At 46.1% G+C, this 119,955-nt stretch overlaps 5 protein-coding genes and 1 pseudogene across 10 annotated transcripts in view; 4 read left to right on the forward strand and 2 right to left on the reverse strand.

The window, feature by feature from the left end:
• PSMF1 (proteasome inhibitor subunit 1) overlaps positions 1-1,896 on the forward strand; it is a 12,847-nt gene extending 10,951 nt beyond the window's left edge. Inside the window, exon 8 of the mRNA XM_033153821.1 lies at positions 1,699-1,896. Coding sequence (XP_033009712.1) covers positions 1,699-1,750 — 52 coding nt within the window. The 3' untranslated portion in view covers positions 1,751-1,896. The remainder of the gene's footprint in view (positions 1-1,698) is intronic.
• Positions 1,897-16,998: 15,102 nt separating this feature from the next.
• On the reverse strand, positions 16,999-17,604 carry LOC117049259 (annotated as a pseudogene).
• A 573-nt stretch (positions 17,605-18,177) lies between these two features.
• On the reverse strand, positions 18,178-23,509 carry TMEM74B (transmembrane protein 74B). 4 transcript variants are annotated; one of them, XM_033151045.1, is made up of 2 exons: positions 23,407-23,509; positions 18,178-18,952 (listed from the first exon to the last, which is right to left on the reverse strand). In XM_033151045.1, the coding sequence occupies exon 2, from the start codon at positions 18,907-18,909 to the stop codon at positions 18,208-18,210; it is 702 nt and encodes a 233-aa protein (XP_033006936.1). In that variant the 5' UTR covers positions 18,910-18,952; positions 23,407-23,509; the 3' UTR covers positions 18,178-18,207. The 4 variants fall into 4 exon arrangements, with proteins under 4 accessions (XP_033006936.1, XP_033006938.1, XP_033006939.1 ...); XM_033151047.1 differs by having other exon boundaries at positions 18,178-18,949; positions 23,407-23,464; XM_033151048.1 differs by lacking the exon at positions 23,407-23,509 and adding an exon at positions 22,487-22,690 and having other exon boundaries at positions 18,178-18,949.
• Positions 23,510-29,226: 5,717 nt separating this feature from the next.
• C6H20orf202 (chromosome 6 C20orf202 homolog) lies at positions 29,227-35,295 on the forward strand. Its single transcript, XM_033151049.1, has 2 exons — positions 29,227-29,411; positions 34,468-35,295. Exons 1-2 carry the CDS (start codon positions 29,346-29,348, stop codon positions 34,687-34,689), a joined length of 288 nt encoding a protein of 95 aa, XP_033006940.1. The 5' UTR covers positions 29,227-29,345; the 3' UTR covers positions 34,690-35,295.
• A 6,387-nt stretch (positions 35,296-41,682) lies between these two features.
• On the forward strand, positions 41,683-59,302 carry RAD21L1 (RAD21 cohesin complex component like 1). Of its 2 annotated transcripts, none has more exons than XM_033153823.1 (14): positions 41,683-41,749; positions 42,909-43,084; positions 44,959-45,088; positions 46,213-46,312; positions 46,932-47,041; positions 48,139-48,324; positions 49,405-49,506; positions 51,557-51,661; positions 53,092-53,321; positions 54,683-54,764; positions 55,038-55,144; positions 56,336-56,431; positions 57,567-57,638; positions 58,909-59,302. In XM_033153823.1, the coding sequence occupies exons 2-14, from the start codon at positions 42,941-42,943 to the stop codon at positions 59,095-59,097; spliced, it is 1,653 nt and encodes a 550-aa protein (XP_033009714.1). In that variant the 5' UTR covers positions 41,683-41,749; positions 42,909-42,940; the 3' UTR covers positions 59,098-59,302. The 2 variants fall into 2 exon arrangements, with proteins under 2 accessions (XP_033009714.1, XP_033009713.1); XM_033153822.1 differs by having other exon boundaries at positions 41,734-41,780.
• A 12,354-nt stretch (positions 59,303-71,656) lies between these two features.
• Positions 71,657-112,583, forward strand: SNPH (syntaphilin). Of its 2 annotated transcripts, XM_033153824.1 has the most exons (6): positions 71,657-71,749; positions 71,975-72,131; positions 100,443-100,533; positions 104,009-104,116; positions 109,536-109,685; positions 111,331-112,583. In XM_033153824.1, exons 3-6 carry the CDS (start codon positions 100,484-100,486, stop codon positions 112,580-112,582), a joined length of 1,560 nt encoding a protein of 519 aa, XP_033009715.1. In that variant the 5' UTR covers positions 71,657-71,749; positions 71,975-72,131; positions 100,443-100,483; the 3' UTR covers position 112,583. The 2 variants fall into 2 exon arrangements, with proteins under 2 accessions (XP_033009715.1, XP_033009716.1); XM_033153825.1 differs by lacking the exon at positions 104,009-104,116.
• The last annotated feature ends 7,372 nt before the right edge of the window (positions 112,584-119,955 follow it).

Consider the following 119,955-nt stretch of genomic DNA (forward strand, 5'->3'; position numbering starts at 1 on the left):
TTTTCAAGTTTCACCTGTAATGCTTTTCCTCTGCATCTCCTCAATAACACCTATTGTTATAAATCCTTCACTAAATCTATCGTTCAAATTTTTGCTACAAGTTTTCCGTCAAACCTACTGATGAATGCCATTGTTTGCAATAATTTTTCAAATACATTATAAACCTGGGCTGGAAAGGAATCTTGTTTGAAACCTAGCCAGGGTAGAGATCGCTGCTAAAGCTGACCTGATGGTCTGGAATCGTAGAGTTGGGAGTGACTGTACGGGTAATCCAATCTAATCCCCTGCAATGCAAGAATCGCTTGCCTAACATGGGACTCGAACCCATGACCGTGAGATTAAGGAGTCTCGTAGCTCTCCTGACGGATGCGTCTCCAAGTCTGACTGTGTATAACGTAGCTTCCTTTGCATAACCCCCAGAATTGCACAATAAGACAAATGCAGACAAACAAGCTAAGATTGCCCCCACCCCTGTTTTCTAGCAACTGAGACTGTAGACCAGTGGTCAGCAAACATTTTCAGCAGGGGGCCGGTCCACTGTCCCTCAGACCCTGTGGGGGGCCGGACTATATTTTGAAAAAAAAATATGAATGAGTTCCTATGCCCCACAAATAACTCAGAGATGCATTTTAAATAAAAGGACACATTCTACTCATGTAAAAACACGCTGATTCCTGAACCATCCGTGGGCCGGATTTAGAAGGCAGTTGGGATGGATCCAGCCCCCGAGCCTTAGTTTGCCTACCCATGCCGTAGACCAGGGGTGGCCAACTCCCAAGAGACTGTGATCTACTCAGAGTTAAAAACTGGCAGTGATCTACCCCATTTTGGGGGGTCCAGGTCAAAGCTGTTGAGCTTTTTTAAGGGAGAGGGAAGGCCCGTTTTTTAGGGGTTCAGGTCAAAGTTGTTGGGAGCCAAAGTTGTTTGGCTTCTTTGGGGGGAGCCAGTGATCTACCACAGAGGTCCAGTGATTTACCAGTAGACCACGATCTACCATATTTTTCGCTCCATAAGGGGGAATATCTGTGCGTCTTATGGAGCGAATGGTGGTCCCTGGAGCTGAATTGCCCAGGGGCCAAAAGCAGTTTGTGCTTTTTATTTTACAAAGAGAAAAGGGGGTGTTGAAAGGACCCTGCTCAGCAGCTGAGCAGCAAGAGATCGGGAGAGAGATAAGAGTCCCGGCTCCCTTTCAGCCCCGCCCTCTTGCCCAGGCCTCCATTGCTGAATGTGCTGCAGAAGGAGGTTGTTTGTTTCCCCAGCGACATGTGACTGGCTGATTAGATTATCTGTCGGGAAACAGTAGAAACTGCTCCCTTTCCTTAAGATTTTTCAGAAATGTGAGTTGAACCCCATAAAAGTGGGGCTTTTCGTCTTTGCTTTTCCCCCTTTGCAAAAAAGCTGCAAAACTTTTAGCTGATCCTCAAAAAACCAGGGCTTTTCCCTTTGCAAAAAAGCTGCAAAACTTTTAGCTGATCCTCAAAAAAACAGGGCTTTTAGAGGAGGAAAACCAGAAAAAATGTTTTTTCCCTTGTTTCCTCCTCTAAAAATGAGGTGCACCCTATGGTCCAGTGCATCCTATGGAGCGAAAAATACGGTACCTGTTGGACGTGCCTGCCGTAGACGGAATGGGTAGCAGTTTATTCTTGCTCACCCTAGAATATGGGGAGTGACGGTTGATGATCTTTGTTCACCTTCCAGGCCAGACCCCGACCACCTGCCACCGCCCAACTACGACGACATGTTCATGTGAGGACTGCCGAGGCCTTGCTCCCCTCGGGTTGATCGGCGCTCGTCTCCGACCCCCAAGCGTTTGGGGCACGGGCTTCCGTCTGCAAGGAGGCCGCCATCCTGTCTCCTGCTTTGATTTCCCACCACATAAACCGGAAGAGGAAGGCGTGTGCATAGAAATGTGTATATATATATATTCAACCCCCCCCCATCTTCCCCTGCTGCCCCAAACTCTTTAGGTTGACTTCCCCCGTCACCCTGAAACGGCGAGCGCCCGTGAAAAAGGACGGCCGTGCTCTTAACATCTGCTGGGGGGTTGGTTTTCGAAGGATGCGATGGGGTCAGGGAGGAATTGTCCCGTTCCAAAACATCGGTGTGCCCAGCAACCCAGTCGGCCACTGATGTTTTCTGACGCAGGGGAGGGGAGGGAAGAATTGGACCAATCCAAAGCCCGGCCTCCAAAATGCCTCCGCCCTCCCCAGCTTGTCACTCAAAACAGTTTCCAACTTAAAACCCCGTTTTTCCTTGAAAGGCCATTCCCACCCCCCCACCCACACTATTTTCCTAGCTTCTGATGAAACCAACTGGCTACCTGGCAAGTCAACACCCCCTCCCCTCCAACAAAAGCTTCTCTTCCCAGGTGGCACACACGAGTTGGCACAGAGCAGGCTGGGAGGAAGCTGAAATGGCAGCAGGGTGTTAGTGTTAGAGATTTCAAAGTTATTTCCTGACACTAAATCTTAAGAGTTAGTGGCAGGCAGATTGACTTGGCTCCTTGGTCTGGGCAGAGCCGTTTATAGGCAGTGTTTTGCCCCAGGGCTGCTGCTTGTACCCTTGCCTTGTGATGGTGTGTTTTGCTTTAGAGGGTATCTCCTGCATGCTGGCTCTATTAACAGGCTTCCCAAAGTGGAATTCCCTCCAGAAGTCTAGGACCACGATCCCCATGAGCCTCAGCTTAGGGAGGGGGGGCAGACAGCTGGGTCCCCAGAGCTGCCTCTGAAAGCACAGTAACTGGTTCCCCTTCTCCAGCTGCCACACACACACACACACAAACATACAGCCGTCCCCAGCCAAGTCGGCCCAGATCGACCTATTTGTGTTGCATGCAAGGACGTGGACTTCCCTTGCAGGCTCTGTGCCTTCTGAACTGCAGGCCGGCAGCAGAAATTCAACAGGTGAGGTTTTCTCCTTTTACGCTAAGGAACAGCATCCCTCTCCTCGCTCGGCTGCTGTTAAGGGAACAGACCCATTAAAACACACACACAACAATAATATTGGATAGCATACATGCAAAACAAAGGGGGTTGATTGTTTCTATCTGTGTCTCTTCCTCTTGTGGACTTGGGTTCTTGTTCCCCTTAAGTACAAATGGGTTTTTTATTTCCGCTGCCTGGAAGCTGTTTTGGCTTCTCTGGGGACTAGAGCTTGAAGTGGAGGCCATCATCTTCTACCCTCTCACTTCAGGGTAGGGAGCTGGCCGGCCTACACTGCAGGGCTGTGTGGAAAAGACTTGGCCCACTCTCCCTCTAGGTTCTCTGCATTATCTTCCAGGCGCTGCCAAACAGCGTTTCTCGCCGGGAGGGGAACCTGTGGCCCTCCGGTCATCAGGCTCCCAACCCCCATCAGGCCCCGCGCATCGGCCATGCTACCTGCAAGGGCTGATGGGAGTTGGGAATCCGGCAGCAACCGAAGGGCACCAGCTTCTCTGTCTCTGATGCGACTGAAAGACTTGCCAGGATACTCTGCCTGAGAGAAAGTTCCCGCAATCGTTTTCCAGCACGGTGGTCACAGTGGCCTTCCAGTTAGCTTTGTGTGTGTGAGAGAGAAACAGAGAGGACAGTTTTCTTCCTCTAGTTGGTGAGTTTCCATTATTCTGCCCCATCCATCCCTGCAAAGAGGAGGCATTGCTGTGATTTTTCAGGTGGGGGGGTGGGTCAGCTGATATTATGGGATTGTTTTTTTCCTGCAAGGCTTGCAGCCGCCACAAGATGGCTTTGGGGAAAAAATATGAAATGGCGTGATTCTCTCTTAAGTGGTGCAGTTGCTTTGCTTGCGGTTCACCACGTCGCCGGGAGGTCTTGGGAACTGCCTGCCACCAGAGATGGCAGAATTTCTGCTTGGAGCAGTTGCCGTACCAGCCAGGGGGGCTGTTTGGGTGAACTGTCAGCACATGACTTCTGAAAGCCATCTAAGCTCTTAATAAGCACAGGGAGTAAACCTGGAGCGTTCATTTCCACTTTCAGTGGCTTTGAGATTTCCAAGCTGCTGCGTTTTCTACTTGCTTGAGAATGAAAGGCAAACGATCCCTGCTCCACAGGGACATTGTCTCTACAGGCGGGCTGTGATTTTGATTATAATAAGGGCTGTGTGTGTTGTCATAGGGGTGACCTGAGTAGGTGTGTTGCAGGTAAACCCCTTTAAAGTAATAATAAACGTTCATGTTCTTTCATGCGGTGATGGTTGATTCTTTGGGCGACGACACTTGGGGGGCTACCATAGAACTGTAGTGTTCGGAAGGGACCCCCCAGGGTCATCTAGTCCAACCCCCTGCAGTGCAGGAATCACAGCTGGGTTGCGTGGAGGTGCGCTCTCTGTTTCACCAGGACTTAAATGTTGGCGAGAAGCAAAATGTCAAAAGTATAATGCATGTCCTTGTTTGAGAGAATGGGCTTCTAAACCCTAGTCTGTGCTTCCCCCCCCCAAAAAAAGCCCCATGACGAAGGTATTGGGTTAAAGCATATATTGGGTTAAAGCTGAATCAAGAACTAAGGCAATGGATAATAAACCATTAGGCCAGCTTTCACCATACGGGACTACAACTCCCAGGCAGCATGACCAGTACCCAAGGATGATGGGATATGGAGTCAGCCTTTGTCGGGGGCACACATTCCCCGTTCCTAGTGTAAAAGCAGACTCGCAAAGTAAACTCCAGAACTGTAGCTGCCTGCCTGCGGTCCATTTTGCCAGCTGATGTGCGCAGTGTGTGAATTGAATCAATTCCACCCCATTTGAGAAATTATCCCAGCGGACGGTTATTTGATTAAAAGAATTGCCACTCGCTTAATTGTTTGCCTTTAGATAGGATTGACTGGCTAATCAATTGAAATAAATGAGCCTGTTGCCGAAATCTCGGTAGATGTGCCTTTTGAGATACGAAATGAACGGGGAGACAATTTTGTAAAGGAAAGCAAGTGTCAACCATGGAAGGGAGGGTCATCTCAACGCCAGTACTCATTCAACTCTCCCTGTGATCATGTAGCTAGAACTAGCCCACTAGCATGTAAGAGAAAAGTGCAGTTGACAAGACTAGTTACCAGTAACTCCCAAGATGTGAGCAACTGCAAAAAAGGGAGAAAAACCTGAAGCAGGGAGTCCCCCAAGTAGTCTCAAAGTAACTCAATGGGATGTTGAGAGGTGCAAGCTGGAACAGGAACAAGATCTGTGTATAAAGGGTAGGGGGGGAAACCATCTTTCTGTCTGGATGGGTCACTTTTGTCCCAGGAAAATGCAGAGAAATAGCTTGTTGGCGTGAATCAGGAAGAGAGTTTCTGGTAGGGGTGAGTGGGGGAACGAAAGAATTAAATGCAACTGGGATTAAGCACACAGGATTTCACTCACGGACCATGGAATACTGTACAAGTGAGAGGAATGAAGTGGCTGATGCTCCGGACAGAAGCGCACTGCAACACTTAGTTGCAGGGTCAAGTTGGTCATTGCTGATTTCTTCTGTAGCAGCAACACACAGGAAACAAAGTAGGTGCAAAGAACGGCCAAATGTCCCTTTAAATATAAGCCCCTCTTATTAAATGACCGTGAAGTTAATCCTTTACCAGGATTAATTTACCAAAGTGCTACTATGAGCGCTTGTGGCAGCAAGCTTTGTAGGGATATTTTGACCAAAGAACTGGGAATGGGTGGCCCAGAGAACATCGGTTTTGGTTTAGCTACCTGGCTCACTTCAGGCAGGTATGTCTCCACCCCCCCCCCAAAAAAACCTCCACCTTTGGGTACTTTCCATTTTCCGTTCACCAGTTCCAAAAACACTGACCAGCGTGTGACCCAAAGAGCCCCATGAAAGAACCGCAGAGATTTGTTAAGTATTACAGAATCAACTTTTAATTGGATGGAGGAACACGGTGGGGGACGGGGGAAGAAATATTGACAAATACATCATTGGGGGATGACATTTCTTAAAACACCCTCCATCACCTATTGGGTGTCGCTGTGACTACGAACGATGGAAACAGAGAACTGCTGCAGTTTTGTTCCCTGGAGTTGGCAAGAAAGACCCTCTGTCCCTTGAAATCTCTAGAGCAGCCTCCGCCAATCTGGTTTCCTCCCCCCCCCACCAGGTTTTGGGCTACAACTTCCATCGGACCCATCCAGCATTGCCACGCTACTGTTAGCCCCATCATTGTACAGCTGTGTTCCCTAGGGATGGTGGGAATTGAAGCCCGAAACCTCTGGAAGGCTGACCCTAGAGCCACAGAAGCTTTTTTCAGCCTCCCTCATTGGGGAGGTAAGTGTTTGGGGTCTGTAAGGCAGGAGGGGCTGGTGGCCCTTTGGCTAATGCCCCACAGCTGCCCTACCACAGCTACCTGGCTAGTAAGGGAGAGTCCCTATATCTCAGTGGCAGAACATCTTTGAGATCCAAGACTCGGTCTCTGGTTTCTCCACTTTCAAGGATCTTGGGGAAGAAGCCTAGGAGAGGTTGTCCTCAAAGACCCAAAGGAGATGTTAAATTTGGCGATAGACGATGCTTGGCTAGGTGGACCAATGGTCTGGTCGAAAATAAGGCCACTTTGTGGATGTCCCTACTAGAGAGGGCCTCTTCTGCTCTTGAAGAACGACTGCTGGTCCTATTAGTACTGTCCCTTTTTGCAACAGTTCTGCCCATGTGTCAGGCGTGGTAGGGAAAGTGGAAGCGGTTTGGTCACTACCCAAGAGCTTACCTGGGGTGGCTCTTCAAATGTTCTTGGGCTTCAGCTCCCGTCATCCAGCACGGACGATGCTCAGGGATGATGGGAGCTTGAGCACAGAAAGATCCAGAGAGCCACAGGATCCCTAAGCCCTCTCTTGGGGCTTTCACTTGACCCATATTTCAGTCATATTGTGTACCGATCAGTTCCCCGGGGTCCAAGAGCTTCTCTCGTCATTCCACCACTGTGGAAAATCCAATCTTGCCCACTGAATGGAAGCCCGGCTAAGCATAATCCGATGGGGGGAGGAGTACAAAATGATTTGGGGAAGGATGGCTGAGTGGTATAGCCAAGGCGCCGTTTTCACTGATGAAGTCCAGTAGTTGCATTTTATGAGTGATGAGCCTTAATTTTACAAAAAGAAGACAGTCCCATTACAGAGACCTGCTTGGTCATCTCCCCAGCTCAGCCCTCTCCTTCCTTTTGAGTGTTAGCTGAAGGTGCAAGGCACAGCTCGTAATTTTAGGCTAGGTTAGGTTAGGTTAAAGGCTTGTGGTCAGTGCTACTCAGATGGCAACTGCACTCCGAGCAGGGACCAGAGGAAGCTGCGGGGATGGGTCTAAAAAGATTGGACTGCTGGTGTAGGCGATACTGAGCTGGGCAGGCCAAGGGTCCGAATCAGGAGATGGCAGCTTCATAAGCGTCACAGCCTCCCTGCTCCCTATACACAGACTGGCCTTATCAGTAAGAAGCAGCTCAACGTCAGGGTCTCCTCTTCACACGAAGGCCTTGACCGTGGTGGCCCCCAGGAAACCCTGCATCCTTCCTTTGGATCCCTTTGTGTGCAAGAACCAAGGGCTGGCCCAATACATTTTGCTGCCCAAGGCAAACCGGAAAATGGTGTGTGTGTGTGTGTGTGTCCCACGGGAAGTGTAGAGTAGGGATAGGGATGCTACCCTCTATGCCTCTCTGTCAGAGCTAAAGGCACCTCCTGCTTTGCAGCAGACTTGAGTCTTTCTGATGGACTGAAATATGCCTTTGGGTGGAGAGAAGGTACTGCGGTGGTTGGAGAGGGCCAGGCCAATTCTGCGCCAAAAAGAATCCCTTGCAGATGACCGCAGTGCCTGGAGACAGACAGTCCTGCCATGCATCCACAGCAGTGAAAGCCCTGGTGCAACTGCAGCAACGCAACCGGATGCCTTCCCTTGCCCAGGCTGCAACAAAACATGTTTCTCCCTCATCAGTCTCTGCAGACACAGCGGGCACTGCAACCGCCCAATGGTTTGATTTCATTCTTCCAATGTCTCCCAAGACAAGACAGGTGCCAACCACCCAACCAGTGGCTGAAGGGTGCTCATCTCACGACCACCACCACACCTCTTACCTGAATGGAGGATAAAAAGGGATGTGCACGTGTGAATAGACTACCCCAGGGAGGAGGGGGAGGAGGCGCCATGAGGATGCAGGGAAGCAGGTGCAGCACTTGGATCCAAATCTGCCATCCCTCCCAGAGTGTCGTTTGAGGCAGCTGGCTCAGGAAGCCTCATGGTAGTGTTGGCCCTGCTCCAACCACAACGCACAGGATCCAGCTTCCAGCTCGGGTTAGCTGAACGATTCGCCAGGGTTGCATCCTGCAAAGAGTCATCGGACCGGCTGACCAAGCTCATGCCAAGGCCAGAGGCATTTTTAGGTCAACGCTGGCGAGGGGCTGCTGCCAGCCGTGGAGGCAGCGAGGCCACCACGGAGGAGAAAGAGGAGGCGAGGGAGGGGAGTCTGCTATCCAGTAGAGAACAGCTCTTTGTCATCTCCGACCGTCTCCTGGTGGGTGGTCCTCTTAGCATCTTTTCCACTTGTCCCCAGAGGTGAACTTGTCTTGGAGTGAAGACTCTCTTCTGTGCAGGTAGAGCTGGTTGGCGGGTCTCGGGTTCTGGCCTGAAGTTTTAGGGGCTCAGCTTCCTTTTCAAGTCTTCAGATGGAAGGAGCAAGATTCAGAATTGTTGGAAGGTTCGGGGCAGATTTTAAAAAGCCCATGCAGCACTTAGTTAAACTGTAAAACTCACTCCCATGGGAGGCAGTGATAGCCACCAAAACCTAGATGGCTTTCAAAGAGAAATTCAGGGATGAGAGGGCTATCAATGGCTACTAGCCAGGACAACTCTGTTCTGCTTTTGCATATATCAGTTGCTGAAACCACAGGAGGGGAGAATGCTCTTGTTCTCAGGTCCTGCTTGTTGTTATCCCATAGGCACCTGGTTGGCCGTTGTGAGAAAAGGATGCTGGACTAGATAGGTTATTGGCCTGATCCAGCAGGCTTTCTTTACGTTCTTAAGTTCCTAAAATCTCAGGGCAAGGAGCCAGAGTCAAGGGGGAAGGCTACTTTCTGTTTGACTAACAAACTTTGCCTATTAAGGTAAAAGGTAAAGGACCCCTGGGCAGTTAAGTCCAGTCAAAGGTGACTGGGGTTGTGGAGTTCATCTCGCTTTCAGGCTGAGGGAGCCGGCATTTGTCCACAGATAGCTTTCCGGGTCATGTGGCCAGCAGGACTAAACCGCTTCTGGCGCACCGGAACACCATGATGGAAGCCAAAGCGCACGGAAACGCTGTTTACCTTTCCGCCACAGTGGTACCTATTTATCTACTTGCACTGGTGTGCTTAAAAACTGCTAGGTTGGCAGGAGCTGAAGAATCCCTGGCAGGTGGACACCCAACCTCTCCTTTAAAATGTCCAACAAAAGAGGGTCCACCACCTTCCCTGGTGGTCTTGACTCTCACAGTATGAATTCTTGTCATGTCCCCATATATGCTGCTTTATACAGTCACATTCCTGTGCTGTCTGGTGCTCGATATCCTCCCCACTGTACCCCAGATTCTCTCATGTGCTGCTTATCTATCTATCTATCATCTATCTATCTATCTATCTATCTATCTATCTATCTATCTATCGTCTACAGGTGAAACTCAAAAAATTAGAATATCGTGGAAAAGTCCATTTATGTAAGCAATTGTTTTCATTAGCTACTGGAGTTTAATATATGAGATAGACTCATGACATGCAAAGCGAGATATGCCAAGCCTTTGTTTGTTATAATTGTGACGATTATGGTGCACAGCTGATGAGAACCCCCAAGTTGAAATTGTTAATTTGGGGTTCTCATCAGCTGTACGCCATAATCACCACAATTATAACCAATAAAGGCTTGACATATCTCGCTTTGCGTGTCATGAGTCTATCTCAGATATTGGTTTCACCTTTTAAGTTGAATTACTGAAAGAAATGAACATTTCCATGATATTCTAATTTTTTGAGCTTCACCTGTATCTATCTCTAACTCTACAGTCATTTAAGCTTGCTGTCTCTAGCACTAAGCCCACTTTATTTCCAGTGGCACAGCACAATCACCACCCCCGCCTCTGTCCCCTTTGGGAAATCAGCATGGCTTCGCCAACCTCACAATCATCTGGGTTAGCCCCTGCAGCAACCCTACACCCGAGTGCAATATTTTGCAGGGAGGCGAAACCATTCCTAGGGACCCATGTCTTAGTGTGGCAAAACCTGCCCTGTCTCTTCCGCTACACACATTTTTAACAAGCAATTTCTCCTCTCTCTCTCTCTCTCTCTTTGCAAACCTGATTGCCCCTAATAAAGGTAGGTAGCCGTGTTGGTCTGCCATAGTCGAAACAAAATAAAATAAAAAATCCTTCCAGTAGCACCTTAGAGACCAACTAAGTTTGTTATTGGTATGAGCTTCAGTGTATCTGAGGAAGTGTGCGTGCACACGAAAGCTCATACCAAGAACAAACTTAGTTGGTCTCTAAGGTGGCGCTGTGGGTTAAACCACAGAGCCCAGGGCTTGCTGATCAGAAGGTTGGCGGTTCGAATCCCCGCAACGGGGTGAGCTCCCGTTGCTCGGTCCCAGCTCCTGCCCACCTAGCAGTTCGAAAGCATGTCAAAGTGCAAGTAGATAAATAGGTACCGCTCCAGCGGGAAGGTAAACTGCGTTTACGTGTGCTGTTCTGGTTCGCCAGAAGCGGCTTTGTCATGCTGGCCAGATGACCTGGAAGCTGTACGCCGGCTCCCTCAGCCAGTAACGCAAGATGAGCGCCGCAACCCCAGAGTCGGACACGACTGGGCCTAATGGTCAGGGGTCCTTTTACCTTTACCTTTAAGGTGCTACTGGAAGGAATTTTTAAATTTTGTTTTGCCCCTAATACATGCATTTTTCTACAAACTGGAGAAGTGCAAAGTTTGGAGAAGTGCGAGTTTCATGGGATGTCTGAGTTTGGGTTCGCATCTTGCTTTGGAAAGGGAGATTTGGGGAAGTCCCCCTTTCAACATGTAGTGCACCCAGTTTTTCGCCCCTTCCTAACTTGCCACTCTCTCCTGCGGTCTGCTCTCTTGACGCAAGGGAACTCCCATCAGCATCAGTCAGCTTGGCCAGGAGTCTCGGATTGGGGTGTTACATAGCCTGGCTGCATCTACATGGCAGTACATTGACTACCCTAGGTGCAGCCAATCGAGGGCAATCCAGTGATGGACATGCTTGTGTGATGAACAGACTTTAAAACCCCTGCCATGCATGCAGCCATGTGCACAGAGACCCTCTGGGAAGCTCTCCAGTGCAGGCTGCCTTGAGATCAATGCCGCTTGCAGATTGCCCGTTTTGCATTGAAGCAGAATCTGTCCGCTTTGGTTACAGATAGGAGGATCCCCCCCCCCACTTTCCTACCCTGGGGGAGGGCTGTAGATCAGTGGAAGAGCACCTGCCTTCATGAGGAAGGTCCCAAATTCATTCCCCAGCATCTCCAGGTAGAATTAGGAGAGACTCCCTGCCGGAAATGTTTGAGAGCTGCTGACCAGTGGGGGTCAATGGGATTGCCACAGGGAGGGCGCTAAGAGGGATGGGGGGGCAGCAGGCTGGGGTGCTGGAGGTACAAATGACCGCCAGGCTCTGAAAAGTTGCATCGGTTTTGTTGAATCAATTAAACCAGGGGTGGCCAACTTCCAAGAGACTGCGATCTACTCACAGAGTTAAAAGCTGGCAGTGATCTACCCCCTTTTGGGGGGTTCAGCTCAAGGTTGTTGAGCTTTTTTTTTAGGAAGGAAAGCCATCCATGTTTTGGGGGGTTCGGGTCAAAGTTGAGCTTTTTTTTAGGAAGGAAAGCCCTGTTTTGGGGGCTTCAGGGCAAAGATGTAGAGCTTTTTTTTAGGGGAGCCAAAGTTGCTGAGTTTCTTTGGGGGGAGCCAGTGATCTACCAGTGATCTACCACAGACGTCTAGTGATCTACCAGTAGATCACGATCTACCTGTTGGACATGCCTGAATTAAACCAAACAGCTTTAGTTGGATTTTGAATAAATATGCAATGAATCGTCACTGCTTGAATTTTCTTGTGTTGATGTCGGGGACTGGCTTGGGGACAAGGAGTGGTGGGAGGCGCCTCGCCAGGGAACCCTCGCCCCTCCAAGGGAAACCCCAGAGGAGGAAGGCTCAGAGCCCAGGGATTGTTGGTGGGACACTGAGGAGAGGCCAGAGGGGGAAGATTGGAGTGATGTGTGGATACTGAAAGAGCAACAGGTGAGCAGAATGCAGCTGTGACAGGGAGCAATTCATACTCTGAGACTGAAGCAGGGTGGGGCGGGGGGGTCAAGAGGCTGCTGAAGAACCCAGGGAGTCCCCCTCACCTGCTGCAACTAACTCCCCTCCGCTCTGGCCTCCAAGAACGTGCAGAGTATTGCAGAGAGCAGAACAGAGGTGGGCAGACACAGTTTGAGACTGCTGGGGAAACATCTGGAAGAGGAGGAACCTTGGAAGGGCTGGAAGGCAGCTTCAATCCTGACCACTGCTCCATAGGGGAAAGACCTGCTGTGAAAAGTTACTGAGTTGCCTGCCATTTCCTTGAATGAAGAGTTAACATGACAGACACCTGACTGTTCCTTTGTGCTGACCTGGTATCTGACGCCAGCCTTGACAGGTTTTTTTTAAAATCATTTTTAGTGGGCCGTGAAAACTGCCATTCTGAATAATTGCCTTTTATAGGGTAGGAGGCAGTGAGAGATTTCACTTTCTTGGGCTCCATGATCACTGCAGATGGTGACAGCAGTCACGAAATTAGAAGACGCCCGCTTCTTGGGAGGAAAGCAATGACAAACCTAGACAGCATCTTAAAAAGCAGAGACATCACCTTGCCGACAAAGGTCCGTATAGTTAAAGCTATGGTTTTCCCAGTAGTGATGTACGGAAGTGAGAGCTGGACCATAAAGAAGACTGCTCGCCGAAGAATTGATGCTTTTGAATTATGGTGCTGGAGGAGACTCTTGAGAGTCCCATGGACTGCAAGATCAAACCTATCCACTCTGAAGGAAATTAGCCCTGAGTGCTCACTGGAAGGGCAGATCCTGAAGTTGAGGCTCCAGTACTTTGGCCACCTCATGAGAAGAGAAGACTCCCTGGAAAAGACCCTGATGTTGGGAAAGATGGAGGGCACAAGGAGAAGGGGACGACAGAGGATGAGATGGTGGGACAGTGTTCTCGAAGCGACTGGCATGAGTTTGGCCAAACTGCGAGAGGCAGTGAAGGATAGATGTGCCTGGCGTGCTCTGGTCCATGGGGTCATGAAGAGTCGGACACGACTGAATGACTGAACAACAACAAGAGGGTAGGAGGCACTGGAGATGAGTTTATGGAGCCAAGGAGCAGTGATTGCCCCCCCTTCCCCAGTTGAGGAACCACTGGTGTTTCCGGATCAGTGGTCTGATTCAGCATAAAGCAGCTTCCTTAGGACAATTTTTTCAGGGTCTCCTTAAAGAACAACGCAGCAGCAAGACAGCGGCCACGTAATTCCATTAAAGTCTCATGAGAAACAGCCTTTACTTTATAATGCAAATCCGAGCCTGTCTCCCTCGCCAATAAACCGGGGCCTTCTGCAGATTTAATCTCTTTAACGGGGTTGATCGCTCTTAAAGGGCATTTAATCTTATTGAGAGCGAAAGCAATTGATGTTCGCTCAGCGAGTTTGATCTCCGGCAGTGACCTGATGGATGGCGGCCTGGCAGGCATGCCAGGGACATAGCAGGGGGAGGGGTGTCTTTTAATCCAACTTGGATTATTATTCCAAAAGGAACAAGACAGGAGCTGTGATTTCTATCAAGAGCGGCTCATATGACTCTGCTGGCAGTATCAGTACATGTAAATAAGGCCCCTTACTTAGTTCGATCCCCTTTTGGGACAGCTGCATATTCCTGCATTGCAGGGGGTTGGGCTAGATGACCCTCAGGGTCCCTTCCAACTCAACAATTCTATGATTCAGTGTTGTTCTCCAAGATTAGTTTAAAGACATAGGAAACTGCACTATACTGAATCAGAGCACTGGTCTATCTAGCCCAGTATTGTCTACCCTGACTGGCAGCGACTCTCCAGGGTGTCAGTCAGGTTGTCTCTCCCAGCCCTACCTGCAGATGTCGGAGACTGAACCCTTCCTTTTGCATGCCAAGCAGCTGCTGTACCTCTGAGCTGCAGCCCTTCCATGTTCCCTCCCTGCATCTCCCGGCTCGTCTACCAAACACACAGGCAGATATCCACCAGGTCAGTGTGCAAGAGCAAACCTTTTTTGGTGAACACTGTAGGATACGGGTGATATTGGAGGCAAAATATCCAAATGGCAGCCGGCTGGAGAAGGCAGGTTTAGCTGGTTTAGTGCCCAGCTATCAAAACTGGCTGATGGCATGAAACAGTGTTGAATCAATTACCCATTAAGCATGATCCCTACAGCTCTTAGTGTGCAATGCTAGGCATGTGCCGACTCCGAAGTACAGCAGCCCTCCCCAACAATGTCCCTTCCATACAGTTTAGACTACAATTGCCATCAGCCCTGGCTATTATTAGAGCAGGCATAGGCAAACTCCGGCCCTCCAGATGTTTGGGACTACAATTCCCATCATCCCTAGCTAACAGGACCAGTGGTCAGGGATGATGGGAATTGTAGTCCCAAGCGTCTGGAGGGCCAGAGTTTGCCTATGCCTGTATTAGAGCCTTAGCCTTCATTGGGGATGGGCCCATGCTCTATTCAGAAGGTCTTGGGTTCAATTCCCGGCATCTCTTTGGCCAGTGACTGTTTCTCAGCCTAGCCTACCTCACAGGTGTGGGATGTAAACACAGAGCAGTCAAAACACAACATTGCTAGAGTGGACATGAAGGTAACTCAGTCCTCCAGGCATAACTTCCTGTTACCTGGACTAAGTTAACTTCCTGACCAGAAGTAGGTGTGGGACAAGATCCCAAGACCAGTCACCATTTTGCCTCATCTCTTGAAGAAGCAGGATGCTCTCTTGGCTTGCAGCTGAGAGGAGCACAGGTGAAGCCTGTTCCCCTATGGAATCAGCTTCACTACATGTAAATACATTTATCTAAGCCTGTCTGCCTCTTTGAGCCTGTACTGTCAGGAAGTAATGTAAGTAAACTCTTTTATATCTTATAAACAGTACTGTGTTGTGTCTTTACTTTTAAGAGGGAATATACCAGGAATATATATTTCTTATAGAGGCTTTAGCAAGCCTGTGCAAGCGAATCTGCTGTGTGTGTGTTTTAAAAGGGAATGAAACTCTGCTAAGTTTGGAGCTTGCTAACACAAGCTGGGATAGGATATATCTGACAATATATCCTCATCCACATTCCTAATCATTCCCACAACAGGGTTGTTGTGAGGATTTAAAAAAAAAAACTAAAAAAAACACCAATGCAGGAGGAGAAGCATGTACGCCACCTTGGGCTACTCTTTGAGGAAAGGTGCAATATAAATGTGATACTAAATAGATATTATTTCTGAAGGGAAGTGGGTGACCACCCCTGACATAAAGCAATCCACATACTGGTGTAATTTCATGGTGCCATTAGTTTCCAATCCATTAGTGCCACTGCTGGAGGGAATCGTCTTAAGTCATGCAGCCCAAAGAGCAGGAGTCAGACACTAAGTGAGAAAGACCACAGCCTCCTTCTTCTCTGGTCTTTACTTTGATCTGCATCCTGGAATTCTGAATGGAGAGGGCAGGAAAATTAATGCCTTGTGAACAGCACGCAAGCAACCTCCTCAAAGCATCCAGACTCTGCCTGTGCTGGATCTAGAAATACCATTCTGTACTAGTTTTAAATTCTCACTTTTGAAAAAAAATAAAATGAAAAGGTTCAATTAAAAAAAAAATCAAATTTTGAATATTAAAATTCAATTGAGCCAGACACTTTTAAGACCCTAGATAGAGGCGTTGTGAAGAAATTCAGATTAGGAAACCATCAGGAGAAGAAATAACAGTTTCAGCGCTTGGACAAGGAGAATCAAACTAGACTGGTGCAAATTTTTGCAAGCACGCACAAGAGGGAAGAATTTTCCTGAGATTTCTTGTTGTCAATTAAAAAAATAAAATAAAAATCATTTGCATCTCTAGGGCTGGATGTAAGAATGCAGTAGGGAGAGGTGGTATGGTCCTGAGAAGGCAAAACAGACTGTACCACTTGATGCAGCTGGAGAACCACATTCTTGAGTGTGTGTGTAAGAGTTGTGTAGGATTTTTTTTTTTAGACAAGCACAAAACGGAGTTGGCTGGGCTGCAGCCTATCTCCCAGATGTGCTTATTTTCTGTCTGCAATGACTCTTTTTAAAACGAGTGACTATTCCAAAAATGTGAACAACTCCCAGCATGTGTGGTACAGTCCACCCTCCCATCTTTTGCTGCTGTGCTTGTAGGTTCAACCTCTTGCTTAGTGGCCTTTTATTATATTCCCAGTTTTAAAACAAATACCTGCTTCCAGTTATAAGAAATTATAGGAATTTCTGGGGGGCAACGAATGGACCAGATTTGAAGGGCAAGTAATGGCACATCATTCAAAGCAATGCTTTCCCTTAGTTTCTCATGATCTCAGTACTGAGTGATACGAATTTCCTGGGATGTGGCTGCACATTTTATATTTAGCTGAGAGTGGCACTTAAAAAAAAAAAAATATTTGGGGGGGGGCGTTTACCGGCAGCTGTACCTTTTAGAGGTCACCTTTCGTTCGGCCGCATCTGAGCGATATCCATTTTTAAACTTCCTGCTGACACATTTTCATTTGCGTTGCCCACAGGCCGGCCTTCATTAATGTTTCATGCTTTGCATTCGAGACGTAATTGTATCTCCTGACTGCAGCGAGCACCTTCCGCATCCGAGGCAGGCGGCTTGGTGGGCGAACCCATCGACGAGGAAGCAGAATCGCGGAAGGTTTTTTCAAAGTGATGCTCCCTTGCCGCTTTCTTTTTTTCCCCTTCTTTTTTGCAGCCCTTAAAAAGGACCTTTGGCTTGTAAGATGCAACCTTGATGTCCAGAATTAGCCACCAAAGCCGTACAGAGTACGACCCTGGCGCTTCAAAGCGTACACGACATCCATAGCAGTCACGGTCTTCCTCTTGGCATGCTCATTCTCCAGAAAGACCTTCAGCACGCCGCGGGGTCTCCTCGTAGATCTAGCCCGAGATGCGCTTGACTCCGCCACGGCGAGCAACACGGCGGATTGCAGGCTTCGTGATGCCCTGGATGTTGTCACGAAGCACTTTGCAATGCCTCTTGGCACCTCCCTTGCCCAAACCTTTCCCACCTTCCCACGACCAGACATGCAGACCAAGCAACCTTCGTAAAACGACACAAGAAACAAAAAGCCCCCCCCCCTTCCCGCTTTCCACGAACAACTCAGAAACAGTTTGGACACGGTGTTCTTTCCCCAGCGAGGCCGGGGAAATGGGTTTGCTGGTGTGGCAAGGTGGTGTGTTTGTGAGTCAGGCTGTGTGGCTGAGCGTGAAGGTGTTGCTTCGACAGACCGAGCATGTTACAAGTGCGAAGGTTGCAGCAAGGTCTTGGAGCTCCAGAAAACTCATACAAACCATGGAGCAGTTGGGCACGTTCTGAACTTTTGCTGGGAGTGGTGACGTTTGCACATGTCTTCCAGATGGAACTATTGCTAAGATTGTTTGCTGCAGGGAGCGATGGAATGAAGTAACCCAGCTCAAAAGTAAAGGCCTTAAACTGTGCTTGGTAGTATACAAATAATTCCAAAGAGGGCCTCTGAAATGTGGCTTTGGCTCTGTGTCTTCAGCATAGGCGATTCGGTTGTGCAACAGTTTTTTAAAAACAAAAACAAAAACAGACCAGTTGGTGTTTTTTTTTAACCACAGCAGCAGTGCAATACATAGCACACAACAACGTTCAGAGGGGGGTCGCGAGTTTTCTTGGAAATCTTTTCTTGGAAAGAAGTTTCCAAAATATAAAGCAACATTTGGCTTCCCAAAGTCCGTCCTCATCCTTTCGTGTGTAAGTGAAGGTGGCATTTAAACAAGAGGTGACATTTCCTCTACTGTTCCCCATTGAGGTGCAAAGCTATACTTGAATATGAACGTCGAACCTTTCCCCTCCCCCCCAACCCCCAAAGAAATCCTCCTCTGACCTCGGTGCTTTTAACTTGTAGAATAGAATCACAGAGTTGTAGCATTGGAACAGACCCAAAGGGTCATCTAATTCAACTTACATCACCTACGAAGAAACATCAGCAGCTCTGGCTGGTGTTTGTGACTTCAGTCATCTGAATGACCTCGTTCTCGACCAATGTCTGCCCCCCTTCTCCATTCAGCTGCCTCATCCTCAGGTTTATAGACCCGTAAGTCTTCCGGGGAGCCCTGGAAGCCGGGAACGACCTCCTCCGGTAGAGCTCCCCTTTGTAGATGGAGACCATCAGGAGAATGGAGAGAAGCATCCCCCCCAAAGTCAAGAGCCCCAACCCTGCGATGATGCACTTGTCCAGGTGGGAGCCTAGGTGGGCGTAATACATCTCAAGCCTCTCCATCTCCCGGGCGGACACAGAATCCGGGTTGACTCGCGCCTCCCGCGGGATGCTGTAGGCGACGATCACAAGCAAAATCCCGCTGACCAAGAAGACTAAAGCCAAAATGAAGCCGTAGTCCACCGAGTTGCCTGCTGCGTCCGGCAAAGGGCCATCCTCGGACCGTGGGGAGAGGTCTGCCCTAGGGGGCGCTGTGTGCTCCCTGGGGCTGCTTCCTGTGCCTTGACGGCTCCGGAAGGAAGTTTCTGCCTCCTTTTCTTCCTCTTCCTCCTCCCCCTGGTAAGAAGCGTTCTCAATGCCCAAGCCAGTAGCTGTCCGTGGTGCTGAAGGTCCCCCTTCTGGGACTCCACGGCTGGGTCCAGGTACATTCCCCAAGACTGTCAGTTCCAGGGGCTGTGAGGACGCCATTGGGATGCAGTCGCCTTGGTCATCCCTCTCAGCACTTCAGCTGCTGGGGCGGAAGAACAGAGAGGAGGAATCAATGAGAACCATTTGCACCCTTGCATTCATTCACTCAAATCATCCTGACCCACCACACCTCTCAGGGACCTCAGGGGAACTTCCTGACATGAAGCTAATTCCTCCAGGGTTCACTTCCAGCCCTCTACCAATGAATGGGGAGGAGCTTTCCCAGGTTCAGTCTCTGAAGGCAACTCCAGGTAGGACTTGGTGGGAAGGTCTCCTGCCTGAAACCCTGGACAGCCTCTGCAGGTCAGTGTAGACCATACTGAGCTAGATGCATCAATGGTCTAACCTTGTGTAAGGCATCTTCTACATCAGGTGTCAGCAAACTTTTTCAGCAGGGGGCCAGTCCACTGTCCCTCAGACTGGGGGGGGGCAGACTATATTTTTTGGGGGGGAATGAATTCCTATGCCCCACAAATAACCCAGAGATGCATTTTAAATAAAAGCACACACACTATTCATGTAAAAAACACGCTGATTCCCAGACCATCTGTGGGCTGGATTTAGAAGGCCTTAGTTTGCCTACCCATGTTCTATGTTTTCATGCCCTCTTCTTAGGTCCTGACTGAACGCATGGAAGGCAGCATGAGAGGTGCTGGAAGGGACTTTGCACCAAAATTGGTGGGGGGGGGGAGGAGCATAAAAATCCCCCAGGGTTCCTATGCAGCTTTCTATGTTCCTATGCAAAACCAAAAAGGGCCGGTGCATTTTTTCTCGGAGGATGCAGGGGTACACATACTCCTAAACATTTTGTGAATCTTGGTACTTTTGTCCATTTACTGTATTTTTTTTCCAATTTGAACTATAAAATGGTGATTTCATAGAATCCTAGAGTTGGAAGAGACCACAAGGGCCATCCAGTCCAACCCCCTGCCAAGCAGGAAACACCATCAAAGCATTCCTGACAGATGGCTGTCAAGCCTCCGCTTAAAGACCTCCAAAGAAGGAGACTCCACCACACTCCTTGGTAGCAAATTCCACGGCCGAACAGCTCTCACTGTCAGGAAGTTCTTCCTAATGTTTAGGTGGAATCTTCACATTCACCACCTTTCACCTTCAGTGCAGCATGCATATTCTGTGCTTTCTATTCTTAGTTAGCAGAGGGGCAGTAGAGAGCAACTGAGCAAGGTGACCCACCAAGCCCCATTGACCAGGCAGGGGTTGGGAACATGGATCTCCTTGGTCAAAGTCCAACGTTCTATGCACTACATAAAGAAGACAAGAAGAGCTGGCTGCTGGATCCGGCCAATGGCCCATCTAGTCCAGCATCCTGTTCTCACAGTGGCCAAGCAGATGCCCCAAAGGGAAACCGACAAACAGGATTCGTGCACAGCAGTACTCATGCAGTTTCCAGCAACTGGGATTCAGAAGCATTGCGGCCTCCAGCTGTGGAGGTACACCACAGCCATGATGGCTACATCCTTATCCTCTTTCAAAACCATCCAAGTCAGTGGCCATCACTGCTTCCTGTGAGAGGAAGTTCCATAGTTTAGCTGTGCCCTGCTATCTTAAGAAGAAGAAGTGTGCATGCACACGAAAGCTCATACCAAGAACAAACTCAGTTGGTCTCTAAGGTGCTACTGGAAAGAATTTTCTATTTTGTTTCTGCTATCTTAAGTTATCCCCAGGAATATGGGATCATTCCTGGAATTTCTTGCAGAGGAGGTTATTGCAATCGAGTGGTATGCAATTTTTGTTAATTAAATGTGTCTCTTGAGCCTGGTGAGGCAGGTCTTGATCTTGCCCCCACCCTGTGTGACCAAGTTGCTGTTTTCTGACTTTGCTGAAGCCTGCTGGCAGGGCAGAATATCTGCCTGAGGCACCTCCTTGCAGGGAAAGTGCAGCTGAGTAAACACCTCTTGCAAGAGGCAATGTAAAGATCAGCAGAAAAGGAGGTGTGCAGTGCAGCAGTCCATCAATCTTACACACACACTTGGGATTTTTTAAAATTTCTTTTAATCCACACAAGTTCTACACAAAGCACCTTCGTGGTAAGAGTGCCGGACTAGGATCTGGGAGACCAGGGTTCAAATCCTTACTCAGCCAGGAAGCACTCTAGGTGACTTTAGGCCAGTCCCAGTTTCTCAGCCTAACCTACCTCACAGGGTTGTTGTGAGGGTAAAATCGAGGTGAGAAAGAACCGGGCATGCCACCTTGAGCTCCCTGGATATGAATGTAATAAACAGCAGCAGCAACAACAACAAGCAAACCAATCGCCATTGGCAGGGGTTGCCAACTTTGGACACATTTGCAAATTGGGGGTATTGTTGTGGTCACCACACACACACACACCATGGCCAAACACACACCACAACCTGTTTTGTCGGCTATAGCAGAATGCTTTTTTTCTGCTGGCAGGGGGGCACTCTTGGGGTGTCAGACCTAAACCCAGTGGGACTTCTGAATAAGCATGCATAGGACTGGACTGTCAGACCCGTTGACCATCAATGAAGGAGACAAAGCCACAACTTCATTTTGCTGCATCATGTGCATCCTCGGACACTTTGCCCACCTTTGTGGGTTGCCGTGGCTGCTACCCACCATGACCCCCCCCCTATGCACCATGCCATCTATTTCCCTACTATTTCCCTCTCACACGTGCACATTTTCTGTGTCTTTTTAACCCTGCAGGGAATAGTTTGGGATTCCCCTGGTGAGGTTGCAGCAGCAGCAGCAGGTGTGATCCTGATCCGCACCAGGATGTGGGCTGGGCCCCACATTGGAACACTCCGAAAAGGAGAAGCAAGAGAGGAGTTGTAAAATAACAATCAGCGCCGGGCTGCCGGCGCAACTTCCTTCTCACACCCACCCAAGCCTCTCGTAGGATTGATCCATGGCTGCTCAGAACACACCCTTCACTCGGGCACTGAATGAATCACTCTAGGGCAGCCTTCTTCAATCGGGAGCTCTCCAAATGTTGGGGGGAAGACTGCTCTAGGACAACCTGCCTTCCCCTTCCCCACCCTGCACAGTTACCGCAGGGAATAACATCAGAGTGGCCCATCTAGTCCAGCATCCCTTTCCCACGGTGGCCAACCAAGGCGCCTGTGGGAAACCCGCAAGCGGGATTCGAGCACAAGAGCAACTCTCCGACATTCAGAAGCAATTCTGCCTCCAGCCGCGGAGGCAGAGCGCAGCCACCGTGGCTAGTAGTAGATGTTGTCCTTCGTGAATTTGCCTAATATTTGGGCTCACGCATCCCGGTCCCTGGTGCCAGCATTGACGGATGACTTCATAGCTGCTGCTGCTGCTGCTGCTGCTGCCTCCTCCTCCTCCTCCTCCTCCTCCTCCTCCTCCTCTCCTGCACGTCCCCAATCCCTTCCACCCAGATTACAACCTCTTATCATTTAGGAATAATCTTTCCCCACACCCTGCCGCCTTCTCCGACACGCATGCAGCAATCCTCTCCGCCTCCCCACCCCCAGCAATGGAAGCCCCAAGGAATAAGCGGGTGGGCGCGCACTGCTGCCTACCTACCTACCTACCTCCCCCCACCCCACTTCCCGCTGCTCTGTCCTACCTGTCCTTTCCCGGCCCGCCTGCCTGGCTGCCTCGGGGCGCATGCTGCCTCTCTGGGGGCATCCAGCAGGTCCTCCTAGCTCGGGGTCAACGCCGCAAGCGACCATGGATGCTGCCGCTGTCTGCCGTGGGCTCCTCCTCCTGCGATGGTCGTTGCCTCGGCCAGCCTGGAGCGAGGGAGTGGAGTGGAGGCTGGGCGTAGGGGGCGGGGAAGAGAGATGGGCTGCTGGCTCGGTTTAGCAAGGTTTAAACCGGGGTGGAGGTGGGGGGGGGAGAGAGAGAGTGAAAGAGACAATGCAAAAATCCTCCAGCGGCGCACCCTGGCGACGGCTTCGGGCACTGCAACTCGGCTCGCGCAAGGCGTGGCTGGCCGGCGGTCGCTGTCCGTTCAGCACCACGGCGCCGCAGTCGGCACGCCGGTCGCGCTCCTTGCGGGGGGGGGGGCGTGCAGGAAAGGGAACCGACGGTGCGCTTTCTCGCTCTCCGTTTTACCGTCCCCCCCCCTTTCCTCCCCACAAACTGATCTTTCCAGCCCTCTTTCTCTCTGTGCAATGCAACCCTCATCTGTCTCTTTCTCTCTAACCGGAAAATGGAGCCTGCAGCCTGATCCTTCCCTTCCCCCCCCCCCCACCCCGGGATCTGGCTGGCTAGGATCCCTCTACAAATCGCGCACCACCACCACCCGGCACCAGAGCAAGGAAGAAGGGAAACGGGGCCAACCCATGGCCCAAGGCTGCGACGCAATCGCCCGATGGCACCTCCAGATCAGCAATAAGCTGCCGCTCCCCCCCCCCCTTCATCCTGCCCTAGAGGCCTCTGGGGGTGGGGGAGAGCCGGAGGGAGGAGCTGCCTGTTGCGGAGTCTCCAGCCTGTAGCCTCCTGGGAGCCAGAGGGAGGGGCAGGGGGAGAGTCACTTCTTACCTCTCCCACGGCGGCGGTTGCTGCAGGCAAAGGTGGGGTCCTCTCCGCCGCCAGGGACCCTCCCCCACTCATCCCCCCCCCCCAGCCAGCAAAGGAAAGGGTGGGAAGGGCACTCCCCTCCCCGCCGCCGCAGCTTCGTGCCAGCTGGCTCCAGGAAGGCCAGAGGATGGGTAGAGCCCGGCAAGGTGATTGGGAGCAGCCCAGTGAGGGCCCCTCGATGCAGTCCCGGGCTTGCGAGAGAGGAGCCGCGGGGGGAGCGAGGCATGCAAGCAAAAGGCGAGCGAGGGAACGGAACGGGCAGAATTGGGCATCCCGGACTGGGGAGGGGATGCAATGGCTGCTGCCAGGAGGTATATGCAAACTCCCACCTTGATCTCCAGGAGGTTGGAGGGACCCCTGCGTAACCGCCGGCTGGCTGCTGGCTTGTGCGTGTATGCCTGCATTTGTTTATTTGTGGGTTTATATGAGGCACCCTCCAAAATAAGCTTTAACGGTGGTGTGCTTCGATCTGCAGTGCTAGCAGCACTGTTACAAGATGCCACACAATGCTCCTTTTGCATTTGTAAGAGCAGGATCTTTTAGTGTAGCAGCACTTACCCTCTGGAACTCCCTGCCTATTGACCTCAGGCAGGCGCATTCTTTTCGGCACTTGCTAAAAACGGTTTGGTTCAGGCAAGCCTACCCAGGCACGCTCATGGATCTGTTTTTAGTTTATTCTGATTTTGTATGGTTTAAAAGAGTTGGGTTTTGTTTTCGTTTGCTTATAATTGCACTGTGTTGTTCTCTTTGTAAACCGCTTTGAGGGTGTGGGTGGGTGTTTTAAAACGATCAAGTGGTGTATAAATGTTATGAAATAAATAACAATATGAACAAATCATAGGAAAAATACTGTGGCATGTTCTTTCTTTAAGAGAAATGTAGGTGAAGGTATTGTTATCAGTTTGGTGGGTTCAGTTTGGATGGCCATCTGTCACAGATGCTTTAAGCTGAGATTCCTGCATTGCAGCGGGTTGGACTAGAGGACCCTTGGGGGTCTCTCCCAACTCTACCATTCTATGATGCCCTGTGTACTTTCAAAACCTGTGCTCCTCAGATGATGATTGCAGGGTCTGGGTCAGTTCATATGGAGAGAGGCGGCCCATGAGGTACTGTGGTTCTAAGGCATTCATTCACATTATTATTATTATTATTATTATTATTATTATTATTATTATTATTATATTTGTAGACCACAGCAACTCCCCCCTCCCTGACCCTCAACTCTGCCCTGTTGCTGCGCTGAGTACCCAGGTGGGCACAGCTGGGTGAGACCAACTCTGCCATGCTCACTGACCCAGGCCCCAGTGATCCAGACAAGAGCAGTCTCCTCATCCACAAACAGATCTTGGATGGCAGAGGTCTTACTCTGAGCTGACCTGACATTCAGCAACTGCAGCCATAGACCCAAGGGCTGCCTGATAGGACAACCACAGTTCCCCAGGTTGGAGGAAGGGCTGTGCTATGGCACAGTCGCCAACTGCCTGTGCCTGTGCCCCTTACCTGGCCTGCCCCACCTCCCAAAACATAACTCCCCTTACCCAGAACCACTGTGATTGGTGGAGGGGGGGGGAGCTTGCTTTTCCTCCAGCTCCTCTCTTCCCAGGCACATCTCCCCTCCAACAACAACAAAACCCACACAAATTAAAACAAAAACAGTTAAAGCAATTGTAGCAGCAGCCCTGTCTCTGCCTTGCAACTGGCGTTGAACTAGGAGATGCAGGCTGGCTGCAGGTGCAGAGGTCATGAGAGCCCTGCCGCTCTCAGCTGCTGGGGCAGGCATGCCTGATGGCGAGAGGGGTTAGAGCAGGCTTCCTCAACCTCGGCCCTCCAGATGTTTTTGGCCTACAACTCCCACGATCCCTAGCTAGCAGGACCAGTGGTCAGGGATGATGGGAATTGTAGTCTCAAAACATCTGGAGGGCCGAGGTTGAGGAAGCTTGGGTTAGGGGATCAAAGTCTCTCTCTTACCCCCTCTCGCTCCTGTCCGCTGCCTTGCTGCAAACAGCAGTCCCTTGTGCCAGGTATGCCCCCTGTGCTGCTTGGCACTCTCATTCAATTCCATGGGGCTTGTGTGAGAGAAGCTCCTATTATTGTGCCCCACGCATTGGGCATTTTACCCCACATGGAAGTGGGGCAGGATGCAGCTTTGTGGAACAGCTTCTGCCGCATTGAAAGACTCAAACCTCATGGGCTCCCTCCTGTAATTGTTGGTGCAATTAACAAACGCCAGCTCGGCTATCCCCAGATAGCTTTTTGCCTGTTTCATTACAACTTGTTCACATTGTTAACTATTTCACCCCCAGTCCAAACTTAGGAAGCTGTGTAATGCAGAGCCACACCCTTGGTTCATGTGTTCAGCCTGAGCAAGGACTCTGAGCCAATCTAGGGAACAGGCAAATATGTATTGAACAAACAAAGAATACACGGTCAGTAACTGCTGATCGTGTGAATACAAGGAGGGACCTGTTGGATCAGAACATGAGCCCAAGAAACACACCATCCTGTTTCTCACAGCGGCCAGACAGATGACCCCAAGCAGGGTTGGGTTGTCTTCCATAAACACAGTTTTAACAGTGAGTCTGTAAGTGACGGTGGAGGCCAATTCTGGATCCACATGTCCTTCCACAGTGGGGACATAGGTTTCCGGACAGGAGGTGATCATAGTGTGGATTTGCCAAGCGTGTCTTCTTCTTAGCACATTCCTCCCTTTCATCCTTAGTTCAAGCGTCTTCAAAGCCCATGACACCTTTGGTAGAGGCTGTTCTCCAATTGGAGCACTCGCAGGCAAGTGTTTCCCAATTGTTGGTGTTTACTCTACACTTTTTTTTAGATTTGCCTTGAGAGTGTCTTTAAACCTCTTTTGTTGACCACCAGCATTATGCTTTCCATTTTTAAGTTCAGAATAGAGTAGTTGCTTTGGAAGACGATCATCAGGCATCCGCACAACATGACCAGTCCAACAAAGTTGACGTTGAAGAATCGTTGCTTCAACACTGGTGATCTTTGCTTCTTCCAGTACACTGGCATTAGAGAAGAGAGATTATAGTTTAGTGATTCTTTATTGTAATTGATTAGTGTAAACTGTTTAATTATTATTTGCTGATGTTTAATTTTACTGTTTACTATTATACTCTAATGGATTGTTGACAATTGCTTTGTTTATTTGATGTTAGTTGTTTATTTTAAAGTTATTGTGACTTTTGTATTGGATCAGATTGTTATTACGTGGTTTCTTCATCTTGAGAGCCAGTGTGGTGTAGTGGTTAAGAGCAGCAGACTTGTAATCTGGGGAACCGGGTTCGCATCTCCCCTCCTCCACATGCAGCTGCTGGGTGACCTTGGGCTAGTCACACTTCTCTGAAGTCTCTCAGTCCCACTCACCTCACAGAGTGTTTGTTGTGGGGGAACAAAATAAAAGAAAAAAAATTCCTTCCAGTAGCACCTTAGAGACCAACTAAGTTTTTTCTTGGTATGAGCTTTCGTAGGGAAAGGAGAACGTTAGCTGCTTTGAGACTCCTTCGGGTAGTGATAAAGCGGGATATCAAATCCAAACTCTTCTTCTTCTTCTTCTTGTAAGCCTCCTTGTGTGTAGCAATATAGAAAGGTGGTATACAAATTAAAAGTGAAATGGTGAAAACAATGTTGCCCAAACACCCCAAAATAAAGTGAAAATATAGGATTTGGTGTCTCAAAAGATTTTGAAGTTTTGCATCCTGGGAAAGCCTCAGAGAAATTTGTCCCATTGCTCCCCACCCCTAGAAGAGAGCGATTCCCCTCCCAGCCCAAGATGTGCTGTGCCAAGGAAGAAGGGGATTCCTTGCCACTGCTAGTTCCTCCTTTTCCCAGATTCACTCATTCAGAAACATTCTGTCCTTGCTGTTCCTCGTGACAAAGCCAGAGCAGGAGCCTGAAAAAGCTGGAACTGTGTCACATACAAACAAATGAAAAGGCGTCGCATCGTGACTGAGGTTTCCTTGGAAACGCATCTCCAAGGCTGGCGACAGGTCACCGGAGCCTGCAGAGATGTGCATGGCCATTTTCTCCTCAGTGCTGCGAAAATAGAGTTGCAGCAGCTGCCTTGGGAAAGGACAGGCTTAATTCTCCATCTTGCCCCATGTTGGGGAAGGGCACTGGCTCAGTGGAGAGCATCTGAAAGTCCCATGTTGGCAGGCAGAATGTTCCAAGTTCAATCCGCAATGGCATCTCCAGATAGCACTGGGAATGTCCAGGATCTGAAACCCTGAAGAGCAGCTGCCAGTCAGTGTAGACATTACTGAGCTAGATAGACCGGTGGTTTGATTTAGTATAATCAATCAATAGCAGATTCCTATGTCCCCGCTGATTAGCAGAGCCTCTTTAGCACACCCTTTCTGCCCATCACCCGCTATTTAACTGGAGACTCTAGTGGTTATACCATGGGGACTGTATGCTGTCTTTCCAGGGGGCAGCCACACTTTGATCAGTTCCTACAAGGTCTATTACCTACGTTCTTCTGGCTCTGAGCCCAAACCTCTATACAGTCAGTGGATGCCAAAGCGCTCCAGTTAAAGTGTGGAATTCGTTACCACAAAATTTAGCAAAAGCTGCCAACCTGGATAGCATTAAAAGGGGGTTACACAAATTCACAGAGAATAAGGCTATCAAAGGCCACTAGCCACGAGACCTATGTCCCACCTGGAATCCCTAGTGAAAAGGTTGCGGCTCCACTCTGGTCCTGCTTTCAGGTTCCCCACAGGCATCTGTTTGGCGGCCTCTGGGAGAACAGAGTGCTGGCCTAGAATCATAGTTGGAAGGGACCCCCCAAGGTCATCTAGTCCAACCCCCTGCAATGCAGGAAACTCAGTTAAAGCATCCCTGGCAGATGGCCACCCAACCTCTGCTTTAAAACTTCCAGGGAAGGAGAGCCCAACAACCTCCCAAGGAAGACTATTCCACTGTCAAAAAAAGTTATTCCTAATGATTAGTCGGAATCTCCTTTCTTGTTACTTGAAGCCATTGGTTCGATTCCTACCCCCCAGAGCAAGCAAAAAACAGCTTGCTCCATGTGACAGCCCTTAAGATATTGGAAGATGGCTCTCCTATCTCCTCTCAGTCTCCTCTTTTGATGCCTGAAGATACTCAGCTCCTTCAACCGTTCCTCATAAGGCTTGGTTTCCAGACCCTTGAGACCAAGATAGGTACCAAGATGGTCAGATGCGCCATTGGCCTGATCAACAGACAAGCCATTCTCGGCTAACGCTCTCTTGGGACTCATGTGGTTTACAGGCTGCCACTGAATTGGGCATGAAAAGTTTGCTACCGCCACCATGCAAGATCCGTTTGCCCCTGCCAGCCGCCAGAGCCTCGGGTTACCCTGGCAGAGCAGACAAAAATGCCAGTCTCTGGCTTCCACCTCCTCTGATCCAAGAAAGGAACCTTTTTTAAAAATTTGATGACTCCCCCTCCTCTCTGCCTGACTGCCTGCCTAACACACACAGAGACACACATCAGGTGGTGCTTGGCATGGCAGAGAGGAGCTCCCGATGATCAGCCCTGCTCAGTGTGCTGCAGAAAGATGGAAGCGGGGGGGGGGGGCAGAGAGACAGAGAGAGAGAGAGAGAGAGAGAGAGAGAGAGAGAGAGAGAGAGAGAGAGAAACACCCACATTCCCACCCAGGCACACATGTTCCAAGCCCAGTCACCAGTTGCTTCTGTTCTGCTGGCTGCACGGTGCCACTGCAACTGCGTAGAGGCTTACAAAAAAAACACCAAAAAAAGCCTTCAGTTCAGCTGGAAGAGGAGGAGGCAAGCAGAGGGAGAGAGGGAGAGAGACTGGAGTTCCTGGCCTGTGCATTCAGAAGCCCCATGCTGCCCTCTCAGCAGGCAGGGCCTGGCACTGCCTGAAAGCTCCGCGTTTCCAGCATGCAGCTGGAGGAAGAGAGGAAGCTGCGTATCGAGCAGGCGCTGGCGTGGCTGAGGAGAGAACTGGTAAGGCAAAGCCCACCTCCCTTTGCGCAGGTCCTCCCCAGGCAGAGAGGGGTAAGGCTCCTTGGGTGCTCGCAAGAGCAGCCCAGCAGGCAGGAGTTCAGCGGGTGAAGCTTTTCAAAGCTACTGGGACGCAAAAGGCTTCACCCGCAGGATTTGTGCCAGTCACCAAATGTTGAAAAGTGCAGGGGTGGGGTGAGGGAGCTGCCGGGTATCCACATAGCAAAACTTCTATTTCAGCTCTTGAGCTTCTCCAGCTGGCACAGAAGCTTGGAACCCCCCCCCCCTTTTCTACGCTGTTTGCGGAGCCACAGGTACCCTCCTAAGTGATTTATTGCATTTGCATTCCAACCTTTTCGGCGAGATGCTTTGTGCAACGTAAAGATCTCATTTGATCCACACGACAACCCTGCGAGGCAGGTTCGCCCTTGAGATGGCAATGGACCCAAGGCCTCTCAGTAATCTGATTGGGGACTGCAGGCAAGAGAGAGAAAGAGAGACTCCGACTGCTTTGGCACGGAATTTATTTTGGGGCGAAACCTTCTTGTGAAAGGAAGACATGCCAGCCACAATGGCTATGTTCTAACTCTGCTGGGAATCACAGAGTGCTTTTGCTCCAGCTTCTCTAGGAAGGGAGTTCCCAATCCTGGGAGCAGCCACGAAGAAGGCCCTGTCCTCTAGGTCTAGGGCAGTTGGATGAAGGCCAGCTGGCTAATCCTGAATTTTAACTGAGCAGTGACAGTGTTCTTCACACGCCAGCTTATTCATCCCAGGGAGATGTGTTAGAACTTGTTCTTGGCAACACAGGTCCTTTCTTCCATTTTCCAAGATGAGCAGTTGGAGCTCCCCGCCCCCACCCCGAAAGCCTGGCAATCTTCAAAGGGTGGGCACTGCGCTTGTCACTGCTGCAACCAGCTTTCCTGCTTCCTAAAAGTGCCACACTGTCAAATGCTGCCGCCGCCACAAATAGTAGGCAAACAGCACCCAGTTCCCTTGATTTTTAAACAAAATACCATAGTGTGCCACCAACTTGGGTGGCTTTTAAAAGAGCCTTTGAAAACCCATTGAGGATCAAGCTGTGAATGCCTACTGGCCATGATGGCTAGTACCTACCTCTGCTGCCACAAGATGCCTGCCTCTAAATGCCATTTTCTGGAAGCCGCAGGAGGGGAGAGTGACCTTATTTCTGTAGCCCCTTAAAGGTAAAGGGACCCCTGACCATTAGGTCCAGTCATGTCTGACTCTGGGGTTGTGGCGCTCATCTCGGCCGAGGGAGCTGGTGTACAGCTTCCGCATCATGTGGCCAGCATGACTAAGCCGCTTCTGGCAAACCAGAACAGCGCACGGAAACGTCGTTTACCTTCCCGCCGGAGCGGTACCTAATTATCTACTTGCACTGGTGTGCTTTTGAACTGCTAGGTTGGCAGGAGCTGAGACCGAGCAACGGGAGCTGACCCCGTCGCGGGGATTCGAACCGCCAACCTTCTGATCAGCAAGCCCTAGGCTCTGTGGTTTAACCCACAGCGCCACCCACGTAGCCCCTTAGAGGGGTGCAATAGAATGATGGATCTTTTCAGTGGTGGCTCCCTCTCCCCAGAGAGGCATGCCTGGAGCCACCATTATTTTTAGGCAACGGGTGAAGACTTTCTCTTCGCCAGGGGTTTTGGCACTTAATTTGGAAGAAAGAGGTGTGAACCAAAAATGCATGTCTTACAAATGGAAGGAGAAAGAGAGGAGAAATTGGGAAGGGGGAAGAAGAAATAGCCAGGAAAATCACAAATTCTGGAAGCTGGCAATAATAATAATAATGTGATTTACACCATGAGGGCAAATGGACCCAGAGTGCTTGTTTCCCAGGCAGCAGACAGACTGGGTGTCTCTCTCTTGCTCAGCCGAGATGGAGAGGGTAAAGTTTCACTCCTTCCTCCTTAGTATTCATAGCTTTGCACAGCAGACCGAACACCCAGAGACTAACGCTGATCAAGGTGACTCAAAGGTCGAGACGGGATGATGAGCCGGATAGTGGGAGCTGGAGGAGGTGGATATCAGAGCGTTTCTGCTGTAAGCTCATTGGCACAGGGCTGATTTGTTTCTGGAACGGGAAGTGTCAGGGCTTGGGCATGCATCTCAGCAGGGAGGGAAAGTCACTTTGCGCATGCTCAATGACACCCTGCTTTAAGGTTACGTCACATTTCCAGGGCCTTGAAAGTACATTATCAATCTTAACACAGCCCTCAAATTATATTCAGTGTGTGCCCCTTTAGAGACAGCAATATTGTCCACACTTTCTTTGAATAAGGGAGACATTTGTCATTTCAGCTGCTGCCAAAATTGTCATGGGATTTGGGGGGAGGCAATGTTGCAACAAAATATGCCATTCGGGATGGAACCTTTTCTGATTTTCTCTGAAATCTTGTTCGTTTCAACCTATCTTCGCCTTGCTGTTCTGCTCACAATGAGCATCCAAAGTTGCTTACAACAATATCACAATTCGCAAATAATACCCAGGCAGTAGCAAACTAATCTCCCAAGAACCTCCAAAACAAAACAAAAATACTCACTGAGTAACTAGGAAGGAGGGATGAAGCTGGCCTCCCATGGGAGGGAGAGACTCCCAGAGCCCAGACACAATGGCAGACCCTCCAAGTGTCCCTATTTTCAAGGGACGTCCCTGATATAGAGAAGCCATCCCTGTTTCAGATTTGATCCCAGAATGTCATGCTTTTTCCTTAGGACATCCCTATTTTCATTGGAGGAATGTTGGATGGTATGGAGTTATCTGAACCCCAGGCCATCTGAAGGCAACCCTGCATATAGGGAAGTTTTTTTTTTTTAATGTTTTAGGTTTTGTTATGTTTTTCCATATGTTGGAAGCTACCCAGAGTGGCTGGGGCAATGCAGTAAGATGTGTGGGGTATAAATAGTAAAAGTATCATTATGGAACGGGACGTCCCTATTTTCATCAGAGAAACGTTGGAGGGTTTGCAATGGCGAAGAATGTCTGGCAAACGTTCGAACCTTCCTAATCTCCAAAGATGCAGAGTGCAGGCAGGATAATAAGGTACTGGAAAAGATACTTAGCCCTCAAGCTCTTTCCTAACTCCAGTTTATTAGTGATTTAATTTAATTTATATCCCACCTTTCCTCTAAGGAGTTCAGGCAGCATGCAAACATGGTTCACCTCTCCATTTTTATCCATACAACCACGCTTTGAGGAAGGTTAGGCTGAGAGGCAATGGCTCGTCCAAGCTCACCCAGAGAAATTCCTGGCTGGGTGGGGATTTGAACCCTGGTCTTCCAGGTCCTCGTCTGGGACTCTACTACACCACACTGTGAAATACACTCGTGTCAAGTGTGGTTTTCATGCTCTTTATTCAGCTCATAGTTGCAAGGGATGAAAGTTCCTCCAAAAACGTCTGCTTTATATACACTATTTACACAATGGACCCCACGTGATTGGCTAATTCCGGAATACTCCTGTGGGCCAATCAGGTTGCGGGTTCACTTCCACCTGGAGCTGGATTGGGGCAGACTGCTGCATTCTGAATCCTATTGTTCTAGGACCAACCAGACTGCTGCCTTTTGGATCCTATTCAACTCAGTACATAACACACTGCCTCTCCACTTTACCTTAGCACACCCCAGCAGTACTGTTCTAAGGTATATCAGAAAGGAAGTCACCTGTTCTACTGTAAATATGGCCATCAATCCCACGCCTAAATCCTCCAGTGTCATCAGTTACGATGCTTTTAACACTGGCAGGTCAAGAAACTCATTAACCAGAGAGTCAAACTCGTTCCAGTGTGCCATGACAGGTATATACAATCATCTTTGCATGCCTTAGCTCTGGGATGGGGAGCAATGATCACAGGGAATTTCCCCCCAATGCAAAATGGCCACCACAGGGAAAGGTTTCCTCAGAGCTGCAGCACACAAGGAAAGGGTTGAACCCTCCCTTCCACGCCTGCTGTGATGCTGATAAAAACTTACTTCACCCTCTGGTGCTATTTGCATTTTTGAAACCCAGGGCTGTCTTTACCCAGGGATGCAAGGATGCAGGGGGTGTGGAGCACCTGGGCACCGAATTCGGGGGAGGGGGGTGCCAGGCGCCCGCTGCTGAAGCCGCCTAAGCTCTTAACTATCAACCTGTTGTGAAATAATAAATAATTTTGATCAAGCTAGAAAAACAAAATACATTTATACCTAGGTATTACCAAAATGCATACCTACTGTTTCACTAAAGGACTTTCGACTTTGTGCGCTCATTTAGCAAAGACGTGCCGCATCAGCGGCAGCGCTTGTCATTCACAACGGCGCTGGGGCTAAACTAAATCTGGGGGCACTGGGCAGATCCTTGCACCCCAGTGGTGCATATGCTAAAGACTTGCCTGTTAAATGCAAAGATCTTTGCACCCCGGTGGCGCATATGCTAAAGACTCACCTGTTAAATGCAAAGATGCATTTAACACTGCACCAAGTTTGTTCCTGAGACCCAAGAGAACATTAAGCATTCCCACATAAGGCTTCCCAGTAACTCTGTAGTGTGGACCACTGTTACGATCTTCACATTTTAGGTGGGGGACTGAGAATGTAGTTTCGCTTTGACCATGTGTGGCCCAATCCTTTGCCTGTTTACTCAGAAGGAAATCCTGCAATGTTCCACAGGGCTTCCTCCCAAGTACACATGCAAAGAACTGCAGTTACAGGTAGGTAGCCGTGCTGCCATAGTCAAAACAAAATAAAATAAAAAATTCCTTCCAGTAGCACCTTAGAGACCAACTAAGTTTGTTCTTGGTATGAGCTTTCGTGTGCATGCACACTTCTTTAGATGTGTATCTGAAGAAGTGTGCATGCATCTGAAGAAGTGTGCATGCACACGAAAGCTCATACCAAGAACAAACTTAGTTGGTCTCTAAGGTGCTACTGGAAGGAATTTTTTTATTTTATTTTGAAAGAACTGCAGGTTAGATGTGACCGGGATGCCTCCCGCCAAACACTTGTCGAAGCTACCATGCTACAGAGTCACTCAAATAGTTCTCCCTTTCTCGCTTGTTTCTAGTTAGAAATGCAACTCCAGGACCAAGAGCTGCTGGACAAGTTGTTGCAGCTCCACACCACCTTACGGGAGCTGAAAGCAGAGTGTGCAGACTGGGAGAGCTCCGATCCAAACAGGGATGTGTTTGGGGCCAGAGCCCGCTCGAGTTCGGAGGACATGGGAGCCCCAGTCCTGTCAAGAAGGTCCCTCAAACTCGGAGCAAACAGGAGAAACTCCCTGCCATAACAAATCCAGGGTGGATGCAATGGCAGGGGTTCATCGGTCAGTGCAAACAGCTTCTTTGTCAAAAGTTTCCGGACTGTGTTGGTGCATTCAGAGGTGGAGAATATTGTGTTAGTTTTCCTGATCATAATGGTAGAGCTTATGTCCTGTTTTCTGATGTTGCTGCAACACCTGGTGGCATTGTGAAACGGTGGCTTCTTGACCGATATAGTACCAGCATCTCGCGCTAAATTTCATTCACATCAGTGGAATAACAAGGAACTTTGCTACCCTCTCACTCTTTCTGCACTTGCATTCTTCTGTTCCTCTATGAAAACAGCAGGGGGAAACTATGTGCTGGAATACTGCCCTGAATTTCATCACTTTACTCCTGAAATTTACTGGGCTAAGGATGCTGCAAATGGACTCCTTTTCTGGAATGAAATAACATGGAAATGAACACTAAACATGCACACAACATGCTGTTCGTTTTACCAGATGTGGCTTCAGTGTTGTGTGAAAGCTCAAATATAATGCAGAAATTAACTGCAGTTAAGGAAACATCGGGGAAACAGAATAAACTGCAGCTTGTGTGTGTGTGCCAGCTCAACCCTCAAATATGAAAGAGGGTAGAAATCAAAATCTAATTCTGTGACCAGGAACAGGAATATATTATTATTCAAATCAAGTGTTTGCATAATTAAGATATGTGTGCTTGCATTGTGTCATGATTCTGCAGTCATGACTTGGCTTTTCAAATGATTATCTTTGCATTTTTTAGCAGGAGGGTAGGAGGTGGGAGATGATGCCTTTGCAGGCAGATGGAGGAAATCCTTAACTGTTTCATCATCATCCCCACCAGCAATGGCATCAACATTGATAGTTACATAGTGCCAAAAATTACTGGGTCCATACAGTTACATTTAAAATATATATATATAATTCATTGCCTCTGTAAACCAGTATTTTTTTCAATCTTCAAATCCAGACATTACAAGTTCATTAATAAATTACAAGTTCATTAATAAATTAATAATAAATTGCAAGTTCATTAATAAATTAATAATAAATTACAAGTTCATTAATAAATTAATAATAAATTGCAAGTTCATTAATAAATTAATAAATGTCAGTAATGATTTTTCTCTAATTAAACACGTTAACTTTGCCACCTCAGCCAAGTCCAATAGTTTTATCAGCCATCCCTCTAGGCTGTATTTTTGTGCATATAGCAATCTCACCACTGCCATCATAAATTGGATTAATCTCCCATCATCCCTTTCCAGTTCTGCATCCATTAACCCTGAAAGAGTTCTGGCTTCAATTGAATATTAACTTTTAAAATGTGCTGTATCAATGTATTTACGTGTATCCAATATTTTTTAGCCTTTTCACATGTCCGCCAAGCATTATAAAATATGCCTTCGTGTTCTTGGCATTTCCAGCAAACAAAAGGGCTGATTTCTTTGAGAATGGATAGGTTGGATCTTTTTGCAGTCCATGGGACTCTCAAGAGTCTCCTCCAGCACCAGAATTCAAAAGCATCAATTCTTCGGCGATCAGCCTTCTTTATGGTCCAGCGCTCACTTCCGTACATTACTACTGGCAAAACCATAGCTTTAACTATATGGACATTTGTCGGCAGGGTGATGTCTTTGCTTTTTAAGATGCTGTCTAGGTTTGTCATTGCTTTTCTCCCAAGAAGCAGGCGTCTTCTAATTTCATGACTGCTGTCACCATCTGCAGTGATCATGGAACCCAAGAAAGTAAAATCTCTCACTGCCTCCATTTCTTCCCCTTCAATTTGCCAGGAGGTGATGGGACCAGTGGCCATGATCTTAGTTTTTTTTTATGTTGAGCTTCAGACCATATATTACTATTATTACTATTGTTATTATTTTACTATTACTACATTATCAACATCATCATCATTATCTCCAGTACTCTGTTTGAACAGCAATTTTGGATCACAACTAGAATGGTCTTCACTATCATTTGATACTCTTGCTCTCATTTTGCAAAGATTTTTTTTTATTTGCATAATATGGATAGAAATTTTGATACTATGCTATACTACACTGAAATGTTTAGATGATTCTTTGATGGACCTTGAATCTTCCTGCCATACTTGCCATCCTCTCTTGCCACACCAGAGTGGCGCATCACACCCTTTGAGAACCACTCCTCTAGCCACAGCACTACACTACACTGCGCACTCTCTCTCTCTCTCTCCTCTTTGATTCTAATTTTCTGGAGAGCAGCCCAGGCAGAGGCCTGTTTTATAAAACCCTCGACAATAGTTTTATTGCTTGCTGACCGCCCTCTCTTCACAAACAGGCAGCCGCCTCTAGAAGCTTTCCAACCCCTCCTCTGGGAATCTGCTCATGCTGCAGGCTCTGGGAGTAAATAAACAGGCTGGTGTTATTTGGGAAGCTTTCCAAGATGGGGGGGGGGAGGGAGGGAGGAGAGAGAGAGAGGGAACACAAACTGTCCTCAGCAAAGCACATAAAGCACATGCTTCTGAGGGGTTTTACAGGCAACCAGGGTGCTGTTTTCAGCCCTCCTGAGCACACCAGGAATAGCATCTCCCTTGGTGCCAGGCAGCGGTGTCTTCCAGCTGCTCTAAAACCTGAAATTACAGAGGGAGTGGCAAGTCATCATTTAGTTGGGGACTTTAAGATGCCACATACGGTCCCTGAAGACAAGTGGCGCTTTCTGCAGTTATATTTTGCTATATGCCATCGACACAATAATAAGCACATTAGTGATGGATTTCTGTTGATCTGTCCGCACATTATTCTGCTCTGTTGCTTGTTCTATGAGGCTCCCCCCAATGTTACCACATTATTGCCATCTGGAACAGAAACACAGAACTGTAGAGCTGCGAGGGATCCTAAGGCTAATCTAGTCCAACCCCCTGCAATGCACTCTCTCAACACTGCAGCGCAACAAAAGCAAGCCAACAAACTCTGGGTTGTATTTAAAATAGTGCTTTGGGAAAGCAGAACAACTTCGCCTTGCACAGCATGAGTTTCCTCCCATCTCCACATGACCTTTGAATCTGTTTGGGAGCCACTTCTTAACTTCTTTGCTGTAACCAATTCAGAGATACAGCAGAATTACCAGTAACTTCCTCCAGTGGAGACTGATTAGGACAGGCTTCCTCAACTTCGGCCCTCCAGGTGTTTTGAGACTACAATTCCCATCATCCCTGTCCAGTGGTCCTGCTAGCTAGGGATCATGGGAGCTGTAAACCAAAAACAGCTGGAGGGCCGAGGTTAAGCCTGGATTAGGAGAGGCAATACCTGGGTGGTGAATCGTGCATCTCGTGCAGAGATGAAATGAGCACATTAGGCTCATAGGACTTTTTTTTTTTAAGTTATCCCTCGTGGCACATTAGAATTATACTAGTGTATCTAGACGCACAGTGTGGAAATTACTGAGATAATCTTCTGTTCAAGTCCTGGTAATATGGTATAGCTCTTCTATGCTACAACTTTGCTTTCCCCTGAAAATACAGCACCACCTGCTGTCCAGATATGATTAGTTCACGTTTGCAGTGTCCTGGGTAGGGACTGATGATCAAATTTATAGAGTACAGTTCTATAAAGACCATATGGGTGTCACAGTTGAGCCCTGTCTGGAGTGCCAAGTCTAATTAGACCAACCTGCAGCTAACTCATCAGACAATGAAGAGTTAGGAAAATTGCTTAACAGTTAAATACACATGTCACATCCTGAACAAGGTAATTCATTTAGTGTGGCAAAAATAATAATAAACTTTACAAAAATAATACTGTAAAATATTAACGCCCACCTTAAAGTGTCCAAATAAAACAATGCAGTAATGAAATAGGAGATTTCAGTGTAACAACTAATTGCTCTAACAATTCATTGTTATAACGGCAAGAGGTCCGAAAGGTGGCAACATGAGAATGGGCCTTTTCTGTGGTGACCCCCCGTTTGTGGAATGCTCTCCCCAGGCAAGCTTGCCGGGTGCCTGTGTTACTTATCTTTAGGCACCAGGTAAAAACCATTCCTCTTCTCTCAGACCTTTGGTGAATTATTGGGAAATTTTTAATGTCTAATGTTTTGCTGTTTTATGTGCTGTAAGCCGCCCAGAGTGGCTAGGGAAACCCAGCCAGATGGGTGGGGTATAAATAATAAAATTATTATTATCATTATCAATCATTTAAACTTTGTGGGGGGTACCATGGGTGTAGCCAAGAGGGGGGCGGCTGCCCCCCAAATCCTCAATAGGTATTGAAAGACGTAAAAAATACTCAATTAACTCAGGTTCTGCCCATTCCCCAACAAAGGCCTGCCCCCCCGTATAATGTCCTCTTTTGGGGGGGGGGATTTTTACCTGTGATCTCCCCCCAAAAAGTGAAACAACTTTTTGAGTGATCTATGGTGGGGTACAGCTTCTGTCATTACTATGTTATGTATTTTTGTGTTTTTATATTGTAAACCACCCTGTGATCTTCGGATGAAGGGCAGTATAGAAATTTTTAATAGTAATAATAATAATAATAAACTATTCCAAGATCCAGCCATCTTAGGCCACGCCCACATGTGCTTATACCAATGATAATTTGGTTATTTGGTAAGTGCTGATGCAATTCCTCTCCAGGGACCCAGGGCTAAACTCTCCTCCTCCTCCTCTCCTTGAAACACCCCCCAAGGTCTCTCCATCTCTCTTGCACGACCTACCAAGATCCAGCGCACCTTATACGAGCTGCGCGTGCGCAGCTGGGCAAGGGAGGCGATAATAAGAGACGAGCCTATCATGACACGCATGCGCAGCCCTCGGAAGTTCCTTTTTCCCTCGGCCGGGGAAAGACCTTGAGGGGGGCGGGGCCCGCAAGCGGAGAGAGCGCATGCGTGGTGGGCTCCTCAAGATACCCGCGAAGCTCCTCCCCTTTTCACACAAACGCCTCAGAGAAAAGGCGCCGAAATCTCTTATTTTAAAAAAAAATTCTGACCGGTTTCCTGAACAGTTTGACTTTGTTAGCACACTCCCTCATACCTCTTTTACATTCTTTTCCCGACTCCTCATATTCGCCTCACTTAATACCCGCCTTTAAAAAAAAAACCCACCTCAGGTCTGCTTCGACTCGCGGAATCGGCATTCCACCCTCAGCGCCGACACGTGTAGGGAAAAGAAACGCGCGACGGGAGACTCACACGAGACCCACTCTCCCTCGAGGGGAGGAGGGTGTTTCCATTCCGGACTCAACCATGATAGGAATCTAGGACTTGGGGGGAAGTGGCGGGCTTTTTTCCTTCACGAGTTAAGGAAAGGTTGGATGACCTTTAGGGGTCCCTTCCAAATCAGCGACTCAATAATAATGAGGAGAAATAAATGCTAACATTAACCTGCAACATGGGGTCCACGTTTAATCACGACTATTATCATGAGCTCCACAAACCCTCCTCCTTCCACTCCTTTCTACTGAACCCATAATAATAATAATAATAATAATAATAATAATAATAATAATAATTTCCTTCTCCTCAGGGGCCTTAATAAGCAGCTCCTCCTCCTCACCGCCACTCCTGTGGTAATTTAACGCAGCCGTCTTCATTTCCTCTCTTAAGCAGCCTGACTCCGAATCAAGGCTGCCCCCTCCGTGTGCACGCGCGTTGCTGCCCTTTGCTTCCGACCCGGGTCTCTCTCTCTCAGTTCGTGTTTGAATTCACTGGGAAGGTTGATTGGACCCGACCCCCCGCCCCGCCCCGCCCCACGGCTTGGAGGTTTTTAAGCAGAAGTTGGATGGCCAGCTGTCGGGGATTCTTCCTCTGTGATTCCCGCATCGCAACGGAGGGTTGGTCTGGATGACCCTCGGGGGTCCCTCGCCGCTTCTGCGATTTCTGGGGGACGATCATACAGCCGGGGGGAGGTCCTCTGGCGCGTGGTGTCCATTCATGGGAAAGGAGGTCTCTCTGGAAGCATTAGAACCAGTGCTTTTATTCTAAAAATAAATTTTAAAAAATTAGGGGAACTCTCATTTTGACTCAAGAAAATCCCCATTTTATAGTTCGAATCGGGACAAATAAATACAGTAAATGGACAAAAGTACAAAGATTCACAAAATGTTTAGGGGTATGCGCAGGGCCGGATTTAGGTTTGATGAAGCCCTAAGCTACTGAAGGCAATGGGGCCCTTTATATGTCCAGCTGACTCCTTGGTCAACAACAAATTGTCGCAGCCTTTTGTGTTGAATATATGCTACATGGTAATTTATGGACGTAATAGGTATCTAAAGCCATTTGCACATAACTTACTGTTTTGTATCTTATATTTTGGAAATGGACATCCAGGTTTTTTCCCCTTTAATTTTTTTTTGGGGGGGGGGCCCAATAGAGTGGGTGGGCCCTAAGCTATAGCTTGTTTAGTTTATAATAAATCTGGCCCTGGTTGCGTGCCCCCTGCGTATCCCCCATAAAAAAAGCACCGAACTGTTGGCTTCTAACCTAATATTGCCATTTCTATGCAGGCACACAATTGCCGCCTTTGCAGTTCTTCACTTAGTGCTGATTTGTGGTGGCCAGTATGAATTGCGCACTGTAACTTTAAAACACATGGCTTCCCCCACATTGAACGCGGGGGATCTGTAGAAGCAGGACGCTGACCTAAACTTTCGGTCTCATCTTACGATTTACCCTTTCTCCCCCTACGTCTCCCAAATTGTTCTTTTTTATTATTGTTTTCCGTGTTTTGCCCTAATCTTTTTTGTTCTGCTATAGCACAAGAACTTCTGGTGCTCTAGCACTTCTCAAAAATGCATATGGTGTTTTTGTTTTCTGTTTCCTTTCTTCTGCTGTTCTGGGTTTTTAGTTTGTGATTCCTAAAAACAAAACACTGAGCCCAAAACTACATCTACTCTCTCTCTCTCTCTCTCTCTCTCTGTCTGTGTGTGTGTGTGTGCAAGGAAGCCAGGCAGAGTGGCTGGAGCAACCCAGCCAGATGGGTGGGGTATAAATAATAAAATTGTTACTTTATTTTGCAGGAATGTCCCAAGCTTTGGCCACGATTTTAGAGACTTCTCCTGCAAGTTAATCTCTTCGGACTTACTTTTGAGTAGGTGCATATAGGCTTGTTCAACTTCCAGGTGAAAATGCTTAGAAATATTGTGGCCTTGGCAAATGGCACATAGTTTTATTGATTTACATTCTATAAACCTCATGTTATATTGTCTTCGGATAAGCATAAAAATGGTTTACCGTCATACTCTTAAGTAGACCCACTGAATTTAATGAACTTGAGTAACTTTTCTGTTGATTTAAATGGGTCTATTCTGAGTATGCCTTTGTTGGATACCAACCTTGGTGTTTCAGAAAATTCACTTAATGAATTTTGGTTTTTTCTGATGTAGTCATTGGGGGGGGGGGTGTTATTAGTTGTAATTGTCATGAGTTTGAGGCTGCCAGACTCCTCTAACTTCTTGGCTCCAGTATTAGCATATAATCAAGACTTGGGGGGTGTTAAACTGGGTGCCTGGCCCATTCTAAGCCCTGGACCCAACAAGTGTTAAAATAAAAGTCCTGTGTTCAGGTGATGAGCCATTAAGTGAACAAAGGAGAGGGAGCTCTGTGCCAGATGCCAAATGGGTGGGGCCCCTTATCCAGCTTTTAGTTAGGACAAAGCTGGAGTTTGATGTGGCCCAGAAGTCCAGCTGCAGGCTGGAAAGCCAGAGATGCAGAGCACAATGTGCTGAATCCAAGGCTGTGGCTATGAGATTTTTTAAAAAGACCCTTTTGTAATGTTGATGCTCTGAAGCCCTCTATCATAGACTCAGGTGGTAAATATGTGTAAAGGAGTCATATATCATAGCGACACCATAGTCTCTGCTGTGCCTCATTCCCAAAAGGAAGCATAAACCCTGGTTTTAAGTGCCTGGAACCCCTGGAATCTCTCATCGCTCTGAGATTGTGGTGGCGTGCATTCATGGAGATGAATACAAAATATGTACAAATGATATTATGTACAGAAGTAGCTAATCAACCTTATTTGTTTTTTGTTGTAAAGCTACCTAGCTTTTGTACACAGCCATTTGTTCAAAACAATTTGCAAGCCAGCAGAGCTAGGAAATCTTAAGCAAAAACAGCACCCCTCCCTTCCAAATCATTTACTGCAAATCAAGGTTGTTGGGGTTTTTTGTTTTTGTTTAATAGCTTTGAAAATGATACAAAAATGACACATTCAGCATTTAATATATGTTGTTCTGTTTTCCCTTCAGCTCATCAAGTTAAAGAACAGAGTCTTTGCAAAATGTTCTACACGCAGCTGCTTATGAATAAGCGTGGGCCTTTGGCCAAGATATGGTTGGCTGCTCACTGGGATAAGAAACTCAAAAAATCTCATATATTTGAATGCAATTTAGAGAAGACTATTGAAAATATGCTCTGCCCAAAGGTTTGATCCTTATTGAGATGTCTCATAAAAAATCTGCTGTGGAAATGTCCCTAAGGTTTTACCCATCATTATGGGGTATATATCACTGCATCCTTTGTTGATTTGAACCAGGGTTAGCCATGGGATGCTAAAAAAAAAACTGCTATCCACTCCAAATTCAGTATTTTTTTCCTCCCTGCAGTGATGCTGACTAGAATTGTTATTATTATAATGCCGCCTCACATTTCCTCAAATATATGAAAGGAGTTGTGGGAGAAGGTCGGCTGTTTGAATGCCCATGACGGGGTGAGCTCCCGTTGCTCTGTCCCTGCTCCTGCCAACCTAGCAGTTTGAAAGCACTCCAAAAAAGTTTCAAGTAGATAAATAGGTATCGCTCCGGTGGGAAGGTAAACAGCGTTTCCATGCACTGTTCTGGTTTCCAGAAGCGGCTTAGTCATGCTGGCCACATGACCCGGAAAAACTGTCTGCGGACAAACACCGGATCCCTCGGCCAGTAAAATGAGATGAGCACCACAACCCCAGAGTCATCGGCAACTGGACTTAATTGTCAGGGGTCCTTTACCTTTTTTAAAAACCTCACTCTGCCATGTGAAAGCCCATAGGGTAGCTTATTAAAATATAAAAAGAACAATAAAAAGGGTAGGAAGACAGTTACTTCTTGGGACACCTCAGAAGGTGAAATTTTCTCGTTACCTGGGAGTTACCTGGTTTGCAGCATTCTAAAGGAGTACCATCAGCTGGATGCACATTTATTATATTAAGATTTCTGCTCCTCTTTGTAGCAGTCCAAATAGAAGCTATTGCCTTTAACCTGTGGTGAGATGTGCAAATATTCTTGAACCACATCTTCCTTCATCCCTGAACATTGGCAGTACTTCTAGGAGTTGTAGTTCAAAACAACTAGAGGGCACAATGTTGGCATCCAATTGGCTGCCTCTATCATTCCCGTCAACTTGTTACATGTGTTTACTTGTTACATCTGTTTACTGTTTTACTGTTGTTGTTTTTAAAATAGCTACAAGACTTATCTAACTAGTGTAGTTAGTTATTAAGATGCAACAGAAGCTTAAAGTCTTTAGGGCTTTTTGAGAAAATGGACAACAAAGGGGAGACATAATAGCAGTTCATAAAATTAAGCATGGTGAGGGGAAAATGAAGATAATTTCCCCTTCAGTGTGGTGTAGTGGTTAAGAGCGGTAGACTCGTAATCTGGTGAACCGGGTTCGCATCTCCCCTCCTCCACATGCAGCTGCTGGGTGACCTTGGGCTAGTCACACTTCTCTGAAGTCTCTCAGCCCCACTCACCTCAGAGTGTTTGTTGTAGGGGAGGAAGGGAAAGGAGAATGTGAGCCGCTTTGAGACTTCTTCGGGTAGTGATAAAGCGGGATATCAAATCCAAACTCTTCTTCTTCTTCTTCTTCTCCTCCTCCTCCTCCTCCTCTCCCATGATTCTTGAACTCGGGGGAATCCAATGCTACTGATTGGCAGTGGATTCAGGATAGACAAAAGAAGAGGGTAATCCATATTGCAAAGCATAATTCATATATGGAAATCACAGCTGCAAAATGTAATCATAGCCACTGTTGGAGGGGGGGGGTAGTGAAATTCATGGTGGATAGGTCTGTCAATGACTGCACCGAGATGGTTCAGAAGCAATACATTATTGAATACCAGTTTCTGGGGGTCAAGGGTGGGAGAACTATTCCTCTTGTCCTGTTTTATGGGCTTTCCAGAAGCATCTGGGGGACCCCTGTAAGAAGCAAGATGCTGAACTAGATGATCTTTGGGCAGATTCAGCAGGTCTCTTAAGTTCTTATTTATCGTGTTCTTTCCCACAAACATCAATATTAAATAATGTAAACATTTCTTCCAAGTTTAAACTTGCCCTGCGAACCTCAGGACACCTCTTGTTAGGAGTGGTGCGGATCTACCACAGAAAAACCAAGTACCTCTTGTCCGACTGCAATGAAGCTCTACTTAAAATGCAGTCAGCCTTTCGTCCAGGTATGCTTGCATCCACTGTTTGCCTAGCGTTTCTTATGTATTACTGTACTACATACCAGGGGAGCAGTTACCAGTACAGTGGTACCCCGCTAGACGAATGCCTCGCAAGACGAAAAACTCGCTAGACGAAGGCATTCGTCTAGCGGAAGGCTGCCCCGCAAGACGAAAAAGTCTATGGGGCTGCCTCGCAAGACGAAAAATTTTCGTCTTTTTTTTTTTTCCGTTTTGCGGAGCGCGGCTGTCATTGCCGCTCCGCAAGACGAAAAACCCGCTAGACGAAAATTTTCGCAGAACGAATTATTTTCGTCTAGCGGGGCACCACTGTAGATTTCTTTGGGTCCCCTAGCAAATTATATCATTTTGTGGACTCCAAAAGGTGGTATTAACATGGCTATTCATAGCTTTTCTCTTTCAGAACAAGGAATGGTCTGCAACACCCATTATCCGTGGGTGCAGTTCAAGTAAGGCTAGAGGATTAGAAAGAATTTTTACATTGATGATGTAGGTTATAGTCCCGTACTCAGTTACTTGACAGTAAGTCCCAATGAACTGAAAGGGACTTAACTCTGAGTGGACAGGTATAAGATTGTTCTCTAAGTGGCCACTTATCCACTAAAAACCACTGGAGAGCCTGCTGAAGATTATTGACATGAATGACGGTTAAGTTTCATCCCAATCCGGTGATTCCTTGTACGATTGGGGCTTTCAGTGTTCACCTGCCTTTTCATATTCAATAGAATGGATTGTTCCTCTTGTGCTTTTGCTTAATTAGTGCTTATCAGTCCTTTGTAATCTTGAATAGGAAATGACACACAAATGTGAATGACACTGCCCCAGCTTTGTTTTTAGCATATTTTATGCCCTTGGACAATTACTTGTACCTTTATCAAAACAAAATTTAAAAAATCCTTCCAGTAGCACCTTAGAGACCAACTACCGTAAGTTTGTTTTTGGTATGAGCTTTCGTGTGCATGCACACTTCTTCAGATACACATTTTGTTTTGACTATGGCAAACCAACATGGCTACCTACCTGAAACTGTACCTTTATATCCTGCAGGATACATATATAACAAATACAATTGCAGCATACCACAATTAATCCTGTGCTATATTTCCCTTTAGGACTTGTTGATCTCCCAGAAGGGAACTTAGAGTTGAATTATGATGCCATCACATTGCCTGAAGTATTTCATGATTTTGACACACAACTCCCTGAGGTGAAGTACGTGTTTTTCAGTGTGTTTACTTTTTGAAGCTTCCTTGGGATGCATCTATGGTTGGCAGTCTTTCACATGGATGACTCATCCTCATGTGAGAAAGATGTGGGTCCATGATTGTTTCCAAATATCTGTCACTTTGTGCATTTTGCATGATTTATCTGGACAGAAAAATTAAAAAAAATTAAGTAAGCATGATTATTACTGCCAGAGCAATACACTGGAGCAGTCCAATATCACTATGCTCATAATATGTGTATTATAGAAACCCCAAATGAATGAAAATTGTAATAGAAGCAGTGCTGCATTTACTGAGTGTTTTTCTCCTGGTGTGCTTTGACAAAAAGTCAGTGTTATGTTTAGTTAGGTAGTCATTGTCAATCAGGCACCTTCCAATTGTTTTAGATTGCAAATTGTAGTTCATAACAGCTGGAAGGGGCACTAGGTTGGCAAAGTCTGTTGTAAGGATATGAATAATATAATATATAAAATCTTCGTTCATTGCGGGTATTTTCTGGATATTAGGAGTTGTAAGCAAAATATGCCCCTGTTATATAACACATACAAGCATACTTTTTCAGTTGAATCACTTCTTTCCAGATAAAGTCACATTTTTCTCCTTAGTGCCATTGATGTTGCTGAGCATTTTACACTGAACCAGAGCAGAGCTGAGGACATCACTTTGCTGGAAGAGGATTATAGACAGGATCTACTTCTCCATGGTGATAGTTTTGGTGAGGTGGCTGTTCTTTCCTCAAAAGTCAGAATATGAATGCTCACTTGGTTAGAGCGTAGTGCTGATAAGGTTGCAGGTTCGATCCCCGTTTGGGACAGCTGCATATCCCTGCATTGCAGGGTGTTGGACCACTAGATGATCCTCAGGGTCCCTTCTAACTATACAATTCTATGATTCTGTGTTAGGTTCTAACTTGCCCATTTGCAATATAAAGGCCTCATCTAGAATCACCTTTGCTGATGACTGAAAATTATGAAACTGAGTACCACACCAAAGAATGGATCTGTTTTTTAATCAGGCAGCCTGCATGCCTTTTGCACTAAAGAATTATATCAGCTTGGGCAGGAGGCAAACTTCTGCTTAGCTGATTTTAATCTTTGATATTGATGAAAATCCCACTCAGATTTTGTACACCTTTAGAGAGAAGATGCTGCTGTCACTAATGGCATCATCTCATCCAGAGCAAATAGTGATTTTCATTGGAACCGCAGTGCAGGGGAGAATCTTCCTCTGCCTTTACCGTAGTCCTGATTTCCCCCAGACCCATGCCTTGTACACGGGCATAGCCAGGATTTTTGTTAGCAGGGGCAGGACTTGGTTAAGGGGGGCAGAACCAACATGATTGGTCAGTTAGTTAAGTATTTCTATTGTTTTATTTAATTGGGGGCAACTGTCCCCCAGCCTCCCCCTTGGCTATGCCCATGGCTTGGTATTTTTAAAATGAAAATAAAAAGCTAGATATGTGATTGTGCATTTCACATCTTCTTAGGCCCTCAATGTGTTTAATATACTATATGGTGATGATTCAGTCTTAACTTTCAGAGGTTACATGTAGGTTTAATTCTTTTTCTTTTTTGCATTGGTTGATTTCTTTTCAAAACTGTTTTTTTAAAGACATTTTAAAGAAAATTATAGTTAAATTAAAGGTCAATATTAAACTTGAAATGTTGATTTTTATCCATCCTGCTATATGCCATGTGTCTTGTGTGTACTGTATCTGTATCCATATCTATATACACTTGAAACCACACACTCACTTGCAGGGTAGAGGGAGAGAGAGAAGTTACCACTAGCCCTTCGTATGTACTTTTTCAGGTGAAGAAATTGAAATGCCGAGGCAGCATGGCTTTCTCAATGACAGCACATTGGCTAGTTCTGGTGGCCTCTTGACTGATTACAGTTTTTTGAGCTTCACTGAAGACAAAACTGCATTTGCTGAAGATGCCCATTCATTCAAGTATGATGGGTTTGGAGATGAAGGATCTGCAGGCGATATGATTGGTACGTTTGAACAAAATCCTATAGGCACAAGTGACTGGGAGCTTTTCCTGAATGTCCCACCCTGAAAGGAAATTAACGTGACTTAAGCATGAGCCGCTGTCCAGTCCTGCACTTCAGAAATTATGATCTGACATTTCTACACTACCTCCTAAATATTATGGGGCAGTTAACAATATAAAGGCAACCCGCCCCACCCCCATAAAATTATACATTATAAACAATTTTGAATACATGTATGTACTTAGTAAAATACAGAATGAACTTTAAAATTATTTGTACCACAATCGCAATATTTCCACATTCCACATATAATGTGCCCTCTTGTCTCTTGCTCTTCATTGCTGATTAAAGCTAGCAAGTGGGGCTTGGGGCATGACTGTGGGTTTAGGGCAGGGGTAGGCAACCAAAGCCCATGGGCCAGATGCAGCCCAATTACCTTCTAAATCCGGCCCACGGACGGTCCGGGAATCAGCATGTTTTTACATGAGTAGAATGTGTCCTTTTATTTAAAATGCACCTGTGGGTTATTTGTGGGGCCTGCCTGGTGTTTTTACATGAGCAGAATGTGTGCTTTTATTTAAAATGCATCTCTGGGTTGTTTGTGGGGCATAGGAATTCGTTCATTAATTATTTCAAAATATAGTCCGGCCCACCACAAGGTCTGAGGGACAGTGGACCGGCCAATCGCTGAAAAAGGTTGCTGACCCCTGGTTTAGAGTGTGGTGAACACATCTTTGTGTGAGGGGGTGATACCCGCTGCCTTGAATTACAGTAGGTAATAGTGAGGCCGGGGTGGGGGGTGGCTAATGCCTTGTTTGCCCGCCTTCCCTGCTTTGTTGAAATCTTTTTCCAGGGCAGCTAATGGTAGATTACCCTGCAGGAGGAGGAACCATTCTAGCTGGAAATAGGAGTTGGTGCCTGGTGTTATCCTGCCTGCCTGCCTGCCTGCCTGCCTTGCTTTCCTGGAATCTTTCTCCCAGATAAGCCCTAACACAGCTGTCTGGTAAATCCCCACACCCACCCAAATGTATAACGTAATAGTATCTTGTAAACCAATTGTTAAGTCCATTTTTCCTTAAGATGCTGTTCTTGGAGCTGAGCCAAATGACCACGTTATTACGGACCTCAACATGGAGGAAGAATTTTCTTTACTCCAAGAGCTTCCGACTGATAATACAGCAGGTGAGTTATTTCCAGAGATGGCTCTGTGAGTCTAACAGCAAAAACAACAACATGGTTGTTGGATGAACAGGTTTATTGTGGCTTCTTCTTCTTCTTTGGCGATCACTTGTAGCTGAGTAAGATTGTCTTCCATAAACATGGTCTTAACAGTGAGTCTATAAGTGAGTCCATTACTGTGGCATAAGCTCTCATTGACTAGAGTTTTCATCAGATGCATAAAGTGTTGTCATGAGTACATGGATATAGAGGGAGTAAAAACTGTAAAGAGTGAGATGAAATAGAAATGAAATGCAATAAAATAAACTAGAGTCTGACAATTTTGTGGAACACTTGAGAAGCAAAGTGACCATTCACAGTGTCAGCAATGGATGATAACACGCCCTATCACTGCTAAGTTAATAAACAGCAGTAGTGGGAGAGGAAATCATGTACTTGATTCAGGCCTAAATGGATAGAATCAAAGTTCTTGATAAGTTCCAATTCAGCAGCCTCTTTTGTAGGAGATGTAGACTTATTTATTTATGCTTATAGACTACTTTTCAAAGTGTCTTGCAATAAAAACAATATCCAAAACCACTGCAACATTAATTCAATTCAATTCAAGACCTTTATTGGCCTATATAAGACAATAGAATCATAAAAAGACCACCCATATGCATTATATTTATATTACATACAGTAAAAAGGGAATCCTCCTCAGCCTATTATGTAGACCAAACTACCCCTGATATAACTTCAAAGATCCTGGTCAGAAATTGTACCAAAGCTCTAGTGAGTGTTGGGGAGTCATCTCTCAAAAGGAACTGCACCTTGTGTTGTTTGCTAGGTGGGGCATCAAGCCATAGAGAAGACGTTATAAAATCAGCACAGAGGATGTTAAAAAGAGGGCAGTCCAGAATTATGTGGTCTAGAGAATCAGGTACATTCTGGCCACAGGTGCAGAGTCTATTCTGGTAAGGAATGCCTCTGAGTCTTCCAAACAACACGGAGGACCAGGTAATACCAGATAATAAAATATTAACAATTAATTATGAAAATTCATCTGAAAATCACAAGGATCACATAGAGCAGAAGAGTGTTTCAGGCAAAAGTAGAGTGTATCGGCCAAACAAATAGAGCAGTAGACCAATAATAGAAAGCAAGAACAACAGAAAACTACGCAGGACTGAAAGTCTGGTTAAATAAAGCCATCTTTTACAGCCTGGTGAAAAACCTGTTTTCTGTAGGCAGTATGAATTTGTTCTACAACCTAGATGCTGCTACTGAAAAGGACCTGTTTGCAGTCACACAGTTTTGAGAAATTCAATTCCATGCATTTAGGCTTGAATCAGGATAATGGTTTCCTGTTAATATCTGTTGCTGCTTTTGTGAATGGTCACTTTGTTTATGTCGTAATATCTGCCTTTAAGCTGCCACAAGCTTCTTTGTTGTTTTAGAAATTAAACTTGTACAAGTGAAGTCAGAAAGTGCCTCTGGTCCCCTCTTGCCCTGTTTGAGCCAATTGTAAATGTTAATGCAGGAGCATAACATACGGTATATATTGAATGCACATTTTAATTAGCATGGTTTCTGCCCTTAAAAAACACCACCACCACTAGTGTAGGTTTTAAATTTGCCTCATAGGGTAAGACTGCAATTGTATACACACTTACCTGGGCTGGGAGTAATTTCCCATTGAATTGTGATTAGTCATGCATAATACTGCATTAAGTTCTCCTCTTATCTGGTATGTTTTGTTATTGTCCCCAGTATGATAATGCTTTATACCTGATAGAAGATAAAAATTCTAATATAGTGGGGGGGTTGTCATCTGGTGCTGTTTGGGAGGGTTTATTGATCCTCCACCACCATGCACTTTGTTGATTATATGCAATAAAATACAAGAATGCTATATAGTATGCAAAAAATTAAGTGGCAAGACATTCCTCAGCCACATGTACAAAAATAACTTTTTTTTTAATGGAATCCTTCCATATAATGTACCATTCAGCCTTTCATTATTTACCATTGTGGAATACTTCTATACTGGTTATGGAATGGTGTTTTACAGGCCATCCTAGATCTGAGCAGGAAGCAAGAAGTTGCCAAATTAATGAAACAACCTTGTTGCTCAGTGAGGAAGAAGGATTTGTACTTGAACCACTTGACAGTTCAGGTTAGATTGGTCGCATTTCGCTCTTGACTGAAAACATAAAACCTGGGAGTCCTCAACACCACCTCCAATGCCAGCTCTGTTAGCTCAGGCAAGGAGACTGCTGGGCAGCAAGGTGGGCAGTAAACTGGCAGAATCCCTCATCTGTCCTGATTACCCAGGAACCCCCACACTAGATCCCCACACAACTGGACAGAGAGCCTGAGAAGAGAGAGATGGGATTTCTGTAGACCACAACAGCTGCCCCTCCCTGACCCCTAAGTCTGCCCTGATGCTGCACCGTGTGCCCAGGTAGGGACAGCTGGGTAAGACCAACTCCAGCCTGCTTTCTCTCACACACACCAAAGTCTTAGTGAAGCAAACCAGATCACCCTCCTCATCCACAATCAGATCATGGATGAGGGAGATGCTATTCAGAGCCATCCTGGTATTAAACAGCAGCAGCCGCAGACTAAGGATTGAGTGATAGGAGAAACACAATTCCCCAAGTTTGGGGGGTGGGGAGGCTGGCACACGAAACAATCACTAACTGCCTTTGCTGTGTGCCCCTTACCTGGCCTGCCTCACCTCCCACACCATTCCGACTCTTACCCAGAACCACTGTGATTCACCGCTCTCCCGAGCTCCTCTCCTCCTAGACCACTGTTTCCCAAACTTGGGTCTCCAGCTGCCTTTGGACTACAGTTCCCATTATCCCTTGCTAACTACGGATGATGGGAGTTGTAGCCCAAAAACAGCTGGAGACCGAAGTTTGAGCAACACTGCCCTAGATGCCTCTTCTCTCCCTTCCACACAACAATTAAAATACAGTGGTACCTCTTGTTAAGAACTTAATTCATTCTGGAGGTCCGTTCTTAACCTGAAACTGTTCTTAACCTGAGGTACCTCTTTAGCTAAAGGGGCCTCCTGCTGCTGCTGCCGCCGCGCGATTTCTGTTCTCATCCTGAAGCAAAGTTCTTAGCCCAAGGTACTATTTCTGGGTTAGCGGAGTCTGTAACCTGAAGTGTCTGTAACCCGAGGTACCACTGTAAACATAAAAACAATTGGGACAAGGCCAGTTCCACAGCAGATGATGTTAAGGGGAGTAGTCTTGCACTTGCTCTGAAGTTACCCCCAAAGTAGGGTTGCCATACGTCCAGAATTTCCTGGACATATTTGGAATAGTGCTGTGTCTAGTGGTGTCGGGGTGGAAATCAGTAAATGTCCAGGAAAATCCGGATGTATGGCAGTCCATGTTGGGAGTGCCGTTTTTCCATTTAAAAAAACTCCAAAAAATGGCTTTTTAAAATGATTTTGCCAAACAACTTTTCTATCTGGATATTCTCTGTTTGAAATATGGCAATGCTACCCCAGAGGCAAAAAACTGATCCTTTGGTACCACATTCCTTGGATCGACTTGCAATATTTCACGTGTGAATGTGCCTTTTATCTAGTTCTCACAAGGAAACAAAGAGGGAAAAAGAAAAGAAAGTTACTTGTTGATTATGTGAATCAGCTAAGCAGAAAAACTATGCAAAACCAGCTTACGGACTATGAAGACACTTTAACTGAATTAGATATTGCACCCCCTACAAGAAGGCTGATGATTTTACAGGACTTGGGGAGTGCGGATAAACTTCTGGGCAGACCTACCCAGACTACAATTAATGAAGATTTGCAAAAGGTAACAGTTATTTTGGGTGCTTCCAGACAACCTATTTGTTGAGTAGTCTTTGTGATTTCTTTGCAGAGAGATGATGTGGACTATTTAGTGCACATTCATTCTGATGTGTTTGTGGGGAGTTTAGATGTCATTTCATCAGAGCAAGTGCTATCCTATGCTTCCCAGGATATTTTCCAATCACTTTCCTTCTTGCAAAAAGTCTGATCTTTGGGGGAAGTGGGTTTGTTGCACAAGACCTCCCAGCAGCAGGTGGCGCTGTGGTCTAAACCACTGAGCCTAGGGCTTGCCGATCAGAAGGTCGGCGGTTCGAATCCCCGCAATGGGGTGAGCTCCCGTTGTTCAGTCCCAGCTCCTGCCCACCTAGCAGTTCGAAAGCATGTCAAAGTGCAAGTAGATAGATATGTACCGCTCCGGCAGGAAGGTAAACAGCGTTTCCATGCGCTGCTCTGGTTCGCCAGAAGCGGCTTAGTCATGCTGGCCACATGACCCGGAAGCTGTCTGCGGACAAACGCCAGCTCCCTCGGCCTATAGAGCGAGATGAGCGCCACAACCCCAGAGTCGTCCGTGACTGGACCTAACAGTCAGGGGTACCTTTACCTTTACCTAATTGAATCCCACCTGAAAATCACGACAGTCTGGAAGAACACCTTATATGCTCCTGCATTGTTGCCATATTTATGTATATATCTTGAAGTATTATGTGTTCAGAACTGCTCCATCCAATATGTTTTCACAGATTTTAGTGTTTGGGGTATTGCAAAGATCACAGAGCAAGTATGAGATTATCAGAATTATCCATATGTTCTGCATTTAAAAACAACAATAAAAACCTACTACGATGAGACAAATAAAAATAGCTAAACAAAATGGCAGGACTACAGGTCCTGCCCCAGTAAAAGAGGGAATATCACTCTTCAAAATAAGAGCCAGAAGCTTAGGGGAAAGGGGGGAAATGGTTCCTAAGACTGGCTAAAGGTAGCACTTGGCATCCCTCCCTCTTAGATGTTTGTTAGGTTTCTTTAGTGTGTTCCCAAGTACCGGTAATCTGATTTGTTCCTGAATCACCTGGTCTTGGAAAGGAAAGGTCTCTTGGAAGGTCTGCTAGGTGCACTACAGTGAATGGAAATTTCCCAGGGGAAGAGGTGGCTTAGGGCTCAAGTTTGCCTACATCCCAAGGGAATATATTCAATAGTGACTTATGCATTTCTAAATATCTACAAAAGTTTCTTTATCATTGAAAAGGTTAAGCAAGTCAAGGGCTGTCATATTAGTTGTCACTTACTGAATTTTTGATTGATTAACATGAAACTCATATTCCAGAATTGCAGAGAGAAAAATATATATGAATACTGTTTTCACAGCTCTTTGCTAAAAGTCTCAGGTATGGAAGAAAAAGGTTGCAAGAGCTTGCAGTTGAAAGAAGCAAAGAACAAGATTTCCAAGGCAAGATTTTAGAATTATGTCTATTTTCAACTACAGTAGTTGTTACAACTCCTCCATCTGTAGTTTTGTGGGCAATGCACCACATTCAGCAAGTGTGCTTAAATTCAGAAGGTGCAGATCTGTGTTAACACATTTTCCAGTTCTGGAAAAGTCATTTATCAACTGAGCCATGAAATAGCTGGGCCCTGTTGCTCAATGGTGGTGTGGTTGGACTGGTGCAATGGTCCAGAAGTTAAGTGTAATTGTCTTATTACTATTTTATTGTCAATTCAGAATTGCCAACAGCAGGGGTTTCAAAAGCTATGCAAGACACAACTTATCAGTTTGTGTCACAAAGTAGCGGAGAAGAAAAGGGAAATAAAGAAATTATTGAACCTATGGTAAGTACTTTCAGTGCAAAGTCGTATTACTGTGCACTTAAGTTTTTCATGACTCCATGAAAAGCCTGAAACTACTTCCCTTCCAACTAGAGGGTGGGGGAGAGGAGAAAGATTGGGGTCTGTGCTCCGCACATCACTCCTTCCTGGAGTAGTCTGGAAAAGACTTTAGCCCTCTTAAAGTCTATCAGCATCGTGCAGCTCCACCACACACTGGGAATCTGGAAGCTCAGCCTTGCTCAATGCACTATTGACAGACAGCCATACTTAGACCTTTTGGTTTTGTAAGGGTCTTGCCTTGGTTCCTTACTGCTTAACAAAATGAGTTTGGGTAGGTTCCTCTGGGGTTTTTCCTGAAGTCTGAGATATTAATGATACACCATAACTGGGTACTTTAGCTGAAATTGCAGTTCATACTACAAAAGAAGTACACTAAATTCCACTGGGAGCTTATTTTCCTCTTTTCGGTTTCCTTCTCTTCCAGTCTCACTCCCTTATTAATGTTTCTTTTTTTGAGTTGTCCTTTTAGGACAGGAAGCCTCCTCCTCATCCCAGTACCTAAGCCAGGCTGTCATATCCATATTCTGCTACAAGTAGAGTTAATGACAGTCCCCCCCCCCTCTTATTTAGTGACCGTCCCCCCTCTGTAAGACTACAGTCAGGTACACTTGCCTTGGAATATAGAATTGTAGCGTTTTAAGTGACCCTGAGGATCTTCGAGTCCAACCACAGCAATGCAGGAATATGCAGCTGTCCCATACAGGGATAAAGCCTGAAACCTTGTTGTTTTCAGCACCACCCTCTAACCAGCTGAGCTAGTAAGTGAACTTAGTGGAGCTGACTTCTGAGTGAACATGTGTGAGGTTGCAGTGTAAAAAAAAACAGCATTGGAATAGGTCAAAGAAAGACTATGCACCCAATTATATTATGGGGAAAACAATGCTTTCAACAAAATTGGGGCCTTGTTCTTAGGTGAAATTCTAATAGATCCAGCTACTGTATTTAGCTTCTACATCTCCCATTTAGTTCAAAAAAAAAGGGAACCATAAAATTCAACACAGAAGCTCTGTCTAGCCTGAAATATTCATCTGCTACTGAGTAATGAACATATGCTCAAAAAGAACATTACTGAGAAGTAAATTTTGTTTGCTAAGAGACTGATCACTCCCCCCCCAAAAAAACTTGTAATATCAGGAAACTGTTGGTGGAGCGTCTACTACTTCTGATTGTTCTTCCCGAGAAACTTCTGTAAGACTAGAGGTTGAGGGTAAGCAGGCTGCAGTGGAAAAGGTATGTTTTATGATTTATTCCACGTTTCATCTGTCACCCAATAAATAAGAATGTTTAGGTCTGGTTTAACTGGATCCAATGTTATCCATGGACTTTTAGGGTCATTCCTGAGGATATGATTAAGAGCTGCTTTCAGATTTCACATTTGTTGTGATTTTGGCAACTAGCAGCCATGCAGAGGATTCCCCCACCCCACCCTGTGCTGTTTTCCCAGTGAAACAAAACAATTAGACACCACGACCACAAACACATTTAAAAGGCTATTAAATATTACGGTAATCAGCCCAGGCCTGCTGCCTAAAGGAATACCCTCCACAAGAAGGCCAATCTTAGCTCCTATCCTGAGATCCTTCAGGGTCCAAATTAAAAAACCTGACTCTTCAGAAAGGCCAGTGATAGAGTATCAGTCTCCAGCATCTTCAGGCCTGGGAGAAAAACCTGAAATCCTGGAGAGCAGCCCCAAGTCTGTACTGATATAGATGGACCAGTGGTCTGAGTCTGTGGAAGGCAGATTCTTGTGTGCTTGCTTCTGTTCCTGCTGCTATGTTTTATGAGTTTTCAGCTGAAAATGCAATATGAATTATAATTGTATTTGCATGGTTGGTTGTTGGGTGATTTTTGCATGTTTAGTGTCTTTCTTTTTGTTGAAAACTTATTTGGTTTAAGCTGGGGTGGTGGCCAACTTGTGGCCCTACTCCCAACTCCCAACTCCCATCGATCCTATGGTCAATGGTCATGGAAGATGGGAGCTGTAGTCCAACAACAACTTGAGGGCCACAAGTTGGCCGCCCTTGTTTAAACCTTTAAGCCTTAAAGAAAAATAGGATTAAAAAAAATACTTTAAAAATAAACGTGTAAGTAAAAACTGAGACAGCTTTGTAACTTTAAGTGTACTGTACAGTTGTACTGACACTTTTCAGTAGCAATACTAAGATACTAGTCTAACCATATGACCCCATGTTTGCAAAATGAACTTGACTGAGTAATTCCTTGGTAAATTTCTGTGAGACCACAAATGTGCAGCAGAATATTCTGGGGAAATCTTTGAATTTTTTCACACTTTTAAGGAGCATAATCATTCTTCTTTTACCTTTTGAATGGCTGTTATAAGTGCTTGCATTGCTTTATAATGTAGGGAAATAAAGACAATGCTGCAGATAAAGAAGAAAAGGATAAAAAAGCTGTAGATTTGCTAAATACTTTCCGGGTAAGTTGCTATTTAAACACAGGTGACATTCAAACATAATGCTGAACCATGGTTTAGTTCATAGAATCATAGAATCCTAGAGATGGAAGAGACCACAAGGGCCATCCAGTCCAACCCCCTGCCAAGCATGAAACACCATCAAAGCATTCCTGACAGATGGCTGTCAAGCCTCCGCTTAAAGACCTCCAAAGAAGGAGACTCCACCACACTCCTTGGCAGCAAATTCCACTGCCGAACAGCTCTTACTGTCAGGAAGTTCTTCCTAAAGTTTAGGTGGAATATTCTTTCCTGTAGTTTGAATCCATTGCTCCATGTCCGCTTCTCTGGAGCAGCAGAAAACAACCTTTCACTCTCTTCTATATGACATCCTTTTATACATTTGAACATGGCTATCATATCACCCCTTAACCTTCTCTTCTCCAGGCTAAACATACACAGCTCCCTAAGCCGTTCCTCATAAGGCATCGTTTCCAGGCCTTTGACCATTTTGGTTGCCCAAAATGTAGTTAGTGCTACATGAATGGGCCTATGCTCATATGCTGCTTCTTCCTCTCCTCTTCCCACACAGCTGCTAGGAGTGTTTGAGAAGCTTTTGCTTTCCTTCTGCTTAACCATGACCTTTTATTTTGTCCAAATTTAAAATTGTAGATTAACACAGAGTGTTTAGTTTCAGTAAGGCCACTTCATAACCCATGGTTCAAAGGTGGCACTTTTCATATATATATATATATATATATATATATATATATATGGAAGAAACAAGCTGTGGTTAAGTGAAAGCAAAAACTTCTTGAATCGTTCTGAATGTGCAGTAGAAGAGGAGGGAACAGGTAGTGTCTGAGCCTAGGTTTCTCATTGATGACATACAACATAGTGTGTATGTAAGAATAGCATAGACATAGCTAGGTGAGGGGCAGGGCGAGGCAGCTCCCCCCCATCAATAAAAATCAAAAATATGAAATCAAAAATACATAGCTAACTGAGGTTCTCCCCCCCCCAAAAAAATATAATAATTCCTGACTATGCCCATGGAGAGTAGTGAATGGTTATGTCTTTATATATGAAGTGAGAAATATGGGGATAAATAGGAAGTAGAGGAGCAATCTGTAAGACCCTTTCACCAAAGCCCGATTCCTTCCACCAACAAACGTTGTGATGAATATAATGCTGAGAAGTGCAGCATCTATTACACAGCTGCTCACCAATCATTCCCTGTGTAAAACTTAACTTCCCCTCGTTGGTTTATTCCTTTGTTTTGTTCCCTGTGCAGGACATGTACCAGACAGGAGCAAAGTCTTTCAGTTTTCTGACCCTCTGTAAAAACAAGACCAAGAAAGAAGTTGCAGACAAATTCTTTAGCTTGCTTGTTCTAAAGAAACAAAGAGCTATTGAGGTGGCCCAGGCTGCTCCCTATGCTGACATTGTGGTGACGGTGGGTCCAAACTTCCATACTTTCTGAAGGGTAGAGTGGTCTCCTTTTAACCATTAGTTGCTATGGTTGAAAATTCTACTCTGCATTCTATGAAAGTTGCAAAGAGACACCTTACAGCATACCTAGACCTTTGGATTAGACAGTGTCCTCTGCTGCATAGATGTGCACATGCACTTAAGAACAAGAGCTAATAGACTACGTGCAGAAATATTATATTGTTAAAAAGAAAAAAGAAACACAATGCCTTTGTTTAATTAGCACATCCAGAGTTCAAGCTGTATGTTAGGAGGAACACTGCTGTTTTTGTTTTTTTAAAAAAAAATGTTAGAACGTATAATTTACATAGGTTACCTGTTTTTCTGTGTTTCCATATGAAGTAAAAACAGGGTTAGCTATGTTTGATTCTGCATGCAAAGCTGGCTGATTGTTAGCTATCAAAACGTGGATATTGGCACGTAGGACACACTTTAATAGCAATAATGGGAATTCTGTACAGCTGTGGTCTTCTTGACCAACATTTGTATTATTTAACATTTTTAGTTACAGTGCTTCATACACTGTGCAGTATTACTTTCATTAAGGCAAAGATGTGGTGCTTATTCTGGTGTTTATTCTGCATGTTGCCTATTGCAGGAACTGGATGCATTTCTGCTGTGCATCCAAGTCCCCACAGACACCACACACTGGGTACTTGAGTTTGCACTTTGCAGACACTTGGAAGTATTTTGGACTACAATTCCCATCATCCCTGACCACTGGTCCTGTTAGCTAGGGATCATGGGAGTTGTAGGCCAAAACATCTGGAGGGCCGCAGTTTGGGGATGCCTGGTTTAGACCAAAGATATGGATGCTGGAACTCTTATAAAATAGTTGTATATATGTATGTGTTCTCCTGTATAACCTGTGTAGTTAAATACAGTGTTTTGGTTTGTTTTTCTTTTTTTTCTATCTCCTGAAACTTTTGACTCATTAAGTAAATGCATTTTTGAACCCGAAACATCTTTAAAATTGTATAATTTAATGCACTGTTCCAGTTACAGGTGGGTAGCCGTGTTGGTCTGCCATAGTCAAAACAAAATCGAAAATTCTTTCTAGTAGCACAAAATCGAAAATTCTTTCTAAGGTGCTACTAGAAAGAATTTTCGATTTTGTTAATGCACTGTGTACGGGGGTGGGAAGCTTAGCAAAAATGTCGTCAAACTTAGAACAGTGCCAAGAGCCAAACTAGACTTGATGGCTACACAGTAGTTTGCTTAAACCTTAAGCTAGTTACTCAAACCTTAAACCATACACAAACCAGGGGACAAGGGGTCTGATTCCTGGAGCAAAAGCAGCATGAAGATGCTAAATCCTTCCTTGTCCACAGATGATCTGCTTCGTAGTCTGTGTCCACCAACAATTGAAGTGAAATGGTCCTCAAAAAAGCTTGAGGGGATGGATATAGGGAAATAAGCTGTGGATATATGAGGAGGGTTTTACACCTCATATTTGTGTCCCTATTACTAGGAATATTATTTGATATATTATACCTGTTCATGGTTTGCTGGCTCTTCATTGGATCTCAGTCCGTAGCTGTTTGAATTCTTGGCTTTGCAGCGACTTCGTTCCAGTTTGGAAAACTTTGCAGCCTTAGAGAGCTGATTTGCCAATGTTGGAGGATTCCGACAGGCCTCCTCTCTCTGCCCTCCCCAGTGCCACAGAAGATGCAGGGGACTCAGCTGGAGAGCAGTATGGAACCAAGACACCCATGGACACAAACGTTTTTGGGTTTTTTTGAAGGTTTTAAGCTTACTTTTGGGAACTTTGACATCATTCCTAGTCCCTGTTGTCTAAAACCTGTACACACAACACACACACACACACCTCAGTGCCCAACCTTCATGTGTGATTCGGACATAATAATACAATAATAACAATAATTTATTAATTTATACCCCACCGATATGGCTGAGTTTCCCCAGCCACTCTGGGCGGCTCCCAACCGAGTGTTAAAAACAATGCAGCATTAAATATTAAAAACTTCCCTAAACAGGGCTGCCTTCAGAAGTCTTTTAAAAATAGGATAGCTGCTTATTTCCTTGACGTCTGATGGGAGTGTGTTCCACAGGGCGGACGCCACTACAAAGAAGGCCCCCTGTCTGGTTCCCCATACCTTTGCAAGCCTTGGCCCGTGCGGCTGGTGCACAGACATGGAGTTGTATCAAAAAGCCCCACCACCACACACAATTGGCGCCGGGGGTTTCCCTAAGCTTTCAAAGTAGGTTTGGTAGGACTGTAGTGGAGCATGGGGGGAGAAGAGAGAGAAGTTCCACTGCTGCATGAGTAGAAGTTTTTACATTTGCACAATGACTTCAGTTGGCTTCAACCCATCATGTTCGTTGGTTTTGTTTTCAAGAAAGGCAAAGAAACAGCCTGCACGTGCATACATACATACATACATACATACATGCGCACACACACACACACACACACACAGACAGACAGACATGCACAGGGAGCACAGCTATTACCCACTGCAACAAGGCTCTTACCACTCAGCCCCACCAGCTGCATAGAGAGAGGCAGAATATTTGGGACTGTCTGCCGTCTCGTCTTCTAGCTATGGTTTGCTGCTGAAACATCTTGGTGTATGGCTCTTTAGAGCAGGGGTCAGCAAACTTTTTCAGCAGGGGGCCAGTCCACTGTCCCTCAGACCTTGTGGGAGGCTGGACTATATTTTGGGGGGGAAATGAACGAATTCCTATATAAAAACATGCTGATTCCCGGACCGTCCGCGGGCAGGATTTAGAAGGCGATTGGGCCGCATCCAGCCCCCGGGCCTTAGTTTGGGGACCCCTGCTTTAGAGACTGCATCTGGCAGGAGGATGTAAGCTTTTCTTCCCATTACCTACCTGGCCACCTTCTGTATTGGAACAGAGGAAGCTGCCTTCTGAGTCACACCAATGGTCCATCTAGCTTGATACTGTCTACATCGACTGGCAGTGGCTCTTCTGAGCTGTCTCTGTGAAATATCAGCTGAAGATATAGAGGGTGATACAGCAGTAGTAATAATAATAATAATAATATAATAATAATAATTTATTCTTTATGCCCCGCCCATCTGGCTGGGCTTCCACTTTGTACCCACTACAAAGGTTTTAGTGAATGTGTGCTGAGCTGGACTAGGTGTGCCTGCCTGGTTTTCAGTGCTCATGTCAAGAGTAGCACTAAGGGCATCTACACTGCACTTACACTCCTCGTCTTTTCTTCCGAAAAGTCTGAGAAAAGGCAGGCGAACCCCAGGGAAATGCAGAATGACAGTGATTTGTTGACAGCATTGTATAGAAGCCCCTATAAAAAAGTGAGTGAATGAAACATGGTAATTAATTCATCCAGACTGGAAGCATCTACAGGGATAATGCAGTTGCAGAATTCATGCCTTCATTCTTTCTTTGAATGGAAACTTCATTCTTGCCAGCTATATACAGCACACAAAAGCACACCTAACAGCCAATTTACATAATCTGAGATGCACTCTAGAATATGGGCTGACTTTCAGTTTGTGCAAAAAAAAAAAATGGCTCACAAAGTGTTGAGGGCAAGGCATATTTGGCAAACATTTAGGGTTGTAGGAATTGGACCCAAATTTGAAACACATCAGCAAAGATGAGTATGTAGCATACTTATATTTTTACAAGTGCTGAAATAGTTCCCAGTTCTAATTAACAAGACCTGGCTTACACACACAGTGTAATGGGTTGGTAGAATCCTGAGGTGGTAGAGTAAACTTTACCACTTCAATTTGTAGACTACAGGTGACATTTTTAACTTCTGTACATGAAACTCCCTGCAAGTGAAAAACAAGACACTTGCTATGCTACTTTTCTACTTGCAGAGAGACTTTTGCAGGGGGAGAAGCATTCAAAAATGTTATTCCATCCCGGAGCCCTCCCTGAAGTGATGCAGTCTATTCTACTGCCTCAAAACTCTACCACCTCATTTTGTGGTATACGTAAACCAGACCTAATAAATGGAAAGCAAGATGGGCCTATAGTAGGATGCAGAGCTGTGTGTATAATAAGAGACAATTCAGTTTTTAGCAGCACTGGTTTACTTCTTTGGTTGCATTTGGGAAACCATTGTGGTTGGGGCCAAACCTGCCCTAGCTGCCCTTCTCCCTATTGCAAGTCCTACTAGAAGGGACCTCAAAGAAATATTTGAATCTCATGCTTGGGATTCTCTTTCCTCTTTACCGTTATCTTGGAGGAGGCAAATCCCAAGCATGGAGTTCATATACATGCTTAGTGTCACATCTAGGTTAAGAAGGTGGCAAGGGGTGCACAATGCATTTCTGTGAGCGGAAGCACAGTGAATACCTATTGCATGTTTCCTGGCCAAGGCTCCAATCTCATCTCTGTCTTATAATAGATGCTTTATCATAGAATCATAGAGTTGGAAGAGACCACAAGGGCCATCCACTCCAACCCCCTGCCAAGCAGGAAACACCATCAAAGCATTCCTGACAGATGGCTGTCAAGCCTCTGCTTAAAGACCTCCAAAGAAGGAGACTCCACCACACTCCTTGGCAGCAAATTCCACTGTCAGACAGCTCTTACTTGTCAGGAAGTTCTTCCTAATGTTTAGGTGGAATCTTGTTCACATACAACATCATCATTCTCTACCTATTAGTGGGTGTAATGGTGTAAGCTTTCATGGGCATCTAATGAATTGAACTAGATAGCCCATGAAAGCTTACACCATCATAAATTTGTTAGTATTTAAGGTGCAAGTAGATAAATAGGTACCGCTCCGGCGGCAAGGTAAACGGCATTTCCGTGCGCTGTTCTGGTTCGCCAGAAGCGGCTTAGTCATGCTGGCCACATGACCCGGAAAAACTGTCTGCGGACAAACGCCGGCTCCCTCAGCCAGTAAAGCAAGATGAGCACACAACCCCAGAGTCGTCCACGACTGAACTTAACAATCAGGGGTCCCTTTACATTAAGGTGCAAGACTTTCTGTTGTTTTTCAGAATAATGATGTTGCCTTCCTTGCTTTAAAATACACTCCAGAAATTCCAGGTAATTTCTTTGTGTATGTGCCAGTAACGTTTTCTAAAAGTATAATGCTGAGAGAAAGCATTGAACCAAGTGAGCCAATGTAAGAATGAATGAACCAAAAGAGCTAATTTGAACTGAAAGTCAACATGACAAAAATTAGGTGAGAACATCTATACTTCCCCATAAAGCAGGATTCAGAATGTGGCATCAATATGTCTAGTGGATCCTCATATGAAGCAAACAAAATAAGCTCTTCTAAGCCCTTGCAAGACCTCTAGGAAGGCTCTTCATTAATGCTTTTTACAAATTGTAATTTGTACTTCTGGTAGCTATGGCCTGGTTTGTTATTGCCCTTGTGTCATTTCACCCTGGCAGCAAGAGGGTTCCTCTGTTCTAACAGGTTACTTTTCTATTCACTTCAAGAGTCTTCATGAAATTGCTGGTAAGTATTTCTCTGTCTTGACTGGAACCCAATTTCATATGCCTCTGAGAGTGAACAATAGTTACTGGATGAGTTGTGAGTATATGAGGAAGGATGTGGGGGAATTTATGGAAAGCAACAAAAAATTAAGTCTTCTGTGTTTTGCCCTTCCCCACTAATAGGTAGAGAATGATGATGTTGTATGTGAACAATTGGGTTACATTTGGTATTTTCCTGGGAGGCTGGTGTTGCCGATTCGTGGAGGATGTGTGTGCAGAATGGAGGTAAGAATCATAGAATCGTAGAGTTGGAAGGGACCAGAAAGTCATCTAGTCCAACCCCTCTGCAATGCAGGAAGATGCAGGTGGCCCACATGGGGATAAAACTCGTAACCTTGGTGTTACCAGCACCCCACTCTAACCAGCTGAGCGAATAGTAGAAGTCCACAAAATGGACAAGGAAAGTCGAAAAACTTGAATAAGGAACTCTTTAAGTAGGCAATAGTACATTTTTTCAGCATTAGAATAGAGCAGGCATGCCCAATCACGATCTACTGGTTGATCATGGGGTGTTCCTGGTCGATCCTGGTCGATCTTTGGACTCAGCGATCTCTACCGGCCCCCCAAAAAAGCACTCAACAACTCTGGCTCCCTTCAATGACAACTCTGGCTCCTTCAATGACATGGGTTGATCACTGCCAGTTTTTATACTGCGAGTAGATCGTAGTCTCTTGGGAATTGGACGTGCCTGGAATAGAGCAAATGCAGTGGTTAAAATAATGGGGTGTTTGGTAGTATGGTGTAGCTAGGGCTGCCTTATGTCTGGATTTTCAAGGACATTCCCAGAATTTCAAAGGTGGAATTGTATACCGCCCTTTACCTGTAGATCCCAGGGCAGTTTCTTTGGGAGGAAAAGTGGACTAGAGATTTTAATAATAATAACAACAACAACACTTGGCTACCATTATTTGAGTGTCCTTTGTTTCCCCCCCCCCCCACCAGTGTGGTAGCAGAGCTGAAAGGCTTCTCAAAGAGATCAGAACAGTGAAGGAGAGGATAGCACACTATGGGATGCACACAGAGAAGTATCAGCCAGTGACATGGGGCTGGGGCGGGCAGGAAATGAGTGTCATCAGTGTTAGGAGATGAGGACCAGCAGGGGGCTTGCCCGCAAGGGGAAGGAAAGTGCCCTTGAACTCTGCAGTAGCATAGAATGAAACACTGGCAAGCTGTACTGCTGGAAACTGCACAGAATGAAAAATAAGCGCACAGGCTGATTTGTTGCTTTCATAATGCCGTTGTATTTTGCTCTCTCTTTTGTAGGGGTTTCCCGTTTGATCCTTAGCTACAAATTATCCTGAGTTCTCACAGTGTGATGCTGGCTCACTGAAAAACCACAGGCAGCTTCTGGCGGATGTGTTAGGTGATGGTTTTCTGAAGGTGCCAGGTGGGTGGGAGTAGACAGGATACTATTCTGTTGGATCACAAGGGGGTGTCATACACCAGAAAATGAGGATAAACACATTTGAAAAGGGAGGGGGACGCCTGGTGGGTTGCAGTTTTGAGCAGAGAAATGGCAGGTAGGCGGAGGAAACATTCACGGCTGCCTCCTCCGCTTCTCTTCTCCAAGTCTCTCCTTCTGCCTACAGCTTTTCTTCCTCCCCAAAAAAGCCATTTAGTTACCATGGAACACTTTTGCATGTAACATGTACTGGTAGTTTGTCACATCAGTTGGCACCTTTGGGATAGTCTCACCATGTGGGGCTGGAGATAAAAGGAGGAAATGCAACAATAACCTTTACAGAGCAAGGGCATCAGAGAGTCCTCTAGCCCCCACAAAACTTAAAGGTAAAGGGACCCCTGACCGTTAGGTCCAGTCGTGGACAACTCTGGGGTTGCGGCACTCATCTCACTCTGTAGGCCCAGGAAGCCGGCATACAGCTTCCGGGTCATGTGGCCAGCATGACTAAGCCACTTCTGGCAAACCAGAGCAGCGTACGGAAACACCATTTACCTTCCCGCTGGAGCAGTACCTATTTATCTACTTGCACTTTGTGCTTTCGAACTGCTAGGTTGGCAGGAGCAGGGACCGAGCAATGGGAGCGCACCCCGTTGCGGGGATTCAAACCGCCGACCTTCTGATCAGCAAGCCCTAGGCTCTGTGGTTTAGATCACAGTGCCACCTGCATCTTAAAAAGCAGAGACATCATCTTGCCGACAAAGGTCCGTATAGTTAAAGCTATGGTTTTCTCAGTAGTGATGTATGGAAGTGAGAGCTGGACTATAAAGAAGGCTGATTGCCAAAGAATTGATGCTTTTGAATTCTGGTGCTGGAGGAGACTCTTGCATGCACACGAAAGCTCATACCAAGAACAAACTTAGTTGGTCTCTAAGGTGCTACTGGAAAGAATTTTTTATTTTGTTGTGAACAATTGGGTTACATTTGGTATTTTCCTGGGAGGCTGGTGTTGCCGATTCGTGGAGGATGTGTGTGCAGAATGGAGGTAAGAATCATAGAATCGTAGAGTTGGAAGGGACCAGAAAGTCATCTAGTCCAACCCCTCTGCAATGCAGGAAGATGCAGGTGAGAGTCCCATGGACTGCAAGAAGATCAAACCTATCCATCCTTAAAGAAATCAGCCCTGAGTGCTCACTGGAAGGGCAGATCCTGAAGCTGAGACTCCAACACTTTGGCCACCTCATGAGAAGAGAAGACTCCCTGGAATAGACCCTGATGTTGGGAAAGATGGAGGGCACAAGGAGAAGGGGACGACAGAGGATGAGATGGTTGGACAGTGTTCTCGAAGCGACTTGCATGAGTCTGACCAAACTGCGAGAGGCAGTGGAAGACAGGAGTGCCTGGCGTGCTCCGGTCCATGGGGTCACGAAGAGTCAGACATGACTAAATGGCTAAACAACAACAACAATAGAAATAAAATAGGACTTGCAACAAATTATTGAAGTGCCACTCATGCCCTCTTCCAAGATAAATGCACTATACATCCCAGATGATTTTCCATCCTATCCCAATTTCCCCCAATGTCAGCATTCAGTCCACAGTAGACACTGGAGATTATTTTCCCCTCTAACGATTTTTTGTAGTACGAAAAATTAGGGGATTCACCTAAGTTTGCTGATGGTGGTGTTTTGTCCACATAGAAATCTACACTTTGGTAATGAGTTCTCTATTGGTATATAGGGCACATTGTGCTACTAATTGCCAAAGCTTGAGATAATAGCCAAGAAATTGAATAATTGACACCCATAATTTAGTACGTGGGATCCTCCAAGTAGAAATTTGTCTTTTGCTTTACTGCATGCAACACTGAGGACACTGTAGAAATTATAACATTAACATATATATATATATATACACACACACACACACACACACACACACACACACACACACACCCTGCATTTCGTTAGTGTGAGCTAACAAAACCAGAATCTTAATAACACAAAATAACATCATACTGCATAAAACAACAAATGTGTTCAAGTTACAGGATATGCCTGACTGGAAATGAAGCAGTATGACTGCCCCAAAACCTTTGCAGGTGCAAATAGTATTAAAAGTGGCATTGTGTACAATCACCCTGGTGGCATCATGTGCACAAATCCTCACAAATTCACAATTTTAAAAAGGATCTCTGGAGGGGCCTGAGTGCTTAGGGGTGGGTGTGTCCAACTTCTGTTCGGCTATAGTTCCTCCAGACAGTAGTACTGTGGTAGAATTGGGGAAGTAACGGAGAATAATGAATGGAAGAAAAACCCATCACTAATAAACTAGTCTTGTGCCAACAAAATGCTGCAGAATATTCCCAGTACAAAAGACCAACCTGGAGAGGCCGTGAGAGAATGCCAATGATACAGCTATTGAGAGCAGGGGTTGGACACCGGGCAGCCTTCCCTTCCCTCTGCCTGGGTTTCACTTCTACTTGGAGAAATGCAAACTTTAGCAAAACACGATTAGCGCACATACCTGACAACAGCTTAATAACCAACTAATGCCAAAGGATCAGCAGGTCTCCTGAATTCAGTTTTTGTAGCTACTTGGCCCAGAAATGCATACGAAGTTTAACAAAAATTATATTAGTACTTTTGGGAGCTTGTATTAATTGTGGACTACATAAAAGATTGAAAAATGGGGTTAGGTTAGGTCTGAGGGCCTGAGAGGAGAATGGTGTGTGGTTATTGGTTCCAATTAACAGTATATAAATAATAAAATTATTATTATTGAAGGCAGCCCTGTTCAGGGATGTTTTTAAAGGCTGATGTTTTACTGTGTTTTTAATATTTTGTTGGGAGCCGCCCAGAGTGGCTGGGGCAACCTAGTCGGATGGGCAGCATATAAATAATATAATTACAGATTTGGTGCATGCCTACTTAAAGTAAAGGGACGCGGGTGGCACTGTGGGTTAAACCACAGAGCCTAGGGCTTGCCGATCAGAAGGTCAGTGGTTCGAATCCCCACGACGGGGTGAGCTCCTGGTGCTCGGTCCCAGCTTCTGCCAACCTAGCAGTTCAAAAGCACAAAGTGCAAGTAGATAAACAGGTACCACTCCAGTGGGAAGGTAAACAGCGTTTCCATGCGCTGCTCTGGTTCGCCAAAAGCGGCTTAGTCATGCTGGCCACATGACCCGGAAGCTGTCTGCGGACAAATGCCTATAGAGCGAGATGAGCGCTGCAATCCCAGAGTCGTCTGCGACTGGACCTAATGGTCAGGGGTCCCTTTACCTAATTGAATCCCACCTGAAAATCTCGACAGTCTAGAAGAACACCTTATATGCTCCTGCATTGTTGCCATATTTAAAGTAAGACCCACTAAGTTCAATGGGGCTTACAGCCAGGCCAGTGTGTATAAGATTGCAACCCACCAAATATGTTACCAATGAGTAGGCGCCATTATCGTCTCAGACCCAATCAAACACATTTTTTAAAAGTATCCTTAGCTGTTTTTTCTAATGCTCATTGTGACATGTATTTTCGACAAATACCCAGACAGCTGCAGAATATGTAGTGAGGGAATCATGGGCGTAGCCAGGGGGGTAGGGGGGCAGTTGCCCCCCATCAAGTAAAACAATAGAAATAACTAACTGACCAATCGCAGAGGTTCTGCCCCCTAACAAAAGTCCTGCCTCCCTCCACAAAAATCCTGGCTATGCCCATGGAGGGAATTCAAACACAATTGTCAACTGTCCTTTTAGGTGAGTTTATTGCATTGCTGCATCTTTTCCTTAGCAAATAGAATGTAATTGACCTTCTGCCTTATACATATTGCATTATTATGAAACCATCAGTTTCATTTACATTGCTCCCTGACTTTCTGGCCTAATGGAGCAACTATTAAATGATAACAAAGCCACATTAACTTGTATGTTTACACCATTTAACAGAGAAAATGAGAAAGGAAGGGAGGGGAAAAGTTATATTTCCCTGCCCTGCCCTTCTCTCTCTCTCTCTCTCATATATAGAGAGAGAGTTGTAGAACACTCTTCATCCCAAAGGATTCTCAGATGGTGTACAAGAATGTAAAATTTTCTTATTAAATACAATAAAATAGCATTCATTAGCAAATGAGATGCAGCAATAAACCTAATATAAAAACTGTAGGGCACATTGAGGCAGCCAACCCTTGGGGACATAAATAATAGATCATTTAATTTAAAATTTCCGGAGTCCATTTGTTGGAACAATCAAAATATTACAAGATAGCGTGCAGGTTTTAAAGTTCTTTAGAGCACGGGGAATAATTTTCTCTTTGAAATCTTCAAAGATGAGTCAGTCCTGTCAAGAGGCTTTTCTATACGGCTGACCACCAAATCCTAGCCAGAGTTGAACATGCCCAAACCCATTGATTTTAGTGGGCTTACGCCCACGGGTGAAAGAGAAGGGTGAAAGAGGAGAGTGCAAAATATGGTCTGAAGCTCAACATAAAAAAACTAAGATCATGGCCACTGGTCCCATCACCTCCTGGCAAATGGAAGGGGAAGAAATGGAGGCAGTGAGAGGTTTTACTTTCTTGGGCTCCATGATCACTGCAGATGGTGACAGCAGTCACAAAATTAAAAGACGCCTGCTTCTTGGGAGGAAAGCAATGACAAACCTAGACAGCATCTTAAAAAGCAGAGACATCACCTTGCCGACAAATGTCCGTATAGTTAAAGCTATGGTTTTCCCAGTAGTAATGTATGGAAGTGAGAGCTGGACCATAAAGAAGACTGATCGCCAAAGAAGAGTTTGGATTTGATATCCCACTTTTCACTACCCGAAGGAGTCTCAAAGAGGCTAACATTCTCCTTTCCCTTCCTCCCCCACAACAAACACTCTGTGAGGTGAGTGGGGCTGAGAGACTTCAAAGAAGTGTGACTGGCCCAAGGTCACCCAGCAGCTGCATGTGGAGGAGAGGAGACACGAACCCGGTTCCCCAGATAACAAGTCTACCGCTCTTAACCACTACACCACACTGGCTTTTGAATTGATGCTTTTGAATTATGGTGCTGGAGGAGACTCTTGAGAGTCCCATGGACTGCAAGAAGAGCAAACTTATCCACCCTTAAAGAAATCAGCCCTGAGTGGCCACTGGAAGGGCAGATCCTGAAGTTGAGGCTCCAGTACTTTGGCCACCTCATGAGAAGAGAAGACTCCCTGGAAAAGACCCTGGTGTTGGGAAAGATGGAGGGCACAAGGAGAAGGGGACGACAGAGGATGAGATGGTTGGACAATGTTCTTGAAGCAACTAGCATGAGTTTGGCCAAACTGCGGGAGGCAGTGGAAGACAGGAGTGCCTGGCGTGCTCTGGTCCATGCGGTCATGAAGTCGGACGCGACTGAACGACAACAAATTGTGGTTCTAACAGCAGCCTCTTGACCTGCAAAAATTACACACGTGAAGCTTTTTTTTCTGGCATGCAGATAAAGTTATGGAAAAGCACTCTCGCTTGATTTATTTTGCCCAAAAGCAAGACCAGGAGGTGGCAATTCGTTCCGAGCCAGCTCTGCGCGCCTCCAGTCGGTTTTTCCACGGCGCTGTCTCTTTAAGAAGGAAGTGCAGAGACAACCGCAAAGTACGCAGCTGCCTGGGCAGATCAGCCCTCCTCCCCTCCCCTCCTGTCGGCCCCAGCCGGAGAGAACAGCTCAGCCCAGCCGCCTCTCCCACAAGCCCTGCAAGGCTGCAGGGGAGCATCAAGCCGAACAGCATGGAAGAAGAAATACGCACAGGTGATGATGTAGGGAGTTGCAGTCGTTATCCTTTGGTTGTGGATACGCTTTCTTTTTTTCCCTTTTTTCTTTGCAAAGGGTAGGGGGCATATTTAGGGTCAATCTAAGGGAATCTAATCTTCTTGGGACCAAAGATCCAAGAAGTGCACTCCCCATCTCCTTTCCAGCTGGAACGTTTGGCTCTTATCTGCTCCTTGTTTTCTGTTTCTCCTTGGCCGGTGGCAGGTTGCTGATCGAGCCAGCTAGCTGGCTTCCTCATGCAAGTACCGCATTGGGGCTGCGCCCTCGTCCACCCTCCCCTCCCCAAGGTGTCGCCAAGAAGAGAGGTTTGCTTTTTTGGAAATTACCCTGACTGCCCCACCCCACGACTGAGCTGTCTCGGGTAAGTACCACAGAGAGATAAATTTTTGCATCCTCCCTGGGAGGGAATAGAGTGCAGTGCAGGGCTGTAGGTTTTTGCAAATGTGCAAGGTATGGGGAGCCAGTCTGTGAATTTAGGGCATTCAGCCGTCACACATGTGCACCTCTTGCGCATGGGAAAGGGTTGAGCATGCCTTCCCTTCCCCTCCCCACCCCTTCTTTTTTTTTGCAGAAAACTTAAAAAGATGATCCATGTGAACATGCTTTGCAAAGAGAGCGACTGCATACCTGAGAGCCGGAAGGTGCTTCTCGGTGTCTGTCATTCTCCTCTTTTCTCCTCCCCCTCCATTAAGGGCAGGTAGGGAGAGTCTGCTCTGGATCAGACACACCCGTTGACAAATACATCTGTTCAGACAGACCCTGGCACCTCTCGCAGCACAGTGTAAATCTATTGTCGTTTTCATATATATATATATATATATATATATATATATATATATATATATATATGTTTTCCATCGTCATTGTTGCAGTCTCTTTGAGGTGATAGTGAAACACATGAATTGGGCTGGCCTTGAAGGGTGTGTGGTGCCTTTTTTGGTTTCTGTGTCCCCCGTCCCCCCCATTCAAGGTCATTGCTAGAACTCCTCCGTCACAAAATCATCCTGTTTCTTTTTGATGAAGATTTCCCCCCTTGAGAAAGATAGAATAGCACACGCCTGAAGGTTTTTCTTAGATTCCCAAGCTTCTCCATCTTGAACTCAAAAGAGACTTACCTTTCTAGCCTGGGCCTGTACCAAATCAAGGGCTCTGTACTAGGTAACATGCCTCTCTGCTCCTCCCCCTCCTTCCCCCCCCCCCTCTCCTTAGTGCTAGAATAGGATATGTACTTGTGATCTCTACAAAGCATTATGCATCTTGATTTATGATATCTGATCTCCTGGGATCGATCTCTCTCTCCCCCCCCCCCCCAAACCATTCAGCTTGGAAATGTAATTTCATCTGGCCAGCCTCCTAGCCTTTGTTTCAGCGGCGTATGTCATCCTTCCTCCCATGTAATGTGGCATTTTTCCTTCTGTAAACAGCAGTTTTCCACCGCCTGTTATCTCTGAGCCACCAGCTCTCCTTGGACCTCCCTTAAGAGGCTAGATCCTTTAAAACACCCTGGTTATTAATATCACAGGTGCACAGAGGATTCCCTTCCTACACTTCTGCCAAAGAATTAACCCTTCAGCAAATCAGTGTTTTATGATAGCAATAGCAAGGGTGAGTTGTTAGATGACAGGAGCACCGAGCTTGATTCAGCCTAGTAGCCAGCTATGGTTAGCCCTGAGCAGCTCACTAGACCTCCTTTTTTTGGAATAGGAAAGACAGGGGTTTGGTTGTCCCATGTCAGGCCACAGCACAAACTACTGAGTTGTACTTTGCTTGCAGGGTCTCAAGTTGTCCTAAATCACTGATAAAAAAAAATTCTAAGAAGGATTGGTGCAGTTGTGCTACATTTAGTTTGGATAAAGAGGAGGAAACTTCCTCTTTCTTAACCCCATGTCTTCCTAACCCATTTCCCCCCAAATCCTGCCTCAGTTTTCACTAGAAGGAGGTGCAACTGCAGTTATTACTGTGTTCCTTTCATCTCCTTATTTCAATCATTCTATCTTTTTTATTTTTGCAGTAACATAAGTTCACAACATAAATGGAATTTACTAAAGAGAACAGAGCAATTGTTGAAACAAAATAAAATAATTCCTTCCAGTAGCACCTTAGAGACCAACCAAGTTTGTTCTTGGTATGAGCTTTCGTATCTGAAGAAGTGTGCGTGCACACGAAAGCTCATACCAAGAACAAACTTAGTTGGTCTCTAAGGTGCTACTGGAAGGATTTTTTTTAATTTTGTTTCGACTACAGCAGACCAACACGGCTACCTACCTGTAACTAGAACAATTGTGTGACTGCTGTTAGAATTTTGCAGGGAACAAAACTGGATAGCTTGAAAGACACCTCAAATGTTGTAGTTCAGCTCTTGTACTGTCCCCCTCTTTTATGATGAGTCAGTGCTTAAGCTGCACCAAACAGCAGCATGTTCTCTTGCCGTGCAAATACATCCTGAAAGAGTAACATACTTTTCAGACCGTGAGAAGCTGAGACAATTTTCAGCAGAGATTGGGGACGGGGACGGGACACCTAAGGCCCAAGATCTGAATGAAGCCCCCCAGGCCTTTCTCTCTGGCCATTGGAACTGTGCCTTTCGCCACCTTCCTCTGTGCCCTCCTCGGTAACAAATAGTGATAATGGAGAGACATTCGACCTTTGTGTGGCTGGTGTGTAGTCTGCTGTGTGAAGGCAAGAGTCATATCTCTTGCTTCATGTGCTTTTGCTTCTTGCCCTGCCCTTCTGTTTCCCCTTCTGCTAGATGGTGACTATGCTTTGGAGCAGACAGCTTGAAAAATGCTGTATGTCTTTCCATAGCAAAGCACACTCTAAAGCTCCCCTTATTTGGAAGTCATCAGAGCTGTGCAATATCAGAACAAAACTAATGAAAGGAATGGGTTGTCTGGGTTGATGGGTGAAGATGTAGACCTGCATGCATCCAAGTAGCAAATAACTTTCTAAACAGTTCCATGGAGGTGGTGAGATGGCAGGACCTTGGCTAGGATGGGAAACATTGCAAGAGCACAACCAACCATAAGGGACATTGCATGGTTTCCATCCAACCAAGCAAAGTGGAAATTGCATAAAGGTTGGAAACATAAACTCAGTGCTTATCAAGAGGGCAAAAGCTGAAGGATTGGAAGGAGGAGATGGCCTTAAGGGAAGACAGGGAAGTAGAAAGGCTGAGAGGGGAAGAAAGAGAGCATGGGAAGAGATAAGAGGTGTGCATCACCCTTCTGAGAGCCAGTGTGGTGTAGTGGTTAAGAGCAGTAGACTCGTAATCTGGGGAACCGGGTTCGCGTCTCCGCTCCTCCACATGCAGCTGCTGGGTGACCTTGGGCTAGTCACACTTCTCTGAAGTCTCTCAGCCCCACTCACCTCACAGAGTGTTTGTTGTGGAGGAGGAAGGGAAAGGAGAAAGTTAGCTGCTTTGAGACTCCTTCGGGTAGTGATAAAAGCAGGATATCAAATCCAAACTCCTCCTCCTCCTCCTCCTCCTCCTCCTCCTCTTCTTCTTCTTCTTCTTCTTCTTCTTCTTCTTCTTCTACAATGGTGTAGCTCCTAGCTGGGGTTTATCTATTGTTTGAAATAACCTACCAGACCTTTGGCTTCACCAGATCTTCATAATTGTCATGGTGGATAGCTCAGAACTTGTGGCCAACTCCGAAACCCCTGTTTCAAGAAAACTCTGGTCCAAAATTCCCTCCAAATAGAAATCTGAGGACACAGTGGTTTCTCTTAAAAGGGCCCTGTTGAAAACTTGGCCCAGGATGGATCTTTCTGAACTCTCCATTAGCTATTGCACTGTTGACTTCTGTTAAGCACTTCCTGCCCTCAAATTGTCCAGGGAACTGCTCTTCTTCTGACATCTGTGAACAAGTCTGGTGCACAGCAGCTGGTGTTGGGCCTTCACAGAGGAGAAGCCCAGGCTTGAGCCAGCTTAAACGGGCTATGCTTAAAACCATAGACCTGGATTGCTGTCCTTACTGAAATGTCATAAAGTAAGAACAGGCTATATAAATGTCATTGATCCAATAACAGCTCTCTTACACAAAGTCAGATCATTGATCTATCTAGCTATGTGTTGTCTATTCTGAATAGAAGCAGTTCTCCAAAGCTCAGTCCTGGTATCTGACACCCTTATTTAACTGGAGATGTCAGGAATTGACTCTGGGACCGCTTTGCATTCACAACATGTGGAACTGGTACGATGTAACTATTCTGAAACAAAATTTCCCTGTTCCTTAATTATTATTTTTTTTTAAAAAAAGAACTATAGAATGTCAAGAAATGTCTTGACTTTTGTGCTTAGCGATGCCTGTTGTTAAACTATACAATAATGACATTTCATATCTGTACAAAATACATTTAAAGATTAAAACACAATAAGATATTTGTGATTTGTGCATAAATTGTGTTGTTTTATATTGAGAGTAGATACATTACCTTTCATAATGATAGAATCATAAAATTAGCTTACCTAGTTTAGCTTCTGTTTTAAGATTGGAACTTGTACCTAACGTGTTCTTAAGGAGATGTCTGAACAAACTTAAAAAAAAAAAAAAAAGATTTGAGCAGCATCTGAAGACACCATTTTTCAGTACATCTGACACCCTGCCTAAGCAGATTACTCTGTTACTGGTCATCTCTTACAATAATTAGGATGAAAAATTTTAAAAATTCCTTCCGGTACCACCTTAGAGACCAACTAAGTTTGTTCTTGGTATGAGCTTTCGTGTGCATGCACACTTCTTCCGATACCTGAAGCTCATACCTGAAGCACACGAAAGCTCATATCAATTACAAACTTAGTTGGTCTCTAAGGTGCTACTGGAAGGAATTTATTTATTATTATTATTATTATTATTATTATTATTATTATTATTATTATTATTAGTTTGTTTGTTTTGACTATGGCAGACCAACACGGCTACCTACCTGTAATTGGAATAATTAGGATGTTTTTCTTAATCCTAAATCTGTTGCTAGCAGTTCAAGCCCAATGCTCTCTGCCATAACTGGTCAGAACACTTGTGGCATTATAATAGTTTCTGTTATTATCACTCCATGGGTGGGTTCAGGGTGCCATCCTGTGTTTGAACGGCAGCAATTTAGCATCCTTAAACTGAGGGGGCTCAACCTGTTTTCCCCAAGCTATTCAGGAGAAGAACCTATGGGGTGGGTGGAATTTCCCTCTCTCAAAATTCTGGAATCTGGGATAATCTAATGCATCATTGGATTACAGAGTTAGAAGGGACCTTGGAGGTTATTTAGTTCAACCCCCTGCCCCATTCAGGATCTGCAATGCAGGGTGCCACTATCACCACTCAGTCTCTGCTTAAATACCTGGCGTGAAGGAGAGACCACGCCTCTCAAGGCAGTCTGTTCCCTTTCAAAGTCTGCTTCCCAGCAATTTCCATCCATTGGTTCTGGTTCTGTCCTCTGTAACAACAGAGAACAAGTTTATCCCATCTCCTGCATGCCAGCCCTTCATATATATGTGAAGATGACTATCTCCACCCCCCCATGAACTATTTGTCAAGCTGAATGTACTTAGTTCTTTCAACTGATCCTCATCAACTTGGTTTCAAGACTTCTGATTGATAAGACATTTAGGGCCCCTCCAGACATCCTATTTAATTGAGCATTCATCCCGTTTGGCTTGTACAAGAGTTATGTGGTAAGATTATATCTAGCCTTTATTGAGCATTTATTCTGATTTGTTTATGGGCCAGTTATGTGACAATTAGCAATCATTCTGATTCGCTTGCAGGATGTTTATTTACACATCTTCCCTTTAGTCGTTCATTCATCCCTCCCACAAGTGCATTGCCACATCATTTTCAAACTACAAAAGTCCTTTTCTAGTGCATCTTCTGCACTAGGGGAAGAAGGGGGAACAGACTCTGAGGTGTTTGGGGGTTTTTAAGTCTAAAAATGAAGCAAAAGCCTTCAAACTTGACCTCCTGGCTCCTCTAGAACAGAAGAGGGGAGCAGGGAGTGTGAGAGTCTGGGGCTCACATGTGAACAAGGCCTGCGTAAAGCTCTGAAAGTTTGGTTTTGCTTGGCTTGGGACTCTCTTTGGTGCAGTATCTACTATTTTATTTGTTTACTATGCATTTACTATCTATCTGTCTGTCTATCTATCTATCTATCTGTCTATACCCAGCTCATCTGACTGGGTTGCCCCAGCCACTCTGGGCAGCTTCCAACACATACAGGTGAAACTTGAAAAATTAGAATATCATGGAAAGGTCCATTTGTTTCAGTAATTCAACTTGAAAGGTGAAACTAATATATGAGATAGACTCATGACATGCAAAGCGAGATATGTCAAGCCTTTATTTGTTATAATTGTGATGATTATGGCGTACAGCTGATGAGAACCCCAAATTAACAATTTCAACTTTGGGGTTTTCATCAGTTGTACGCCATAATCATCACAATTATGACAAATAAAGGCCTGACATATCTCGCTTTGTATGTCATGAGTCTATCTCATATCTTAAACTCCAGTAGCTAATGAAAACAATTGCTTACATAAATGGACTTTTCCACGATATTCTAATTTTTCGAGTTTCACCTGTATAACAACATAGTAAAACATTAAACCTTAAAAAGCTTCCCTATACAGGGCTGCCTTCAGTTGTTTCCTAAATGTTATATCTCTTCATCTCCTTGACATCTGATGGGAGGGCGTTCCACAGGGCGGGTGCCACTACCAAGAAGGCCCTCTGCCTGGTTCCCTGTAACTTTACTTCTCACAAGGAGGGAACCGCCAGAAGGCCCTCGGAGCTGGACCTCAGTGAACGATGGGGGGTGGGGACGTTCCTTCAAGTGTACTGGGCCGAGGCCGTTTAGAACTTTAAAGGTAAGCACCAACACTTTGAATCGTGCTCAGAAATGTACTGGGAGCCAATGTAGGTCTTTCAAGACCAGTGTGATATGGTCTCAGCAGCTGCTTCCAGTCACCAGTCTAGCCGTTGCATTCTGGATTAATTGTAGTTTCCGAGTCACCTTCAAAGGTTGCCCCATGTAGAGCACATTGCATTAGTCCAAGCAAGAGATAACTAGAGCATGTATCATCACTGGTGAGACAGTGTGCAGGCAGGTAGTCTCAGCTAGCCTACTAGATGGAGCTGGTAGACAGCTGCCCTGGACACAGAATTAACCTGCACCTACATGGGCAGCTGGGACGTGGGTGGCGCTGTGGGTTAAACCACAGAGCCTAGGGCTTGCTGATCAGAAGGTCGGCGGTTCGAATCCCCGCGATGGGGTGAGCTCCTGTTGCTCGGTCCCAGCTCCTGCCCACCTAGCAGTTCGAAAGCACATCAAAGTGCAAGTAGATAAATAGGTACCGCTCCGGTGGGAAGGTAAACAGTGTTTCCATGCGCTTCTCTGCTTCGCCAGAAGCAGGTTGGTCATGCTGGCCACATGACCTGGAAGCTGTATGCCGGCTCCCTCAGCCAGTAATGCAAGATGAGCGCCGCAACCCCAGAGTCGGAAACGACTGGACCTAACGGTCAGGGGTCCCTTTACCTTTACCATACATGGACAGCTGCGAGTCCAAAATGACTCCCAAGCTGCTCACCTGGTCCCTCATAGTTACCCCATTCAGAACCAGGGTGTCCCCCACACCTGCCCGCCCCCTGTCCCCTAGAAACAGTATTTCTGTCTTGTCAGAATTCAGCTTCAGTCCATTAGCTGCCATCTATCCATCCTCCAACTGTCCTTGCAGAGGACATTCACCACCTTCACTGGTTCTGATGTAAAAGTGACGTAGTGCTGGGTATCAATCACATACTGGTGAACACCCAGCCCAGCCCCCCTGATGATTTCTCCCAGCAGCTTCATATAGATGTTAGAAAGCATTGGGGAGAGGACGGAGCCCTGAAGCACCCCACAAGTGAGAGCCCAGGGGTCTGAACACTCGTCACCCAACACCACTTTCTGGGCACCTCTTAAGATGTAATCAAATTTTGCTTGATTGTTCCTGAGCATCTGTGTTTGGATACAGTTGGATCCCATTTTGAATCAAGGTCACCACCTCATTTTAATTGTATGCTGCCTTTCCATAGTTGAAACCATGCTGAAAGGGGAAAGAACCTTCCAAAACTGTACTTTAATCACTGATTTCAAAACTGCACTGATTATTTGTTTTGTTTATTTCTTAGCATTCCCTGGCAGTGCTGGGCATGAAGCTGCTATTACGTTTATAAAGGACAAATTTACTACCGTCTTCTTTCTTGTGAATATTGTGGCAGCAGTACAGTCGTACCTCGGGTTACATACGCTCCGGGTTGCGTACTTTTCGGGTTACGAACTCCGCTAACCCGGAAGCGCACCCTGACGCACATGTGATTTGTGCATGCGCAGAGCGTTTTTCACGGTTTTTCGTTTTTTCCGTCTGCGCATGCGCAGAACGAATTGTTTGGGTTACGTCCTTTTTGGGTTACATACTGTAACCCGGAACGGATTAAGTACGTAACCCAGGGTACCACTGTACAAGCAAAACGTCCTGTCTTTATGTCTTCTTTCAGAGGCATTAATCCATCAGATTTTACACTGTCTTATGTGTGTGTGTGTGTGTGTGTGTGTGTGTGTGTTTGAATGAATGATTTTTACAACTATTTTCCAGACATCATTTAACATTCCTTCATATCTTACACAGTATCTTTTGGACTTCCATCAACCACGTCTAAAGATTTCCAATTTTCATATCTTAATCTTGTATTTTCATGATTTCACTATTAGAATCATAGAATCATAGAATCCTAGAGTTGGAAGAGACCACCAGGGCCATCCAGTCCAACCCCCTGCCAAGCAGGAAACACCATCAAAGCATTCCTGACAGATGGCTGTCAAGCCTCCGCTTAAAGACCTCCAAAGAAGGAGACTCCACCACACTCCTTGGTAGCAAATTCCACTGTTGAACAGCTCTCACTGTCAGGAAGTTCTTCCTAATGTTTAGGTGGAATCTTCTTTCTTGTAGTTTGAATCCATTGCCCCGTGTCCGCTTCTCTGGAGCAGCAGAAAACAACCTTTCACCCTCCTCTATATGACATCCTTTGATATATTTGAACATGGCTATCATATCACCTCTTAAACTTCTCTTCTCCAGGCTAAACATACCCAGCTCCCTAAGCCGTTCCTCATAAGGCATCGTTTCCAGGCCTTTGACCATTTTGGTTGCCCTCCTCTGGACACGTTCCAGTTTGTCAGTATCCTTCTTGCACTGTGGTGCCCAGAACTGGACACAGTATTCCAGGTGAGGTCTGACCAGAGCAGAATATAGTGGTACTATTACCTCCCTTGATCTAGACGCTATACTCCTATTGATGCAGCCCAGAATTGCATTGGCTTTTTTAGCTGCTGCATCACACTGTTGACTCATGTCAAGTTTGTGGTCTACCAAGACTCCTAGACCCTTTTCACATGTACTGCTCTCAAGCCAGGTGTCACCCATCCTGACATATATATAATCCATCAGTTTGCTTTTCCTGGAACTGCCTTGATTTTATCCTGCCGCTTGAACCTTAGAGAAAAATGTAGAACAAGAGATTGTGCTTGCATTCCACACCAGCCCACTTCCACCAGTAAAAGTGACAAAGTTTCCGCAGCCTTGACTTTTGAGGATTGAGCCTGGGACCTGCAACGTGCAGCCCTTCCCTGGTTATCTGCTTATTCCTGCCTTTAATGGGGGTTCAGGCAAGAAGGGTCCCACATCCATAAACACACAAAGCTGCTCTCCTCTTTGTTGTCATCATCACTGTTCTGGTGAGGGAAGAACCTGGCTCAGATACAGTCACCACCCCCAAGCCTGGAAGCTGCTAGTCATTGCTTAAGTCCCTGCAGGTTCTTTCTGCCAGGGAAAGCGCCACTGCTCCCTGGCTCATGCATCATCAAGTCAGAGAGGCCTGCAACACTGCAACAGGAGCATCTGCTCCCAGGTTAACGGTACAGCAGCAGATCCTCTGGATCCATGTGATTCTGGATGCATCTGCAAAGATTCTCCCATACTGCCCTTGGCTGCAATGTCGGTGTGCCCTAGCCTGCACTCGCCTGCACGTTCACCCTCCTCTGTTTCAAACCATCCTTGCTCCCCAAATACTGGCTTGGTTTAGAAACAAATTATAAAGATTCTGCTATTAATAAATGTGCCTTCAGCTACAGCTGTGTTTCACATATGGAAGGAGTATCAATTTTTAAACGACCTTATTATATATTTTACTATTTGGACTTGCTGGTCAGAATATCAGAACGGATTTTTTTAACCTTTTCTGTGAAATGTGATACTAAGTGTTTTGATGCAGATGGGAGAAGAAATAAGATGTTTGGTAGGGTGATTACTTTATAGAGGGCACACTTCTTTTGAAAGGGCTGTATTATTATTATTATTATTATTATTATTATTATTATTCATTTCAATTTATATACCACCCTTTATCAGAAGATCCCAGGGTGATGGCAAAGTCCAATTGACACTGAGATCCAGCGCCGAGGGCCTTCTGGCGGTTCCCTCACTGCGAGAAGCAAAGCTACAGGGAACCAGGCAGAGGGCCTTCTCGGTAGTGGCACCCGCCCTGTGGAACGCCCTCCCGTCAGAAGTCAAGGAAATAAACAACTACCTGACATTCAGAAAATACCTGAAGGCAGCCCTGTTTAGGGAAGTTTTTAATCTGTGAAATTTTTGTATTTGATTTCTGTTGGAAGCTGCCCAGAGTGGCTGGGGAAACCCAGCCAGATGGGCGGGGTACAAATAATAAATATTATTATTATTATTATTAATTGGAAGACAAATAACTATAAGATTAGGGTGGGGGGAGCTTGAGGTTGCCCACCCACAGTTATCAGCACCTGGAGAGGAGACTGAGCAGGCATACAGGTCACCTGGTCAGTCTACCCAGATATATTTAAACAGATACATTTTTGTTTAAATAATAGTAATTGTTTCTAAACGTGCATCTAGACATACTCATTAGGATATGCCAATCTTTACCCCCCCCCTTTGTCTTCTTTTTGGCAGTGAGTGGCCAACATTCAGATCATATAACTGCTTAATCTCTGCACCTCTGATTATTCTTCCCCCAAAAAATACACCTCAGATTCTGAACCTGGTAGTGTTTTTGTGTGTGTGTGTGTGTGCAATCATCTCAGTGTGCCTGAGCCAAACCAAGCAACCAAGTCGTCCCCAACTGGAGACTCTGGATTGGGAAAGGGCAACATTAGAAACAATATGAAGATAATATCTTGGCTAGCGTGCCTCAGCTGTGTTCTGCACAATTAATTTTTGCTGCAGAGAAATCTTCAATGGATGCCCTTTGGTCAGAATTTCCTATTAGCTTCCATCCACAAATATCCCCCTCTTTCTCATTTTATGCAATCTCCTGAGAATTAGAGCCTGTGTGTTTAGATTTCCCCGTAGTCCTTAGTGATCTGCCTTCTGCTCCAAGGCATGGATTACGGTCTCATTCTGAAATATATTCGTTTTCAAAAATGCTGGTGAGTGTGTTGGCCATTTCGTAGTATCTATGCAGAAAATTCCTCTTGTGTAAAGCGGGCCTTAGCCTGGAACTTGAACTCGGGCCAGTCAGACAAGTTCACCAAAGGCTGAACCATTCTACTTCAAATGTATGTATTAAGGGAACCTGGCAAGCGATTTCCCCAAAGGCTCGCAGGCAGAATGCAAGGGACTGACTTGGGACCTTCAGCATGTGACCCCTCTGTCTTTAGCCGCCTACACCGCTTCTGAAAACAAGGAAGGGTCTGCATACATGAACATGCACACAGCTATCTCTCCTTGTAGTCATCATTGGGAGGAAGGCAATATTCCAATACACCCATCATCCCCAGGCCTGGAAGCTGGACATTGCCAGACATTGCATAACTTCCTGCAAATTCTCATCCTGACTGGAATAGAGGCTGAACTCTGATTCAGGACATAAATCTGATATCAGGAATCACAAGACAGAGAAACCAGTAGGAGAACACTTCAATCTCCCAGGACATTCTATAAAAGATCTCAAAGCAGCTGTCTTAATACAAAGGAATTTCAGAAATAGACTGGAAAGAGAAGTGGCTGAATTGCAACTAATCACCAAACTTAAAACCATGGAGAAACCTGGACTGAACAAAGACATTGGATTCTTATCTCATTATACACAACAAAGCTATCTATAGCCATCTCACCCCTTGCCTTTCCCTGCAAGACTAATTGCAGCCGTTAAGAGTCATCAACGGGTTTCCCACACCTATCAGCCAATCCCCCATTCCCACCACCCTTCTGAGTAATACATTCCCTCCCCACTCCCTCACTATATATAAGTGTCTGGTGACTTCTGTTTCAGTGTATCTGAAGAAGTGTGCATGCACACGAAAGCTCATACCAAGAACAAACTCAGTTGGTCTCTAAGGTGCTACTGGAAAGAATTTTCTATTTTGTTTCGACTATGGCAGACCAACACGCCTACCCACCTGTATCTGATTCCCAAGGTCTCTCCTGCATTCTGTCTACCAAACCATGCTACACTCACTTTCTGTTCCACCTCTCTCAGCTCCCTTCCTTTGGTTTCAATATTGCATTGCAAAGTACACCATGCATTGATATACAACACAGATATATGATATTTTGTAGGGGTGCGCACCAGCCGCACGATTCTGTTCAGACTCAGACTAGCCGCTAGCTCAGCTTGTATCAGACCAAGTTGTAGGCTGCCCAGTTCAGCTCAGGGTTCCAGATCTGTTTTGTGGCATTTCCCACTTTTAACAGAAGCAGATGCGATTGGCATGCATAGTATCTCCCCAAAGAGGATAAAATCTGTTAAATTACAGATGTAAAGGTTTCCGGACTTTTGAGCTGGCCACCTCTAAAATGCTTTCTCCCCCCAAAAGGAAATCTCTCTCTTTATTTGGGGGGTGGAATTGGATGAAATTTTCAGGCGACGCCATCCCTTCTGAAGGCATGAATCATACCAAATTTCAGGAGGATAGCCAGAGTGGGTTTCTCACAGTGGAAGTGGTTCCCATTTTATAGTGGTAATCACTCAAGCTCCTCTTGTGGTTTCTGGGCAGTTGGTCTGAGAAACTGAGATACAACAAAGGCGTCCATGGGCAAGCAAACTGCAGACAAACATGTCCAGGGGCTCTTGTGTTAGGCACCTTTAAAATTGCTTTTGGAGTGGAAAGAATGAAGTGATTTGCTTTCTGGCTAAAGCAATTCTGCATCGCAGAGATCCTCTTTTGCCTCTGAGAAATCCAAATCACTCCAAGGTGTCTCATGTCACCCCTGGATTCAGAATTTGTCTCACTCCTAAGAGTTTCATGCTGAATATGCTTATTAATGGTGTGACGTGGCTTTTGAACAATTTAATAAAATGTGTCAAAACCCACTAGTCAGGATCCTCGAATTTATTAAGATAATTGATACAGAATTGCCAGTTCAACACATCTAAGCTTTGCTTCATTGTAAAAGGGAGGGGAGAGTAGGTAGAAACGTCTAGGACAAGTACATATCTGAAGAAGTGTGCATGCACACGAAAGCTCATACCAAGAACAAACTTAGTTGGTCTCTAAGGTGCTACTGGAAGGAATTTTTTATTTTATTTTGTTTTGACAAAGGCAATAAAGCAAACTTGAGTACGACAGCATTTGCCTGACCTACAGCCAAATCCTTTGCTTGCTTACTCACTTCTGAGGGTGATAAAGGAGAGGGCCTTTTCAGTTGTAGCACCCCATTTGTAGAATGCCCTCCCTAGGGAAGTCTGCCAGGGACCTTCACTGACATTGTTTCAGTGTCAAGAAAAAGCTTGCCTCTTATTACAGGCTTTTGATGAACTATGATGATGTTCCAGTTACAGGTAGGTAGTCGTGTTGGCCTGCCATAGTCAAAACAAAATAAAATAAAACATTCCTTCCAGTAGCACCTTAGAGACCAACTAAGTTTGTTCTTGGTATGAGCTTTCATGTGCATGCACACTTCTTCAGATACACTGAAACGGAAGTCACCAGACCCTTATATATAGTGAGAGAGTGAGGAGGGGTATTACTCAGAAGGGGGGTGGGAATGGGTGATCAGCTGATAGGTGTGGAAAACCTGTTGATAACGGCTGCAATTGGTCTTGCAGGGAAAAGCAAGGGATGAGATGGCTAAAGATAGCTTTGTCATGTATAATGAGATAAGAATCCAATGCCTTTGTTCAGACCAGGTTTCTCCATGGTTTTAAGTTTGGTGATTAGGTGCAATTCAGCCGCTTCTCTTTCCAGTCTATTCCTGAAATTCCTTTGTATTAAGACAGCTACTTTGATGATGTTGTCTGCTGTTAATGTGCTGCCAAAACGTTCTACTGCCTCTAACGATGGTGGGGGAAAGCAGGTTTTTTTGTGTATTTTTTAGTATTACATGCATTTCCGTTTGAAAGCTTTTGTGTAAATGTGTTTATATTATACTATGTTTTCACTTACGCTTTAAATACATTGTCAGTCACTTGAAGACCTTTTGGGTAACGATTGACTAACAAATTGAACTGCTGAGCTCAGTGGTACTTGGTCCCAAGGAAGTGTGAATAAGGCTGCAGTGTCAGCTGTTAAAAGAAAGATCTTGCTTCCATTAATGTAAATGTCATTTAAGCACACTTTCCAGGGCCGCTAAGCACGAAACTCTTTGCCTGGTTCTTTTGCTTGGGGTGAATTGGTTGTTCAGCATGCAGATAATTCCAAGATGAGGGCAGGGATTGGCGTAGTGGGTGCTGATGTCACAAACCAGGGGGGAGGACTATTGCTACTGCTCAGTGCATCTTCTTCTTCTTCTTCTTCTTCTTCTTTTAAATACTTTTTATTAAATTTTCACTTTAAACAACAAACAAACAAACAAACAAACCAATAAACAGAAACTTTCAACAATCTTTTACACATCTTCAGATACAGGTAGGTAGCCATGTTCGTCTGCCATAGTCATTGCAAAATAAAAAATAAAAAATTCCTTCCAGTAGTACCTTAGAGACCAACTAAGTTTGTTCTTGGTATGAGCTTTCGTGTGCATTCTTCAGGTATCTTTGTGTGCATTTCTTCAGGTATCTGAAGAAGTGTGCATGCACACGAAAGCTCATACCAAGAACAAACTTTGTTGGTCTCTAAGGTGCTACTGGAAGGATTTTTTTTATTTTTTATTTTGTTTTTACACATCTTCTTTCCCATCGCTCTGCCGAGCTGTTACTTCCCTCCATCCCGACAACAGGCTTTCCTGTCCGATCTACTGTCACAGTTTCTTCCTGTTTCATCAAGTCCATGTCGTAGGGTTTATTTCAATCCTGCTAGTGTCTTCAAACTTCTACAGTTACTGTTTATATAGTCAATAAATATACTCCAGTCTCTTTGGAAATTTGATTCATCCTGTTTTCGGATCCTGCAGGTCAGTTTTGCTAATTCCGCATAATCCATCATCTTTGTCTGCCACTCCTGAATCGTTGGTAATTCCTGTAATTTCCACTTTGGGGCTAATAATGTTCTCGCCGCGGTTGGCCCAGTGCATCTTCTAAGGGAGGAGAGAGCATTTGGGCTGCTCTTTTCCCATGCGAAGAAAGCAGTCTCTGCAATCCTGCAACTCAGACCTCTTAGCTTCCTCTCCCTCTCTTTCAGACAGTACCTGCATGGGCAAAGTTATTCATTAGTGGAAGGCAGGCATACAGAAGTGTGGGATTTTGTAGAATATTGTATGGTTGATTTAATCAGATTCAACACCAAGATCAGGTATTTGACTTCATCTCTCTTGGTGCTTTGATCCAGCAAAGCCCTGCCTTAAATCTGTATATATAGTGCTATCTTGTTTCCTAGCTCTAGTGTCTTCAAAGTCCTCCAAGGCCTTAGTATTTTTTGAAACAAGTATACATAATAAAATTACATGTCTAGCTAGACTTGCCTAAACAACCATTTTTAGAAGGCACTGAAAATAATACAGCAAAGGTGCTTGCCTAATCTTCATGGACAGGGAGTTCCAAACTTGCAAATGTGGAATGAATGCTATTTGGCATGTGTAAAAGTGTCAGTCCTGCAGATATTGCATAAAGCAATCCTTCAGCTAAACTGGTTCCCTGATGATGATGATGATCATGACGACTTTATATAATAATAGTAACACACTGACATAACCAGTCCCTATATCCAGAAACATCCTTTCTCTAGCTCCCCACCTTTCACTGTCCATGTCTCCTGCCCTCTTTTCTCTCTTGCTGCCTGCTTCCTTTCCTTGGAACTGTCTCGCATCAAACCTATCCATTCTCAAAGAAATCAGCCCTGAGTGCTCACTAGAAGGACAGATCCTGAAGTTGAGGCTCCAGTACTTTGGCCACCTCATGAGAAGAGAAGACTCCCTGGAAAAGACCCTGATGTTGGGAAAGATGGAGGGCACAAGGAGAAGGGGACGGCAGAGGATGAGATGGTTGGACAGTGTTCTCGAAGCTACTAACATGAGTTTGGCCAAACTGCGAGAGGCAGTGAAGGATAGGGGTGCCTGGCGTGCTCTGGTCCATGGGGTCACGAAGAGTCAGACACGACTGAACAACAACAACAAAAATACTTTGAGGCATGGTTGAAATGCATTTCCTGCGGTTTTCAGCTTTCATCTGAGCTGGAAACAGCTGGCCATTTTCTGGGGGTTGAACATACATTTTTGTCCCTTTATAACATATGATTTCCATACGTTGCAGAGAAATTAAAGAGTCCTGTGGCTATGTTATTGTGACCTGAGCTTCCATGGGCTAGAACTATCTCCCCATACAGCTGAAGAAGTTGGTTGTATTTCATGAAAGCTTCTGCCACAATAAAAATTGTTAGTTTTTAGGGTGGCACAAGTCTCTTTGTTATAAAATCAACTTAATTTCATTGTACACAGGTTGTAATAATAATAATATTATAATAATTTTATTATTTGTACCCCGCCCATCTGGCTGGGTCCCCCCAGCCACTCTGGGCAGCTTCCAACAAATATTAAAATACATTAAAATATCACAGATTAAAAACTTCCCTAAACAGGGCTGCCTTCAAGTATTTTCTGAATGTCAGGTACAGTAGTTGTTTATCTCCTTGACCTCTGATGGGAGGGAGTTCCACAGGCCGGGTGCCACTACCAAAAAGACCCTGCCAGGTTCCCTGTAGCTTTGCTTCTCACAGTGAGGGAACTGCCAGAAGGCCCTGGCAGTTGACAATAAAGGTATTATTATTATTATTATTATTATTATTATTATTATTATTAACTTAAAAGGAGCACTCATCCCATAGTGATAGTTGATATTTTCTTCCTGTAGCCCCATGGTTACAAAAAAAAAAAGCTGCTTCAGAGCATCCACAAAAACATCTGATAAGACTTGAATGTGAAACTGATTAATTGAAATATCAGGTTTCTGCCCAATTGGCTGTTTCAGTCCAGCCTTGTGTCACTTTGCACGGGAATTTCACTGCTGAGAAAGCATTTAGTACAATGAAACTGGTGTCCGGGGCGGGGGGGGGGAACTGAAACGGTGGGGGACTGCAAGGGGGAAGCGACATGCGTGTGACAAGTTAATCCCCCAACCCCTCCTGCCAATCACCCGCTCCTGACTTTATTCAGCTAACACATCCATCCCATCAGCATAAGGATTTTTGATTGCACAATGGGGCTTCCTCCCACCCCACCCCTGCCCCATGTTCCAGAGGATTCATTGAACTCTTAGAACAGATGTAGGGGGTGCACGGGAGGAGGGGGGGAGGAGAGGGGGAAGATTCATGGCGCAAAAAGAAATCCTTGCACTGATTGAGTGAGTCACTTAATGCTACTCTGGACACAACCAATTGGACACACAAGATAGAAGCAGCAGCTTTCAAACTGAAATGCTTCTGCTGAAAATTGACATTCAGCTGTTAACATGTGCCACATCACCCGCTGTGGACCATAACACATACCAGTAATATTTTTCAGGCATGCATTCTGTAAATTGTGCTTAATGCAAAGCATGCTTCATGGGACACCTGGGGTTAATCTTGAGGGCCCTATGCCAGTCCCGCTGAAAATTGTCACTTGGTTTTAAACTGTTTCTTAAATAATATAATTCCTTGCTACCCTTCCCCCATTCCTTATCTTCACTGTCCTATAAATCAGTGTTTTTCAACCACTGTTCCGCGGCACACTAGTGTGCTGCGAGATGTTGCCTGGTGTGCCGTGGAAAAAAGTGTGTTTATTTGATTCCTATTCAAGAGAATTACTTTATATATAGTCAATATAGGCACAGAGTTAAATTTTTTAACATTTTCTAATGGTGGTGTGCCTCGTGATTTTTTTCATAAAGCAAGTGTGCCCTTGCCCAAAAAAGGTTGAAAAACACTGCTATAAATAGACAAACATTTCATTGCCGTAAGGTTGCAGTCTGAGCGTATTGCAATGTTGGGTGTTTCTTAAATGTGATGGGGTTGTGAATAAATACTTCCTGTCTGCTCATAGCCCAGCTAGCACTCGCTGTGACAGATAATTATTCATTGTTGAACCCAAAGCTGAACATCAGCTGAGGAGCATGCTGGCTGGAGTTTGGGTTTTTGTCCTGTCCACCGCAGCATCCAGTGATCTCCTAAGCCCTGCCCTTGTTGCCATGACAACTCTTTGCATGGGTTGAAACAATCAGGGATGCCTCATCACCGTTCTGGGTAGTGCTGGGAAGCTGGGGGGGGGGCGGCGGCGGTGCTGCTGTGTGGGGGAAGGAGATCAAGGATGTGCTTATGCACCAAATCTGCAGGTCGGGTGGTTGTGCTGAGCAAACGACATGTGGAAAGATGCTTGTATTTGCTCATTGAATTTTTGCTAAGAAGCTTCTCATGTTTGGAAAATGTTATGTCTGAACCAGCTCAGTGACAAGGCCAGAGTCCCCGATACTTACCATATTTTTCGCTCCATAGGGCGCACCGGACCATAGGGCGCACCTCGTTTTTAGAGGTGGAAATTTTCTTTCTGGGTTTCCTCCTCTAAAAGCCCTGTTTTTTTGAGGATCAGCTAAAAGTTTTGCAGCTTTTTTGCAAAGGGAAAAACCCTGTTTTTTGAGGATCAGCTAAAAGTTTTGCAGCTTTTTTGCAAAGGGGGAAAAGCAAAGAGGAAAAGCCCCATTTTTATGGGGTTCAACTCACATTTCTGCAGCTTCTAAAGGAAAGGGAGCCTTTTCTACAGTTTCCAGACAGATAATCTAATCAGCCAGTCACATGTCGCTGGGGAAACAAACAACCTCCCTCTGCAGCACATTCAACAAAGGAGGGCGGGGCTGAAAGGGAGCCGGGACTCTTATCTCTCTCCCGATCTCTTGCTGATCAACTGCTGAGCGGGGTCCTTTCAACACCCCCTTTTCTCTTTGTAAAATAAAAAGCATGGTCCTCTTTTGGCCCCTGGGCAATTCGGCTCCAGGGACCACCATTCGCTCCATAAGACGCACAGATATTTCTCCTTACTTTTTAGGAGGAAAAAAGTGCGTCTTATGGAGCGAAAAATACGGTATGGAGTGAGAGGTGAACCCAGGGCTTCCAAATGTGTACTGAATTATTTGATTGTAATCTAAGGAATGTTGGGGCTTCCTAAATTTCCAGAAACCTGAAATTAAAAGGACTCCGCAGAATCTCTGAATTGCATCCTCTGTGCGTTGGGAAGATCTTAAAGTACCCGGATTTGAAACCAGTGTTATTCCCATGTAGTCTTCTGTAATCTTGCCACTGCATAGCAGCATATCCACAGGGTTGCCATCAAAGTGTGGAATTGCATATTAGTGGAAAATTAAGCATTTTTTAATTTCTTTTTTTTTTTTTACACGTTTCTGGTCCTTAAATCTGGAATGCTGATTTGAAAATGCGCTCATGTTGCCTTCTGATATCACAGAAGTTGTGCTGAGGAGCAGAGGAAGTCTGAACAGGGAATCCACTGGCGAGCAGGTGCCTCTTAAATGCCCTTCTGCATAATAGAGAAGGAAAATGAATTATGCAAAATATGTAAAGTGTGTGTTGATTTCTAGGCACAGGATTGTGATACGTTTTTCAGTGGCTTTTCTAGATTTGCGGTTGTGGTAATAAATAATAGTCAGCCAACACTGTCATCTTCTGTGCCTTCAATTCCGCAAATCCTGAAATTACTTTCCCCCTCTTTCCTTCCTTCCTTCCCTTGCTTGCAGCTGCAGTGTTGATGTCTTCACACTGCTGAGTCACTCCTCTGCCAGAGATCTCTTATAATCCCCCTGACTTTCATAGCAGTCAAAATGCTTGGAGTGTTATTAGCAGTTTCTTCTCTCCACCCCTTTTCCTCACTCCCACATTTGTCCATTTTTATTTCCCTAAGCAGAATTAGTGATACGTTTGCATCTGGCACAAAATGCTGGAATAGAGAAGGGCTTTTGAACTCACCTTAGATTGTTATTATCAGGTTGGTGGTAGAGGAAAGCCTGTATGTTGCAGACCTCTAGCCTCAGGGTCTGGAGGCCAGAAACAGATTCTCACATGCATACATACCCACAACTGTGTCCCAAATCACTGCCAACTTAACCTTCTCCCACAGTATTTAATGGGAGCCATTGAGAACTGAGCCCAGTTTTGCATGGCCTGACCTGGATTCACTTCCTTCGTCATCTTAGAGCAGGGACAGTCAATTAGTTCTCTCCAGCCATTGCTGAACTACAACTTCCATCATGATATCTGGATAGCATCATACTGGCTACACACGGGAGCCAGTCAGGCACAGAGAAAAAATGGCAAGGACAGAGAAGGAAAGGACACAGAGCTCTCTCTCTGGTGAACCGGGTTCGCTTCCCCGCTTCTCCACATGCGTGACCTTGGGCTAGTCACACTTTTCTGAAGTCTCTCAGCCTCACTCACCTCACAGTTTGTTGTGGGGGAGGAAGGGAAAGGAGAATGTTAGCCGCTTTGAGACTTCTTTGGGTAGTGATAAAGTGGGATATCAAATCCAAATTCTTCTTCTTCTTCTTCTTCTTCTTCTTCTTCTTCTTCTTCTTCTTCTCTTATGCCTTAACCCAGTGTTTTTCAACCTTTTTTGGGCAAAGGCACACTTGTTTCATGAAAAAAATCACGAGGCACACCACCATTAGAAAATGTTAAAAAAATTAACTCTGTGCCTATATTGACTATATATAAAGTAATTCTCTTGAATTTTTCAATTTTCCCCACGGCACACCAGGCAACATCTCGCGGCACACTAGTGTGCCGCGGAACAGTAGTTGAAAAACACTGCCTTAACCTGAGCCAGACCATTGGTCTGTCTAGTACAGGGGTAGGCAGCCTAAGGCCCGTGGGCTGGATGCGGCCCAATCGCCTTCTCAATCCGGCCTGTGGACAGTCCGGGAATCAGCGTGTTTTTACATGAGTAGAATGTGTCCTTTTATTTAAAATGCATCTCTGGGTTATTTGTGGGGCATAAGAATTTGTTCATATATATTTTTCATAATATAGTCCGTCCCACCACATGGTCTGAGGGATGGTGACACCTGGCTTGAGAGCAGTACATGTGAAAAGGATCTAGGAGTCTTGGTAGACCATCAACTTGACATGAGTCAACAGTGTGATGCAGCAGCTAAAAAAGCCAATGCAATTCTGGGCTGCATCAATAGGAGTATAGCATCTAGATCAAGGGAAGTAATAGTACCACTGCATTCCGCTCTGGTCAGACCTCACCTGGAATACTGTGTCCAGTTCTGGGCACCACAGTTCAAGAAGGATACTGACAAGCTGGAACGTGTCCAGAGGAGGGCAACCAAAATGGTCAAAGGCCTGGAAACAATGCCTTATGAGGAACGGCTTAGGGAGCTGGGTATGTTTAGCCTGGAGAAGAGAAGGTTAAGGGGTGATAGGATAGCCATGTTCAAATATATAAAGGGATGTCATATAGAGGGAGAAAAGTTGTTTTCTGCTGCTCCAGAGAAGCGGACATGGGGCAATGGATTCAAACTACATGAAAGAAGATTCCACCTAAACATTAGGAAGAACTTCCTGACAGTAAGAGCTGTTTGACAGTGGAATTTGCTGCCAAGGAGTGTGGTGGAGTCTCCTTCTTTGGAGGTCTTTAAGCGGAGGCTTGACAGCCATCTGTCGGAAATGCTTTGATGGTGTTTCCTGCTTGGCAGGGGGTTGGACTGGATGGCCCTTGAGGTCTCTTCCAACTCTATGAATCTATGGTGGCCCATGGCTGAAAAAGGTTGCTGACCCCTGGTCTAGTAGCTCATGACTCTGGCAGGAACTCTCCATGGTCCTAGGAAGAAATCTTTCCCAGTCATAAGAACATAACAGCTTGCTTCATCAGACCAATGACCCATCTAGTCCAGCATCTAATTCTCACAGTGGCCAATCTGATGCCTGTGGGAAACCAGGGAGCAGTCCTGCTACCTGTGATAGTTTTAACTGGAGATGGCAAGGGTTGAACTGGGACTTTCTACAAACACGATATGTAGCCTGTCACTCATCTACAGCTGCTCTCAACAGTGTAACACATTTTAACAAATATGTTGCCTCCTAGACTAGAATTTTCATCAAGGTGCTCTTTCAGAGTTCTGGATTTCAAATAATCCTCCCACCAAATTGTGCACATTATGAAATGTGCATCCCTAGGTCTATGTGATGTGATCTGTGGGGGCTTCCCCAGATGTTCTCCCCCAAGTAGGCCCGCCTGGCACACCTTCATTACATATCTTTAGACGCTAGGCAAAAACATTCCTTTGCTCCCAGGCCTTTGGCTAATTAAACAATTTATGGCCTTTTAAACTGTGGGTGGGGTGTTGTTTGTTAATCTAATATGTATTTTTGTGTTTTCATATTGTAAACTGACCTGTGATCCTCAAATGAAGGGTAGTATGGAAACTTAATAAATAGAATAAAATAATATTCTACAATGTGTCTGCTCTTAAGAGACACCCATGAATTCAGCATGTGAACATACCAGTTTGCTTTGCAGAGGGAAGTATGTGGGTGTTTTTACGTCAGGGGTGCCCTGCCCCTCTCCCTCTGTGTGGTTCCTTCGTCATTGCTTTACCCTTGACCTGACAATTTTGTGTTCCAAGTTTTCTGTGGCTTCTTTTCCCAGTCCTCCCACATCATTCGTCACCATGGAGAATCTAACTCTTCCCGAAGCCTTTATTCTTTTCTTGCTACTTTTTAAAAGGAGCAATTAGTAGGTTGGAAGGACAATTTTTGTTGGCGGGGGAGTTCTGCCTCCCCCACTCCTCTAGAACTCTTGTCTGAGCAATGAATTAAGGGTGGTTCCCCACATATATGTTCATTGCGTGAGAATGTGTATCTTGGATAGCATTGCACCAAAGTTGGCTTTGGATAATATGCAAGGTCTTTCTGCAGTAATCATACTGTTATGAGTTTAGGGGAGAGGAAATAGGATGTACGTGATACCTTTCTAACCCATGAATCCAGCAATTAAAATATAATTAAGATTTACAGTACCTTGCCATTTCCTATGAAATATTTGGTGCATTTCCCCCCCAAACCAGCTTTGATCCAAATTTTGACAATAGAACAACCTCCCTGCATTTTAAGATGATAATGTGTTTGCAGCCTGAGCTTTTAATCAGGAAGGTTGTGATTGAAGTGGCACTTTTGCTGTGATCTCACTAGTCGGCAATACTGACTTAGATAACAGGGCGGTTATTGACATTTGTTTAGTCAGCAGGGGTCATCAAACTTTTTCAGCAGGGGGCCAGTCCAATGTCCCTCAGACCTTGTGGGGGGCCGGACTATATTTTGGAGGGGGGAAATGAACAAATTCCTATGCCCCACAAATAACCCAGAGATGCATTTTAAATCAAAGCACACATTCTACACATTTTACTCATGTAAAAACACCTGGCAGGCCCCACAAATAACCCAGAGATGCACTTTAAATAAAAAGACACATTCTACTCCTGTAAAAACACCAGGCAGGCCCCACAAATAACCCAGAGATGCACTTTAAATAAAAAGACACATTCTACTCCTGTAAAAACACCCGGCAGGCCCCACAAATAACCCAGAGATGCATTTTAAATAAAAGGACACATTCTACTCCTGTAAAAACACCAGGCAGGCCCCACAAATAACCCAGAGATGCATTTTAAATAAAAGGACACATTCTACTCCCGTAAAAACGTGCTGATTCCTGGACCATCTGCGGGCCGGATTTAGATGGCGATTGGGCCCGATCTGGCCCCCGGGCCTTAGTTTGCCTACCCATGGTTTAGTGTCTTGCTAAGCGCTCAACGCTTTAATAGTGCTGGCACCCTCACAGTGGAATTCCCTTTCAAAAGAAGCTGCCCTCCTGATTTTTAGGAAGTGGTGTGTATCAGCATTATTTTAAGGATGGTATGGGCTGTTGAGGTAATGGGTGTGTCTTTGAGGAGTGAGGATACTGACTGACACTGTTCAGTTGGGCTTGGGGGCTAGCCCACTGACCCTCTTAAAAATATAGCCAGCAGGATTTAAATTGCAGTAACAAAGGGGGCGCGGGTGGCGCTGTGGTCTAAACCACTGAGCCTAGGGATTGCCGATCAGGAGGTCGGCGGTTCGAATCCCCGCAACGGGGTGAGCTCCCGTTGTTCGGTCCCAGCTCCTGCCAACCTAGCAGTTCGAAAGAACGTCAAAGTGCAAGTAGATAAATAGGTACCACTCCAGCGGGAAGGTAAACAGCGTTTCCATGCACTGCTCTGGTTTGCCAGAAGCGGCTTAGTCATGCTGGACACATGACCCGGAAGCTGTACGCTGGCTCCCTTGGCCAGTAAAGCGAGATGAGCGCCGCAACCCCAGAGTCATCCACAACTGGACCTAACGGTCAGGGGTCCCTTTACCTTTAATAAAGGTCCACATTTCACATTTTTCTTTTTTTCTTTTAAAAAAGCATCCTGAAATAGCAGCCCAGGGGAATGGCCAGGGCTGATCCTGTAGTGAAGATGGAGGATTTGTAGTTTGGCTCTGTATATAAGAATTTATTCATGCAAACAACTTCTTGATGTTACAGTGATGAACCGATGCTTAGCTGCAGGGTTCGCAGGTGCCCTAAGCCAGTGTATACCTAAGCCTTTAAATGTGCTTTGTAAAGCTGCCTTCCGGCTGTGTCCTCAGTCAACTCTGAAACCGGTGTTGGTTCAGAGTATTTTTATTTATTTATTTAAGTATTTATAGACTATGCTTCCATAAAAATACGGCATGGCAGTATGCAGCACATAAAGTTGCAATAAGGTCAATAAAAAGCATCAATAAAAAGTTAATAAAAGCATCAGTAAAAACAAAAAGGGATCCTAGTTTGTAAAATCAGGTTCACATGGCAGAGGCCTGTCTGAATTACAATAGTAGTAGAAGGAGGAGGAGGAGGAGTTTGGATTTGATATCCCGCTTTATCACTACCCGAAGGAGTCTCAAAGCGGCTCACATTCTCCTTTCCCTTCCTCCCCCCACAACAAACACTCTGTGAGGTGAGTGGGGCTGAGAGACTTCAGAGAAGTGTGACTAGCCCAAGGTCACCCAGCAGCTGCATGTGGAGGAGTGGAGACGCGAACCCGGTTCCCCAGATTACGAGTCTACCGCTCTTAACCACTACACCACACTGGTTTTAGGGCACAGCATTTGTCCCTTCCCAAGAGCCACCAGAGAGGCTAAAGCGCAAAAAACATTCTTGTAGCCTAGTCCTATAAATGTTTGCTCAGATGAAGGGTCCATCAAGTTCAGTGGAGCTTTCTCCTGAGTAACTGCACCTAGCACGAAAGCTTTGGGGTTGCTTGTGGAATCAGCCTGTTTTATGTCTATAATAGTTACAGGTGGGTAGCCGTGTTGGTCTGCCATAGTCAAAACAAAATCGAAAATTCTTTCTAGTAGCACCTTAGAGACCAACTGAGTTTGTTCCTGGTATGAGCTTTATATGTCTATAATGTTTCACAAGCACAGCCCTTACCTGTTTTCTGCATCCCAGCCCCTCCAAGCTTTTGTCTAACCAAAATGCCCTCCCTAAATTCCTTTCCTTTGCCACTCTCTGGTGCAGCCAGGGTGATGGGTTTTCTCTGCTCAGTGCTGCAGTCAGCAGGCATTGCTTGGGATGCGTCTCTTCACTCGCAGCATGCAAGCAAGCAAGCCGGGTGATGACTAATCGTGGCGCATTAGCAAAAACCCCTGCAGCTTTGCATCTTGGGGAGGCAGACTCCATCGATTTGGGAGCTTTTATCCAAAAAGGCAGCTTGCTTTGCACACAGCTGGAGTCTCCCGCCCCCCAGCATCTCCCCACTTCCCCTCCTATAAGGGAGTGAAGGGATAAAACACAGATTGCAAAGTTCAGCAGAACCTACTGCCTTACTCCCCCTTTGTGAAACTCAGGACAGTTTCTTCTGGTGGAGGGACCCCCCTGAAGATTTGTGGTGTCTTTGTGTACAGTCTAAAGTGGTTGTTTACAGCAGTGTTTTTCAACCTTTTTTGGGCAAAGGCACACTTGTTTCATGAAAAAAATCACGAGGCACACTACCATTAGAAAATGTTAAAAAATTTAACTCTGTGCCTATATTGACTATATATAAAGTAATTATCTTGAATTTTTCAATTTTTCCCATGGCACACCAGGCAACATCTCGCGGCACACTAGTGTGCCGCGGAACAGTGGTTGAAAAACACTGGTTTACAGGATGGAAGAGTTCTTGGGACACATTGGCCTAAATGACTGAGGCCCCATATATCTTAAAAGACAACAACCAGCCATATGTTAAGCCAAACACCATCCTGCATGTTAAGGTCAGCAAAGATGTTCAGGTGGCAGTGGGGTGTAAGAGGACATTTTCTGCAGCAGCCCACAATTGTGGGGTACTTTTCCTGTAGAGGTGCATCTGAAGTCCTCGTTGTAGGGCTATTGCTGTATGCCGACGACCTAACTCTTTACCCATCATTTCACAGCTGAGTTACATATTTTAGAGGTGACCTTTATTCTCCGTTTCTGAATTGTGTTTTAGGTGTTGTGTTATACCTTACCTTTATCTGATCTTCAGTTGTAGCATGGAGTTGTTCTAAGATCTGGGATCTTCTGGTGAAGAGTGGGTAACATATCCTACAAATAAAGAAACTAGCACAGTTCAGGGACACATTCCAGCCAGGCAAAGGTGCTCAAAGAAAGCCTGGAGCAGGGCCAGTGACCTGTGGAAGAGACATGACCTAAGGAAAGTCCCAGGGGCAGCTCTGGAGGGCCGCATTTGACTCTTGAGAAGTAGTGGACCATTAGAAGAGCAGCCTGGATCAGGCCAGTGGAGTATCTAGTCCAGCATCCTCTTCTCACAGTGGCCAATCAGATGTCTATGAGAAGCCTGCAAGCAGGACCCGAGCACAAGATCACTCTCCCCACTTCTGATTCCCAGCACCTGGTATACAGAAGCATACCTAGCTTTGTAGGTAAGGGCATAGCCACTGATAGACTTAAAGGTAAAGGGACCCCTGACCATTAGGTCCAGTCGTGTCGGACTCTGGGGTTGCGGCACTCATCTCTCGTTACTGGCCGAGGGAGCCGGCGTACAGCTTCCGGGTCATGTGGCCAGCATGACTAAGCCGCTTCTGGTGAACCAGAGCAGCGCACGGAAACACTGTTTACCTTCCCGCCAGAGTGGTACCTATTTATCTACTTGCACTTTGTGATGCTTTCAAACTGCTAGGTGGGCAGGAGCAGGGACTGAGCAACAGGAGCTCACCCCGTCGCAGGGATTCGAACCGCCAACCTTCTGATCAGCAAGCCCTAGGCTCTGTGGTTTAACCCACAGCGCCACCCGAGTCCCATACTGATAGACTTAGCCTCCATGAATTTGCCCAGTCCTCTTTTAAAGCTATCCAAGTTGATGGTCATTACTGCGTCCAGCAGCAGCAAGTTCCACTGGTTAACTCTGCAGCACTGCATGTAGAAGTACTTTCACCTGTGCCAATTGTAGAAACTTGGCACAAAGCTGCAGAGGCATCCTGTGGCAATTTGGTTCCATTTGCTCTGCTAGCTTTCACCTCTTCTCCTTGCTCATTCTCATCCCCAGCGCAATTCAGAATTATCTGATTGTTCATTGATTAGCTAATGGCTGTGACAATTGTTCCCTGTCTCTTTGAATGGGGGTGGGAAGAGATTTAGGTGCATCCATTTTGCATGTGGAGTTTGTCATTCTCCAAAAGATGACTAGCTGCTAACCCAAAGTCTAGTTCAGGCCCACAAGTCAACAAAAACAGGACCAGGCTGGAGAGAGGGAGGTGAGTTTTATGGGGCCATGGGGATCAAGGCCAGCCAGGTGGGACAAAAGAAAGCATTTTTAAAAATTGATTCCTTTTAAAGATGTATAAACTGTGCTTTTGTCCACAAACGGATTCCAGGTTGGCCTACATAAAAATAGAAATACTGATCCAATATTAAAACAGAATCTTACCCTGCTATCGAAAAGAGGACAATGTCAACTCCAGTCTTAACTTCCTTCAGGATCGTATTCCAAAGCCCAGGGTGCTTTATCGACAGGGAAAGAGTGGGGTGGGGTTCATTGTTGGTACCACATGCTCCCCCATTCATTACAGTATTTCAGTAACCAAGTAGGGAAAGTTTTATGGTTTGAAATCTAGGCATCCCCAGGTGGACCTTGCTACAACCCATGGTTGTTCTAACCCCGAAATCCCTTCCCTCCCTTTTTTTTTAAAATCTCTCTCGCTCTTTCCCCAGCTGGAGTGACAGCCAACTTCACCGCCAAGACCTGCGGTTCCATGGCTATGTCCCTGCCAGGGAGCAGACGACCCTCGACGGGATCCCGGAGGTGAATATCATGAACCCTTCCCCTCTACATTGCGGATGGGACTTCCGGCAGATTCACAGCAGAGGAACCTTCCTCGCGCCCCCCCCCCCCAGCCTTTCCCCTACTGCATTCAGCAAGGCTTTCCTAGAGCGAAGAGAGAGCATGAGTGCTCCCCAGCGGTATGGAAGGAGACTCTTCTCCTTCCATGTGCTTCGCAAATTGTACAGGATTATGAATGCTGCACAGTGGCTTGTGGGGACTGCAGAGCCGCTAGGAAGGAGGGACAGGTTGTTTCTTGTGGCTGCCGTAATCCAAAGTTGCATGTCTGCTGATCACACCTTTGGCACAGCATTTGCATGCCCTTCTCCCCTGTTGTGCATGTGTGAAGCGCTCCATCCATAGCTGTCAAATTTCGGATTTGAAAATAAGGGATCAGCAGTCTCACCTATCCCAGGGACAGTCACATATCAGTGGTGGGCGGAGCCAGAAGCAAAAAGTGGGCGGAGCAGCAATGCAAACTCCAAGTGGGCTCGGGCTCGGAGCGGAGCAAAGAGGAGGGCAGCCAGCAAAGAGGAGGGCAGCCATGTGCTCTGCGCGATGGAGCCCCATCGTCTTCTTGTCTGATCCCATCAAAACAGGACAGGAAGCAGCAGCTGCTCAAAGGCAGCCAGGCTCCGCCCGCCAGCTAACCCTATTGGCCGGCTGAGGGGCTCGGCGGCAACGGATAGGGGCTGATGCAGGGGGAGGAATACACCCCCCCCCTGTAAGCACGGGAAACGGCTCCCACTTGCTTTGAGGGCTGAGGCTTTTCTCTCCAAGTAGGCGAGGTCTTCCTACCCAGTCCCTGGCCAGCAGGGGAGGAGCTGCTTCCATTAAAAACGGGAAATTTAAGGGAAATAAAAAATAAGGGAGAGCAGCGGGAAACTGCTTGAAATAAGGGAGAATCCCGGGGAAAATGGGATACTTGACAGCACTGGCTCCATCACAGTAACTGAAGCTGGAATCCGCACTTCAGTTCTGGACAGCCAAAGGCAGTCGTTGGGGTGGCTGCTTCCTCAGCAGCAGGGGGCAGGGTCTGTTGGCACTGGCAGTTTTCCCTTTGCTGCAGTTCTCTTCCTGTCCCTTAGTGTGTTTTCATGCACCGGAGGTCCCTGCCATTGCCATTTGAGAAGGCATCTCCTGAGAACAGCGCTGCCAGGCTCTTTGATGGGTTCTGCTCCCGTGCCTTTAAGGCAAGCCTGTGCACAGCTTGTGATGAGCCGAGCCAAGCACAGCTCTCCTGTCACGCTCGGTGACCTGTCAGGTCCTGCCAGCCGCAAGAGCAACGCTTGTTGTTGTTTTAAAATGCCAGCCCTGTCCGGGGAGAGCATAGAAATGCTGAGCTGCTGTCAGATACCTAAGTTCCCTGGGTTCTTTCTCAGGAATGAAAGCGTGTGTGTTAATATTGATGGGAGTGAGGAGAGGGTGTGCCGACCATTTTCACTTGCTGAAAAGGACTAGGAATTGTTCACCCCTGGGCAAGATGCCATGGATCTAAAGTACAAGGAGACAGACATAGGCGAAACGTGTTAGTAAGCTGCCTACGGAGCTGTGGAATGTCAAAAGAGAGACATGTCAAGCACTTAGTACCTAGGGCATCCTATCTGAGTGTCCTTTCCAACCCTTTGATTATATGTTACAGGTGGGTAGCCGTGTTGGTCTGCCATAGTCAAAACAAAATCGAAAATTCTTTCTAGTAGCACCTTAGAGACCAACTGAGTTTGTTCCTGGTATGAGCTTTCGTGTGCATGCACACTTCTTCAGATACACTTCTGTTTCAGTGTATCTGAAGAAGTGTGCATGCACACGAAAGCTCATACCAGGAACAAACTCAGTTGGTCTCTAAGGTGCTACTAGAAAGAACCTTTGATTATATGACTCCTTATCATAGTTTTAATTTTTATTTACAGTGTTTCTATACTATCCATGAGCAATAAGTAACCTGGGCAGATTACAACCTTATAGATGTAGAATCATGAGATTGTAGAGTTGGAAGGGGTCCCCAAGGGTCATCTAGTCCAACCCCCTGCAATGCACGAACACATGTACAGATGTAGAAATACAGCATGAGGGTAAAAAAAGGTAAAGGGACCCCTGACCATTAGGTCCAGTTGCAGACGACTCTGGAGTTGCGCCGCTCATCTCGCTTTACTGGCCAAGGGAGCCGGCGTATAGCTTCGGGGTCATGTGGCCAGCATGACTAAGCTGCTTCTGGCAAACCAGAGCAGCGCATGGAAATGCCGTTTACCTTCCCACCGGAGCGGTACCTATTTATCTACTTGCACTTTGACGTGCTTTCAAACTGCTAGGTGGGCAGGAGCAGGGACCGAGCAACGGGAGCTCACTCCATTGCGGGGATTCGAAAAGCTGACCTTCTGACCAGCAAGCCCTAGGCTCTGTGGTTTAACCCACAGCGCCACCCGCGTCCCAGCATGAGGGTAAAGTCAAAAGCAAATTAAGACAACATTATATATACAGTGGAATCTCAGTTTTTGAACGCAATCCGTTCTGGAAGTCCGTTCGGCTTCCGAGAATCAAAGGGGTGTCTGCAAGTTCAGTGGGGGAAATTGAGAAACATGCCTCGGAAGCATTCCCTTCCGGGTTTTTGGCGTTCAGCTTCCGAAACGTTCAGCAGCCAAGATGTCCGAAAACCGGGGTTCGACTGTATGTATATTACAAAATAAAAAAATTCCTTCCAGTAGCACCTTGGAGACCAACTAAGTTTGTTATTGGTGTGAGCTTTCGTGTGCATGCACAAAGAAGTGTATCTGAAGAAGTGTGCATGCACACGAAAGCTCATACCAAGAACAAACTGAGTTGGTCTCTAAGGTGCTACTGGAAGGATTTTTTTTTTATTTTGTTTCAACTACGGCAGACCAAGATGGCTACCTACCTGTAACTAGATGTATGTATATAGTCAATTAATACATGTTCCCTTGCAAGCATCTGTCCTGCCTTTTCCTATCCGCCTATCTAGAATGTTGCTTACGGGGGCGTGTTGGGGTCTCTGCCGCCTCTTGTCATCCCAAAGGCAGCCTGGGCCTAAGGATGATACCTTTCCAGCACTTGCCCTCTAGCGCTTATGATCAGATGCTTTTTCCTGGGCTCCGAGTTCCATGAAAGTGAGGGGGTGCTCTTGCTGGGGTTGTGGGGAGTGGTGCTGGGGGGCATGCAGCACCCTCCTCCGGCCCGCCTTTGCTACTGCTTCACTAACCTGTTTGCAGAGAGAGCTTTTGCCACGTTCCATTTTGAACCCCGCCTGTTTGTTCTTGTCGTTTGTTCTGTTCTGTTCTGTTTTTTCTTCCTGTCTTGGTGTATCCGTGTTTTCCTTTGGTGGTGTTTTTTGTTTTGTTTTAAGTCGTGAGTTTTACGGAAGGAGTGGCTTTGCCTCGTTCTTTAAGTCCTCAACGGCCCCTGCCACTCCGACTGAGAAACAGCCTCTTCTTCCTGCCTCCAGGCGTCCCTCTCCGCCAGTGAGCATGCGGGACACCTACGGCACCTCTTCGCTCAGCAGCAGCAGCAACTCCGGCTCCTGCAAGGGCAGCGACAGCAGCCCCACCCCAAGGTAACCCTTGGCTCCTGGAAGGGCACCACACACACACACACACACACACCCCACAAGCTTCCAACGTAAGAGAGAGAATTGCCTTGCCAACCCAGCAGTGGCCTGCTAGATCATAGAATCACAGAATCCTAGAGTTGGAAGAGACCCCAAGGGCCATCCAGTCCAACCCCCTGCCAAGCAGGAAACACCATCAAAGCATTCCTGACAGATGGCTGTCAAGCCTCCGCTTAAAGACCTCCAAAGAAGGAGACTCCACCACACTCCTTGGTAGCAAATTCCACTGCCGAACAGCTCTCACTGTCAGGAAGTTCTTCCTAATGTTCAGGTGGAATCTTCTTTCTTGCAGTTTGAATCCATTGCCCCGTGTCCGCTTCTCTGGAGCAGCAGAAAACAACCTTTCACCCTCCTCTAGATGACATCCTTTGATATATTTGAACATGGCTATCATATCACCCCTTAACCTTCTCTTCTCCAGGCCAAACATACCCAGCTCCCTAAGCCGTTCCTCGTAAGGCATCGTTTCCAGGCCTTGGACCATTTTGGTTGCCCTCTTCTGGACATGTTCCAGCTTGTCAGTATCCTTCTTGAACTGTGGTGCCCAGAACTGGACACAGTATTCCAAGTGAGGTCTGACCAGAGCAGAATATAGTGGTACCTCCCTTGATCTAGACGCTATACTCCTATTGATGCAGCCCAGAATTGCATTGGCTTTTTTAGCTGCTGCATCACACTGTTGACTCATGTCAAGTTTATGGTCTACCAAGACTCCTAGATCCTTTTCACATGTACTGCTCTCAAGCCAGGTGTCACCCATCCTGTATTTGTGCCTTTCATTATTATTTTTTTGCCCAAGTGTAGTACTTTGCATTTCTCCCTGTTAAAATTCATCTTGTTTGCTCTGGCCCAGTTCTCTAATCTGTTAAGGTCATTTTGAAGTGTGATCCTGTCCTCTGGGGTATTAGCCACCCCTCCTAATTTGGTGTCATCTGCAAACTTGATCAGGATGCCCTCAAGCCCATCATCCAAGTCATTGATGAAGATGTTGAATAAGACTGGGCCCAAGACAGAACCCTGTGGCACCCCACTAGTCACATCTCTCCAAGATGAAGAGGAGCCATTGATGAGCACCCTTTGGGATATCCTCTAGGATAGCTGCCAGCCGAGCAAGATAGAGGCACCATTGTTGCACGTTTGTCCACGGCATCTGGTAATCCGGGAGTATCCTGCCTCTGAACATGGAAGGTTCTGCTCAGCTTGGTCTTTTCCAACCTGGCACCCTCCACATGTTTTGGACTACAGCTCCTATCAGCCTAGGCTGATGAGAGTTTTAGTCCAAAAGTTGATCAAGGTGATCTAGAAACCAAGCCGTATGAGGAACGGTTGAAGGATCGGGATATGCCTAGCCTGGAAAAGAGGAGATACGATGGTCCTCTTCAAATATCTCAAGGGCTGTCACGTGGAAGATGGAGCAAGCCTGTTTTCTCCGGCTCAGGAGGGTAGGACTCAAAACCAATGGATTCCAAGTTACAAGGAAGGAGATTCTAACTAAACATCAGGAATAACTGTTAAGAGCTGTTCAACAGTGGAATGGAGTCCTTCAGAAGGTTCATTGGAGGTTTTTAAGCAGAGGTTGCATTGCAGGGGGTTGGACTAGATGACCTCTGGGGTCTCTTCCAACTCTGTGATTCTATGAAAACATTTGAAGGGCACCCAGCTGGCAAAGGCTAATTTAGCCATTCTGGCTAATAGCCACCAGTCACCTAACCTCAACATGTCCAATATAACTGGAAAAATGTAACTGATGATTCCAATCCTAACCTGGCACCGGTGATCCAGGTGGGAAGAGGGGCTGCCAAATAATGGCAGATTTAACTCCTAATGCAGGTTAACTTAGACTGTTCTGGAGCACAGAAGAGTAGCTATGAAGCAACTGGAGGGTAATCTTCCTGTACTCCTTTATTGCAAGCTTATGAGTGGAAGGAACTGCGTGTCTAACTTTATTTGTAAGCAACTGTGAATATGAAATCAGCTGCTGATAATAAGGCTGGACCTATGATTGAACCCCAAATAAATAAACAAACCCATAAAAGGGGTTGGATTCTGTCTTTAAAAGTAGCTGTTTCAAAAGAGCAGTACTTCAGTATGTGCAGACTAATTCTGAACTCAGTTGCAAATGAGGGCAGTTACACACTGCTGAAACTGGGGCATAACGTGTGTCCCCGATACAGGGTTTCAGAAATGATCAAATTCACCATTAGTGCTGAAGGGCAGGAAAGTTGCCAACAGATTCCATAGATATAGATATAAATATAGAGATACAGTGGTGCCTCGCTAGACGAAAAACTCGCTAGACGAAGGCATTCGTCTAGCGGAAGGCAGCCCCGCAAGACGAAAAAGTCTATGCGGCTGCCTCGCAAGACGAAAATTTTTCCTCTTTTTTTTTCTTCGTCTAGCGAAAACGCAGCTTGCATTGCCGCTTCGCTAGACGAAAAACCCGCTAGACGAAAATTTTCGCAGGACAAATTATTTTCGTCTAGCAGGGCACCACTGTAGATAGATGTAGATAGATAGATAGATAGATAGATAGATAGATAGATAGATAGATACTATAGATCAGGGGTTGGCAAACTTGCCAGGCATTGAGCCGGTTCCTCCAGCGCCAATCGCGCAGCAGGCCAGAGGGTGGGGGAGTGTGCACCCATACGCGTGCGCACATGCTATTTCCAGTGCACTTCTAGGTCGGAGGAGCACCGAAAATAGCTTGTGCACATGTGCATGGGCCTCCTCCGACCTGGATGTGCACCGGAAATGACGTTTGCGCATGTGTACAAACTATTTCCGGTGCTCTGCCGACCCAGAAGTGGGCAGCCGCGCCGCGCCGTGCCAGTAAGAGCAGGCGGCAGGGGTCGCCATGGGCCGAATAATTGAGTCCCACAGGCCGTAGTTTGGAGACGTCTGCTGTAGATAGATCTTGCAATTGCTGTTATGCACCAGTCCTTTGCATACAACCTAGATAATGATCTGGAATTAAAATATAAATAAATATGGATTGTATTTCAGGAACCTTAAAAATTAAGTCCAATATTGCAATAGGGAAAAGGCTCCGTTCAACAGAGACTTTGTGAAGGTCACCAGTTATTGCAGCTGCAAATGGAAGAGTGGTCTAAGGGTGTACTTTCGCATTACACATTTTTGGCAGAGTTCCTGTCCTCAGCTCTTGCTTCTCCCATCTATAACATCCAGCCCAGCCTACCTGATGTCACGATGTGTGTTTCCTCCCTGCCATCACATTCCCTGCTCCACATCACTGGCAGGACCAGGGAGCCACATATATATATATATATATATATATATATATATATATATGTATATGTATGTATATGTATATATGCATAATATATATATTATAAGTCTGCATTCTTTGTAACATATAGCTCCACTGCAAGTTCGTAACATTGGACTTGATCCCCTTTTAAATACAAAAAAACCCCCACAAAACTTTAATATTGAATCCTTGTCCGATTCAGTAGTACTGGGGCCATCCTCCTTGGGAGTCCAGGCCTCATTCCCAGTACAGTCCTGAAAGGCTAAACTCTCGTCTTCCTCTGCTGCCATTACGTTTGAAGGCAATCCGTTTGTGCTCTCTGGGAAGGAGGGAAGGAGGAGATGTGAACTGGCATAGAGATGGGTCAAATTAAGGAAGATACCCTGTTTCTCCTAAAATAAGACATAGCCATAAAATAAGCCATAGCAAGATTTCTATGCATTTGCGAAATATAAGCCATTCCCCAAAAATAAGCCATACCCCAAAAATAAGCCATAGTGACGTGGTACCTCCCATTAAAACAGCCTGGAAAGGTGTGGCTATGCAGCGTACCGATGTGACGCGGTTAAAATAAGACATCCCCTGAAAATAAGCCATACTGTGTTTTGTTGAGCGAAAAAAAATATAAGACAGTGTCTTATTTTAGGAGAAACACGGTAGGTCAGGTCCCAGACTTCCAACTCCACACTCAGGATTGCAAATGCACATAGACTTTTCCTGGTTTCCTAATTTCTATTTCTTTATCAATTTAGACACTGAGCAATTAGGAAGCAAGTATAAATGTGGACAGGAAATCCAGAGACAGCATCAGTCCTGCGCTCCAATGTTCCTGAAAGCTGCCGATCAGCCAGGAAACTTTTAGCCACCTGTCCAAACCAGGTTTAAACTCATACCCTTCCCTTTCACTGGCTGTATTCACAACTGCCAGGACACTGCCGGGCAGGCAGGACACTGGCTTCAACCCTGACAGTAGCAGATAGATGAGGTCCACATTCCAACGTCCCTATTAAGCAAGCCCTTTTGAATAATTAAGCTGCACAAAACCCCACTTAATTATTTACATTAGTCATTTCTAACCTGCCCTGGGGGGGGGGGAATTCTTTGAAGGGTGGAGGTAGAAATGTCTAAAATAAGCCAATTAAAATGTAGGCTTTTGTACAGCTTGACAGCTAAGTACGCATCATGGAATAAATATATACGTAATAAAGCAATCATACAATTCAAAAATCAACAGTAGATTGGTTAAAAATCAAACATCATGGTTAAAAAGCCAGGGCAAGGTGGGGAGAAATTGGAAACAGACACACCTCCCTGGGCAAAGCATTTTAACACTGGAAAAAAGAAACTCCCCCTCATTGACACTGATAGGACCAGGGCCCCTGCCACAGCCTAAGCTCTGGAGAGCTGTTTTTGTGGGGGGGGGGGGGTGTCTCTACAACAGAATATTACTGTACAACAAATTTATATTTAACTTATTTTAGCTGTGTGTTTATAACCCCCCATTACTCCCCAAAGGCAGAAAGCTAGCCAACGTCAGGGGTTAAGGATAAATACAGAAAGGGTGCTGGGTACTGCAAAGTGCTAGGGTCTGTCAAATCAACATAATGCTTGCAAGCGTAAAGAAGCGTCTTTCGTCTTAAATGTCTGTCTGATTTCCCCCTCTGCCGCTCTTCTCCGTTTCTTCATTTGCTACAGTTCATTAGTCTGCTATATCTCCACATTACTCCGTCCTGGGCAAGAGGCTACAACTAAAACATCCTGTGCACGGGATTATTGCTCTCCTCTATTCTTGCTTGGCTTTGGAAGAGAAATCTGGAGAAAGGGGCAGAAAAATCCGAGCTCAAAACCCACACAGTTAACTTAGCAGTGTCGGCGTAGGCAGCACTGTCCCAAGTTTCTGAAGCTTAAGAGGCGAACCCCAAGGAGCTTGCAGTCTAATTTTCAGCCGTGAGAGAGAGAGAGAACAAGAGAGTGAGTGTGAGAAAGTGAGGGGATGCAATCTTGTGCTCTGAACCTTCCACGGACCAGGAAGGGAAGTCTCCCTTTTGACCGAGGGCAGTTCCAAGGCATTGATGAGCTTTCCTGTCTTTTCAGGCGCCCAGTCAAGTACCTGCTGTGCAGTGACAACCATGGGATCAAGCCCCCGACCCCCGAGCAGTACCTGACCCCTCTCCAGCAGAAGGAGGTTTGCATTCGGCACCTCAGGGCCAGGCTGAAAGACACGCACGAGAGGCTGCAGGACAGGTCAGTATTTGGGCGCAGTGGAACTTTTCAGGTGCAAATTGGTGCTAGCTTGTCTTCAATAGAGACACTCTATGCTACCCGAGTTAGGAATAGAGCAGAGGGAATTGTCGCAGATCCTTTGCATCCTGGTCATCATCTGTTTGATTTACTTCCACCTGGACGTCGCTACAGGGCTTTATATACAAAAACGGCGAGTCACAGGAACAGTTTCTTCCCTTGCGCCGTTAAATTGTTAAATTCGTAGTTATGTAGCGGAAGGGAAGGCCAGTTATGGGTGGGGTTCCTTTGCTGTGTTATTGTATTGTGAGTGGAATAGTGTTGTATAAGGTATGTATAAGGTATGTTTATATTGCAATGTAGCCGAAGCAAAATTCCAAGTATGTTGGTACTTGGCCAATAAAATTATTCCTATTCCTAATGATGATAGACTACAATAGCTGGCTTCATGGTCACAATGCATCTTCCTGAGGTTAGCTGTGGAAGTGTCTCCTTGCCAGTGCTGAAGATTCAGCTGCAAATTTAGTCAGCTTCTTGCGCTTCACCTCAGGCAGCAAACCCTAACCCTTACTCACAGGTAAGTGTGCATAGGATTGCTGCTGCCTAAGAGAAGCAGATAGAGGTAACTTTGCTGAATTTGTACAGTCTATTCACAGAATTTAACTTTCACTCTAGATAAACAAATGGATCCATATGAAACTCGGTAGCTCAGTCAGTAGAGCCTGAGACACTTAATCTCAGGGTTGTGGGTTCGAGCTCCATGTTGGGCAAAAGATTCCTGCATTGCAGTGGGTTGGACTAGATGGCCCTTGGTGTCCCTTCCAACTCTACAATTCTATGAAACTATAACAGATTGGCAATTACAAAGCCAGTGCGGTAAAACTAATCCCTAAACACCCCCCAAAATTCAACATTAATAAAGCATTTTGATGCCAAAGGCTTGAGCCTGGTGAAGTGCGTAGTGCACACAGACCTGCTTGTGCTAATAATAATAATAATAATAATAATAATAATAATAATAATAATTTATACCCCACCCATCTGGCTGGGTCTCCAAAGCCACTCTGGGCGGCTCCCAACCAAATATTAAAATCACAATACAGCATTAAACATTAAAAACTTTCCTAAACAGGGCTGCCTTCAGATGTCTTTTAAAAGTAAGATAGTTGCTTATTGCCTTGACATCTGGTGGGAGGGCGTTCCACAGGGCGGGTGCCACTACCGAGAAGGCCCTCTGCCTGGTTCCCTATAACCTCACTTCTCGCAGTGAGGGAACTGCCAGATGGCCCTCAGAGCTGGACCTCAGTGTCTGGGCTGAACGATGGGGGTGGAGACGCTCCTTCAGGCATACTGGGCCGAGGCCATTTAGGGATTTCAAGGTCAGCACCAACACTTTGAATTGTGCTGGGAGCCAATGTAGGTCTCTGAGGACTGGTGTTATATGGTCTCGGCAGCCATTCCCAGTCACCAGTCCAGCTGCCGCATTCTGGATTAGTTCTAGTTTCCGGGTCACCTTCAAAGGTAGCCCCACGTAGAGTGCATTGCAGTAGTCCAAGCGGGAGAGAACCAGAGCATGCACCACTCTGGCAAGACAGTCTGCTGCAGAGCTAGCAAGGGCAGTGACTGTCTGCTTGTCCGTCTGCCACAGGGATGCAGAGATTGATGACCTGAAGACGCAGCTCTCCAGGATGCAGGAGGACTGGATCGAGGAGGAGTGCCACCGCGTGGAGGCCCAGCTGGCGCTGAAGGAGGCCCGGAAGGAGATCAAGCAGCTGAAGCAGGTGATCGACACCGTCAAGAACAACCTGATAGAGAAAGACAAAGGGCTCCAAAAGTACTTTGTGGACATCAACATTCAGAACAAGAAGCTGGAGACCCTGCTTCACTGCATGGAGGTTGCCCAGGACGGGACGGTCAAAGAAGAGGGGGCAGCTGAGTCCGCGGGGGGCTCTCCAGCCCGCTCCCTCACCCGCAGCTCCACCTACACCAAGTTGAGCGACCAAGGGGCCGCCGACAGGAACCTGGGCGGCTCCCAGATCTCGGTGGAAGAAGCGGCCGACAGTGGCTTTGTGGCTGCAGACGAATCCTTGAGCCGGACGGACTTGCTGGACCAGAGTAGCCTCCTGTCCTCGGGGGTGGAGTGCGGCACAGATGACACCTCCCTGCAGACCAACTTCACCCTGGGGTCCCGGGTGCCGACCAGCTCCACGTACGAGAAGCTGATGGGGTCTCAGCACAGCGTCGAGGCTGCTGTGCAGGCCAGCTGCATGCAGGAGCAAGCCATACAGACGGACTTTGTGCAGTACCAGCCGGATCTCGATACCATCCTAGAGAAGGTGATGAAATCCCAGGCTTGCAGCCTGGGCAGCCCCACGTCCGTGTGGGTGTCTGAAATGGAGGATGCGGCCGAGCCGCATAGCTCAGAGATCCGGGCCCAGAGCTTCCCCGGGGGGCCCACGGACATGGCAGCTGCTGATCCCAGCTCAGCTGTGTTGATCAGCGCTGGGGAGGAGGAGGAAAATGCTACTGAGCAAGCAGGTTCGCCAAGCCCAGCGGCCAACAGCCCAACCGTGCACCAGCCTTCTAGCGCGAGCCAGTCGGTGAGCGTCGTGTGTGCCCCAGAAGAAGAAGAAGCTGAGCCAGGCCGGGAGCTCGTAGCAGCAGCGGCAAGGGAGCCCCAAACTTACTGGAGCCGCCACTTCATCGTGGATCTCCTGGCTGTGGTGGTGCCGGCAGTGCCTACCGTCGCCTGGCTGTGCCGCTCCCAGAGGAGGCAGGGCCAGCCCATCTACAACATTAGCTCGCTCCTGCGCGGCTGCTGCACGGTCGCCCTGCACTCCATCCGCAAAATCAGCTGCCGCTCTGTAGCCGGCACCAGCAGCTCCTGCTCCCAGCCGTGACCTCCTTCCCCCCCCCCCAAGCCCGTTGCGTCGCACACACGCTTCGTCGAGAGAGAGATAGAGAGAGAGCCAGTTCATGGAAACAACCATAATTTTAGCTGACCACTGATTGTAAATTTCATCCACGCACTGAGACTTTTTATTTATTTATTTAGGTATTTATTGGGCGGGGGGGCGGCACCTGGGTGACAGTTCTGACCTGCTGCATCTCGATTTATGCAAACGGCTTGGGGAAGCTAGCGTTGCCCCTCTTTCTGCAACCCTGGAGGAATTGCAAGGAGCTGGGATTGGGCAGGCAGCCTCCCTGCTGGAGGACCGTCGCGTTGTAGGTGTCGTAGCTTGTGGAAGTTTTCCTGTCATTTTACTTCAGGGAAGTTACGAGACTTTTTCCTAATCTCTCTCCTTTTCCGCAGTAGGCTCTTTCTGGCCATTTTTGCGATTCGCTAGAAAAGCTCCCCGATAACTTGCTTCTGCTTTTTCTAAGGCTGCTCTATAAACCACCAGTGTCCCTAATCCCTAATCACTTACAGGTTCTTGTAGCAGCAACTACAGATCCTGCCTGACCCTTTTGCCGGCTCCCGAGGGGGGTGGGAAGAAAGGGGGCACATCACAGTTGCCTAGCAGTGACAAGATGTATTCTCACCCACTGCCAGGTTGACTCGGAAGTGAGGAAGGAGTGGATTTCATAGCTCAGCAATCGATCACCTGCTTTGCATGCAGAAGGCTCCCAAGTTCAATCCCCAGCACCTCCAGGTGGGACTGGGAGAGACCTCTGCCAGTCAGTGTAGGCAGCACTGGCCTAGATGGACCAGTTATCGGACTCCGCATGAGACAGCTTCATATGGTCCATGGACCCAGAGACATCGCTTTCCTCCCTTCATCCAGTGACAAGCAAAGGGACTGTCTTGGTTCTTTCGCGGGGCACAAAAAAAAATAAAGCAGAGCCCTTTCTCCATCTAACGACACAATGCCCGTCACCTTCCTGGCAGTTTAAGATGGCACGTTCTTTCCTTTGAAACAGGTTACCATTTCCCCAGTCTTACTAAAGCAGTTGGCGCTTGCATTTTCAAGCTCAGTTCACAGTTTGCGTTTCTCCTTCTTCCCAAACAAAAGAAGTGACTTTACCAATTTATAATCCCGCATTCCAACCCTCTCCTGTTGCCCTTTCTGTGCCACTGGTGCCAGTCATTTTGGCACCTTCAGTATGTTCCCTTCCAATCCACTAGAGGCAGTAGCAGGGCTACTGTTCAGTCGTAGCTTCTTTGGGCAGAGACGGCAGCTCACATGCGCCCTGGCCCTAGTTCAATACAGCGGTACCTTGGTTTTCATACGTTTTGGAGTACAAACCCAGAAGTGCGTGTCCCGGTTTACAACCTTTTTTTGGATTATGAAAAAATTTTTTTGGAGGCCCCATTGGTGAAAGCGCACCTTGGGTTACAACCTGTTTTGGTTTACAGACAGACTGGATTATGGTTGTAAACCAATGTACCACTGTACTGGGAGTCTCCTGCTTGTTCTTAATGTTTTGTTTACTGCCTGCCTTAGGCACAAGTTAATGGACGTGATCGGGGGTGGGGGGAGGGGTAAGAGACCCTGGATAAATCACTACTGGTCAGGATAGATAATGCCATGTTGGGTGGCCTAGCGGTCCGAATCAGGAAACTGCCCAATGCTATCCCATGTCCTTGTGGCTTCATCCTGCTCTGCTCTTTTCCCTGCCCGCCCTTGCCAAACAGTGATGCCCAATAGTCTGATATGCTGGAGTCATGCAATACAACTCCCTTCCCAACTCAGTTTTCTTCCTATGCACCTGCTTCCGTCAGGTTCCGTGCCCAAGAATCCCCTAAGAACAACAGAAGCTCTCATCTGGACGTTCCTTTAGCAAACTTCACAAAGGGTTGATCCAAACCAGTATTCTTTGGTCCAGTAGTCTTCGGTCTTTTCACACCCAGGACCCACCTTCGACCCAAACATTTCCCATTCTTCTTTTTTTTTTTACCATAATGCAACTGCTGCTGTTGTGACCCATCATAGATCAAGCCGTGGCCCGGAAGTCAGTCCCAACCCACCCGTTGAAAAACCAGTGCTTTAACCAACCTCAAACAAATGATGCTTCTCGCACCACTAAGATGTGCTGTGCCCCCTTTTCTCTCAAATTCCAGCAACCTGTTTCATGAGCCCACATTTTCTCATTCCCGCCACTGGTGTTCCAGTTACCCACTAGGCTTACACAGCCACATTCTTGCTGCTTTTTTTGTCCCATTTGTGACTCTCCGCATTGCAGCCAGTAGGAAGAGAGCTCACGTGGGATGGAATGAATGAATGACTAGATGTATGATTGTTTTAAGAATCAACATATATGTCCTCTAGGTGGTGTAAGAGCGCCAGGGGTGACACACTGTATAGTTCTTATAAACTGGATTTTTATTGTTAGGATTTAAAGACTCAGGCCTGTCTTGAAGTCATGCTCTCTGCTTTGGGTTTCCTTTTCCTTAATCCCCAGAGTTGGTTTTGGCTACTCAGGGGGAAGGGAAAGGCACTTTGCACTTTCTCAGAGACACTTCATTAGTTCACATTTCCCAGGGCTAAAGCTTGGGGAGCTTTGTCTCACGTCAAGCCCTGATCACTAGCACCTAATGCCCCAAATGGTGCTAAACCACGTTCAAAAGTTTGGTTCTCTAATCTGGAAGGCAAGAACTAAACAGGCAGGGCCAGGGAAGCAGACATTTAAAATTTGAGCCTGGGCTCACTTTCGTGTATTTACTCCCAAAGTGTTGCAGAGAGAAATTCCAGCCCTTCTGCCTCCCTCCCCACACCTGAGAATGTTAACAGAATGTAGTGGATCACGAACGTTGCGCAGAAACTTCACTTTTGACGACCACGTAAATGTCACTTCTCCCCATCACGTTCATGACGAGACTTTTCGAACTCTCTTTGGCTCTGACTCCCCCAGCTGGGAACTGAATTTTACGTCGTCCGCTTCTTGGAAGCAGCTCCTGGGAAGGGCGGCTGCTGGCCGAGACACAGAAGAGCCAGATAATATACCTCGCGTAGAGCAACTGGCCGCCCCCCCCTGCTTGGGGCAGTAATTAAGGAGTCCTTAAACCGGTTTTTGTCTTGCTTTGCACTATGTTCACTTTTGGCAAACTTGAAACCTACCATGCAAAGGTTATCAGCTGACAGCATCAGGCGGCTGGTTTCCTGTCCCACTAACCAACTCTCCGCAATGCTGTTGGAAAAGCCAATTTTCCGGAGGTGAAGGCAGCTGGGATGCGGTTCTCCTACCTGGTTGCTTCTTCCACCATTAGTATGAGATTTGAGAGAAGAAATTTAAGGCGCAGGTGGCTCAATGGGTCTCTTTGCCTTATTCGAGCTTAAGCTTATGGATGTTTGGGTGATGCCGTTGGAGGGAACTGGGAGTAAATATCTCTGAACGTCTCTCTCTGCTCCAGTTCCAGTTCCAGTTCTGGACTACTGGGACGCCACTGGGTGGGCTGGTTGGTTGGTTGGTTTTAAGGGGTTAAGTAGGAGCAGAGGCCAGACGAAGTATTTGGTGGAAAGACTGCGCTCCCTTCTCGCATGGAGACTTTCCCCTTCAGTGCTTGAGGGTCAGTTTCATATAGCCTTAAATTCTATGACTGCTATTTACTCTGTATTAGCAAAGCGTCTGTCATGATAGGTGGGAGGGAGGACTTGTATACTGCAGATCTCTTTGGAGAGGGCACTCCCTTACAAGATCCCTAATCAGGGAGAGCTGGCCCACTAGCTGTCGGAAGACGGACGGACACGACAGGTAAGTTTCGCCCTCCCCACAAAGCATCCCTCAAATGCAATGTGATACGTTTCCTTGTAGGAGTGAGTGACACCCATTTATTCATCTGGGAGAAAGTACTGGGTACATTCACTGGTGATAGAGCTTCAGATGTTCCTAGTGACCACCAGGAACAAAAAAAAAAAGCCTGCTCGGCCCCTTCCTGTGTTTCTGTTTTTTAGTCCTACTAGAGTATCCAAGAATCATAGAATTGTAGAGCTGGAAAAGGGAGCCCAGGGCTCATCTAGGGAAGTTTTTGAATGTTTGAGGGTTTTATTGTATTTTTAATATTTTTCTGGGAGCCGCCCAGACTGGGGCAATGCAGTCAGATGGTTGGCATATAAATAATAAAAATTATTACTGTTATTCTCATTAAAGCATAAGATGATGGGAAGAAGTAAGAATGTGAATGGACAAAAGAATGCAGCAGCTAAAAAAGCCAATGCAATTCTGGGATGCATCAATAGGAGTATAGTGTCTAGATCAAGGGAAGTAATAGTACCACTATATTCTGCTCTGGTCAGACCTCACCTGGAATACTGTGTCCAATTCTGGGCACCACAGTTCAAGAAGGATACTGACAAGCTGGAACGTGTCCAGAGGAGGGCAACCAAAATGGTCAAAGGCCTGGAAACGATGCCTTATGAGGAACAGCTTAGGGAGCTGGGTATGTTTAGCCTGGAGAAGAGAAGGTTAAGGGGTGATAGGATAGCCATGTTCAAAGATATAAAAGGATGTCATATGGAGGAGGGAGAAAGGTTGTTTTCTGCTGCTCCAGAGAAGCAGACACGGGGCAATGGATTCAAACTACAAGAAAGAAGATTCCACCTGAACATTAGGAAGAACTTCCTGACAGTGAGAGCTGTTCGGCAGTGGAATTTGCTGCCAAGGAGTGTGGTGGAGTCTCCTTCTTTGGAGGTCTTTAAGCGGAGGCTTGACAGCCATCTGTCAGGAATGCTTTGATGGTGTTTCCTGCTTGGCAGGGGGTTGGACTGGATGGCCCTTGGGGTCTCTTCCAACTCTAGGATTCTAGGATTCTATAATTTCCCTTCAGGTTTCTAGGCAGAGGCTGGATGGCCGCCTGCAAGGGATTCTTTAGCTGCGATTCCTGCATTGCAGGGAGTTGGACTGGATGGCCCTTGGGGTCCCTCCCAGCTCTACATTTCTATGATACTATTTAGTTAAAAAAACGGGGGGTGTCCATTTCTTGAAACCGTCCATCCTACAACTGATCCAAGTTGCCGCAAGCCGTTGCAAGGCAGGGGGGGAAATAGCCAAGCAAACATCGCTCCAAGCTTGGCTGCCCAAGCAATGCTGGGTCTCAGGGCGAGAAGATGAAGGCAAAGGTCTGGTGAATTATTGCATTTTAATACTGTGTTGAAAGCCGCCCAGAGTGGCTGAGGAGGCCCAGCCAGATGGGCGGGGTACAAATAATAAATTATTATTATTATAAAGGCAGGGCAATGGCCCTGCTGCTCCTTGCTCTCTCGGGGCACTGCTTACCCTCCCCCCTGGCATGTTCCCTCTGGGTCCAGTCTGTACAACTGCCCACAGGGGGGACAAAAGTCAGGTGGAGAAACTGGCTGTGTCTTATCCCTTGTCAGGGCTTGTGTCCTCAGAGAGGACAGGTGAACAGGAAGGGAGGAGGAGGGCTGTGAAGCTCAAAGGGTAGCTGGGGGTCGCCTCGTAAAGATGCGGGCCTCGGCGGATGCCCAACAGTGCCAATGCCAGCCCCTTGGCACAGATACAACCTCGGCTATTGAAGCAACTAGAGATGGCCTTAGGTTTGGATTTAATGGGGGGGGGCTCTGTTGCAGGCACAGCCAATGCTAGTGAGCACATCATCCCACCCCGCTTGGTGCCAATGTCACAGAATGCACCGCAGGTCTTCAGCTGCCCTGACCACAAGGCTCCCATTTGTGACCACTCGGTTGGTTGGCCGGCCGGCCTGTGCTTCTCCAGGCTCACGACGTAGCAGCAAGGGCGAACAGCTTGGGCGTGCCATGTGTCGCACGCACAGGCCCAGAGTTTCACGAGCCTCCTGGAGCCAGTTGAGCAGTGGCGGCGGCAGCATCTGTGCCTGCACTTGTGGCAAACTAACAGCCCATGTGATTAGGCCGCCGCAAGGATTTGAAAGAGCCGAGGATAGATTGAATAACCCTCTGTTTGCTTGGGTGACAGGAAGGGGCAAGGGTTGGGGGAAACACAGGAGGCAGCTTTTCCAGGTGAGCTAGCCAGTGGGAGGTAGGTCATACCTCTGTTTTAACTGTAACGTGACGTATTTGGGTCGGGAAGGAGAGAGCGAAAGAGTGGCTTTTGTGAAAGGGTGGCAAGCTTGGCTGGTGGTGCGCTACAAGGAAAGCTGCCTGTGTGATGTACTTGTGGATATGTGTACACATCTGTTAGACTATCCAAAGCTCTGCCGAAAAATAAATGTAAGACTATATTTGAAAGAGAAGAAAATAATATAATATATTTTTAAATACAGAACTTAAAAGCTGTATACTCTTCTTGGGTTTGGATTTCCACTGTCCTGTAACCTTTGTCTGTTTGGTGGCTGTAATAAAATGTCGTTTCGGTCTCCAATGGCGTCCTTTTGCTTTCCATGATTGGTCTAGGCTGAAACCGGGAGGAGGAGGCAACGGACTTCCCTCCCACTCTGGCTCTCTTTGCGCAGGGGCAGTAGAACCAAACCAATGTCATTCCTCAACATCCTGCAGCAGAGTTCCTTTGTCCCCTCCCTCTTGCCCCTTTCATGCTCTCCATGGGTGCGGACAACAAACATGCAACAAAAAAACACAGGGGCACTTGGAGGTAGCAAACCCTCTCTGTACACAGCCAAAACTTTGTAAAAGGATGGGTGGAAGGTAAGACTGCAATCCACCGGTGGACCACTGGCCAGCTACCAGCCTAACTCCTAGGATTCATCCAAAGCAGGCATAGGCAACCTTCGGCTCTCCAGATGTTTTGGCCTACAACTCCCATGATCCCTAGCTAACAGGACCAGTGGTCAGGGATGATGGGAATTGTAGTCCAAAACATCTGGAGAGCCGAAGGTTGCTGACCCCTGATCCAAAGTATGTTAGCTTGGGTGAACTGTGGGCTCTGGTTGTGCAAGACACTGCCTAGGTTCCAGTTACAGGTAGGTAGCCATGTTGGTCTGCCATAGTCAAAACAAAATATAAAAAAAATCCTTCCAGTAGCACTTTAGAGACCAACTAAGTTTGTTCTTGGTATGAGCTTTCGTGTGCATGCACACTTCTTCAGATTGCCTGTTCGTTGGAGTGCTTATCCCAACAGGCTTGGCCCAAGCTTACACAGAAGTTTGACCACATCCAGCCTTTATTTGTTCTGCTTTGATTGCAGGGAAACTATACGTCAACAAGCATTCATCCTGGTTTGCTTGCAGGGTGTGGATACTCCTTCCCATTGATCGATCATTCATCTCACGCTTTTTTCAGTGCATTGCACCATCGCTCTGTTAATCGCAACCAGTCCTTTCTTAAGTGGATTTGTTGCAACAGAGTACTTTAATCTACTTTAATTGTGCAAACCTTAATTT

This window comes from Lacerta agilis, chromosome 6, assembly GCF_009819535.1.
Source record: "Lacerta agilis isolate rLacAgi1 chromosome 6, rLacAgi1.pri, whole genome shotgun sequence".
In the NCBI taxonomy this organism is placed as follows: Eukaryota; Metazoa; Chordata; class Lepidosauria; order Squamata; family Lacertidae; genus Lacerta; species Lacerta agilis.

Excerpts from the sequence above, each read along its gene's own strand:
- TMEM74B (XM_033151045.1), bottom strand. The coding sequence starts at position 18,909 with ATGGCGTCCTCACAGCCCCTGGAACTGACAGTCTTGGGGAATGTACCT.
- C6H20orf202 (XM_033151049.1), top strand. The coding sequence starts at position 29,346 with ATGCAGCTGGAGGAAGAGAGGAAGCTGCGTATCGAGCAGGCGCTGGCG. Across the intron at positions 29,412-34,467 it reads CGTGGCTGAGGAGAGAACTG|TTAGAAATGCAACTCCAGGA; the intron begins GTAAGGCAAAGC and ends GCTTGTTTCTAG.
- RAD21L1 (XM_033153823.1), top strand. The coding sequence starts at position 42,941 with ATGTTCTACACGCAGCTGCTTATGAATAAGCGTGGGCCTTTGGCCAAG. Across the intron at positions 54,765-55,037 it reads CAAAGAACAAGATTTCCAAG|AATTGCCAACAGCAGGGGTT; the intron begins GCAAGATTTTAG and ends TTGTCAATTCAG. Across the intron at positions 55,145-56,335 it reads AAGAAATTATTGAACCTATG|GAAACTGTTGGTGGAGCGTC; the intron begins GTAAGTACTTTC and ends TTGTAATATCAG.
- SNPH (XM_033153824.1), top strand. The coding sequence starts at position 100,484 with ATGGCTATGTCCCTGCCAGGGAGCAGACGACCCTCGACGGGATCCCGG. Across the intron at positions 104,117-109,535 it reads GACAGCAGCCCCACCCCAAG|GCGCCCAGTCAAGTACCTGC; the intron begins GTAACCCTTGGC and ends CTGTCTTTTCAG. Across the intron at positions 109,686-111,330 it reads CACGAGAGGCTGCAGGACAG|GGATGCAGAGATTGATGACC; the intron begins GTCAGTATTTGG and ends CGTCTGCCACAG.